This window comes from Rhodnius prolixus, unplaced genomic scaffold, assembly GCF_049639745.1.
Source record: "Rhodnius prolixus isolate KJV_2025 unplaced genomic scaffold, Rpr scaffold_1, whole genome shotgun sequence".
Taxonomy (NCBI): Eukaryota; Metazoa; Arthropoda; class Insecta; order Hemiptera; family Reduviidae; genus Rhodnius; species Rhodnius prolixus.
In genome coordinates this window covers 32,187,305-32,331,483 of record NW_027411581.1, presented here as the reverse complement: position 1 = coordinate 32,331,483, position 144,179 = coordinate 32,187,305, and the positions used below count along the sequence as shown (strand labels likewise).

At 36.1% G+C, this 144,179-nt stretch overlaps 2 long non-coding RNA genes across 7 annotated transcripts; one reads left to right on the top strand and one right to left on the bottom strand.

Annotated features, from left to right (window-relative positions):
* Positions 1-46,572: 46,572 nt before the first annotated feature.
* LOC141458966 (uncharacterized) lies at positions 46,573-49,475 on the bottom strand. Its single transcript, XR_012461308.1, has 3 exons — positions 49,238-49,475; positions 48,051-48,327; positions 46,573-46,896 (listed from the first exon to the last, which is right to left on the bottom strand). It is a non-coding gene; the product is annotated as an uncharacterized lncRNA (long non-coding RNA).
* Positions 49,476-49,602: 127 nt separating this feature from the next.
* On the top strand, positions 49,603-128,642 carry LOC141458957 (uncharacterized). Of its 6 annotated transcripts, XR_012461303.1 has the most exons (7): positions 50,026-50,166; positions 50,585-50,747; positions 51,943-52,035; positions 54,927-55,043; positions 65,922-66,038; positions 119,148-119,316; positions 128,319-128,642. It is a non-coding gene; the product is annotated as an uncharacterized lncRNA (long non-coding RNA). The 6 variants fall into 6 exon arrangements; XR_012461299.1 differs by lacking the exons at positions 50,026-50,166; positions 51,943-52,035 and adding an exon at positions 49,603-49,802 and having other exon boundaries at positions 128,319-128,641; XR_012461306.1 differs by lacking the exon at positions 65,922-66,038.
* Positions 128,643-144,179: the final 15,537 nt, after the last annotated feature.

Here is a 144,179-nt window from a genome sequence, read left to right as displayed (position 1 = left end):
TACAAACTTGTAGGCAAGCCCTCATGTATCCTTGCCTTAGTACAGCCTAATACGATTTTTTTTTTCTTTCTAGAAAAATGTTTTAAGAAAAACTTAAAAATCTTAAAAATCAATGAGTATGTGATATATGAAAATTTTTTTCAACGACACCAGTAAGGAGTTGAAATTAGAAAATTTATTTCCATATTTGATTCTTAGTGGTATATCCATATGGGTGGTATATCTGTACAATTTACAAAAAACGTCACTTAGAGGCAAGCCCTAACCACCCCTCTCTCCCTGAAAAGGCCTTAAAAGAATTTTCCTGAAAAAGTATTTCAAATAAAAGTTTTAGGTCTATATACGAGTAAATACAATTTTACACCAAATTGAAAAAAAATGGTTGAAACTGTTTTTTGAGAAAATTTTAAAATGGAAACATTATTTAGTAAGGTGATACTTCCGGTGTAAGACCAAAATCTTATAGTGACTTCCTCTGTTTGCACCAGAGAAATAAAATCAAGTTTGATCTCTCTATGATATTTCGCTTTCGCGGTGGATGCATTCACAAAGAGAGAGTCCTATATCTAAAAACCACTTACCCGAGCTTTGGGAACTTCAAAATATTTTTGTTGAAAACTCAAAATAAAAAGTCTGCACGATTACAGTACTCCTTTCTTACAGGAGTAAGGGAACGCAAAAAGACGATAAGTCGCGAGTCGAGTATCGCATCTAGAGAACTTCAAAATCTTGTTCTGTAAGGCCATGTGACTTTATATTTTTTACATCTGAACGACCGTAAAACAATATTTAGACTAAATTTGCTCCAAATGGCCTTAATCTTTGCTAGACTGGATAGTTTTACTACATACCATTGTTGTAGATGAGTGAGAAGAAGAGGAGCGTGAAAGAACGTGCAGCCATTCGGTATGACTGTGCAATGTAGTGACGTGGCATAGCGGAAGAAGATTAAAGTCTGCACAGTATGATTAATTCATAGTGTTCCGGCCGAAAGGCCAATGAGCCAGTAAATCCTCCTTTTACAGTCTCACTAATGGCACATTAAGAAATGGATGGAGGTAGATGGTATATGCTGTGAGGGAAAAGGGGGTTGGTCCCAGAATAGCGGACAGGAGGGCGTGTATGTAGTACATGTCCTCCAGGAAGTGACATTGGGGAGAGTTGCTTTGTTAAGTCCGGTGAGTTGGCTTGTACAGGAAGACATTGGCTGGATCTTACTAATTTTGTGCCGGTATATTGTATTACTTGCATGAAATAAATCCTCTAAAATGGACATTGCTTGTTTGATTTAACAACTTACTGCTCCAACTAACAAAAAATTCAACCATGTGCGTTGAATCAACGTAATTCTTAAAGTTAGATAATAGATCAAAGAAATACTCTGTTCTTGTAACTTATTCTTGTCGTAACGTCTAACTTAAGCGATTTTAAACTGTGAAGCGGTAATCCTTAAATTATGAGAGAAATAAAAATTATCCTTTTTACATGAGGATTCTTCAGGGTGAGATTCTTTGTTCTATTCTTTTTATTTTATTTATCATTGAATTCGAAATCTTCTTTAGAAAGAATAAGTGACGTGGAATCCACAATGATCTGCTGTTATTTTTGTAGATGATGTTGTCATCTCACTAACTTATTGCGATAGTGGGCATAAGTTCAAAATTCTAAATGCTTACAGCAAAACAAATGAAATAAATTTTTATATTCTAAAAACGAAAAAAAGTAAATTTTTACAATATTTGGAGCAGATTTACTTGGACGTCCGGGTACTGTGCACTTCATTGCTAACAATGAAGACAGTTGTTACAGCCAGGATTCTTATTGGGAGGTACCATTATCGGGCTACATCGCTCTTATCAAAAGAAATATGAAGGAGAAACGGAGACGGAAGTTGAAACAAATCAATAGCGATGACAAACCATTCAACAACTTGCTAATGGGGAAGAGACACGATAGTCTTCAAACTCATCTTACTGACTGCCTGGACTTACGACTCTTAGAACTTCAGACCGAACTTCTGCATCTCATAGAAATAATTTACAAATACCTCAGGCCCACTAATCTCCACAACACCACTTAACCGAAAAAAAAATACACAGTCCACTTTACAGGCGAAATGATCTCGGAGATTGAAGACTTTTTAAATTAATTAAATAAATAGTATTACAAGGGTAGGCCGAAGGAAGAATGTACTTTTTAAACTATGTTTAGATGATTGTTAGATTGATTACGGTTATTTCACTTCTCCACGGTTATCTAAGAACCTCTCCTTAAACAGCATCACTGTAGCTTTTTCCAAGTTCCCATTGATTATATTGAGTGCATAAACCTACCTCCAGGTGGTTGTGTGCATAAATAATTGTCATTATTTAAAACAATATACGTATTATATTTTATCAATCATAACTTGAACTTCGCAAGAGTTGCCAATTTTAAATTGTAAAAAAATTATTTATTTTGTAAATCAATCTTTTATTTTTTAAAACTGGTTAATGTCTCACATTCACTTATTTTATAATTTTAACTTTATTTATTCACCTAAAAACTAACTTTGGGGCCATAAAGATTCTATTAACTTCCTTACTAGTAATCTTCTTCAAGTTTTTACTATCTTGACGGGAAACTATAAAATAAAGAATCGAAAATAAGAAATTTTTCTCCTAAAAAGATGGATATCTCTCTTAGATCTTGAAATATGAATTGAAGATGAACCTTTAGAGGTTCTAAACGTTTTAATAAATACAAAGTTTTGAGATCTCTCTATTTATATTAAGCTTCAATAAATAAACGTTTTCGAGATTGGAAGTGCGGCTATTTTCCTTCCTACAAACTCATATAAACTCAGTCCACCACAAAAAAAAAATCAAGTTTTTTATGATAAACTCACTCCTTGGGAAGCCCGTGAAAGGTTATTCTGGTTATAAAGGTTAATAATATACTTTTTAGAATCTCGGGATTGAGACTTATCAAATGCTCTTACTTAGAGAGAAAATTATGGCGGTAATTTCAACTTTTCTTTCTAGTTTTCATCAGAAATATCTATTTTGAGCACCTCCTCTAAATTACGAACTAGTTTGTTTATATTTCTTTGAAAAATTATTTACTTTTACTTGCCTGCTAAATATTCGATAGAAGTACCGAAATCAACTCCAAATCCACCGATTCCTTCTCAAATTTTATTTTAATAAAACCACCAATGGCAAGGCAGTTTGTTTTCGTATTATAAAAATAATCGCCACGAACCGGTCCTATAAAAGGAACTGAATGTTCAACCAGAAAGATAGTGAAACTCACAAATGTGAATTAGGAATAACATTTCGATTAGTTCCATAAACACTTCATCAAAGTTATGTACTGTTATGAATAGTAGTCTCTCGAGTTTGCATAAGTGAATATAGTTAATTCTGACAGACATACATACACACAAGACTGTACGTGGTATAAAGTGGAATTGATTTATCTCTGTAGTTGTGTTATGTCGGTGGAGGTGGTGGTATTAGCTGTGTGTTTGGAGGCGGAACACAAGATGATATACTATACAGGATTCTGTGTCTAGTCTACAGCCCCTCACCCAGCCACTCAATACCAACACACTCTGTCTAATGCACCCTAATCTTTTATATTATTGTTCGCCACAATCCCTTTAGATGGACCACGTGCCAGAAAACCTTTTACCACTGTGAAGCAGTTTTATTTATGTACTAGTTTAGAGAACTATGCTTTTCGCCGCTTCTGGTCGGCCATTGTTTGTGCAATATACAGACAATATAAAATTATTACTATTATTAACAGCTGCCTCTACAATATTAGATATTAAGTGTGAACAAACTTTCTTACAACAGTTCTGCAAAGTTTTAACTCTTACATTCTGCAAAACACTGAATTTCCAAAAATAATATACTCGTAATGTTACTAGACTTCTAGAGTTTATATAAGCGTGTACGCTTATATACGCTTAATGTATTACAGAGAAATGACACTTTAGAACACGTTTTCTTAACCTACTTTGTTCTCTCCTGCAATGTGACAGCAATAGAAAGAGCCATGGACCCTCTTCTTCAAATAACTAATTCTTGAATATACAAAACATTAAAGCAGAAACAACTAAACGAGTTTTTGGTTACGATAAGATCGACAAACAACATTTTGGGCAGACATGAGCTGTTCTTTTAGTTTTGTTGCTTCATTCTTCCGTTTGCGAGCGATTTCCCCCCCAAAAAAGTAACATAAGAGTCCCATCTGGTTCATTCAAGCAAGAAAGAGACTAAAATCATTCAACGATTTCTATTTTATTTATAAATTTATAATAATTTCAGGGTGTCCTTTGCAGTTTCAGTGGCCCGTTATTTTGTAAATATTCTCCAGGAACTTCTTGAAATTATCCCACATGGCAGTGGCTGAAGTTGAAGATCATTGCTTTAATAGTTAAGATTTTTTTTTTTCTCTCCTGCCCAGTCCTAGTTAACTTTCTGAAGACGTCGAAGATCATTCAATCTTCAAGAAAAAAAAAAAAAAAAAAAAAAAAAATCACCAGGCTTCAAATTAAGAATAAAAGTTTTACTCAGCAATGGCAGAGAAAGAATTTTTTGAAGTCCAATCTGTTTGCTAATTATCTACCGTTTCCGTTAAAACTTGAGTTCTTAGACAGGAGCTCCAGTCAGTAATTGTGCTGACAGGAGATAGCAGGCTGCTGTTAGTACACCATAATGAAATTGCGATGAATTGGTGAATTAGAAAGGGATAATTATTATGAAATTGCCAACATTTTATTTGTAAAGATATTGACGCTCTAGCTCATAACATAATCTATTTTGTTCTATTAAAGACTAAAAAACTAGAAGGTAGTCTTCTTTTACAAAATGTAAGGTAAAACTCAACGGAAAAATACCGAATTGGAATCCAGTTCGTCTAGATTTCCACTTGTTTGGTCACTGTTATCTAGTTTTGAGGCACGAGGTGCGCAAGAGGTGCCTTCTGCTGTTTTCCATGTCTCCCAATATCTTTCTTGAAGGTGGGGGATAAGTTAGATTAGATTAGATTGTATTAAAAGGGCGGCTCCACCAAAAAGGGGAAGGAACGCAGGCAATCCAAAATGCCCATTGTTCCCCGCCCATCCCTCATCTCATGAGAGATACCGGGGCTTCAAGACTAATAAGTCCGTCTAAGAATTTCCGGATAGCAGAACAATAAACCAATAAAGTAGTGAAAAGACACTAGGGAGCATGGCGACTCAATCGCCCAGTACTCTGAATAAACCTAGAAAGTTCGTTAAGATTACCAGATGCCACAATCTCCAGTAGGGAAAGATTTAACCTCCCGAAGATGAGAAATCTAGTTTTAGAATAAACTGGACACACCTCAACAAAGTGTCGCGCAGTCTCATTGGACTCACCGGCGAAAATTGGGTAGGCCTGGAGTATATATAAGTTTTAGCAGTCTAGATTGTGGAGAGCAAGTTTAACCAGAGCAAGGCCGTGATGTACCCTGATATATCAGATCTGGTACAAATATTATGAAGGTAGAAAATTAAAACTTTAAATAGCATGATGATGTCAGCGTAACGAAAATGGTGTCTGCTAAAAATGGCCAAGGTAAGAAAGGTTTCAACCCTTGTTTTCCTCGTGCTCTTAAAAAGATCTTCTTCTTACATTTCGACCAATTTAAGAAGGAATAGAATGGTCAATCCCTCAATAGTTTCAGTACAATGAAAATGTCAAATAAAGTTAACAGAAGGTTTCAACACAAGTGTATTAGCAAAACTAGTCTTTCTTTCTATTTAATTGGTAGCTTTAATGGAAGAGTTAAAGTTGGGTTGTCAATTCATATGATGATGTACATCGTAGTGAATAGTTATTGCAAGATGGTGTATATGTAGTGGACAATTATCTAGGACATAGATAGATGTAAAGCAGTTATTACTCTATTATAGTGCGACACACAACTATTGTGTTTATTATCTCCATTACAGAGCCAGGATATTCTATGGAATGGTTGCATTCATTGTCTAACGTATGTAATATGTTGTGTAATAACTAAAAAGAAAAACATATGTAAATCAAAATGGTGGGGTGAAGTTTATGTTTGTATCAGCTCCTGATGGTCAAACTGGTGGAAATCAATAATTTTGTAAAGTTCAAATGCAACAAAAAATAGCCAAAAATCCTTCGTCCGAGACGTAGTTCTTACCAGATGTTTTCTCAATATTTCACTGCTTTACCGAATAAAATCGCTAATAATTTCAGAAGTGCTGTGGCTACAAAAGATTCAACCACACCATCTGAAAGTGGCCTAGATTTATAGCCGAGGAATCTTATTTTCAATCTTCAGCTTTAATTAAAAATCCGTTCAAAGGATTGAGAATTGCATAACTCAGAACAGAACAGATCACATCACAGGTTATCTATCACTTTTCGAGTAGGAGTCTCAAAGCACTGTGCACACAACAAAGAGGTTTTAGAGCAATCTGAGGTTTAAGAGCACCCCGAGAAAGTCCAGTGAGGTGTTTTTTTCACCAGATTTCGTTTTTTTTTTAAAAAAAAGTCAACACTAAAGTTTCAGAACAAAGATAATAATTTAAAAGGTAAAGCATAATTGTGCACTTTATGTCTATAAATAAAACAATTTTTTTTGTGGATGTGAAAGTTAAACCAAGGGCAGACAATTCATTGTTTATTACAATCGTAACTGATCATAATAATGGCTGTGGAATTTTTACTTTGAGGAGGGAGATCAGATGACGATGTGGCGGTTGTAGAAGTCGTGCTATCCTTAACTCAAACAATCACAAACTTTATGAGATAATATCCATTACAATAATAATAATGGAAAAAAAAATAATGCCTTTCATATTAATTTCAATAAGAGATGTTTGTGAAACGTGATTTTCAAGTAATAACTTCAACTGAATAACTTCTATTTTTAAAGTACAACGTTAATGTTATTTCTTTACTGTTAGTGAGAGATTATATAAACTTCTAATGGCAATAACAATAAGATCTTTTATTATTTCTTCATATTATTTTCCTGTCCCTATCCTTTAGAAACAAACTAATTATGTTAAATTAGAAAACAATCTAAGGTTTACCTGACTAATAAGTAACGCTATCTACGAACCAAAATCTTTAATTTGATTCAACATGTATTTACGACGATATCAACAATTTGTCTGGCTATGAACACGAACTTGATTTTGCCGGAAACCTTAATACTTACCTAGCCATGGTCTACATTGCATTTAATAGCTTCACTGTTTTGGGATTAATAAAACTACAGAAATATTTGGCCTTATAAGAAAAGTTTTTGCAAAGCTCATTTCTGTTAAAGCCCAGAATAAAAATAAGTGTTCGACTAAATCTCATCACTTGAAGAATTTTTGTTTAATGATTTAATAGATGTAATTAAATAATGGAAAAAAAGTACTTAAGTTCATTAACACTGCATTGCCAATCCGGAGTCAATTTGACTCCAAAAAATAGGAATGGTCTCTGTTTTCCACATCTCATAGCTATATCGAAATGCTCTTAGATATGCTATCCCCACTCTCTCACCATTTGATAGTCACCAGCTGAAGACCTTAGTTCCTTTTCTTGTTTCTTAGTTCACTTGAACCATAAGAGTCATTTTGACTCCAGATTGGCATTACACGTAAATATATCGGAGTAATTTCGACTCCTGATTGGCAATATAAGTAGATATTCTGTTATTATCTTGACTCCAGATTATTGTCTAAATGCTTATTTGTTAAATTTACATAATTTTCATAGAAAGTATCAAGGCACAAAAAAAAAAGCCTCTTTCTAGAATTGATTTTTTGTCCGAATTGCAGCAAAAACTTGCAGCGAATTGGGTAATTTCCGATCCGTTTCAACAGCGCACAGTAATTGAAAAAATAGTGAATGTAATTAAAAAAATGAAAACGCCTCTGATCAGAAGGCAGTCAATCAGGGTTCTAGAAAATACTGAAATTACTGCGATCCTAAGTTGAAGTTAATTCCTTCTTCGTGAAATGTTAAAGCCGATTTGTGGACAAAATTTGTTTTTTCGGTCTTAATTCCTATTCTTTCTCATCCTTTAAGGTAGCAATGGAGTAGGGTAATAATATTATAGTTTTTGGACAACAAAATTTTAACAAAGTACTTTTAGCGACACGCGGTGGTGCGAATGTCTTTTTAACAAAAGGAATTCGAACTGAAAGAAAGGCTTTTGATACAATCCGCTTATAGCATTTAAAATGAGTTCTTGAAAGATGTCATAAGAACTTAAAGAATTCAGTTTTAGAAACCATGTGATGAACTATAACAGCCACCTTTGTTGAACAGTGATTACCGCTTAAGTTTTTAGTCAGGATGAATGGAAGATCAAAAGGTATAGAGTTATAGTTACAAGAGAGCGCCAGACTTGATTACCATTGACCGATCCTTGCTTGTCCAACTTCATGGATAGAAGTATTGCAGAAGATTTTACGATATGCAAGTATTATTTGTTAACTGCTTTAATTTAGACAATGTGAGAAATTTATTTTGGGTTTCGTTATTACTGTCCCTGGATTGCATTTTTCTTCTGGTACTACGAGTACTTATTCACTAAAACGGGCTGCTGAAAAAGGTTGAGCTTTTCGTAAAGCTGTGGACCAAATTTGATCAGATATCTCTGAATCCTAGCTTTTCTAACTTTGAAATCAAGTGAAAATTCACTTTACATCTTAAATGCACCAATAAAAAAAAGAGAAAATACAGTTGGAAAACTTTAAAAGAATATTTTATCATTTTATTATAGTTTTATATTTAATTAAACACAAAAAATGGGAAAGTAATTTATTATTAGCTAAAAGAACGGTAGCTTCATGAGTTAATACGATGATGGCCGAAGTCTTAAATCAACCTTAATCATAGCACTTTGCATTTATTTTCGAAACTTGGGGACAACAAATTGGTTTCGATTAATTAGCGATATAAATCTTAAAATGATGACCAAAATTGTCAATTAAATCCCCAAAAAAAAGGACGTCATTAGAAAGTATTTATCCGAACGAGTAGAGTGGTGAAAGGTGATGAATTTTTACAGCGGACTAAAAGTGCGCCACTGCGAGCTGAATGGTAACGACATTAGTGGAGGATCTGACAATTGAGGGATGATGCAGTGTAGCCTTGTTAACAAGTACGCTACTAGTTGAGGCGCATGTCCAAACGCTGCTGTACAATAAGCAAACAATAAAAAAAACAAAAATCTCCCGGCTTTTTTATTTTGTATTTTTTATTGCCGCCCAGCTCGGACAACATGCAAATTGGACCGTTTCCACGCACTCACCCACGATTGTATTTTTAAAAGCTCTGGACAATTTTTTTTTCTCTCTCTCTCTCTCTCATCGCCGGCCTCAGAATAAACGAAACAATTTATAGTCATTGGGCCAGCGGTCCTTTGTCGCCCGTAAACTCATACCACTTTATTTGGCAAAAAAGTATTTCCTCTCCTACATCTCTGCATTACAAACAAACCGACGACAAGCAAACTTTGCGAGCGTGCGCACGCCACCACTGTTAGGATTAAAAAAAAAACAAAAAACAATGTCCTCTTTGCAGCGAAGAGTTATGTTGTTATCACAATGGCCTTTTGTACAGCGCTGGACTAGTTACTCGACTTAATATGTTTTACATCTCCCTTTGGTTTCCAAACCTAAATGCCTCTTATTTCACAATATTAACTGCTGTTTTTCCCTTTTCTCTCTTTTATGCTTTTTAATGGTGAAATTATATTCATTTCTATTTTCTTTTGGCGAAATACAACTTCTATTAAGATATAAATATTTAAAAATGGTGAATTTATCGCTAATAATACTTAAATTAAATTTTACATTTATTATTGGTGTCAGCAACAATTCCCTTACTTAGCACTCTTGCTTTCCAAGTCATGGATGCCCAAAAAAAGATATAGATCATCAGATACTGGAAACGTTGGAGAGATTCTTTTTTAAAGCAATTTTCATTCCATTCTGGCACTCCTAACTACTTTATTTAAACTTTATTGAACCTCGTCTTTTTGTTTTTACTTTAAACCCTTCCGTAGGATTTAAAAATGAAAAACTTTTCATGAAATGACCAAATTAATTAATTCACACAGTTTATAACATTTTATTCCAAATCTTGCTCTCTTGGATGCTGCAATAAACTGCACAAAACTCAATTGACTATTATATTTCATCAAAGACTCGTCAATACTACTTTTGGGAGTGTAAAAATGAGTAAATTTATCGTTCCCAGCACGTTTTTGCTTTTTTTTGATAATATTTCGCTTTCATTACTTTCATTATCAGATAAATGTACGTATACTTCTATTTCTTCTAAGGCGCCACGGTAGCCGAGCGGTTAGAGGCGATACCTGCGAAGCTATGTATTGCGGTACTGGGTTTGCTTCCCGGTCTTAGGCCTTGGATTTTATTTAATGGTTAATAAAAGAAATTTACAGTAAAGTATGTTTGCTAGTCGCCTCCGTCCACGACACCTAAATGGTAGTTGGACGTTAAGCCCCGCCTGAAACAATAGGACTTATTTCTTCTGATTCTTCATAATCGCTCCAATCACCTTGATCTTCATAGTCTGCACTACTCTATTATGGTATTTATTATACGAGGGTCGTTTGAAAAGTCCGTGCAAAGTCAGAGAGATAGCACCACTGGCGCATATCGAGGTTATGTTTAGTTAGTAGCATCTCTTGGAAGAACACACACTAAGTTTCAGCCAGATCGGTCTATTTCTTTGTGTTTGGCATTCGTTTGAATCGAGGAAGTCGAGTGATTTTCAAAAAATGGACGAAAAAGAATTTCGTGTGTTGATTAAACACTACTTTATGAAAGGCAAAACGCCTCAGGAGACTAAAGAGAAGCTTGATAAACATTATGGTGACTCTGCACCTTCGATTAGAACAGTTTATAAGTGGTTTCAAAATTTTCGGAGTGGCCATATGGGCACAAGTGACGCTGAACGTACTGGACGCCCTGTTGAGGTTACTACTCCAGAAATCATTGATAAAATCCATGATATGGTGATGGATGACAGAAGAGTGAAGGTGCGTGAGATTGCTAGTGCTGTGGGCATCTCGAATGAACGGGTACATAATATTTTGCATCAACATTTGGACATGACAAAGCTATCCGCAAGATGGGTGCCGCGATTGCTCACGCTTGACCAAAAACGAAATCGTGTGAAGTGTTGCAAGGACGGTTTGCAGCTGTTCCAGAAGAATCCGCAGGACTTTAAACGTCATTTCGTCACTGTAGATGAAACATGGATACATCACTACACTACTGAGACCAAAGAACAATCTAAACAATGGGTTACCAAGGGGGAATCTGCGCCAAAAAAGGCGAAGACCGTTCCTTCGGCCGGAAAGATTATGGCGACTGTCTTTTGGGATTCGCAAGGAATAATCCTCATCGACTATCTGTAAAAGGGTAAAACTATTACAGGTGCATATTATTCATCGTTATTGGACCGTTTGAAAACCGAGCTGCAAGAAAAACGCCCACGATTGGACCCACAAAAAAGTCCTTTTCCATCACGACAACGCACCAGCTCACACCTCAGCAGTTGTGGTCGCAAAATTAATGGAAATAGGGTTCCAATTCGTTTCACATCCCCCCTATTCTCCAGACTTGGCTCCCTTGGACTACTATTTGTTCCCCAATATGAAGAAATGGCTGGCGGGAAAAAGATTTTATTCAAACGAGGAGGTGATTGCAGAAACGAATGGCTATTTTTCAGACTTGGACAAATCCTATTATTCGGAAGGGATCAACAAACTTGAGCAGCGTTGGACGAAGTGTATAAGCCTAAAAGGAGACTATGTTGAAAAATAAAAAAGGTTTACCCCCAAAAATTAAGTAGTTTTTATTTTTGCACGGACTTTTCAAACGACCCTCGTACAACACGATTTTCCTTTAGCAATTTATATATTGGCCGATGTTCACACTAAATATTTACTAGAATGAAATCTTACGAATGAAATCGTAGAGACTAACAACAATTTGGCCGTAACTTGTACCAAGAAATTCTAACGGTAAACCAAGTGTGAAGTGATCTGTGATATTTCCAGTGTTTCCAAATTAAGTACACTAGACATTTAAACTAAATTAATTATCATATTCATCAGTAACTTTAGATGACGAGTGTAGCTCATCATTGTGCTGTATGGCATGAAAACCAATGACGAGCTAGACCCGTCTTGTCTCTGGAAGCGGTTAAGGCACTGCTTCAAGTTTACAAGTTACATTTTAGATTTACCCCCTATAATTTCCTAGAATTGTAGCTCTTGAGGTAATCACTAGGAGCGCATGGTGGTTTGATCAGTAGAATGAAATTGCTCGTAATCATTGCTGTACCATTCAATTTTCGAATGGCAACATTGAGAATCGGCCTGAGCACTTCACATCTTTGATTTCAAACATGAGGAACAATGTTCGCGAACAATATAAACTGAATTTGTTCTATGTTCAAAATGATAACACTTCTGGTCTATTAACTGAATTGTGGTGCTCATTTACGACTAGATATGAGTTACTCCCTATGAATGATAATGCCCTTTTGGTTGGTGAAGTTGGGTTCTCTCTGTAACTTCTTGAGTGAGTAAGGGCTGCATGTCACTTCATGGCCGGATGCCCAACACCATCTGGGTTTTCCGGCAGTCGAAAAATGACTTCAGTTTCTCGTGAAACACCTAATACTAAAGCAAATTATGCGCGTCTTGCAAGATCGAAAAGAACTGGCGGACCCATCCAATTACCAATTACAGATAAAATACCGCTATCTGAAATTTATTGCTGTCTATTTTATGATTATTTTTTATTGGTTTCTTTCATTATTTTTATTTTTCAAATTAGTCACATTTTCTGCTTTTATATACAAATGTTTCGCCTCATAAAATGTTGTTCTTATATTTCCATCCACCTTCGGCAGACAAATGTTCCATTCGTTTGCGTTTTTCCTTTTCTAAAATAACTGTACCATTATTTTTATTTTTTAAGGGCAGTGTTCGCCAGATTGTTCTCTCGTTACGGACAACACTGTCCACCACCGGACAGTGAGTTGTAAGAAGCACCTAGGAAGAGAAAATCTAAGGACCAGCAGCCGTATTCGAACCCGGAAACTCCGCGTGGGAATCCAATAGGCTAACCGCATAGCTAATCCCCTCCCTACTGTATCATTATTATTAATAACATTGTAAATATTGAAGTTTCTTTGTTTTCAGTAAAAAGCTGATCTGTCCTAAAATGGAACTTAGGTAGACCAATTTTTACGTGTCTCTTGTTGGCCCCAAATTTTTTTTTTTTAAATTATATTTTCGATTTATACTTTCGCGATCATTTTGTCTAGATGTTTACATGCGGTGGATCTCCAAACGGATTTTTGGAAATCCCTACAATCGAAAATCTGCGTGATTGCACTACTTTCGTCTTATGAGCGATGAAGAAAGGTAAAAATAATTATTAAAATAACCACAAATAATAATTTTTTAATGTAATTATTAAGGGAATTTTATCTACTCGCATTTACCTACATCATGAAAGGTCTAATTGTGTTCTGAAATTGAGTTATCTTGAGAGTTAAGGGCAAACAGGTACGCTTTCTTTAGTTGCTATAAATCGGTTTATACTGACTAAAAGTTCAAAATGGGGCGTTCACATTTCATCAAAAAATGTGTGGAAACACCACAATAATAAAGTGTAAAACGTTGAGTTTGGAAAGTACTTCATGAATTCAGTCAGCGGAGGGTATAAACTTTATACTCTTAATGGTGGTTTTACAATAAATGGTCTCTTCCATGCAGAAACATCTATTCCAAAACTGACATTAGTAAAAAATGGCTTAAGATAACTTGTAACTTTAAGGTATATTGACTTTGGAGAACATTTTGAAACGATTGTCCCGTCTGTTTAGCTTTTTCTAAAGTAATCCATTTTGGTTTTGTTATATTCAAAGAAATTGGTAACTAGTTTAAATTAATAATTACTAGTTCAAGAAAACAGGGATGTTCTTCTTTTTATTTCTAAATATTCAAAGAAATTAATAGTTGTTTCTTGGAAGATAGGCGTATTAGTGATAGTTTTCTGCAACATCCGGTTATAGAAGTATCAGGTTATGTTTCGTGTTAATAACAAGATTGGTATATAAAGTAAAACTGCTTTTATCTCGAATATTCCCAGTTAGCGGACGTTCATTTATAATTCTACCAATTTGACTTTCTAAACACTGGCGGTCATCAATCATAGGTTTGATATTATTAGTTATGACGGTTAGTTTGGTAGAGAGGAAGGTTGGTTTGGATCGGAAAAGGATGTGTGTGCTGGCAGTCGTTATCAGAGCGCCGGCATTATAATATATCCGATCTGGGATAGCAATTAGAAGTGAAGCTTTAGAACGATAGTTATGTCTTATCTGAATGCAAATAACGCCCTTGTACTAAAACTAGACAGTTCTCTAAGTTCAGGAAGGAAACGCTCGCCTTCGCTTAATCAAAGCCCTTAGTTTCCGAAATAGTGGAAAAATAAGACGTCTTGAGGGGCGTGGCCAGAGAGCAAAAACACGCCAACCAGTATTGCCAACTACATTTTTCTCAAAATTTCCTTGACTTACTGACACTATTCGTGATGGTATTTGTAAGTGTTTTACTATCTTTTAGAATCTATTTTTTGGAAAAGAATTATAATCACGATATTTTATGAAAATGGTCTATTATTTGGCTGATTTGCATCAGATTTGTGGAATAATGGATATTCTGATTTGTTCATTCATTAAGTCTACTTTGCGATCTCTAACATTCGGGATACGTCAGAAGACTGTCTTCTTACTGCTCCTATCATTTAGGGCTCTACGTTTTAGAGCGATAACTGGCGATATTGAACAAAATCAATGTAATCTTTCAAGTACATTAGTGTTGGAGCTAAGAAGTTGTATTCCGTAGTAGCCAGTTTCTGCTTCTTCCTGGGATGGACTCGGTTGTTATCATGGTTGGAGGATAGTTTTACCTTTAATAGTCGAGTCTCTATTAAGGTTTTCTGCGCAAGCAATCCGTACTTTAGTGTTGGAAACGAGCTCAGTCCATCAAAGATTTAGTACGATGCGACTTAACCTTCCTTTGTTTGGATTCTTTCTTTGGTTTTACCTGTTTTGGTTTAGTTTACCAGGTCTTGATCTTTTCGTCCTATTTTTTTGGGGATGAAAACTCCAATCTGTAATAATTGTTTAATTCCAGTTTATCTTTATAAACCCTGACGGCAATAATTGCTGTCTTCATAATGTTATTTCGGAACGGACTTACTTTGAAGATTAGACAGCAATAGCCTAAGCCTGTTTATTGTTGTTACCACAGTTGCGGAAATCGATATGCAAAAGGGAAAATCTCCAAACTGCAGACCCCTAGATTGTCTTTTCAATTTCAGAATACTGCATTAATCTGCCAACTAGCTGTGTATCTAACAGAATAGATTTTTGTGAATCTACCAATTGGATTTTAGGCAGCTCTACACTCTTCATTCTGCACGTGTTGTCTTTGATTCATATCCTATTGTAGGCACTATATTATTTTTTCGAATGTATGGTAACAGTTCAAGGATGTGTTGCCTTTGCCAAGAAAAGATAGAAGAGAGATTTCAGTGATCAGTTGAAACCCTAGCAACCTATAAAATATTTTTTATAATTACATTCTTTAAGCCATAAATTAACAAAATTACGCCTCTTAATATTTCTATGGTTTTTCCAAACCTATGGCTTCAACTCTATGCAATTTATATCGTATACTGTGCCAACCCGTTTTCGATATCTCTACCACTTGTAAGTAAGGACTGGTTCAACAATTAACACATTCAAGAAACCTTTTTTTGTAAATAAAAACTTTATGTTATACTTTGGTTCTATATCCAAACAAGATTTTTTTATTTATTTATTTTTTAAAAGTGTATTTATATATGAATTGAGCGTCCGTATTGCAAATTTAATAAATTTAATTGCATTTAATTTTTTTTTTTAGGTAATTGAATTTTTCAATCTGAGAGTTAATTTCAATTATATAGCTGTCCAGTGAAAAAAAGATGTTATTATTGTACATAATTCTTTTGAAATAAAGGTTTTGTTAGTTTATTACTGCTTTTGTAATTAATTCCTTTAAAGGCAATAAATTAATGAACAAATTTAAGGCGGTAAAACAAAACAAGGAAAAATTACTACTGTAACGGCTCTTTTGAGGAAAACCTTACTATTTTCTTTCCCAGAATTCCTTAATCAAATTTTCCCATCCAGATTCTAAACTTTAGCACGATCGCAGTACTCTCTTTGCTAGTAGTTAGGAAACGCAATATGAACGTCACAACAGTAATTCAAGAAGAACTATATTTTATGGAATTTCATTAAAACTGTGTTTCACATGTGCTTCTCGAATAATTTAGGAAAAAACATTAATAACAGTAAAGCCGGTTATTTATTGGCTGTTCCTCTGTTAACAACTGATGAAATATGTTGCAACCGATATCTTACTTAAATTCCCCACCAAAACTATGGCATTAGTTCCAAGTAATCAATGTGTGACCAATTACCCATGTGTTAATAGAGGAGGCAAACCCCTCTCTCATGATATCCGAGGACTAAATAGATAATTTAATTTTGATTAGGTAGGGTGCAACTTTGATGCGTTCAGCACAAGACAGATGTCGCCTTTATGGCCGTTCAATGCCACCTTGTTTAAACATCTGTGTTATGGTCTGGCCATAATGTTTTGTGGTTTGAAAACTAAATATTATCTGATACTAGGCTTTATTAACTGGATTGAGAAATCATAACCAGAGTTCTGCTCCTTCTGCTCCTTAGACAATCCTTTCTACCGTCTGGAGCAGAGTGAGATGTCCCATAAAGAGAACTCCATTTGTCCCGGTCTCTTTCTCCGTTTGTGAACTCCTTGTGGATGACTTCTTTAATTCCAATTACCGAAATAAGTCAATTTATTACGCATCACCAGTTCTGTAATTTCTTCTGAAATTATTTAGCAGTGCAGTTTTACCTAGCTCGTCTAAGTAAAATTTAACTCTATTTGGAGCTCCTTCGTAAGAACGTTAGTAAAATAAGCGTCTTTGGTCTTTGAAACCTGCGTTGTCTTTTCATCAGGGTCTGTACAGGACTCACATTAATCCATTAAATCGTTTTGTCGACTTGTGTCGAATGATTATGGTATTATCTCCTACTTAGATACTTAGGAGTATGTGTTATTAAACGTTTAGACGTACGACTGTATTTTTAGAGTTATTTTTTAAAGAAAAGTACAGAGATAATGATGACTAGTAGCGTTTTTGAAACCAGTTGGATATTTAAGATAGATAGGGGTGCGGGTACCATCGCTTTAATTTTTTTATGCCATACAATCATTATTAGAAATTTTGATCACATCGACATTATTCTTTATGCTAATCTTGATACGAAACAGGATTCATGCAGTCCTTGAGTGTTCTGTAGCTCCCTAATCCAGTATCTCTGAATAGTAAACAAATTCGTTTCAACCCTAAAATTTTTTATCAAGTCAGAGAAAGTTTTAAGGAAATTCGGGGTTAAATTCTTTATCAAATGATATTTTCAATTACAAGATTTTCAGTGTGTTTATTTTCTGTTGGGAAGAGAGTCAGAATATCAAATTTCAAGATCCTATGATTTTTGCTCCTTTAAAGTCGGAAGTGTATTTATTTAATAGCAATGGTTATTTTGTTCATTGACGGTTAGCCACTTTATTATGGACTCCCATTTTTAATTCGCTTTTTATGTAACAATGTTAACAAGCCTCGACAGTTGCATTACTACTAAGATTTCTCCAGTATTAAGAGTCTGATTAAAAGGACAGGTCTAGAGGGTGAGCTTTAAAGTGAGGGGAGCCACAATAGATCCAAAGGGGTCGCAGTGGCGTAGGCCTTGAGGCCGCCCTAGTCTAATCTAATCTAATCTACTAAGATTTCTGGGCACAATGTGTTCAACACCACAGAGCGAACAGTCAGGGGGGGGTCTAGCAATCCTGGTTCTTCTGACGAGGTGGGTCTCCGAGTAGTTATTACCCGTGGCACATCAATATCAAGAACTATCTCCTACTTAGATAAGGTGGTATTAAGCTACTTTTGTCTAAATTGCCAGTCCATTGCAAGTCAACAGCAAGCTTGCTGTGCCTTCCTCAATTGAATGATCTTTTTTAAAGCACCTTATTCTTCGGAGACAACCGGCCAGGGCCGGATTTTCCTATAGGCTAACTAGGCTTCAGCCTAGGGCCTCAAGATCAAGAGGGGCCTATGTTCAAATTGTTAGCAAAATTAAAATTACGCTGTTCTAAAAAACAGTGAACATTAAAACACTGTTTTAGTGATTTATCAATAGTGATATATATTTTATTATCTCTCATGTAATTTACAAACTTAAAAATGGGAAGTAAAAGGGCCTCATAAGTGGAATAGCCTTTGGCCTCTTTTCATCTAAATCCGGCCCTGCATCCGGCTATTCCTTTTTGGTACCTTCTTAGATGAAAGTCAGCCCCATTGTTCCCCTTAATCTTACAATAATTAGGACTCCACTGTAGAACTATATTCCAATCTACAGTCTTAAATTAACTCAACTATTAGCCTAAAGTTTATTCCTCAATCTAGTCTGTTCTCCAGAAAAAAAGATTTTTATCTTCTGATCACATATGTTAATTTGAAAACATAGAATTATAATGAATTATTTGAAGAATACATAATTCAAATAAAACTAAGCAGAAAGAGAAATTGAAAATAAAGAATAAAATGCAAGAAATTTCGTTGCTTAGTTCATGAGACATTATCATCAAGAACATTTGCAGCGTTCAAACACCAGTCACTTAGCGAATATCATGGCTGAATTAATTGTGCTATTCTCAGTTTGTGTTTTCTTTCGAAGAGCAAAAGAAAACTAAGCAGAATTAGTGCTCTAGGCAGGGAGCACTGACTAGTGGCAATGAGTTAACGTTGGTAAATAGATAATGGCTGAAAAGGAGGAATGGAGTTGGTGGGTGCTAGATGGAAGTAGTTGAGGGTATATGAGGCTGTGAACAAGGGCGATAAAGAAGAGTTTGTGCTGAAGGGCACAACAATAACGGTATAACTCTTCCTTTGGTAATTGTGTTGGAAAAGGTTCTCAGATGTCGCGCACGTACTCTGGGCGCATGCTCTGTCTCTCTGCTCAGTTCACATTTATCTAATAATCTTCTCTTTTATAGTTACACTTCACCTTTACACGAGACCTTCTCCTTGCCAGAATGACACTCCGCCTAATAAAACATTAACACATCTTACACTTTACTCATTATTTTGTTATGGAGTTCCACAGAACTTGTTACTGTAGACTTGTTTGATGGTAAACTGTTTTAATACTTTCTATTTTCTAAAGATAAGAGATGATTTTAAAAAAACATAACAATAAAATTCAGAACTTTTTTAAAAATATGTATTCCTCTCACAGAGATCAATACTAATTGGGTGTAGAGGAAACAGCAAGAATTCTATCTACAACCAAGTTGCCCTTCCAATTGTTTGTAACCTTCTCAAGATGCTACTTTTGGATAGTACGGTACTCGATCAAATTACAGAATAATAATAAGTTTATCAAAGAAAAGAGAGTAATCAAAACTAGGGGCACTACTCTTAGATTCTATTTCTAGCATCTTTACAACTTACTAGCGTAAAATTTTGTGCTAATGCTCATACAAGAAAATGATTTCTAAAGTTAAATTCTAGCATTGTGGATTACTAAGTAAAAAATTACCAAGATGAAGTCGAACCATAACTACCTGGAGATTGGATAATCCAAGATTGTATGTAATTGAGCTAGTGTTGTTCAGTAGAGGTTCGAACTGAAGGCTCAACCGAGTCGAGCTTCGACTCGAGCCTTTACGGCTTGAGAACCGGGAGTTGATGGCTCACAAAGTGCAAGCCTTTTTAAATTCTTAAGGAATGACGAGTAATCAATGAACGACGCATTGGAATGATATTCATTGGAATAAATGTAACACCGGAAAAACCTATTGCAGCCTGGGTCTCGGCTGTAACATATTTATCAACCAAAATGTGCCTATTACGTGAATATTGTTTCCTCTTGAAATAACGATCTGTTTATTTCTTGGATAAACTCACTGGAGGCAGACACAAATGCTTACTGGCAGGCCTTGCAATAATTTTGAAGCTTTTCGTTGTAAAAACAAATCCGATTATCTGATTATAATAAATTTTACTGTTCTCATCAATAAGTGACATATTTTGTTGCCTGAAACATAGTAATGCAATTTGGAAGGATTGAACATATTATTTTTGAAAAGATGGATTTGTTTTACTGACCTTTTCTTAACCTAGGTTATCGAGTAGGACTTTAAGGGTTTATTCACATTATATTTGAAAGATTGGTCATTATATTTATTATAAATGTTCTCTATTTGGCAGCATGTTCAATTTTATGAAAGCAGAATAAGGATAACCTGCTTTGATCAATATTCAATTCGGAATATTTGTTTGGTCATGCACATTGTAATGGACAGTCTTAGATTACTTCTTACAGAGATTCAAAAAAGTTTAAGATTTACTTTCCATTAGGATGGCAATAAGTGATTTCTATCCAGTAACAAAACTGTACCCAAGATACTTTGCCTTTTATCACATAGAGTTTTCTTATTGTCCTAACTTCCAAAGAACTAATTCTAGAAAGTGTCACTTCTAAGTGATAAGGACTTCCTTGGTCTTTAAAGGATTTACCCTTAAAGTTACTTCATTCTCCTGCTGTACTACAATGTCCACGGATCTTTGTACCAGAATCGGCAAATTTACCACAACCCGCTCATCAGTGTTTTCAGGTAATAAATAGATTCCCAAGTAAGTGAACCAACATAATGGCGGAAACTATCCCTTGAGGACAAGCTGCACCCAAATTCCAAGCCATAATTCAAGAAGCAAGCAATTCCTTGCTCTCCTCAGTGCCTTTTTTTCTTTGTCACAACCAGTTAAAGGTTGCTCCTTCGTCCTCTAAAAGAAACTCCAAGCTAGTTATTTATCCTCAGTGAACGTGTAGGGCACTTCCAAAATCAGAATCCAGGATCCAGGACTAAGTTCTCCAGTGTTATCTCAATACATTTTTCTAACTGGCAGGCGTGCTTATCGTTCTCTGAGCGGAAACGCGTATGCCCGCAAGTAGTTACAACAACATGTCAGGAAAAATTAGGTTTAGTCAGGCATCTGCGTTCCACCCACCACACAGACGGTTACAATAGTACAGGAGTCCGAAGTTTCCAGACGTCCTGTATCAAGCAAAGTACAGGAGCTAGCCACAGGCGCCACGGTAGCCGAGCGGTTAAGAGGCGAGATCTGCAAAGCTAATATGCATTGTGGTACTGGGTTCGATTCCCGATCTTTAGGCCTTGGATTTTATTTAATGGTTAAATGATAAATAGTACAGTACGTTTGCTAGTCGCCTCCGTCCACGACACCTAGTAAATGGTAGTTGGACGTTAAGCCCCGCCTGAAAAAATAGGCGATTACTTTACTTTACAATAGTAAAAATTTACTGCAATAACCCACAGTAAAGCCCTCAACTAAACGAGAATCACATCGTCCTCTCCTGATGTCCATCATCAACAACTTCCACATTCTTTAATTTTATGTAGAGTCAAATTTCAACCATCAAACTTGTTCCATCAAATATCTTGTATTTATTTTCAGATTCAAGATCAGGGCAAATAATAAATTTGAACCAGAAAAAGAAATTAGGGCTAATATTAAGGCGCATTTTAGATTCCATAAGATAAACTGAAAATTATTTCCATTAGGGTGTACATGAGCCAAACACATACGCAATGCCGTCATCTAATTTACATTGTAATGTTTTTATGAGTGAAAAACAATAAATTATAGAACAATATTTGTAAATGTCCAGTTTATTCAATGAGTTCTCCATTATTTCCCCTTGTATTGTACAGCAGCCTCAAGCAGACACAATTGTCTTTTTGGTACTTTGTAAATCGCAGGATTCACTTGAATTGAATTAACCTCATTTGTAGTTTAGTTGGCCATTATTGTAGTAATGTGTACTTGTCTGTGAAGTATGAGTGAATGCGTGTAAATGTGCATGTGTGTTAGTGAGGGTATAAGTAAGGACTGAGTGGCTCTTAGTGGCTCTAGGGCCGCCCAATAAGCTGGCTAATGAAGTGCGACTGTGGAGATGTTACTCACCGCTCTTTGCTACCATTACTGCAACCTCCTTTCTTGTCCATCTCACTCGCCACACAGATGTGATCCACTGTTTGTTCCAACATCCACTTAGTAACTATATTCTGCACCAACTCTTACATTCAACTCTCTTGTAATTTATAAATAATTGTTTATAAAAATTACAATTTCAATGTAAATGATATTGTTTTGTAACTCCATTTTGTTTTCCATTAATCTTGCCTAAAAGTTTAATGTAAACAAAAATCTGATTTGAACACTTACAGGACATTTTCTTGTTTCTATTTTCAAGTTTCTAGCTCTTTTTCTTTGAAATCCAAAAATTCAAGTCATATTGAGTTCTTATAACATTAAACAGTTTTTATCCGTATGTTACACTGATTGTAACCTTACAAATAAGCCATCAGCAACCCCTTCCTTAAAATTATTATTATTATTATTATTTTTTAATGACATTTTTCTTATTCAATTAATCTTCATCTCAATAAACTTTGTTTTCTAGTCGCCTCCATCCACGACACCTAATTGGACGTAAAGCCCGCCTGAAAAAATAGGCAATAACTTACTATTTACTTACTTAATCTTCAACTCATCTAATTGTTCGTATAGCTGCATGAAATATACTTAAAATTCTCCAGTTAATGACCTCTCACTAAAGTACAGTGTTGCAAAAGGTAGTTTAGTGTATTTACCACTGTAACATTACAGTGGCGAAAAATAGAGAGTTAATATTTGTCGTCATCCCCATCTTTAGGGAAGTAGACGAATTCCTCAGGATGAATTATCAAGTATCAATTCAGGGTAACAGAAGTTCACCTATTTATACATCATTTCTCGTACACTTTGCGCAATTACATCTTAACTCAGGCTTAACAATAATTATTTCAAGTTAATCATACATTCGTAATTAGCTATAAATTAGAATTAGCTTGGTGGTTGAATTTAAATATAAGAATCTAGTTATTATTATTTATGCTAGCATGTTCACATGTTACAAATATCATATCTCTTCCATACAAGCTAACTAAAATAGCTTGAGGAGATATCCCTCACATTGTTAGTCACCGAAAAAAACATCTTAAGATGCGTCCCAACTAATCTCTAAAATCTAATCATAAAACCCGTTCTTAAAATCAATTCCGATGATCTGGATTCCCACGCGAAAATCACGGATTCAAATTCAGCTGCCGAACCTTAAATTTTCTCTTCTTAGGAGCCTGAGAGATAAAACTTTCTGTAGAACGGCAGTGCATTGTAATACAAAAAGCCAATGCCTCAGTTATTGACGCGCTTTAAATTAAAATAAATAAATAAATAATTCCAAATAAAAGCGATTGGTCTTTAGCAAAAAAGGCGATATCCAAAAATTCTTTTTGCCTAGTATTTATTTCCATAAATTCAGAACAGATCTTGAAAATCATTCCACACATTACAGCAATCTTATTTCTCCTAAACCAATTGTAGGCGCGCGAAGATGCCTACACCTAGAAGCGGAAAACGCGAGAGTTTTAGAGAGGGTTTTATTTCTAGTGCCCTTAGTGCGTAAGCCCCACCACCTCGACAAGGTTGGACACCAAGTGGGGTCAAGGCCTGAAGAGCCAGGGCCATAAAGAGGGCAAACAAAAGACACCGAGATAACGCTGCAGATGTAGATGGAGAAAAAACTGATGCTGAAGAGAAGTGTAATGTAATAGGATACAGGAAGACGGTTGTTGCTCCTTCTTCTTGCCGATGAACGAGGTGCACTGTAGTCTAGAAGAAACAGAAATGAGAACACAATGAAGGTTACAAGATGCGAGGCTACAGAAGTTTGGCGGGGAAAAGCATGGCGGGAAATTTAAAAAGATTGGGCGCCAAGAAAAGCTGAGTTTGACTGAACACCAATGATAGTTACTGCTACTCATCTTTTAGCCTTCCCCGAGGAAACACTCTGTCTATACAGCATATGAACCATAAAAATAATAAAGTTTCTATCACGGGCAACGCTTAATCCTTGAGTAGTTAGTTTTTTGTTTGTAAATTATTGGTCGACCAAACCCGTTTCAACGTTTTTTGAAAAACCGTTCTATTACAATATTAGTATTATTTAATTTAAGTAATGTTTAAAACCTTTATTTTATAAAATTATTCGAAGTGAAATCATAACTAACCGAACCTAAAGATTGACCGCCACCTTAAGCGGCAGTTCACTGTGCATTGAACTGATCCAAGCAATCACCGGCAGAAACTGGACATCTGCACCGGACCTGAAGATTGGTATTTTGAAATCACATCGCACCACACTCAATCAGCTCGGACATAGGGTCAGACTATTGCCTTTAAACCAATAAATTTTTATTTAATTTGATTGATTTGTTATCATATATACTTTTCAATTATTAGTTGATGGCAATCAACAAACTAAAAGGTTGTAAGAAGACAAAAATTAAAAGAAGTGGATTTATTGTTGGTGGTGGATATCGGGAGAGGACGATAGAAGTGCTCCTATTTAGAGTGAGGGGACTTTAGAGTGAGTTATTACTGTACATGTGTACTAGTGTGTCTGTGGTCGAGATGAGGAAGAGCGATCTGCTTTATATTGATTAGGGGGGAGGAGCTGGAGACATCGTAACAATAACCACCTAGTGTGTCTGCTCTTGTCTACATCATATTGACAAATCAACATCCCAAACGTGCCCACACAATGCCGCCAACACCGCCCACCAAACTCGATAGATACAGTGCCTCGTGGCTATCCATTTTCTAATCAATTCATTAATCATAATTTTTATTTTGATTTACTTTTATAAATTTTCTAATTCAACGAGATTACCTAACTATAATGCACATCTTCCTGAAAGTGAAATATCTGATCACAGTCTTGCAGTGGTATTGATGAGTTATGTTAATAAGCAGGGGTAACTCTTTGACTGAACAACATGCGCGATTTTTTGAATAATTTAAAAGTGGTGATGGGGTTGGCTTAGAGGATACAGCCCTGGAACTCTTAGCTTAAGTTCCGGGTCCGAGACAAGTTAATATCCTTTATATTTCTCTTGCTGGGAGCCTCTGAGGCTTTACTGAGTCAATAACTAGACAATACTGACCTGAGACTGGAAGGGCTTAAGAATGCTTGAACAGATGTAAAAGTAAAGTGATTGCCTATTTTTTCAGACGGACTTTACGTGCAACTTCCAATTAGGTGTCGTGGAAGGAGGTGACTAGCTACCATACTTTACTGTAAATTTTTTTGATTAACCATTAAATAACATCCAAGGCCTAAGACCGGGAATCGAACCCAGTACCACAATACATATTAGCTTTACAGGTCTTGCCTCTAACCGCTCGGCTACCGTGGCACCTGCTTGAACGATACAAGTTTAGCCGAACGATACCTGCCTCCAACAATAATCCACTTTCTTGGGTTTTCTTCTTACCACCTTTAAATTTGTTGATTGCATATAGCAATAATTTGAAAAGTATTAAATAACATTAAATTAAATCAATGAAATTCTGTTTTAATGGGCTTATACAATAGTTTGCGATTTACTGTACGTCAATCATTTGTCGAACATTTTTTTCTGTTTGAGATAAACGGTACCAAACCTTACTTTAAACTGTTGGGAAATTTTGGGCTCCTGCACAAAGAAGAAGAAATTGGGAACAGAATCGGAAGGAAGCTGGTATAATCAAAATAAATAGCGAAGACGTAAGAGACGGGTAAACTGGGAGGTTCCTCTTTCAGTCCCCCGGTACAATGAAGAGCTTGGGTAGTTCATTACATTTACAAAATGCGACGAGCTCATGAAAGAAAAACTTTCAACTCTCAGTAGACAAGGAATCTGGTTCTAGCATAAGCGCAACCAGCTTTTACAAAGTGGCGCGCAATTTCACTGGACTCACCAAATGGTAGGCTAGGGTAGCTGGACTGATGGCGAATCCGTGGCTGCTTAACTAAAGCAAAGGTGTTCCAGTCAGGACACTGTCGGTGTGGGACTACCACCATGTTGGTTAGAGGTTAAAGGGATGGCGCGCCGCTTTAGTCCCGGAATACTCAGTGATCAGGAACCCGAGATGTTAGATTGCTCACAAAGAATTAAAAGCAGCTTGGAAAGTAGTAATAACCGTAAATTGGTATTTACTAAGACCTCAGAGCTTTAATGACTGAATGTCTGCCCTTGAAGAATCTGACAGTGTCAGTAATCCCTTTCACTTGTGTTCATTGGCTGCAATTTTAATGGCAGCAAAAAATGTAGAAATTCAACTTAAATATTTATTGAAAATCAAGGTGCAATGTTAGTTATTCAGCAAAAGCCCTAATGAAGCTGTTCGATCCTCGAAGGGATGTGCGGCCCCCCTGCCTAGAACTTGACTTTTGGCGCTAATAGTGCATCATTGCCCAGTTGGCAGAACTGGTGAAGAGGAAAGAGAGGGGGCTCCAGCTTGTGCCTGGGAGCTCGAGCGAGTTGCCCGGGGGCTTCTCATGGGGAAAATCCCTCTTTGGGCTACTCAACGGAACTTTAGTCTGTGTCACCTTGTATGTCAGTTGCCGCCAAGTCCAGCCATGATCAAGATGTCGTCCTACTACACCGGCTTGTAGGTCCCCTGTCCTGTGTCACCTTAAAGACTTTAATATAATTATTTAATGGCCATTAATGTCGCCAAGTCTATGTCTATTGTGTCAAGGTGTGAATTAATAGCGAGGGAACATAAATTGTAGTAAGAAGCCAAGCACGTGCTGAGTGTAATTGTATGTCTCGTAAAGTACCAAATTGTAAGTCTTTTTAATATATATTTTGCGTGGTCTAAACCACATTATGTGTGTTTTTGTCAGCTGAATTATCTAAAAATATATGATCATTTTCTATCCAATCTCTGTTAGTATTCTGAATGTTGGTGGCGTCCCCCACCCTACCCAACTTTATTATTAATTAGTCGTAATTCTCATTATCAGTCTGCTCTCCTAACTTCTTTCCTTTTAATATCTTTTTAAAAAATTAATAGAAAAGACAAAAATTTGGCCAAACTCATCCATGTTTTCTGAGTACTCTTTAATTATACTCTTTTTTAATAACTAATAACTCTTTTTTGATAATTGTACTCTTTGAGTGCAAATACATAGTTCCTAAGTATACAAAACGCTTAGTTTCTGAGTGATATAGTCTATTTCTAAAACGTTAGTTCCCCAAATAAGGATGATTGTTCCTATGTGTTCAAGGGGAATTATTGATATAATCCGAATCTCCGAAAAGTAATTGTACTGTTCCTAAAAAGTACTAACCCGACGATCTAATAGACTTCATATGACCAACGTATTATTAAACTATAACACTAAGAATTCCTGACGTTTTCCACATGTGTTACCTATCTAAAGGAACGGACATACCCTTTAATTCAGTCTTTGGACAGCAATTCGCCTTTAGTCAATTTGCATTTAATTAAAGCGACACTAATTTTTAAAACAAAGATCACGTCCAACCAAATCAATACCAAAGAGATATTATTATTTTCTTGTTTTAATTAAAGTACCTAACTAGTTAACAATAAATATGTTTATGGTTGATTGCACTTTTAAAAGCATGCTCATTGATCGAACTACTGTAAAACAGTTCGATTAATAATAGTTCAGACTTCAGTGTGTTTGTAAGTAGTTTTTTCATTATTTCATTGAAACGTTGTGTGAATAACATTTCGTTTCTGTGGCTATTATGCAGAACTTATTGAATGCAACACTTGATTGTACATAAAGTCATTGGCCGACAATACATATCGACAGTTTCCATGTTTAAGTACTCTCCTTTACTATCGACTTTCATGCTTCTTTTGTTTATAGCAGTAATTTTCAATACCAACTTATATTTCCAACCAATCGTATATCACGTTATTGTAGTTAACGCAATAATGTAAAGTGAACAATCATTATTGTTATAAGTGGAAACCCGCGTGCTTTGTTCCGCAACATCGCTCCAAATATCATGACTACAGTTTTATTATACATTAGGTACCAGCAACCTATGAAGGCAACGTATTGTACAATTGATAAAAGTTACGCTCCCTAATAAAAGTGAAAATATTCCTGGTAACAGCATAGATTTACATATTACATCAAAAGCGAACATAAAGATCATCAATTGATCAGTTGATATTCAACAAAGTCTATATTCAAATTGGCCATCAATTTTTATTCCTCCACTTATATGGAGGGTAGAAAGGAGAGACAGCCATTTATAATATTTATAAAACGTCATTAGCGTCACTTTGTTGTAGACTTTGCTCTTGTGGATCACCAATCTCGTATTTTGTAAATTTGTCACTTATTTGCTTCAAATAACTTTCTTCTTTATTGACATGGTTTCAGTTAATTCGAGTTATTATTTATTTTTTTATTTATTATTTATAATTTGCATTCGGGGTCTAGCCCCATACAAAAAAGTTTGGCGTAACAGTGTTAAGTAAAAATACAATAATATACAAAGTAATACAGATTAATATTACAAAAGTAATACAGATTAATATTACAAAAGTAATACAGATAATCCTAATAATGCAAAAATACAAAAGAAAAAATAAATATTTTATGTATTTATATATTTTTATTTATTTTATTTTATTTATTTATTTTATTTTATTTATTTCTTTATTCTACATATGTTATAAAGGATCTCAACCTTAATGCTGAGGAAAAATAAATAAATATTTCTATACTCTCTCATCGACGAGGGGTTCAAAACCAGACCAGGCCAGGAGGAATCAGGGTTTATATAAGCGAGGTAGCGTTCTCCGAATGGAATGAAAACCGGACAGACAAAGATTCTCTTTTAAATTAGATTTGCATAGAGCACAATCTTTTTGCGGATCTATTTTTATAAGAAATAGCGTTTATTTGTTATTTTAATATAGTATTTACTTGCGGTTCTAAGTTGAGCAATCAGTTTAATAAATGTTATTGAGATACGAGTATTCTGTGTGAGGTAATTTTGTGTATCCTCTAAACAATTGTAAATTTCTTTGTAATATGCATTAAAATTAGAAGTTTGCATATTGCAGACATAATTATTTTTTAAATATTCTTTGTATTCTTTAAATATTTTTGGAATTTTTTGTTTTATATATTTATGATCTGTTGATTCTGGCAAATCCGCGTAACCAATCAACCTCAAAAACATCTACCTGCTGAGAGACCCAGTTATATTTTGAAACCGTATTAGCTCGCCAGCTTTCTAACAATTTTGTGAAACAAATTTTGGGATATCCTGTGGAACTCATTTTGAAAGTTTTACTAATTCAAGGTTACCTTTAGTATATACCAGCTGATGTACGGATCGCTTCTCGGCCTTTTGGCCTAAGATCAAAGTGTTTAATTCGAGTATTTCATCAGATAGTAAATATTTAATCAATAAATTTTAAACAAGTTATCAACTCTGGTGTTCAAATCTCCCATCAAAAATATTTTTCTTTTCTTTCTGGTATCTCTTCCTGGAGTTCTCTTAGGTTGTCCCAGAGCTCATCCTTCCCTCTCTGCAGGGTATCATTAGTTGGTGCTTACCAACATTGGTCACTTCCATTCTCATAGGCTTCATTTTCAGGGAAATTATCCTTTCGCTAATAAAGTTCCAGGTCGTTTCTTCCAAGTTCTTTACTTATCAAGACAGAAACTCCTGCTTTTGCTCCAGCTGTTTTATCCACACCACTCCAGAATGCGCATATTTTCCTAAGCATTCCTCTGTGTTTCCTTTCCTTTTAGTCTCTGATAGATCGGCTACTTGAATCCTATATTTCGACAGTTCATCTGGTAAAAGATCCACTTTGTTTGATATACCCTGCACATTCCAGCATCCAAAAGTAATTTTCTAGCTGTTTTTTCTCTATTTATAGGTCTTTTAGCTTTTTAACATAAGTTATTTGGGCTGAATTCCCCAACTTGGAGTAATAGGAAGTACAATTTTGGGGTCCTCTTTCCCTAGACAGGTAGGTTACGTACACTGCGGCTCAGTGTCCTGTTTGCCCTGGAAAAGTATAGGACAAAGTAGAATAAAAGGAGGTAAAGGAGAGACAGGAAAATGGACCAGGAGAAGGGAGAAAACCTGAGTCCACGGACAGGTGACTGAGGGTCTATCTTTTAGACCGCCTCTTACGACAGGAGAGATACTGTGTACGTATTCTTAACCCCCATTCTCAGGGAGGATGAATCGTTCCGTCACCAAAAAGCTATTATAAAAAGTATTTTCCTGTCGAAAAGTATGTTTTCATTATATCAACATGGGTGATATATTTTGTATGATTGGTAATTAAAAAGATTAGGAGTCTGACGAGTATTTTCTCTCACCGCCATTCACGTAATGAAATTATTCTTTTAAACATTTTGTACTATAAAAATAACGACCAATGTTGGAAGGCCCATGTTTGGGCGCATTGACCTTGGGATGGACATATTCCACGAAAGACTAACAAGGCTATTGTTTAGAAGTTGTTGATCGGACGGCTTTTTGAAACGAGAAGAACAGGGCGAGCTCGGCTTAATACAAGGATGGAGTGAAAAAAGATGCGGAGAGTTAGGTCAACGTTGGGTATCGGATAGCAGGCGCTGCTCAAGAACAAGCAACTGGCGGAGGCTACTTTAGAATTTCATTGAGTGGTCGCGCAATGGAAGATGTGATATTGTAATTCTTATAAATATTCAATTCCCACTAACGTAATGTAGATGGTAAAACAGTGCACGAAAATAAGAAGCTTGCTCTGATAATAGCCCTAAACGTACTAACACAACCGTTTGTACTAAGCCGACGGTACTGTAATCCTATCCTCGTACAATAAACTTCAAACCTATCTCCAATCACCCGAGCCTTGGTTAAAAAAATCTAGAATTAAAATCAATGCCCACTATTTAGTAAAAGAAAAGTAATCGCCTATTTTTTCAGGCGGGGCTTAACGTCCAACTACCAAATAGGTGTCGTGGACGGAGGCGACTAGCAAACATTTAATTGCAAACTTCTTTTATTAACCATTAAATAAAATCCAAGGCCTAAGACCGGGAATCGAACCTAGTACCACAATAACCGCTCGGCTACCGTGGCGCCTCACTATTTAGTATTTGCCTATTCATTGCTCCCACCACACCCGCAGATTACGTTCGTTTCCTGGGCATATTCTTTAGCAAACGCCTCACGTGGAACCCACACAACGGACTTAACTTGAACTTCCTTCAATAAACGGTTTACTTAACTTTTTAGACTTCTCGATACCAATCCGAACTCGCTTTATTGAACAAAAACAGACTTTATATTTCAACACTCGCCCTGTCTGGATGAATAGACCAGAACTTGAAGGAACCACAAAACCTACCTTACCAATACCAGAATATGAACCCTAAAAATTCCAATACTTGATTATAATCAATGCTCTTTTCAACTTCTCTAAAGTCAGACTAAGATTTTTTTTTGTTTATCACTTAGCAAATTCCCGATATGCTAATTCTACATATACTCTCTCTTCATTCTATCCCTTTTGTCCTAAACCTTTCATCTAATTCATTTCCAGAAGATCCTGTAAATGTCATGGGCCCTGCAACCTTTTAGCGCAAGAGTTGTTTCTAGGTATCATGGCCAGCTATGACAGAGTTAGTATCCTTCTGCCATTTTTATCTGTTCTGTGAGTATCTACTAATTAAAAAAACAACTTCAACTTTAGCAGCATTATCTCTTATTATTAACTGCATTGCGGATTCATTGATGACATTAAACATTAAGTAATTTGACAATCGCTTGATAAGTTATGAAAATACATACAGAATGTTTCGTATCAAAGTATCTGTTTTAAAGTTAGGGAAAAGGTATTGACGACTGTGTAATTATTAAAAGAGGCAGAGGCCAGCACTATTGAAATGTTGAACAAATATTTGGTTGATCACCTGCAGAAGTGTTCCAAATATTAATTACAATATTATTATACCTTTCACGATCCATACACCAATGATCATAAATGTATTCTAACTTTCCTTACAATATTAACGGAAATGACAGCATCAAATACATAATTACAGTTTTCCGGCATGTGTAAAAACATAGAAGCAATCATAAATGAAAAAATCAAAACAAAACATTAAACATTGTTCAGTACATAAATGTATATTTAAGTTGAAGACTGCGAACACATTATGTATGTATGTTTACAGTGAGTGGCAATATAATTTTTATTTTATTAATGCATGTGTCTTTGTTTGATGGTTGTTTTTGTTTGTAACCATTGCAAACATTACCTAGTTTCCTTTATGTAATAATTACATACCAATTTACCTGAGTAATGACATGGGTAAATAAATGTTAGAATTTCCGGCATCTATTGTTCAGTTTATTTCCTGTAGTTAATTTAGAATTTAGCAGTTTACAAAATAAAAGCATGTTACTTTATAATTTAGACAGTTATTTGATAAATTAAACTTTTAACCAATACGTACAGTGACTCCCATTAATATTGGGACAGTACATACAGAAGTTAAAAATTGACGAAAATTAAAAGTGGCACCCATTTATTCAAATTTTTATAAATTCATTTCATTTTATAATTACTATTAATTAAATAAAAACTATTTAAATAAGTACGTAAAAATGTTTTGGTAGATTAAAAAAAATATATATAATAATAAGAGCAAATTCTACCTCTCATAAATATTGGGACACTATTATATTATAATTTATAGTTTGTCCAAGGTTTTGCCCGAATATTTATACAATTTGTAAATATATACCTTAAGCATATATTCAATATGAAATTAATAATTAAATTAGTTTATATAAATCAAGCCAGGTGTAACATGTCGCGCAAAAATACAAATACAACGATTGAACAAAGAAATATTATAATTTCTTTGCACAAAGACAATAAAAAGTGTTAGAGAGACAGAAAAACTGATCGGACCTAAAACATCTACTGCGTGGAACATCATTCAGCGTTACCAAAAAGAAAAAAGAATTGTTTCAACCCCACAAAAAGGCCGTCCTCAACTGCTCTCTGAGAGAGAGCAGCGTTATATATTAAAAGAATTAAAAAAGATCACCGACTTAGTGCTCCAAAACTTCAATGTGAAATTTTTGACATGTTTAGAAAGCAAAAAAGGAGCAGAAACAGTTCGGAGAGTGCTAAGAAATACTATCATGGTAAACTAGCCTGGAAGAATCCTTTTGTCAGTAAGATAAATAGTGTTAAGAGAGTGAAATTTGCCGAAAAATATTCCAATGTAAATAGTGACTTTTGGAATGATATACTCTAGCGATGAATCAAAATTTAATGTTTTCCAGTCAGATGGAAGGGTTATGGTCTGGAGGAAAGCGAATGCTGAACTCGAAAAGAAGAATTTACAGCCAACTTTAAAGGGTTTTAAAGCTGCACCACCGGGTGGAGGTGGGTCAGTTATGGTTTGGGGCTAGATGTCCGCATCAGGATTTGGAGAATTAATGTTTGTTGATGGAGTGATGGACAAAATGGTTTATAGTAATATATTAAAAAATAATTTGAAAAAAAAGCCAAAAAATTGGGTATTTTAGGGTCTTTTAAATTCTACCAAGAGAACGACCCCAAACCTACGGCTTGGGTGATACGCCAGTGACTGTTATATAATTGCCCAAAAGTATTCCAAACCTCTCCGCAGTCTCCAGGTCTTAATCCCATTGAAGATTTATGGCAATATTTAGCTAGTGCTTTAAGTAAACGAGTAATATCTAACAAAAATGAATTAAAACTATGTTTCCTGGAAGAATAGGAAAAAAACACCACCTGAATTAACCAAAAACTTGTTTCACCTATGCCTGATCGTTTGAGGGCTATTGTAAGTCAAAAAGCAATTATTAAATTATTACCAACCAAATATTAAATAGTAGGAGATTTTAAATATTGAACATTTAAACTCTAGCACTTCTGGTGTCCCAATATTTTTGAGAGCCTTATTTCACACTTTTTCAAAAAGTGCTACCTAACAGTTTGGAATTTCATCGATTTATACTTATATATAATTTCCACAGATGTTGCTAATGTAATTTAAAAAAAAAAAATTCCAAACTTTTGTATGTTGTTTTCATTTTCCTTTTAAATCATTTTGTAATAGGTGTCCCAATATTAATGGGAGTCACTGTAAGTTGTTTTCTTATAATATAGTGGAATAGAGATTTTGCATAATACAATTCTTCACTTAAATGATGGTTACTAAAGTCCAAGTTTTGGAAAGAAATGTTCTTTTTCTCAAGTTTCCTATCAAGATCAAGTTCGTATAATTTAAACTGAGGATTCGGCAAATTCTATTTATTAGAAGATCGCGCTAATGAAGAAAGTGTAGGTTCAAAACCGCTAAGCACTGTAAATTGCACTGTGTTTGAATATCAAACTATTTGTCAGTGAAGTAGCTAGCACCTATTTGCTTTGGAAGACCTCAAGATGATTGTTCTGTTGCCAATTCTTCTTTCTTTTCAAGAATATACAGGGTGATCCATTTAATACGCACCAATCGCTAATAACTTTTTAGGAAAGCGGAATTCCGGAAAAACGTACGAAGTAAACTATATGTTTGTTTTTTTTGGTCTAGTTTTCAAATTTTACACCTCCGATACTGTATCTTCATTTTTGGCGGAGTTACGGCCCAAAACCCGATAGGGGTTGCATAAAGACCATTGGTTTTGACAATGATTATGAAAACTACATAAAACACTATGAAAAATGACGTCAACCCCGTTCCGATATCCCTAATATTAGTCGAGATATTTAAGATCAAAGTTACAATTTTATCTATTCGTGAACGGTTTTCAATATTAATTTTCCACCAGAAATACACGTTTTGGGAGGTCCTCTGACTAAATGTTATTTTTGGCACAAAGAACAAAAATAATAATAACTGAAGATTTTAAAGAATGTAGAGAATGTGATGGTTACGGGAGAATCAGGATAAATTTGTTTTATCATCAAATAAAAGCAATCATCACATTATTTTAATGCACCCCGTATGCAAGACTTCTTGACCTATGATTACGGTAAGAATAACTTGCCAGGGTGTTGGTCTAGTGAACAAGAGCGAGGCTTTGTGAGTGGGAGGTCCCCAGTTCGAATCCCAAGTATGACTACATTTTATTTAAAAAAGTGTTATGATGTATTAAGTATTGTGAATGACTGCACCCGCGGGATTCGAACTGGGGATCTCGCACTTACAAAAGAACGCTCTTGACCACTAGGCCAACATCCGCCCATCCCTGGCAAGATATTCTTACCGTAATCACAGTTCAAAAAGTCTTGCATACGGGGTACATTAACATGATGTGATGGTTGCTTTTATTTGATGATAAAACAAATTTATCCTGATTCTCCCACAACCATTACATTACTCTACATTCTTTAAAATCTTCAATTATTATTATTTTTGTTCATTGCGTCAGAAATAACATTTTTTGCAACCAGAGCCAAAACGTGTATTTCTGATGGAAAATTAATATTGAAAACCGATCATTAATAAATAAACTTTGATCACAAATATCTCAACAAATATTAGGGATATCGAAACTGGATTAACGGCATTTTTCACAACTTTTTATGTTTGATTGTCAAAACCACTGGTCTTTATGAAACCTCAATTAGGTTTTTGCTAGTAACTCTGCCAAAAATGAAGATACAGCATTGAGGGTGAAAAATTTGAAAACTAGACCAAAAAAAACAAAACATATAGTTTACTTCGTACGTTTTTCCGGAATTCCGCTTTCCTAAAAAGTTATTAGCGATTGGTGCGTTTTAAATGGATCACCCTGTATATTCTTTTTGAGATTCAAAATTCTTAACCAACATTAATAGTCTCTTCTTTTATTTATTTATGTATTATATGAAGAGCCATTTCAAGGTATTGAACGGTTTTAACACCTGCATAATATTTTATTATAAAATTTCTAACCAAAATTCTGTGCAGAAAGAAGATTTTGCATCAGAATGGTGACAAAACGTGCGTAATACCTTTCTAAGAGTTTGTTTTCAATTATTCTCTCAACTATTTCCAAATAATATATTTAAAAAGTTTAATCACGTAAATTGTAGAGACGAATTTGAGTGAGTTTTGTTTTACAATTAAAGACGATTGGAAAGTAAGAATTAGATACAATAGTTCAATCTAAGAAATAAAGGACACAAGTAATAAACATTCCCAATAGCTAATTTGCTACGTCATTGATTGTATAATTAAATATTTAAAAGCGAACAGTGGAGGCCCGTTATTTGCGTGACTAATGATTTCCCGCCTGCGGGGAACACTGCTGAGCGGCTTTTTACTCTAACACAATATTTATTTGTCTATGTGTGTGTGTGTGTGTAAGATTTAGAAACTGTATTCGTTAATTGAAATCAATTTTTATACTGAAGGTTTTTTTAACCCTCTAATTAATGTAAATTTATTTATGATTTCTTTAAAGAATCACTACTATCTTGATAGTCATTATTTTTAAATTAATTTGCGATTAATGCGCATTATCATCCAATAATTGACCTCGAGACTTCGTGAAACAAGACAGATAAGTTTGTTTCAACACTGCACTGCTAGGAGGAAGGAATTAATTCAGACAGGCAGGGCTGGATTTAGATGAAAAGAGGCCCTAGGCTATTCCACTTATGAGGCCCTTTCACCTCCCATTTTTAAGTTTGTAACATACATGACAGATAATAAAATATATCCCTACTGTGATATACTGTACCTCGAAGGGAAAAGGCACCATGTCCATTTTTTTCGATTTTCAGATTTTGGCATTATTTTACACATTTTTTGTTGCTCTTTCTACAGGTGTAAAGCACTATGTCCTATGTTTACTATTAAGCGATTTATGTATTTTTAAAAAGCGCTATGATACTTCATTGCTTAAGGGTAAAAGGCACTACATGGGCATACATTTTTTTCACAATGGAGATGAAAGTAAAATATTTTAAAATATGGGAGTTAAAGTGGCCATACCAACTATAATAATTACGGTGAGAAGTACAGGAAAGAGTATAACCGGAAAAGTGGAACAAAAAATGAATTTGGAAAAATATCTTCATTTGGCTCCCCTGTAAAATTTACTTTTTGTGACATGGTGCCTTTTCCCTCCGAGGTACAGATTTTTATATCAATATGTTAAATGTCAATATATAATATGTTATGTTTTTAGAATAGTGTAATTTTAATTTTGCTAACAATTTGAATGTAGGCCCCTCTTGATCTTGAGGCCCTAGGCTAAAGCCTAGTTAGCCTATAGGAAAATTCAGCCCTGCAGACAGGATTCGAGTACGATATTTTATTACCTAGTTTGGAAGTGTTGCTGAACTTATTCATAGAAGATTTGTAAATATCTCATACATTTATTAATTTTTAAGGATTATATCGTGAAGTATTGTATTTATAACTTGAAGATATCAGGGCTGTAGAGAGGGCTGACGATTGGACTAATATGTAGGAGGTAGAGGGGTGAACACCCACGCGGCTACTGGTTTTCACGAAATTTTTGAAAACACATTTTTTTGGATTAACATGACCTTAAAATGTAATTTTCTGTTAAAAATTAAATTTAGAAAATTTAGCAATTTTATTTTCTTTACTTGGCAAAAGACAGGAGTATTTTCTGATAAAGTTATGTTTGAGAACCAAATTTTAGAAATGTAATTAAAGAAATGGTTTTGGGGGAGTTACATCTATTAAGTATGGAAATATAGATGATTTCAGAAATAAATTTCATTTCAATTAGGGTTGGCAACTAAGTTATTTCGGTTTTCACTCACAGGGAGCGGACCTTCATTTTTTTAATTAGTCATGTTGGTGGCGTACTTTGCCTTATTATATTTGGTAAAGGTAATATTGAGGTTACTTTAGAAACAAGTTGTGCGTGCTTTTTCCAAAACCCTTACTTGTTGGTCCATTTCAAATGGAGTGCGGAAACGAACATTTTCGGCATATTTTACTTTTTTATTTCCGCAAAGGGAAAAAAGCAGCTGAAGCTCACAAAGAGATATGCGAAGTTTATGGCATTGACTGCTTAACAGAGCGCACTTTAAAAAATTTCGTTCTGGAGATTTTTTCCTCAAAGATGAGCAACGCTCTGGTCGACCTACTGAAGTTGATGATGACCAAATCAAAGTCATAATTGAAGAAGATCGTCATATATACCTGTTCGAGGTTTTGCAGAGAAGTTAAATGTATCCCATACAATAATTGAAAAACAGTGATATGTGGATACCGCATGAACTGAAAGAGGTTCACTTAATACAACGAATCAACATTTGCGATATGCATCTTAAGCGCAATGAAACCGACCCTTTCTTGAAACTATAACTGGTGATGAAAAATGGGTCCTTTACAGTTTCATATTGCGAAAACGATCATGGTGCAAGCAAGATAAATCAGCATCAACCACATCGAAAGCAGAATTGCTCCAAAAAAAGATCTATTTGGTGTTGTGAATTTTGAATTGCTTCCAAAGAATCAGACGATCACTTCAGAGGTTTATTGTCAACAACTTGTGAAACTTGAAGAAGCAATCAAAGAAAAACGGCCAGAATTGGCAAATCGAAAAGGAATTATGTCCCACCATGATAATGCAAGGCCGCACACATTTTCGGCAACTCGCGGGAAATTATTGGAGCTTTGGTTGGGAAGTGATGGTACATCCTCCATGCAGCCCTGATCTGGCTCTATCTGATTACCACTTATTTCAGAGTTTACAGAATTATTTGAACGGACAAACTTTTACAGATGAAAATGATCTTAAAGAGCACTTGGAAAGTTCTTTGCTGATAAGGACCAAAAGTTCTATGAGCGCGGAATAATGAAGCTGCAAGAAAGATGGCAAAAAGTGATCTAACAAAATGGAAAATATGTCATTGATTAAAAATTATTTTTTGTAATAAAAAGAATGAGTTTTATATCATAATTCAAAACCGAGATTACTTAGTTGCCAACCTATTATAACACCATTAATTAGTTGTTTGGATTAATTAGTAGGAGGTAATATTAGTTGATCACTTAGTCACAAGTTGGACGGTGGCTCTGAATTACTTTTAAAAAAATGCTCGTTCAGATGGTAATTTAATAAAGTGAGCCGTGATCAAAATTAAGATGTTGTTCTCTATTCTTTTTACTCGGCTTCACAAATGTGTTATTAATCTGAAAAGATGAAAAATGATTAGCAGAATGAAACAAAAAAAATAAACACATCTCAAGCCCATTATTGGTTCACACGCTCCTTTAGAAAGGTTGAAAGAAACAATCAGAAGCATTAATTCACCACACTCAAGTTGGTTAGTCATTTTCTTTTATCCTTCCCCCACTTTTATGTTTCAACCTTGAGGAAACATTAACTGTGTTGAGGATGTTTTTTGGATAACCTAAGAAAGAACAATTTCCTTCGCTGGCTACACATTCATTCACAAATACACAAACCATCTCAGCGAGATTCTTTACCTTTCCATTCATATGTCGGCGCCTGGACAGTAAGCTAGTCCTAGACAGAGGGAGGGTCAGTCTCCTACCAGTAGCCTGTGGCCAAGCTAGTCTCCATTCACTCTCAGCCTCGGTATCTCATTAAGTGAGCTCCTTTCTTTGGGCCACTCATAGTACCACATGAGGAATTCAATTAGAATCCCACAATATCCTGCTAATGTGATTACATCTCTTTTGAGTCTACTTCTATTTCTTAAACATTTGTTTATTATCTGATATTTCCCACTTAACACTGCATTACCAATGCTCGAACTTAGTTATTGCCAATGTGGAGTCCATAATATTTACTCCATAATTTATTTTTTATTTTTTTTTTTTTTACATTGATTACAATTTTAATAATAAAATTTGCATTAAAAGATGAGAAAGAATAGAAATTAAGTACGAAAAAACAAATTTTGTCCACAAATCGGCTTTAACATTTCACGCACAAGGAATTAACTTCAACTCAGGATTGCAGTAATTTCAGTATTTTCTAGAACCCTGATTGACTGCCTTTTGATCTGGGACATTTTCAATTTTTTAATTACTTTCACTATTTTTTCAGTTACTGTGCGCTGTTGACACAGATCGGAAATTACCCAATTCGCTGCAAGTTTTTGCTGCTGTTCGGACATAATATCAATTCTAGCACGACGTTTTCTAGTGCACTTGATACTTTAAATTATGTAAATTTATAACATAAGCATTTAGGCAATAAATGTTGATCATATTAAAAAAGAAACACAATGACTTCCTTCAAGTTTTACAATTAGCACACAAATTTCGATTCACTGAATCATTATGTAAAGATCAGTGTAGCAACCCAGTTTATTGAGCTTCCCTTTGTACGATACCGCTGTAACATTTGGCTTACAAAAAGAATAAACATGAATGAATCTTGCTTTCGATTTTCATAATCTATGAAAATGTAAATTTTTTGACAATCAAAAATATCAAAAGGAAAATCTCAGAATTCTTCGCAAGGAAGACAGCAGAGGGTTTGAAGTAGAAGTAAATTTCCCTGTAAGGGCATACCAAATTGGTAATCTGGACTCAATTTAATGACAGAAAATCTACTTATATTACCAATCAGGAATCGAAATGACTCCGATATATTTACGTGTAATGCCAATCTGGAGTCAAAATTACCCTTATGGTTCAAGTAAACTAATCTGCAAAAAGAAACTAAGAATTCCATCGACCTCAGCTCGTGACCATCAAATGGTGAGAGAGTGGGGATAGCATATCTAAGAGCATTTTGGGATAGCTATGAGATGTGGGGAAACAGAGACCATTCCTATTTTTTTTTTTTTTTTGGAGTCAAATTGACTCTAGATTGGCAATGCAGTGTTAATAACCTGTCGAATTTTGTAATAAAATCTTTTATATAATATTAAACCTTTTTATTACCTTCTCTTGTTATGTGGAAGAAGTTTTCCAGAAGAGGTCGGTCATCTCATGTACCATGTTTGAAATGTACCACTGCAGAACAATAATAAGCTGCAACAAGTAAATAAACTCATAATGACATGATATTAACCATCATCACACGGTGATGATTCTTCTTCAATGATGATTCTAATATCCTCAGCCTCAGTTGTCCAATCGGGTTTTCTTAGAAGTTGATCACTTATAGATAAGTGGGTGAGGAACAGTTTTGCATTCATTTCATCTAAATTGGCAAGATTCCTTAATTAAGAACTTAAAGAATCATATTACGACTTACAATGTTTAGAATTTAGAAACAATGCTTGTTTAAATGACATGGTAATTAGAAGTAGACTCTACATTCATTGAGTAAATTAGTAGTGGGCCAAGAAATAGTCGAAGAGTATGTCAGGCGCTGCTGGGATAAAATCGAAGATTATCAAATTTGCACTGACACTTTTCGTCGCATGATATAAGAGGACTCTCGGGGGACCTGATGTCTTTTCAAGGAGAAAGATAAAGAAGTGTTCATCCTCGACGGGAGTATTGGAAGAATCACTTACTCATTAGTGAAAAGGTAGATCTAACCATTATTAGAAATAGTTACGGACGTTTGAAATAAGTAAACTTTCTAGAGTAGAGAGAACTGGAAGGGACACCATTTGGTATCATCCCCAACTTCAAGAAAATAGTCTTGGAAGTAGTAGGGGCGGGTGGTTATGAGCGTGGCTTTGTAAATAGTAGATCTCCAGTTCGAATCCCGCGTATAACTACTTTTTATTTGTTAGAAAAAATTGTTTATAGTATAGTATGAGCTTCCACCCCGTTCTCGACATCTAATTGGTAGTTAGATGTTAAGCCCCGCCTGAAAAAATAGAGCGATTACTTTACTATTTAATCTTGGAAGTAGACGGACACATCAGTTTATCTTTACTCAATTACCAATTCAGCGCAATAGCATCGACACTTCGACTCAGTCATCACTTTTTGATTCCTTCAGCGTCTGCTCGAACAACTAATTAATCACTCTTGCTTTAATGGTTAATTCATATTTTGATCATATATTAGTAAATTTGACATAAGTTAGCTCGGTAGTTGCATTTAAGCATTAGAATGTAAGTGTTGAATTATTTATCCTTTCACATTGATCAAATCATCTATTTCATTTCCAATCCATGGGTGGTAATGTCCGTTTTTAATAAGTCAAATATCTTAGAATAGTTGCAACTCTACAATCCGTCGCAATTGAGCTGATGCTATTGATGGAAAGCATCTTAGGTTACTTCTGTAACATTGAGTTGGATCGAGCACAATTGTTGCAACAATTAGCCTTGCTCTCATGGCCCATTGCTACACACTACTACAAACTATTCAATTGAGATTTAATCATACATACCAATTATATAAAAATAAAAAATTTGAAGCAATTATTCTTCATTTTCCTCTTATATTCAACCAAAGCTTTGTATTAGGTCTTGAAAGAAGCGAAAACCTCTACATGCAGGAATGATGAATATTGACTGTAAACGTGACGTCAGAGTTATTATGAATATGTAATTAATTTTGTCTTAAAATCTTATTTTACTAACAGGCCGTCTTAATTAAAGTACAGTTCCGTTAAAATAAAATAATACGACGAAATTGGAAAGTAAAGTTAAAAAAGAGTTTAATTGTGTGAATAAATAGGAATAAACTGTAAAATAACAATTATTAGAAAAAGAAAAGGTAACATTTTATTGATGATAAAGTAAATTACATTTCTTCAATTATTATTAATTACATAATTTTTTTTAAATAACTTTAACATATAACTCCTTACTGAGCTAATTTACACATGCAACAACGTTATTTTTTATATTCCTTATTTTTATTACTCTAAAGGAGAATCCTAATTAACTATTTGGTTTTAATGTATTCTCTTTACTCAGAAAAGAACCTAAAACCAGTTCTCACACAGAGGGTAATGTGAAAACTCGGCTTTGCAAAAAAGAGGGCGACGCTAACTAAAGAAATTTATTTTTCGTCACAGTCGAAAAAACGGTTACTAACTTTAAGCACGAATTTGATAATTATTCTCTAGTTTTATTAACATTTTGTATTTTTCCCACTTGAATATTTTCAAAATATATTTTCTATTAATGAATCAGAAAGAAAAGACACCTCGCCCATTAGTACTGAATATTTTCCTACGCAGGTAAAATACAGAGACGGTCATTTTCACCTTCAACTTCTGAACGAAAACAAACCTTACGGTTAATATTTCCTAATGAAAGCAAGCTTTGGGAAAAAACATAACTGAGTTAAAAAATTTTCATTCTCGGAGATGGTTCATATTTTTGTTCAGTTACTCAATGTTTAATAAATAATTTTTTTTAATACAATACGATTTTCTGCCTGAGCTGTTTTACATTGAGCTTACAGGTACCTCAATATAAACTCCAAGTTCTTACAGCTGCTATATTTGTTTAAATCATGTAGGGTGCGTTCCACTAAGCGCTCACAACGATCACGACCGCGGATTTGCCCGTTCCATTTGCTTGCGAGTGTTACAATCGAAAATCCAAGTGGAATGGTCTATGGGCGTTTTAACCGTTCATGTAAACATTACAAATGGCGACCTCGAAAATAAGTCAGAAGCTTGAAGAGGTTGTTTTTTTAATTTTAATACCGTTTATATGCAGTTATAATAAACTTTATTAATTATTGGTAAAGTTGGCTTATATTAAAAATAGATATAATTCAATTTTTATATTACATTTTCGTGGAGTATTTATAAAATTTATGTTAAAATAAAATTAAAATGTCTTTTGTGGCAACAGTTGGATATTTATTAATGCAACGTAATGCTTTAGAAAGTTCTTCATCTAGTTCCGATGAAAAGTGGAATGCAATTTTACAAAATCGCAATAGTGAAAAGCGAAAACTTAGGCCACGTATTATTAGCTATCAAAGTGTAATTGATAGTTATTCAGTGATTTTGTATGTAAAGGGATAAGTAATTTTTCATTTTATTATTTTTTTTAGACTTTCGAGAAACACATTCAATTATTTATGTGATATAATACTTTCATTTACCTGATATAATTTTTTCAGTCGCCATCTTTTCTTTTAAAAATTGCACACTGAACCAGCTCTATATGTGGGGCGTTGTGAGATTCGCGTGAGCGAAAATAATGACGTCATTTGTGACGTTTTCGCCACGACCACAACGACCGCGGTCGTCAAGTGGAAGGGCTGAAGGTATATTTTGATCGTTGTGAGTGCTTAGTGGAACGCACCCGAAGAGAATATGACAGTCATGACTTGCAATTGGTTTAGGAACAGTTCATTACTTTCATTTTTCATTACTATCTATCGTTCCAACGCTGAGATCACGGATTCGAATCCAGCTGCTGGCCCTTATTTTTATACTATTAAACTCAATATTACCGCAGAAAGGTTGGCGCATAAGTGTAAGCTTATACATTCCTCAAGAATTGCTACTTAGCTTGTCCCACTTCATACATATGTACCGTGGTTGCAATACTGGTAGCTCTTGCTATTTGCGCTAACAAGAGTACCTCCTCCAAGATCCGATGGTATTTCCGTGAACTCTTTTGGAAACTATCAAACTTTTTAGATAAATAACACTAAACATATGTTTTTAAATTATAGAACGTTGTAAATGAGTGTCCCAGAACTCTTTTGATAATCAACATGCTTAATAAATAAATTACATTAAACGTACCTAATAAATAATTGAGAACTTTGAACTAATATGTCTCCAAAAATTCCTTTCATTACTAAAAAAGCTCTACTGCGGCTGTGTCATGGACACGGCCGTGTGTTGTACGTGAATACGTTTACGTAACGGGTTATATTTTTTATATATAATATTTTTATTCATTATTTAGGATGAGATCAAGGAAACAAATAATTACTGTGTTACAATATAGCTTTATTAATGATAGGTCTGTGATACGAAATGTACGACACAAATGGCATACAAGATACATCGAGATTTCTGGTAAACGTTAAATCAATATAGGTATTAACTAACGTTGTTGGAGAAGTTTCAATATAAGACAAATTGAACTCGCTGAGCATGAAGTCGGGCAAAGAGCGGTTTTGTGAGACATCAACATTAAAGTCTCCAACTATCATAATTGGTGTAGTAAGATCAGGCTCGTAATCGGGTATAATTTTAGAGATGTTTTTGTAATATTTTATCAACGATCGTAACATAAAGAGTTTAATTTCTGCTAACGCTGTGCCCGGATGGATATACACACACCCGAGTACGAATTTGAAGATGCCATTGGCCTTTTCGTTTACTAGACAGACATCACCAGCTTTTGCGTCTTTCATTTCCAAATAAACCGAAATGTCAATGTTAACCCTATTACAATCAGTGAAGCTATTGATGTTGCGATATATGGAGACTCCACCGGCTTTGCGATTTTTACCATTCGATTGTTCTTGAGAAGCCCTTTCCAACCGTATACGATCTCTGTATTTGGTTTTGGCTTTTCGACGCGTATAGGGCGACATTATATATTTTTGATAATATTTTTTTATCCTAACATTTTATTATATTAACTGTCACTTTTTTGCACTAATGTTTTATACACAATCGATAGATTGAGACGGCAGCTAACGATTAAAACTTAAACGAACATTGTAGCTTCTCCGAGTCAAAAGTTATACAAATTGCAAATCTCGATACGCAGCAAAATTATCTCAGAATGGCGGCGCTTCCCCCTCCACCGCCCGTGATGCGTCACAGTCCTCGCTTATCGTAATGAATTCTTTGATCCTTTAGCTCTCCAGAGGTCTAATTTAATTTTGGATGTAGACGATAGATTCGAAACTATAATGCCAAACTGTACCCCCCGATTTTGTTATCATTAAATTTTTTGGATTGCCACTATATGATTCAAATTTAAAGACGTATTCACGTCCAAAACTTGTTGAACCTAATTACGAGTATATTATAATAATAGATTATATTCTAAAAAATTATTATTAGTAAAAGAACTAATTACATTACACGTATATATTTAACGATTTATATTTTGTTCTTTCCATATTACTTTTGAATTATTATGTATAATTAGAAATAATATATAATAATGAAGTACATAATAAAAGATTCATGGGTGACCGATTCGACTTAGAACACTATTAGCGACCATACAATTACTAAGTTATGTTACTCCTGAATAATTAAATTGAATGTTAGTGAAATAATAGAAACTGTACTCGTATTTCTATCTCTCTCGTGAGGTGAGTGTCTAGCGCGTGAGTAGCGGTGGAACCTCCTTCTGTATTATTTATTTATTAGTTTTGTCTAAAAGTAAATAGTATTTTTCGACGTTACTCCATATACCCACTTATGTATAAAAAACATTTATGTGATAATTGCTCTACCGATTTCCTCTTTTTTATACAATTATACCTACTGTGGGAAAAATATAAAAGTATACAATTTGTAAATTGCACTTTATTTAAGAGATACAACTTTATACAAAAAAGGTAAATACTAGACAGGTGACAAGCGTTGCAGAATATCATATTTATTAGCTAAACAATAGTTCATATTTGCGTGGTGAAGATTTTCAGTGACCATCCAAGGTCGCAAATACTTCCGGTGGCTAGTATTATATTTTCATGCACCCTGAAGCATCATGACATTGTTCTTATCATAGAACGATGTCGGTTCCCAAGCGGTCGAGCAGATGGCTAGCGTGTTCAAGAATCCTCTCTCGCTCTAGGGCGACTAACAATAAATTTCTTTTCTGAAATATTCCTGTCCAATAAAATGAATAAAAATTACTTATTGATTACAGAATTAATATATTTATTTATATTTTATGGATTTGCTTTTAGTTGTTAATGAAAAAGTTCGTCTAAAGCTAGTGGGAGCCTGTTCGTACACTTCCATCATATCATATGTCCACGACTAAGATTTCCTCGCTATTACATTATTTCCTGAATTTTTTTGTTCGGATAGTTAGACTGCTTTGAAGCGCTGATTTTACTTGTTTTACTTCTAGTCTGGTTTTAGAGTGTTTAAGAGACAAGAAGTGCTGGCTGCTATTAAAGACGTTTTTCAAGTCTATGCACTGGGCCACCACATAGGTATTTCGAGGAATGAGGAGTTATACAGGCTGCTCGACAATGGTTCCAAAGCTGCTGTCAGTGCGTCGGGCTTTAGGGCGTGCACAACCCACCGTCCAAAATTGGTTGGTTCTCTGAGTTGATATTGTTTTTTTAGAGAAGAAAACTTTTCATTATAGGGCTCAACTCTGATCCTTTCCGTTTTTTGAGACGTAGACGGTAACACCCAGCTAAGCAGCATTCGTGGTGTAGGATGGACAAGTGTGGGATCTTTGCTCGGAAGAACGGGGACGGTGGAGTAGCTTTTTTCCTAGACTGAACCTCGATTTGTTCAGAAATCTGTGAACTTAGACAGCAGACTGGGTCAGGTTCTACTCTGCGGTAGCTGTATGGGCTCAGTGGGGCTTTGGATAACATAGGTTTCCCTCTCCACCGACGAATCTTCTTCATTAAGAGGGTACGTTGTTTCTTCAAGACGATTCGTAGCTGTACCTCTAATGTACAAGTTTCTATCCCACAGCGAATTCGTTTATCGTTCTTGTGCACTTTATTAATTCCGAGCATCAATGTATATTTTCATCTTGGTTCCTGAAGGAAACATCTCATTAGAAAAAGCCTCCCGCTTATTATTTCTTTCAGTTATGACGCAATGCTGAAGATTAATGAAATAAGTTAAAATATAGCGTTTGATTAATCCGCAAATTTTCTTAGCAAATCGATTTCTTAAATAAATAATCAATTTAGGATAGATTTTATTTTAGGTTTATTCGTTAGTTTGTTTCTGTTTGTTTTTTGTTTTTGTTTTTGTTTTTTTTTTCTGAAGTGACAAAAACGTTAACTTACTCCACTTCACATTGGTTGTTTTCCACTTGGCAGTGTGCGATTAGTAAGAAAAGGGCGCTGTCTTCGGGATCAAAAGGCGCATGTATTAAAGGCGTTCTGTGTCAAGATTGGCATTCCTGGCACAATAGCCAAGGCATTTGGTTAGTTTGGTTAGGATTAGAAGTGGGTGGAGGCAGTAGGACACCACTTCCTGATCTCACCACCACATACCACCTCCTTCCGGCTACATACCTCCTGGTTTATCAACACTTCTTTCCTCCGAAGAGAGCTCCAACATCTGTAAGCACCAAATTTTCAAACACACACACACACAAAAATGTTAAATTAATTAATCCACATAACCTACACTTCCATTCGCAAGTGAAGCATAAAATGAAATTACATTGAAATACCCAAAACTATAAATTTTTACGAAAGTATTTCCGGTTTTGTGAAAAGAGAATGAGAAGTAAAAAATGGCATCCTTTAGAGTTGCTAAAGGTTTTGCCTTGTCAAAACATATGATACCTGAATAAATGAAAAGTTCCCACGAAAACACAACGAGTTGGGAAATTGTAGCAGGACATCTGTATGTGTGACATAGTCTGTAATTAGGGTATTACAACAGAAACCAAGGGCCCTTCAATGATTAAAGATAACATACACAGTTGCACGGCATTATCCACTTCGACATTATCTGAACAATTGCGGGGTCCACCAAACTTCTTCTTTACATAGATACTAGGCAAGCACTTGATCGGGGAGGTACCCGGAACTACTTAGGCAGCTCAGGGGTACCCATATCCTCTGCATCTTACTTCGACGTGTGTTGGTCACGCGTTGCCCTACTTCTATCTTTTGTACCAGTGAGGAGGATCCTTCGTTCCTAATTTCAGTTATTATACTTCTGACATCCAACCTGTCCTCACACACATATCTAAATTTACAAAGATGGGGCAGCTGTATTCCGACTGGTTCTAAGAACAGATGACCTTCACCAACACTTACAATCCTTCGAACAGTTTATTCGTAGATAAAGAACGAAGGTTAACATCCATAAAAGCAAAAATATAACCTACACACTAAGCATTCTCATCTTTCGCAATCTTTACTACAATGCGTTGATTCAGAGAAGTACCTACGACTCGCTAAGTTGTGGCAACCAGCTGTCCACAAACCAGGATGGGAGAAATCCTTTATATACATACCTTTATCCTTTAAACCTTTATACTCCACTTTAAGGAAGAAACTCGCGGGACAGTTTGTTACGATGTAACAGCTTTTCCATACGAAAACAATTTTCAACAGTATGATTGTAATTATTTCTGGATTTTGTCCAGTTTAGTTGGTGAGAGTTAGGTAAAATCGGGGAGTAAGAAAATAAGTCTAGGAAATTTTTGGGAAATGAAGAATGTGTTAATGAAATTATACTTGAAGAGCACAGGGTTGTGTGAAGAAGGCAGCGGAAAAAAAAGACAAGCGACGCGAGCAACATATGGAAGAGACTGATGCGATCTCAGCAAAAAAATAAAATACGAGTTGTGAACTGGATGTTGTACCGTTTTGGTTGGATCCAAAACAAGTTGGAAGATAAAGAAATCACCCAGGCGGAATTTGGCCGCACAATTCCGGGCGAGGAGAATATACAACAAGCGAAGAATCTTTACTTCTCGAAGGGGAGCAGGAAGGAATTGCGCCTGAGTTGTGGCGAGCATCCAATAAGAAGACTGATAAAGAGTGCCAATTGATAACAAAACCAGTCCTGGGGTTGATGTAAGTGAGACAATTTCGTTAAGAGTGGGACTAGTTCCCTTGTTATATTAATGACAATTTTTTACGTAACTTTATCAATTCAAAAGTTCACTTCTGTATTTTTTCCCCTAAATTTAGCATTAGGTAGGTAGGGTTAGTTTAAATGTTTTTTTTTTTTTTTTGTTAAGAGACTTTTTGGTTTTGTGAACAATAATATGTATTTTCTTAACCCTGAATCTTTTATTTGAAGCTTGCCTAGCAACAACATCACATGTATACATATGAAATTTAAATATTCAGTAGAATATTAGTGTGGCTGTCTGGTTCGAGTATCGGCCTATAGGGTCGCACAACGCAGGTTTGCCTACTGAGGAGCTGTTACTAGGTAGCTATTTTTTTTCTTTATTCTAATCTGATTTTATTCATTATATCTCCCATTCCTCTTTACTTCCTTTATCCTCCCTTTCCTCCTTACCCCCCTGTCACCACTGAGCTGACCTCCTCTAGAGCTGAGGGTGGCGTAACAACTTGCTTACGAATACGACATTTACGAGCGCGTCAAAACATTTACGAACAAGTTTCCATTTAAGTTATTTTTAATTAATTTATCAGCAAGACAAAGCTACATTTGGAACCAACAAACAAGGATTAAACGAATCAAAGGTAAAAAAAACGATTATATCTGTAAGGGATCGAAGTAGAGTTATCGATGTTTTGGAGAGGTTAATGTATGACTTACTAATAGTATTTTATGATGTGTTTTGTTGATGGTAATTGTAATAAAAGTTATTTTCTATAATCAGAAAAGTGATCATGATCATTGACAATATCTGGTCAAGGAACCACCAAACAAACTCGAAACTAATCTGAAAAATGAAGTGCGCCTAAAATCAAATTGGATTTACGAACTAAACTGAACTTACGATTGCTGAAACGCTTTGATGAAATACGTAACTCGTTATAATTGTAAGTATGCTCATTTTTATGTAACGTACATGGCAATCCAATCCGATCTCCAGATCCAATTCATCAATGGCCTAATCTGATTCGGATGTAGTAAATTCCACTCCCTTCTTCCACATAATCACAATCATTTAATCCACCATCTATTCCCAGGATCTATTCCAAATTATCTCTCTCGGCAATTGAGGCGACAGCGACCCACACGATATCGCTGATTTTATTTGGCTGAAGGACCTAACCACATTTTCAATGGACCCCTTTATATCTTTAATTTTATAAACGGATCTTTTGTAAACAGTGAAATAGTAAAATTGGCTAATTTTACTCCTAAATAGCGCGGAGTATTATGGTTTTTTATTTTGGTGATTTCTTTCTCGGCCGTCATTGTGGGTCAGACTATGCGTTGGCTTGCTAGTTAATGCAGCAGTAGTAAAATAATTCTTATAGTAGAAAGATTTCGATCGATAAATTACGGAATAGTTTGCCAGTGAAATCCAATAGAAATATAATGTTATTTTACTTTCTCTTACTCTTAATGAAAAGGATGTAACGATATCGTTGCAATAGACAGTAGATAGAATTGCCATGTAGAATTTTCTGCAGACTACTGCCTGATGATGGTCGTAGTTATGGTAACTGGCATAACATAAGGGCGGGCGCTTATGACCTTGGCTGCTAACCTGCCATAAAACATTGCTTTCATATTCATGGAAATGAAAGCATTTTTTAAGTATTAACCTCATTAATAAAGGTAGATAGGCTGGCAGTAATTAATACTACTACAATATAATGACATATAGGAATACAAGTTGGGAACATTTTTAGGATGTCCAAACAAATTAAGTAAATCGTGAATACATTAATAAATTATTGTGGCTGAAATTTTGGGGGCAGGTGTTTTGGCCAGATAGACAGGTGCCATTATTTCTTTGCACTTACAGATCGCGCATGTATGTAAGTTCTTATCTTGCTTCTTTGAGCTGCTCACGCTCGTACCGATAACCTAAACTCTCCTAATTGCTGCTGAGAGCTCTTTAACCAGTTTATCTGACAAACTGATATAAACTTCTTTTTTTTTTTTAAGTAAATTATATTATGTAACACGGTTAAACAAGGTGAACCGTCTATCCTGCTGAACTTACTGTTTTTTTACTCTATTAAGATAATTATCATGTTTCTAATTTCTTCAATCGCCCAGTTTCTAGAATTAAAACAAAAACAGGTTTAAGATGAACTTAGGCTTCGATGGAGGAGAGAAGAAGCACGTAGTAACAAGAGTAGACCCTAATTAGTAAGTGCAATGCTGAATATCTCTTTGTATTATTTAAAGTTTAACAAATATGATCATATCGAACATGTCGAACTGATTTTTCTTTTTATTCTTTTTATCAAATTGCTTGATGAGGTTTTCCACTTTTGGATTATATCAATACTTTAATTGTTAAACGCTTAAGGGATTCAAAATAGAATGGCCTTTAGGGAAGCTTTTGGAAAGTAGAAAAAAGATTAGGAGAAGTAGAACAGAATCTTTAACGAAGCTTACGAGAATTGGGACACAATGTTTAAGGAAGCTTATGGGAAGTAGAATAGAACAGAATCTTTAAGGAAGCTTATGGGAAGTAGAACAGAATCTTTAACGAAGCAACAGAACAGAATCTTTAAGGAAGCTTATGGGAAGTAGAACAGAATCTTTAACGAAGCTTATGGGAAGTAAAACAGAACAGAATCTTTAAGGAAGCTTATGGGAAGTAGAACAGAATCTTTAACGAAGCAACAGAACAGAATCTTTAAGGAAGCTTATGGGAAGTAGAACAGAATCTTTAACGAAGCAACAGAACAGATTCTTTAAGGAAACTTATGGGAAGTAGAACAGAATCTTTAACTAAGCTTATGGGAAGTAGAACAGAACAGAATCTTTAAGGAAACTTATGGGAAGTAGAACAGAATCTTTAACGAAGCTTATGGGAAGTAGATCAGCACAGAATCTTTAAGGAAGCTTATGGGAAGTAGAACAGAACAGAATCTTTAAGGAAGCTTACGGGAAGTAGAACAGAATTTTTAACGAAGCGACAGAACAGAATCTTTAAGGAAGCTTATGGGAAGTAGAACAGAATCTTTAACAAAGCTTATGGGAAGTAGAACAGAACAGAATCTTTAAGGAAGCTTATGGGAAGAAGAACTTGGAACAGAGCCTTCAAAGAAGCTTAAGTTGTAACCCAAACAGATATGTGTAACATCCATTTTGTTCGCGTTCAATCGATTCCCGTTAGCAACTGGGGAGAAAATTATTTTTAAAAAACGTAAAAAATCCTTTCTGGTTCTGAACTTCGTCTGGTTTTATTCGATTATAGGGAGCTTTATATTATATTAGAGGGTGCCTTACTTCCTAAGAATCATTCATAAATGGAATTACCTGAAAAAATGTTTACAAAACAAATACTAGTCCTACATCATGTAGAATGTATTCAAAGTTTAAAGGAAATTGTTTGGTTATTTTTCGAAAAAAGAAACTAAAAAAGGTAAATTTTAAATAAAATTTCGGTAAAGTGGTAATTTTTCAAATTTGGAGTTTGGAATTAAACAGAAATAGAACTTTATATATACGACTAACACCCAAAAGTGTTCCTATTAGAATTTCCCTGGGAAGGTGTTCAATTAAGAGTTCAGATCTACTTGTGAAAAATTTATTATTGAAGTGGAGCTAGTTCTTACTGTGGTGGCCGAATGACAACACGTATGACTACATTTTATTTAAAAAAGTGTTATGATGTATTAAGTATTGTGAATGACTACACCCGCAGGATTAGAACTGGGGATCTCCCACTTACAAAACCACGCTCATGACAACTAGACCAACTCCTCTCTGGCAAGATATTCTTACTGTAATCATAGGTCAAGAAGTCTTGCATACGGGGTGCATTAAAATGATGTGATGATTGCTTCTACTTGATGATAAAACAAATTTATCCTGATTCTCCCACAACCATTACATTACTCTACATTCTTTAAAATCTTCAATTATTATTATTTTTGTACTTTGCGCCAGAAATAATATTTTTTGCAGTCAGTGGACCTCCCAAAACTTGTATTTCTGGTGGAAAATTAATATTGAAAACCGATCACGAATAGATAAAATTGTAACTTTGATCATAAATATCTCGACAAATATTAGGGATATCAAAACGGGGTTAACGGCATTTTTCACAATTTTTTATGTAGTTTTCATAATCATTGTCGAAACCAGTGGTTTCAGGGTTGAAAAATTTGAAAACTAGACAAAAAAAAACATAGTTTACTTGTGAATTTTTTCGAAATTCCGCTTTCCTAAAAAGTTATTAGCGATTGGTGCGTTTTAAATGGATCACCCTGTATATGTATACAGACACATTTGTAACTTTTATGGATTCAGTGGTGATTTTTTTAAACTTATTTGCTATATACAGTCTACAAAAATAATAAAATGTAATCAGTGAATATGATACAAGAAGACTTTATGACTGGATCAGTTGAAGAGAGAAGCTGCGCACAGGCAACACTCCCGCAGGAGTTCCTAACTCCTGGAATTATTGAAGCTGGTCACGAGACCAACAGCGTTTCAATCGACGTGGTGAATGATCTGGAATTGTGGGGGTAAGATTTTGAACAAGAGGATTTGTGCAAAAAGCAACAGATTTTGAGAAATTTTCTATATTTAGATTTAATGTCGTCAGTTACATACGAGATTTTGAGGTCGTTTTGGAGGGCATAGTGAAAACTAAAAACCAAAAATCTGCACGATTGGGAAACCTTCTCTCAGTGGATAGGGAGAAAGTAGAAATACGTGCGTGATAGTGATGAGCACAATAATTATATATCCAAAATGTGAAATAAATATTAAGTGGAAATAGAGTTATTGTAAAAAGGTTTTAATATATTCTCTCCAAAAGAGACAACTGTCTATGAAACTGCCATTTCTTTCCTTTTTTTGGAGTCCTCTTAACGACCAACCAAAATAAAGGGTAATTTGCTGAATATTTTGTTTTGTTTTCTTCTTTTGTGGACTGCTCTTCCATCCTGGCGATTGTTCAACTTCACCGGCTGGATGTTACATAGCACAGGCACCAGGTATATGACACCAATTGCTATAAATTGGTGTCACTTATGTGGTAAAGTAATATACATTCTATTAATGTAATTTTGTAGGAAATTGTGAATGATGAGAAGAGGTTGGGGAAATACTTGAAAGAAGTTCGGATGCAGGTAGAATTGCGACAAACTGAGGGAGTACAAGATTAAGTATAATTTGTGGCAATATAAAAGGTAAGTATATCCTTTATATTTTATATCGTTAGGTTCGTGTTTATTTACTAAGCATGCATATCGATTTATTACTAATAAGAAGTTTATATTATTAGTTTTCAGTTGACATAATACTTTGTTATTAATAATAATAATAATAATAGTTATAAATAATAATAATAAAGTGCCTTTATTTACATTTTTATAACTTTACACAATTTAATTGCATTGTCACAGACAAATACTCATGGTCCAAGAACTGTCTTAGGGTTGTCCTACTTATCGTCACCCTTTTACTTGATTAGACATTACAAGGAACAATTAAATAATAATAACAACAAAAAATAACAAAAGCAGCGAAAATAAAATTAATAAGGCAACATAGTATCAGGTTAACCCCTAACTTTATCATTATCATTTATAATAACTTGGAAGAGAAGGGAATGTTTCTAATTAATATTAAATTATTAAAGAAATTCAGAGCATATTTGGCTCTACAGTTCCCTCCCTGAAATGCTTATGCAAGGATAGCCCTGAGGAGAGCGTGACTCCCAAAAAAAATAATAATAGTAAATCATAGGGAAGGGATTAGCTATGAGGTTAGCATACTGGACTCCCACGCGGAGGTCCCGGGTTCGAATCCAGCAGCTGACCCTTAGATTTTTTCTTCCTAGGAGCTTCTTACAGCTCACTGTCCGGTGATGGGACAGTGTTGTCTGTAACGAGAGAACACTGTCCGGAGGCCGGCAGTGCGCTGGAAAAAGCTCCGGGCGCTAATAACCTCAGCTGTTGATGCGCAAAAAAAAAAAAATAGTAAATCATTTTTCTATCCCCTAAACAAGTTAGTACTCTGCATACTAGAATGTATACTCGTATAATAAAAGGCACTTTCAATTTCTATAGTACCTACTTCAATAACAATCTCCATACTATTTACCAGACTTCCATTAAAATAAAATGAGCTCGCTAATAGTTAATCGAAAACTGATAAATTACCAAAAGTGTATGGTGATAATGAGGTGAGAATATTGTACAGACATTTCTCATTTTCAAGCATTATTATTATGTATATTTAATTATCGAATAAAAACCGAACATAATGAGTGAAATAGTAATACAAAATTATTAGATTTAAACAAAAAATCTTTTATCTTCTTCGAAAAAGACTCCTACACTAACATACTTTGATTTTGGATGATTTATTTTTACTGCGGGAAGCATTTTTATTTATTTCTTTCAAATATCAAAATGAATAAATAAAAGCTTGATTGCTCTTCTATTAAAGCAATCGGTTATTGCCTTGGCTTACGAGTAAGTAGTTGGGAATAATTACTTCTATTACACACTAGCTCGCACTATTGTTCATACATTACATTGCTTGTCCCTATCTTTCTTTACACTGCCTCACATTTTTGTAGATCATTTTCATTCGACCTTTCTAGCCGGTTCAAGTAATTTGATGTTATACCAGTTACCGAGTACTGGAGTACACAGTTTTCTTGTTCAATCTCTACAGATATCAGTCTATTATCATTAGTATACATCGTTAATCTTTAATTCTTACCATCTACACATTTTTTAATTGCATTCAACCCTTAGTAATTCTATTATTTCCAGACTCTCCACGCTACTGTAATCCTCTAACGTTCTTTTTACCTTGCGACGGTTGAGTTAGGAGCGGCAGTACTTCGTCAAGCAATAATTAATTAGTCAAACAATTTTTTTTTTTTGCACTAGAAAATACAATTCTATGACAAAGGAGTGGGAGGCCAATACAAATTTATAAAAAAAGTACAAGAAAAAACACTTCTACAGAACTCAAAAAAATGAACATAACTATGTCATAGACATTACACTTGATAATAACATAAAAGATATAGTAAACAAGAACAGAAGAAACATAATACTACTACTACTACTACTACTACTAATAATAATAATAATAATAAAGTGCAAAATATTGACAAACAGTAATCCATCTGACATTCTCACTTTATTATACAGACAAACTGAAATTACTTATTTATTATACATCTTTTTATTTAATTATCTTAGATGAATTTAGTCTTGGCCTAAGCCACTGCAACCCCTTTGGATATACTGTGGCTCCCCCACTCAAGAGGTCGACCTCCAGATCCGTCTGTTTAATCAGACTCTTAATTCTGGAGAGCGACTCTTGGGTAAAGTTCACTGGCATTGGTTTTTCCTCCCCGAGAAGTAATATCCTTAGCTAAACAAACCCTACACACTGACACAACAAGTGCAGTAACGATTCCTCCTCTGCTAAGGCTATCATCTGACAGGCCAATGCGATAGCTTTATTTACCTCAGTAGTTCCTTTTAGTTCGATAAAACATGTCCTCAGCATGATGTTTGGTTGACCATCGTTTAACGACGGTAGTTTTTTCATTATATTCCTCTTCGTTCTATCATGAATCAACAAACTTTTCAACCACCAGTGTCAAACTGTTTTTGACTTCTCCATGGTACTATATCCTAAATAAATTAAATCTAATGCTACAGTGAAAAGCAATGTGATAAACATTTATCTTGCTAAGGATTTTGTTAATTAAACAAATATTTTACCTGTGTAAAACCTTTCTCTTGCATCCATTCAGGTGTATCATGAAGATCAGTAAAATGTACGGCTAATTTGGCTAGACAGACTTTGGAATAGAGTTTAAATGAAGTGCCCTTTAAATACTAATTATGATGATAAGATACATCTTTTATTATTATGCTAATAGGAAAATATTTATGGGTGATAAAAGAGCCAGCATAAGGGTCTGTGACACCTAATACATTCAATAAATAAAATAATACATACAACTAATAGTACAATACAATAATACATACAATACAATAAAAAATATGATACTAGAAACTAAGAATGAAATGTTGGGTACTAGCTGATTTGTATACCTTTTGGCGTTTATTCAACCCTTATATTTAACTTTTTAAACTGTAAGTTTTTGTTAAGAAATATGTAGCAGAGGGAGCAGCTTAGCTAAGAGATGTGTAATAGAATGTACACTTACCTATTAACAATTTTTTTTCTATTCATCATACTATTCTAATTTATCTATTTCTACTCTTTGATTTACCTGAAAAAGTGTCAATATTAGTATAACATGGTCATAAGAATTAGTCTTTTTAAGTAGAATGATTTTTCTAATTCTTATTTTAGCAGGTTTAAATTTTAAGGTAAAATATAAGGCTATCCTTTCACAAGGTTCAGTTGCTGAAGACAAATTTAAATTTTAGAACAGTTTGCGCCTATGTTATCAAGAAGTCACCCCACCAGGTGGCTGTGGCTGGAGTATTTCGACTTAGAGTGAGTTCTGCGTCTTGGAACTTAATATCCACTGCCCTGCTGCCTTTCTTCTATCCCTAAAAAACCATTAGAGAGAAAAAAACGTATAAAAACCAAGTCGCAAATTAAATGTATATATAACCAAACCTTGTTAATGGTTTGAAGGAATTAGAAGGTAATTTTGATTTCAGCCAGCTCTTCCTATCTTACTAATATACATATAAAGAAATTATTACCAGAAACATAAAAGATTTTTCATTCAATTTGCAGTGGATTTATACATATTCAACATTTACAGGGCGCTGAGCACAACATACTATACACATCTAACTTACTGTCTTATTTATTGCGCGTATGTGTTCGATCATGCTATACTAATATTCAACTATCTTCGTCCGTATGTATAATATTAGCAATTTTGTACTCATTGATTGCCCGAATGGCAACTGTTCACTACAATTATGTTCATCCAGCTTACTCTAACGGACATTCATTTAGCCATCATTGCACTTCCTAGACTTTTCTTGCATCTACTTTATAATCTCAGTTTGACCCACCATTACAGTTTGCTACATTTCCTGCCTAATAGAGATCATTGGTAGATAATAGTGGACGCACATTATTAGAAAAGATGGGGTGACTTGACTTAACGTAAGGTCAAAGTTTGGCATGAAAGGTGCCTGCGAAAGTTTAGTTGGAAGGGTGAGATGAAATCCAGAGAGGAAAGATAATGGTATTACGTACTATCTATGTACGTACACCTGCATACTGCAGGAAATAAAGGCGAACATGCTACATTTATTTGATGTTATTTTAAAGTGGCATTTGTTAGGAAGAAATAGTGGAGGGGCTGTGCTTGGCAATGCACACCGAATGCAAACTATTGTAAAAAGCTACAGGTTGGGCAAAAGAAGAGCTAATTAGTTGGAAGAAAATTGAAACAAGTAGAGCAACTATGTTCCACTATTATTATTACTAAATAATAATTACTTGAGGTGTAGTGTAGGACGTAGTTGGCATAATAATAACATGGCGGATTAGCTATGCAGTTAGCGTCCTGGACTCCCACGCGGAGGTCCCGGGTTCGAATTCAGCTGCTGACCCTTAGATTTTCTTTCCCTTGGAGCTTCTTACAGCTCACTCTCCGGTGATGGACAGTTGTCTGTAACGAGAGATTTCTTCTAAAGGAATGTTCGTGTAGCATAAATTACTATCTTCATCAAAATATATTTTCTTTAACTCTTCATCAAGTTTAACTCCCAATTTTCGGTACCCATTGTTGTATACTAAAGCGGCCAAGGGATGAAGTCCAGTATACAAGCTCTTCTTCTCACCGCTCGCAGGTACAAGTGACTGGATGGCCCTGAAAAGGACCGTTCCCAAAAAATACGTCGGCGCTTGACTCGCCTATGGCGCTCCCCAGCGGGGTAGCCGTACAGTTGGGTGGCCCTGAAAAGGGCCGTTCACACTGTTGGTTGAAGTGACTGCGCCGCTCCGGGAATGGCTTGCTCCCAGCGCGAGGCCACAGCAAAAGTGATGTGAGAGGCCCTGAAAAGGGCCGTTCGCTAATACCAGTCAACCGGCTTTGGGAGCCCCGGCAGTGTGGCCAGCACCCCGATAAACCCCGGTACCAATTGGCCTGGTCCTCGCTCGTATCTCACACTGTGGCAGCGCTGGTGATTCGGCTTGCCTTCGTAGCTGGTGAACTGGGCGACTCGTGTGCTGCACTTCCTTCTTTCTTCTTTCTTCAAAATACAGGGGTTAAGTGATCGATTTTTGTTCTGGTCCGGACAGTGAGGTCCTTTGGCCGGTACAGAGATCCAGGTTTTGAGAGCAAGGTCCAGTCAGCAATCTTCCAGCTAAGGTAGCTATTGTGGATGTCTTCCAGTTGAAAAATTTTCTTAGAGTGATGCAGACACGGCCGATTCTGCCCTTTTTATAGCGAAGTCGACCGTGCCGCGCCCTGGCGTCGCGACTGCGTCGCTATCTCTGTACCGTCCAAAGAACCACATTGCCATTCCAGAGTCTTGAGAAAGACTTTTTAAAATGGGCTATTTGCCTCTTTTCCTTTTTTATTTTTCTTTAATAAACAATTCTATATACATATAAAAAATTATATCCTTCCTATTTACAAAAATTATGTAGCTGTTCAATTATGCAGCAAAGTGAAGTTGGGGTTCCAACACCCATTAATTGGTTTTATTGCTACAATCGCCCTTTTCACTGATGATTTAGTAGATAATATTTTGTGTACCTTCAAATCCTGATACTCCACGGGTAAAGAGTACCATAACCTCTTATCTTCAGATTGACCAGCCAATTCATATTCATTTTCACCTTTTTTTATAATGTATACAAATATTTTAGGTTCATTATCCATCTTCCTTGGTATTCAATACTCGTAATTTAATATGTAAAGTCGGTAAACACAGATTTATTATTCTGTAAAGAATTATTACAAATTATTATAGTAGTGTTACAAATAATTCCAGCAAATCTAATATATATAACAATGAATGTGTGTCTGTTTGTTTGTTTGTACTCGATAGATTCAAAAACCATACATCCAATCGCCGTGAAAGTTTGGGAAATTATTAGGTATATCCCCGGGAAGGTTTTTGGATTTTTTTTTTTAAATCAGAGTTAGGTTTCTAGGTGCTCCCGAACAAATATCCCAAAAATATCAAAATAACATTTAATTAGTAATATTTGTTGAAAGTGTAACCATGAAAACCATGAAAAACAGTTTTTTGCAATTATTAATACGAGAATAAATTATACCGAGGATGGTGGAAAATCCATTAAACTAAAAGTACTCAACAATACTATTGACGTTGATAATCGTTGGGTAGTACCATATTCTCCATTACTACTAAAAACGCATAACGCACTCATAAATGTTGGGTACTGCAATTCAGTGAAAGCTATAAAATATATCTGCAAATATGTGAACAAAGGAAGCGATATGGCAGTGTTTGGAGTAGAAAATACAACTGCATCTAACGATGTAGTCACCCAATATCAACTGGGACGCTTCATAAGTAGCAATGAGGCTGTATGGCGTATTACCTGAATATCATTTTCCATTCATGAACGACATTCAACGGTTGTTCATTTAGCTGTACATCTTGAAAATGGACAGCGTGTGTATTTTACATCAGAAAATGTACGTGCAAGAGCAATGTCACCACCGCCAACAACATTAACTGAATTTTTCACATTATGTAGAAATGATACCTTTGCAAGGACACTACTGTACTTTGAAGTAGGGGTAATTTTATTGTTAATTTTCATTTCGATGTATTGTATACATTTGGTCATTAATTAATTATGTTTGAGGTATCAAAACTGCCTTTTTGTTCAAACACAGCAACGTGTGAACGGGTACAGCTAGTATAATATAAATAAAACAGACCTGTAAAGAATAATTAAATTAAAAGTTGTTCAACCAACTAAATAAAAATTACACAAAGTAAAACAGCCAAATCACTAAGCGTCTCTAAGTTTCTAAGAACCTTTACAGTCTTATAACCTGCACTTGCGTTCATGGTCGGGATCGTAGAGCGCTCTACCGGACATTTACATGTATAAATTTGTTCGCACTCTTTTGAATTATTGTAATTTGTTTAATTTGATTGGACATTTCTTTGCCACAAAGTGAAAATGAAAATTTCTTAAAAGACTTTCATGAATTTTGTTGATGAAGAAATGTTGATAGAATTTATTAGATGTTTTAAATTTTGAGGGTACTCGTTCACTGAAAAGAGAATGGATTATTTTTATTGAAGGTTGCTCTATGACTGTTTCTCATGAACTGTGAACCGGTGGTTTTACCAGGATCATGTTTTCTTCCATCAGTGTCCTAAAATTTGAATGAGAATGTTAAATTATTATTAAAAAAAAGAAAAAAACATTTTTTTGATATGAGCATCTATATTGTGAAGAAAGGATTAAAACAGGACAGGTACCTTTCTGCTGTTGTATTTAATGTTTATGTATAGGGAGTACTTACGATTGGATAAAGCCATCATGCTTTTGGCGGGTATGTGTGAGGAAAAAGATGAGGGTTGCATGTGGACGAATATGTGGTTGAATTTAATTGAACTTTAATTTTAATCACAGAATTAATTTAATTTCAATCGTAAATCAAACTAATTTAATTATCCGTTATGAATGAAAGTGGTTGGCCAACTGGCTATGTATAGATGGACATAAGATATGTAATTGAGCGTTGGCCTTATTATTTAATATGAGTGAATTACACAGAAACAGTAGCAATGCAACGAAATGAGGTGATAATTTATTTTTTTTAGCAATGGTAGTGTAGGCCAGCCGCTACCTCGTACGAACTACGTACACTTCTATACAGAGCACTTTACACACACTCAGAGAGAGATAGGACAACTAAACTACTTGAACAAAGCTATAATAACAATAAGTCTGAACAAATTTACTTAACAGATTTACTTAACAAAATATTTAATACATGAATAAACATACATACGCCGCATGGGGCCGCAGATAGGAAAAGTTGCAGGTCAGTAAGAGGGAAACTTGGCTTTTCTACAAACTCTCAATCCCGGTCTGTATTCCAGCAAGTCCCAACTCAGAATGACCAAAATAAATAAAATCTTTTTTTTTTTCAATTAAAAACACACAGCTGTGAACATAAACATAGCAACTAATTCTAGTGCCCAGTTACAGTAGTATTTCTTATTGAAAAAAGATATAGCCAAAATGTAGAATGTAGGATGGTTGTTGTAAATTAATGTGAAATAAAGGAGGTATATTCGAATAAAATTGTAAGAAAAGTTGAATCTTTTGTCATACAATTGTTTTGATTGTGGTTTTTGAAAATAGATGGATTTTAATTAATGTCAGCGATGTAGCATTGGTGTTAATATTAAGTTGAAAGAGGGAAAGATGAGTATTGAAATTAGGAGAAAAGAATGCATTTTTTCATTGCTTTATTTTCAAAACAACTTGTACAACTTAGCAATGGTCTTATTATTAAGTATGAAGTACAGAAAGAGTAATATTGTGGTGATAAATAATGAATTTAGGATAGATTTTATTTTAGGTTTATTCGTAACGTTAACTTACTCCACTTCACATTGGTTGTTTTCCAATTGGCATTGTGCGATTAGTAAGAAGAGGGCACTGTCTTCGGGATGAAATGGCGCATGTATTAAAGGCGTTCTGTGTCTAGATTGGCATTCCTGGCACAATAGCCAAGGCATTTGGTTAGTTTGGTTAGGATTAGAAGTTGGTGGAGGCAGTAGGTCACCACTTCCTGATCTCACCGCCACATAACACCTCCTTCCGGTTACATACCTCCTGGTTTATCAACACTTCTTTCCTCCGAAGAGAGCTCCAACATCTGTAAGCACCAAATTTTCAAACACACACACACACACAAATGTTAAATTAATTAATCCACATAACCTACACTTCCATTTGCAAATGGAACATAAAATGAAATTACATTGAAATACCCAAAACTTTAAATTTTTACGAAAGTATTTCCGGTTTTGTGACAAGAGAATGAGAAGTAAAAAAGGGCTTGGGTTACTAAAGGTTTTGCCTTGTCAAAACATATGATACATGAATAAATAAAAAGTTCCCACGAAAACACAACGAGTTGGTAAATTGTAGCAGGACATCTGTATGTGTGACATAGTTTGTAATTAGGGTATTATTACAGAAACCAAGGGCCGTTCAATGATTAAAGATAACATAAACAAGTTGCACGGCATTATCCACTTCGACATTATCTGAACAATTGTGGGGTCCACCAAACTTCTTCTTTACATAGATACTAGGCAAGCACTTGATCGGGGAGGTACCCGGAACTACTTAGGCAGCTCAGGGGTACCCATATCCTCTGCATCTTACTTCGACGTGTGTTGGTCACGCGTAGACCTACTTCTATCTTTTGTACCAGTGACCAGCTGAGGGCCGATTATACCTGAAAACTTATTGTCGGCTCTGACCGTGAAATCTGCTGTAAAAAAAACGGATTTTTGAAGGAATGGAAAACACAACTTCAAAAATTTGAACCATCACGACACTCCCCTTTCTCAGAGTTGAGAAAGTATAACAATCTGCCATGAAACCTCTCGCAACTTTCTTTTACTATTAAGTATTATTTTCAATGCTCTAAACCCACGAACTGTTCTCAACCACTGAACGTTTGAGTTATATTATAATTTTAGAAGGAATCTATCCACCTGTTCCCCAACTCAAGAAGTACTCCTAATTTAATTTCCGACAAAAATGTTCTAGATAAAAAGATAGTAGATTAGTTTGTAATCACTGTAAAAAGTTTAGATAAAATCTGGGAGCTGTTTGCAAGGAAATCTCAAAATATGGAATAATCAACTCGTTTAAGTGACTTACTTCTAGTCAGCCAATTATCTTCGAATTTAGAAATTCAATCCCAAGTTAGATTCTTATTAAAACTGTCCGGTAGTCCGATCAAAAAGTGCACGAAAATGAAATGGCAGTTTAGGGCAAAGTGTAATCACCACCCCACTCTTTCAGAAGTACCCCTTAATCCATGTTTTTTGAAATTTAATTTCAAATAAAAGTTATAGTATTCCAGATTATAACTCTAGGTTATGGATCCACCTAGAAATTGTTTTTACCAGTTTTCAAAACATATTTGTTGTGAAAAACCAAATAATTGATTCAGCCAAGTGGTAATTACTTTCTGACCAAAACGGTTACTGTGGCGCCAAAACTAAATATCAAATTGGTATTTTCCGCCTTCTTACAGTGGAGATACATATGTATACAGACCCATTTGTAACTTTTACGGATTCAGTGGTGATTTTTTTAAACTTATTTGCTACACACAGTCTACAAAAATAATAAAATGTAATCAGTGAATATGATACAAGAAGACTTCATGACTGGATCAGTTGAAGAGAGAAGCTGCGCACCAGCAACTCTCCCGCAGGAGTTCCTAACATTACTGGAGCTGGTCACGAGACCAACAGCGTTTCAATCTACGTGGAGAATGATCTGGAATCATTGTGGGGGCAAGATTTTGAACAAGAGGATTTGTGCAGAAAGCAACAGATTCATAGAATTTACTATATTTAGATTTAATGTCGTCAGTTACATACGAGATTTTGAGGTCGTTTTGGAGGGCAGAGTGAAAACTAAAAACCAAAAATCTGCACGATTGGGGAACCTTCTCTCAGTGGATAGGGAGAAAGTAGAAATACGTGCGTGATAGTGTTGAGCACAATAATTATATATCCAAAATGTGAAATAAATATTAAGTGGAAATAGAGTTATTGTAAAAAGGTTTTAATATATTCTCTCCAAAAGAGACAACTGTCTATGAAACTGCCATTTCTTTCCTTTTTTTAGAGTTCTCTTAACGACCAACCGAAATAAAGGGTAATTTGCTGAATATTTTTTGTTTTTTTGTGGATTGCTCTTCCATCCTGGCGATTGTTCAACTACACTGGCTGGATGTTACATAACACAGGCACCAGGTATATGACACCAATTGCTATAAATTGGTGTCACTTATGTGGTAAAGTAATATACATTCTATTAATGTAATTTTGTAGAAAATTGTGAATGATGAGAAGAGGTTGGGGAAATACTTGAAAGAAGTTCGGATGCAGGTAGAATTGTGACAAACTGAGGGAGTACAAGATTAACTACAATTTGTGGCAATATAAAAGGTAAGTATATCCTTTATATTTTATATCTTTAGGTGCGAGTTTATTTACTAAGCATGCATATCGATTTATTACTAATAAGAAGTTTATATTATTAGTTTTCAGTTGACATAATACATTGTTATTATTAATAATAATAGTGAATCATTTTTCTATCCCCTAAACAAGTTAGTACTCCGCATACTAGAATGTATACTCGTATAATAAAAGGCACTTTCAATTTCTATAGTACCTACTTCAATTACAATCTCCATACTGTTTACCAGACTTCCATTAAAATAAAATGAGCTCGCTAATAGTTAATCGAAAACTGATAAATTACCAAAAGTGTATGGTGATAATGAGGTGAGAATATTGTACAGACATTTCTCATTGTCAAGCAAAGTTGTTGAGGGCTCCTTACTGAATGGGAGATTAAACATTCACTATTAGCTAGAGAAGGAGGTGCCTTCGGCGAGACAACAATACTTATAGATTACTTTTTGTCATAGTTGCTACAACCTCCTTCAACATACCTAGGTCACGGAATACCAATTTATCAGCAGTGTCTCTATATTAACGCTAATAAAACATTTAGACCAGCCTATTATTATCTTTAATTATCGAATAAAAACCGAACAGAATGAGTGAAATAGTAATACAAAATTATTAGATTTAAACAAAAAATCTTTTATCTTCTTCGAAAAACTCCTACACTAACATACGAGGTTTTGGATGATTTATTTTTACTGCGGGAAGCATTTTTATTTATTTCTTTCAAATATCAAAATGAATAAATGGTTTTAGATGTAGTAGTGTCTCATAAGAGCATTGTTCCCTAGAACTTCAATGTAAATCAAAAGATGTAAGTACGAGTAGGCTGCAAGGTGAATAGATTAGACTGTTAAGTTGGAGGACAAAAGAGATATTGCTAGCTTTATGAAAGATTTGCGAATTTATGAAAGACGCTGTTTGTGAGCGTTAATTTTGAAAGAATGATTAAAAAACGTTGAAGGTGCGATTAATATTTAGCAGAGGGAGCAGCATAGTTAAGAGATGTGTAATAGAATGTATACGTACGTACCTATTAACTATTTTTTTTCTATTCATCAAACTATTCTCAATTATCTATTTCTACTCTTTGATTTACCTGAAAAAGTGTCAATATTAGTATAACTTGGTCATAAGTATTAGTCTTTTTAAGTAGAATGATTTTTCTAATTCTTACTTTAGCAGGTTTAAATTTTAAGGTAACAACACAACAACACCTTTCACAAGGTTCAGTTGCTGAAGAAAAATTTAAATTTTAGAACAGTTCGCGCCTATGTTGTCAACAAATCACCCCACCAGGTGGCTGTGGCTGGAGTATTTCGACTTAGAGTGAGTTCTGCGTCTTGGAACTTAATAGCCACTGCACTGCTGCCTTTCTTCTATCCCTAAAAAACCATTAGAGAGACAGAAACGTATAAAAACAAATTAAATGTGTGTATGTACCACCAAACCCTTTTAGTAATTTGAACTTTTTCTGAAGGCTAATATGATGTGCTTTGTGTAGAAGTGCTGAGTGACATTGCATCTTGCAGCGAAGTAGGTATGGCAAATAAAAATGGTGCTGTGATGAAGTGTTACGACGAGCGGAAAGTTGTCATAATTGATGCTATATTAATATTTATGATGTTTTATGTATTCATTGGCTATGTACGTTTCAACTTATCGGTTTTTCCATGTGTGCTGTTCGGTGTGTTAGTGAAGATATAGAAGGTTGTTTCTAATTAATTTTGATAAAGTTCTTGTCAGCATCATGGATTTATGCTGTTTTTGCCTATATTTCTTTGCTAGTTTAAATGCTAAGTTTGAATAGATAATTCGGGTATGTGGGCTGTTATAAGGTTAGTGAGTGGTGATATATAAAAGTTCTAATGAAATTAGAAAAGCCAAAGTGATCTTCACCCTTCTTTTCTTTCATTCCCTTCACCACATCCTAGACGGCATTTTCACCGACTTCGCATAATGCACTTGTGAGCGCCAGACATGTTGTGATACATTAGGCGAGCCGTTACCCTGCACTGTAGAAGAGACTTGTAGCTGGTCCACAAAGTGAGTATTAAACTTTTCTCCACTAATAGAAACATAGCTATCGCAAAACCCCTTATCTACATTGTTCAACTTCCTTGCCGCTTTGTTCTTGTTTTCTAACTTCTTCAAGAAATCCCCATTGTTAATTTTTTTAGATCCTTTTTTAGATTTTCCCTGTATGATTTTTTTTTTTTTTTTAAATTTTCGGTACCTGTTAGAGTGTCAGGCCAGAGTTCACAGATTTTCCTAATTCAAACATCAGATCTACGAGTAGTACATCCCGCTGTCTCTTTAATTCATCAGTGTTCTCGAATGTTTTTTTTTCTCCGGTAGCTCTTAACTCTCGGAAAGCTCTGATTGTAGCAGTTAATTAACGTAGACTAAAATATTTTAAAATCTTCTTTTGCATCACTTTACTTAATATCGAATCCCAGTTAATCTGACTCATTAGGCAAGTAAATACATTGAAATGTTCCTCTTTCATTAATCTAACCCATCTAATATTTTTCTCTTTTTTAATTTCCTATATATTGGTGGAAAAAACCAGCCCTATCTTTTTCAATATTCAATTTGAGGAATAGCGCAGCCTCTTTCCCTTCTTTCTTCATCATGACTGCCACTCTTCTACTACATTCTGCTTCGTGGCTTCCATGAGATAAGGATATCTTGAGCGCTGCGTACTGACATTCCTTCCTAGAACAACACAAATGGTCTCTGAATGTGACTTCGTTACTTGATGTGAGCTTAGAATGGTGTAATTAGTAGTGTAGTTATGATAGTATTTGTGTGAGTAATTAAGAACTAAAATCGAAACTATGGAGTCTCGCTGCGTCCTATATTTTTATTTTATTCCCTCTAATGAATTTGTAAATAATTCGTAGCGCATCAGGATTCATTATGGCTAAAATACTTTTAGCGCTACAGGGAAATCGTACATGTGTTACCAATTCCTGTAGGAACTTGTCTCTATTCCTGTTATATCTGCTGCATTTAAAGAGGAGGTGATCGATGTCCCCATCCTCCCCGATATTGCAATCACATTCGGGACTATCTAATAACTCAATTTTATGCAGATGCGGATTTGTGAGTTTATGGTTGAACCTCAGTCGCATTATTGTTGTGTAAAATTTCTTCTAATTAGAGGGAAGAGAAGGGTGTAAATAAAGAAAAAGTGGAAAAATAGAAATAGAGAGTACTACGAGTAAGTGTCAAATAAGAAGTATTTTACAAAATTGTAATAAAAAATCATTGTAACCAAATTAAAATACAAATCTGTCATTAATAATAATTAGTGGTTCTCTAAGCAAAGTAATAAAGAGTTATTTGTTTAATAGCAAACTACGCAACTTCATAGCTTTTATTACAAAGTTATAGGGTATCATAAATTTGAGCTACATTATTAAACAAAAGTATATTGTCCAAAGAAGCGTCTGAATATCTGGTTAAATATTTGTCTCTACGTAACTTATAATAAGGGCAGTGGCAATATCGTAATCCTGAGGTGCGATTGTTCCTAGTTGAAAACTTTTTTTTAGAAAAACACAAATATTAATAGATAACAAATTTTTAGATATCAATTGATATTGAATTACTTACTTTTATTACCTTTTCAATAAAGATATGTGTTAAGAATAGTATATTTTCCACTTACTGGAGTAATAAGAGTTGGTAAGCCGGATGTTTTTTTACACGCACTTAAGTAATAAGTGTGGAAAAGTGAATAGTAGTTTAATATTGTAAAGAAAAGAAATTATTTAACATTAAAATCATGTAACCCAGAACGCAGGCCCGTGCCTTGCTGCCAACGTCTGTTCTCAAAAATATGTTTTTTTTAAAAAAAATTGCCGCTTATCTTGTTTGGATCAGAACACCCTTACCCATGATGCATTCGTTTCGGTCAATAATTCATGTAGAAAAAAATTGTTTGGAATTTTTTAAAAACTAGACAATAAAGAAAATGATGAATTATTTTCTTTTACCGTAATATGTTTTTAAAAAAGGAAAAAACTTTCCTAATACGCGGTTATTACCTGATAATAAAGAATACAAAAAAGAATATGTAGTAAATGTGTAGGACCGTTATATAATTTAATATTAATGTGAGTTGTGCTTTAAGTGGAGGACATGTGTCTGGTCAATTTGCCACACTGCCACTTCTTCAACTTACCGCGTCCATTAACCTCACACCTCATTGACCACAATCTCACACTTTGTACCATTAGTACGACATATTGTAATTAACGGGTGCGGCCAGTAATGTATGCTCCTACGTACGCTTATTATGGAATTAAAACTGTCCGGTAGGACAGTTGTATAAGGGTTGACCATCAAAAACTGCACGAAAAAGCGTAACGTTGAAAAACACCCAACTTTGACAATTTTTTTCTATTTTTCTATAAAAGATAAAATTCCCAAATTTTCTTTATAATATAGGGCAAATCCTCCTTTATAACTGTAATTTTTTTGCAACCACCCAGATCTAATAGGTTTCGAGAAAAAAGTTGCCGAAAATGAGCAAAAACGGCTTTTTCAAAAAATGTTCTTGTTCTTGTTCTTCTTCTTGTTGTTGTTGTTGTTGTTGTTGTTGTTGTTCTTGTTCTTGTTACCTTTTTTGTAAACAACGTAGCGCCTAAACGCGTGAACCGATTTTCATGAATGAGGTGTCATTCGATTCGGAATTTTATGTAGATGTGCCTTTTGGGGGTCTCGGCCCTGCACATCGAATGGGAGAGGAGTTAGCCCCCTTTATGTAAGGCCCCCTCCAAAATTATTATTACTAATTACTCTGTAAATCTTGGCCCGATTTTGATAAAATTTGGTAGGATGATAGGGTTAGGGCTCCCCTACCTAACAATAAAGCGACGATCTGCTCTTACACTTGTTAAGGGGAAGTATAGCAATCGTTTCAAATTATCGACACGTGAACCGATTTTCATGAATGAAGTGTCATTCGAATCGAAATTTTGTACTGATTTGTACTTTAAAAGTCTCGACGCTATGCCTCATAAGGAGGGGAGTTCGCCCCACCCAAATAAGGCCCTTTCTAAAACTATTATTACCAATATTTCTACAAAGCTTAGTCCGATTTTGATAAAATTTAGCTCAAATAAGTGGTTAAAGCTCCTCTACGTGGCTGTGAAGTGCCATCATGCTCTTACACCTACTAAGAGGAAGTACTGCAATCGTTAAAATTATCAATGAGTGAACCGATTTACATCAATGAATTGTCGTTCGATTCAAAATCTTTGCCTTTTAGGGAGAAGTACTGTAATCGCAGTTTATTTTTCTTGCTCCTCTTAAAAGGAAGTACTGAAATCGCAGTTTAATTTTGCTATTTACGTACAAATACCTTCCTATTTTATTCAAAACGCTTTCTCAAAAAAATGGTTATTGAGGATGGTTTGGGGACCGCAACTATAATCATTCTTTAAAAAGATCTCTCCAGTGGTAGTTACGGTTCCGATTTAACACCTTATCAGGTTATAATGATAGAATAGCTTATTCCAAATTTTAAAAAATCTGTAAAGCAGACGTAACTTTGCAAATAGACAAAAAGGAAAATCTATCCAAAAGGTACAAAAATCTCCATAACAAAAACTTACAGTTTTAAAAGTTAAGTATAAGGGTTGATTAAACGCCAAAAGGTACACAAATCAGCAGTTCCCAACATTTTATTAATACTTCATTGATATAATTTAAGTAATTTTACTGCATTAACTTTTCCTTCACATTTTTTAGAATTTATTAGATGTCACAGACCCTTATGCTGGCCAGTTCATTCATAATATTTTTTTATTATAATTATGATAAAATGAGTGATGAATTATTCTGAGTAGTCACATATACATGCATGTTAAAGTAGAAAAAAACAAAGTTAGAGTCGGCCACTTTTTAAATTTCAATCACGGAGGATTCAAAACAATATTTCAGTCTTAAATTCGTCTTACCGAAATATTCGTGAGCACAAATAACATACATTTAATAACAAGTAGATTATTCAACAATATTTACTCATTTCTCAATTGTAATTTAATTTAGTCCCCCTAATTTTACTTATGGTAAAATACTGGAATAATTAGCTGTCCTAAAAATATGCATATCTTTATTTTCTTTATTTTATATTACATATATATAACATTGTGGGAAGAACACCTAGATTGAGAATGTAATTGAAGAAAACTATATTATTTGCGATAAAGCCAGATTATTTATTACTTATTATTACAAACGTTTGACTACAACATAAAATAACAATTACTTTAATCGAAGAATGAACTTAAACCAATGATTTTTATTTAAAAATAAAAATAAATGCATAAAATCATTGATGTAAAAAAAGTTTATGAATTTTTTAGCCTCTTATTTTTTTTATATTTTTTATAACGTTTTCTTTTTCACCTGTGATTAATAGTTTGATTATTATAGATAAATAGATATTACAGTCAATCTAAGTTAAATGGTGTGCTACTTGAGTAAATATTTTGTAGACGAAAATGGCCAGCATAAGGGTCTGTGACATCTAATAAATTCTAAAAAATGTGAAGGAAAAGTTAATGCAGTAAAATTACTTAAATTATATCAATGAAGTATTAATAAAATGTTGGGAACTGCTGATTTGTGTACCTTTTGGCGTTTAATCAACCCTTATACTTAACTTTTAAAACTGTAAGTTTTTGTTAAGGTAAAAAATTAGTTCTAGACCATGCAACCAAGAATCGTAGCTGCAATATCTTGTAAGATAGTTTTGTGGATTAAACAAAAAACCTAAAAAATGATTTTTTTAAAACAATGCATCTCCGATATCAATCACTAGTAATTACCACAATTCAATTTACATTCTTCAGTAGAAATTGTGGTCATAAAAACCTTTAGCCTGCGTATCGAACATCCAAACAACATCCGCAGGATGAGAAATGCAAAATTAGTTTGGGAATTAGTTTACTGGCCATCTAATAAACCAATATATCGTTCTTTACGTTTACTGATCTATCCACTTTGCTCTAGTCTAGATTTAATATTGGAAATAACTTCTAGAAATTCACTATTTCTATAGCACTGGTTTCCAAATAATGCAATCGTTCTTCATCATAAATTAGTGCGCCGTTTTCGCCTTCTAACAGTTTAATTTTTTCATACATACTATTTTTGCAGTATTATTCGACTCGAAAGGGCTATTACTGGCCATTACCTAGATAATCGCGCAGAATTTCTGTTGGTTCCACAAGTTGCGGGATATGGGGTGTCGAACAGGCGGTCCGCTAGTGTTGGATAGAAAACTGCTCTGTCATGTACCGTATCTTCTGGAGGCTAAGGCCCTACTTGAACATTCTGTGACCGTTGGCGATGTTTAAGAAATACTTGAATTAAGAAAAGCAGCATTATTTTTTTTAGTAACGCAATCTCCTGATTATTTTCACTACTCAGCTGTACTACTTAGTACTGAACTCAGCAGAATTGATTCAATTCCCCCAAGTCTCACCAAACGAACTGAAATAACAGTCTTTTCCACATAATTATAAATATGTGTGGGAAAATTAGGGTCCGAATTGGAGTGGTTATGTAGGCGTATACAGAGACATATCGGCGGCGATCTGATAGCCAACTTAGGGCCTTCGCCGGATCTTCCCGCAGGTGTGCTTTTACTACTCACCTCAATCACCTCTAGTTTTTGTCCAATACCAATGGCCAATCTCGCTTTTATTAATTTCCCGGCTAAATGTGTCCTTTAATAGCTTTTATATAATTAATAATTTCTATTATAACTTTATTACAAGAGCATTTTTCTTTTAAGAGCAGAACATTTAAAAATTGATGTTCTGGCAGCTTCTAGATATAAGAAAGCTTATTTTCTAAAAAAAATTGAAAAATTTATCTACTTTGTTCATTGCTACACCGTGCACTTTCAATTTTAAAAGTAAAATGATGTGTATTTTCCTGGGGGTAACAAATCCATCATACTGAACTTCTGTATTTAATAGAAGATTGTTTGGGTTATAAAAGGTTTAATTATTTAAGTAAATAATTATTTTTTATTATTAATTTGTTTATTAAAGACATTATGTGTTGTTTCAGCGTAAAATCAAAACTAAGGCAAAGTGAAAATAATTTTTATTCTTTTCTGCTCAAGGTGGCATTGCATCCTAGCCTCTAATTTCCAACAGACAATCACAATTCACTGATTTCTATCAATCAAACGTAATGCCCAACACATATTTCCACCATTATTCTTCAGTTACCGATTTTTGCAGTAGGAGATTACAATGCCAAGCACCCGTAATGGGGTAATAGACTTATCAACGCTTGTGGCGGTTCCTTAACAATCTAATCCTTTACCAAAGTTACTCTTTTATCTCTCCTAAACATCCTACATACTGGCCAAGTTCCTAACAGTGCTCCTGACATATTTTATTTTTTTGTAGCGGCTAGCCTGGGATTTCATTTTTTCATTTATACAAGTAAAGGGAGAGGGGCACATTTGAACAGTTTTAATTTCTCGCCAAACATTATGATTTCCTTCATTTCGTAGTTTCCCTTCGTTTTCATTGTTTGTAAAGTCAGAATTGAGGAATGTTATATTTTGTAAAGTGGAAGTCAAATTTTTGTTGCAGCTTTGGAAGTGTATTGTGAAGATTGTAGTGAACAAGGTGCAAGTACTGTTAGTCCATGTAAACATTTGGAATTCGTATTTTTTAACCTCGTATTTACAAAAGTCTATTTGCTTGCAAAAAGTGTTGGATATTATAATTTCTTTTATGGAAGGAGAGGGGCACCACATTTCAACATGTCAGTTAAAATGTGCCCTACCGACCTGCAAGTTTGTGACTTTTTTTTTGTTTAATCGCAGAGAAGGGGAAAGTGGTTCGAACCTACATTAAGAAGCGCAACAAATCGAATATTTTGTTCAAACTTCCTAAACACATCACTTCGGGTAAACATCCCGAACTGAGTCATTCTTGATTTTTGAACTAGATTTCAGTGGTTTAAAAGAGAAAGCAATGTAGTAGAGAGAGAAATAATTGAAAGAAGGTAGATTCAGAGTAAAGTAATATCATTTCTTTCTATTTAATATTGTGTTCAAAGGTACCCCATCAGTGGGGCAGATATTGACATTTGACACAAAATTTTTTAATTAAAAAAAAATATAGATATGTATGTAAAGTACCAACTATTTATTGATATAGATCTGTTATGAAGACTTGAAAGTTGTAGAAAACAAAATAAAAAGGTTCAATAATACGATTCTGTGCACTCTGCAACAGAAAATATAAATTTTGTTCAAATGTGCTCCCTCTCTCTGAATATTCTGCGACCATTCTCCAAAACTCTTCACCTGAATATTACACTTATCGTTACAATCTCAAACCCGTTCTTAGAACAAGGTCCCGCCAACAGGAATTAATTCAATATTATCCTCTAATACTCACTAGAACTTATACAATCCTTCTAAAATCTGCAGGCGATGTCGAAAACATCGTTCAACTCTGCTCAAATAGCTTCCAAGAGTCTATTGAAGAATTTTCTTTCACTTAAAATTCTCTTCTATTCCTTCTTGCAGAGAAACGGCGTTCAAGATGAAGTTAGGAGCTCACAAGATATTCGTCAGACAGAAGAATGTTTTAACCAATTACAAATTTCCTTCGAGGACAATCAATATCCTTCGTTCTTCTCAGTACAGGAAAATACCTGAAACGCGTCTCTATCGTCCGCTGCCAGAAAAATGTACAAGTACTACAATATTTCTGTTCCCTTTCGATCGAAGGGTTGTTCAAAATTCAGTTGCTATAGGGAGAAATCATCTATCTGTCTACCACTTGGAGAAAATATTTTCATCTAATCTGTACAACTTACGGCTGCATGTGGCCTGCCTAACAATTTTGTGCAGTCTAATTTAAAATTTACTGCCCGCGTGCTAAAAGACTCTCCACAATCGACGGAAGTTTAAAAGCGACGCCCAGATATATAAATTAGGTTTCTAAGTAGATTACAGATCTCAGATAGACTTTTAAGTTAGATGTTGACGGCATTTTGTAATCCCCTTTACCTGCACCACAACATATAGCAAGGGTGCTGGAAGTAGCGCCGTTGAATTCTTTTCTACGCGATATAATGTGGAGAGACGTACGCGAAGACACTTTGTTAGGGCCTCCTATTTTATAATTCAAATCATGCAGGATTGTCAAGTTGAAATGAAGCCACGCCATTATATTTATTGTTGGAGCACGTCCCGTCATCTTACAAGTAACTATGGGAGGGGATACACCCTGTCACTCCACCTCTGGAGCTTCTTGCACTCTCTGTATGGCGGCAGCTCTTTGAGGAAAGTAATTTTCCAATCTGTGCACTTCTACTTCCTTCGCCCTTTTCGACACCATCGCCCGCCACAATATTCTACCATCATCAACATCTACCGTCATATAAAACCGTCATATGTATGCAAATCAGGGCGACTTGTATTGCTTCTTTATAAACCACTTACCGCCCCAGCTGGCGCGCTCTTTTCCAACTACTTCTCACCTTATTCCTTCACAATTCCTTTCAAACGTTCTCCAACTACGTAATCCACCTTACTTTCCTTATAAGTCTCTCTTATTAGTTTGAAATTCTTCCTCGGTTATAACTTGATAACTTGATTCGTATTCTGATTGTAATTCTACCAACTGTGAATCTTCAAAACTACCACGTTTAGATTTGTTTTTACTGAATAAGAATTCCGCTGAATGTGAATAGAGCTGATTCAAGTTTGAATTAAGAGTACTTATTATAAAAGTGAAACGTTCCAAGATTTTTAAGAATAGAATCTAATCGAACATAATCGAACCTAAATACAAAAGCTCCTTCTTTTTACTAGATACTCGATTATTACGAGTAGATATTCCAATCTAATCTACAGGAGGTGTATCATCCGACTACTCTGGAGAAAGAGTTAATACTTTTATCCTTGGAAGTGGGGGTATTGTAAGTAGATGGCTGAGTTTATATCTTAAATATTATTGAGAATTTTAACAAAGCGATAGTAAAGTAGGTCAGTTACACGTGTCCATCCAAGTAATGTTAGAAGTAGTTGGTCCTTAACCCGCTTTACGAAATTAGCGGTAATTCGGAGCGAGAGCAAAATTACTTCTAACTTCCCAATTATTAAATAATATTCTAAGAAAAGGCAAATCAGATTAAGGGCCACACAGGTCTGAGAGGAAATGAAATTGTGGATCGTAAAGCCAAGGAAGCGATCTCCCTACAACATACATCTCCATACTCAATGTTAGTCTCCGAAATTAAAAATTATGCAAAAGCAGAGTGTTGTCAAAGGCGAGAAAAGGCCAATTTTACCCAACCATACAATCTAGTGTCCCCAAAAGATCTTGGTTTTACAGATACAAAAACTACAATAGGAAGTTTGTTAGCACACTCATTAGAATGAAGTTTAACCACATTTATTCGCCGCACCATCTAGCCAGGATGGGGTGTGAAACATCTCACCAGTGTTCGAGTACTTCTGAAATAATAGCAGTCGCCAACCATCTAATCCTGGAATGTGCTAATAATACTAAAGGAAGAGAACGTTCTGTGGAGAGCAGTGATAGCGACTGGATGTCCGTTACCTGCCAATTTAAATACTATTCTGGCAGCTGATGATGGCAGCATTTACACAGAGCTTTTTGAGTTCATAACAAACAACAAGATAATTCTAAAAACATTCAATACATTAAAGAAGCTGCGAAAGAAGAATGTAAATGGCTGATTTGCTAGCTCAAGAGGCAAAGGAAAAGAAAAAAAAAAAAAAACTTTAAAATGCCTTTAATTGGCTCACAAGTTGATTTTCAATACCATATATGAAGGCAACATTTTCTTCAATTGACCAATTTGTAAAAAATCACTTTTTCAGGTTACAGGGGATCTAAAACCGGACATTTTCGATATAAACTTCAAATAGAAAATCTGCAATATAAGCAGAGAGAGATAAAATTTAGCATATTTATTTAACGTAAATATTGTACTTAAAAAAAAAGGCGTCCGTCAGAGGAAAAAAGCTTAATTAGAATAAAATTAAGTCAAAAGGCTGAGCGAAACTATTAATTAGTTGATACCGGAATATAGTGTTGCCACTTTTGAGATTGTCTCATCGTTAGAAGAGAGAAGTGAAAATTTCTAAAAAGAAACAAATAATATTAGGATGGTAGAAGAGACAACCTTGCAGAGCGTTGTAAAATAGAAAAAGCTAATTAAAGAACAGACCTATTTACAAACACAGTTGTTTAAGATAAACTAACTTAAATAGGTTTTTGTTTCTGGATAAATTAATTAAAAAATGTAACGTAATTCCCATAAATAGCATTTTTTATCTTACATCTTGAATCATGGGGACTAAGTTTATTACTCTGTTTTACTTCAACTTTCTTGCTCGTACTGAGGCAATTTTAGATTCGCTTTTTATACATTATATATATAGGAAATTAGCTCAAGTATTCATAACAAAGAAAAAATAAAATTAGGTCATCTTCCGTTGGGTAGTTAATTCCTAACAAAAACGGCAATCCACCCAGACTCTTGCAACTTTAACAAAAAAAATAGAACTTTTTTTAGCGTCTTGAATAATAATAATTTGTTAATTAAATTAACAGTAACTTTTTAAAATAAAATAATTATATTTAAAGATTTTTTTTTCCAGAAGGTTAATTAACTAAGAATTTTGAAGACATACGCATAATTTTAATGTAATTATTCACCTGTCTTGTTACAAGTATTTCTTAAGCTGAGTTCTCCTCTACTAACGATGGTTGCTACATACCTTTTTCTAACGATTTAGTTCTTTACACGATTCGTGTGAATATTACCTTCCATTAAGGAATTAAAAATGGAAAAATCATTCAATGTGGATGTGAAAATATGCCATTACTTATTTAAAAACTGTCGGTGTGAAATAATTACAAATGGTAACATTCATCAAAAATATATTCTAAATACTCGTATATACAGGGTGACCAGAGTTATATGCTCCACCCACTTTTTTTTTTAACGGCGGAAAATTCCGAAAAAATAAAAAACACGTATTTAATCATTTTTAGTCTAGTTTATTTTCAGTGATTGACCCATTTTTTGAAACCCCTGTATCTCGAGATACAGCATCCAACTTTTGTTTTTCAAATGGAACGTTATATTTTTTGTTGCATATTTTTATAGTATTTGAGCTCCTAAAAAAAACAAAAAAAAATTTTTTGAAATCGGTTGGGTTTTTCAAAAGTTATGGTGGTTTTAAATATGAAAAACAAATTTCAGTTTACTGCCAAAATTACGTTATTTTTTTTAAAGAATCTTTTCAAACTGGGCACAAACAACGGATAGGCAAGCCAAAACTCTGGACTCCCACGCTTTGCTTGTAGCAGGATTTATGGTGGCGAAGTCAGGATCTAGGCATGCTAGAGTTATTCGACGTTTCAGATCATCGACTGAAGCCACGGAATTAAGGATACTGTACACTTTATTTTTTAGGTATCCCCACAAAAAATAGTCCATTTGGGTTAAGTCCGGAGATCGAGGTGACCATTGGATGGGACAATGAGTCCTTAAGCACTTTTCATGGAAATTTCTGTCCTGGTAACCTCGAACCACTCTCGCATAATGTGCCGGGTAACCATTTTGTTGAAAATACATATCTAGCCGACGTTGTAGAGGAACATCTTCAAACAGAACTGGCAAAATGTCTCTTAAAAAAAAAGTTGGATACCTTTCACCAGTTAAGTTCTCTCTGTAGAAGTATGGGCCGATTAGTTGATTTCCTATAACTACACACCAAACGTTTGTTGAATAAACAACGTGAACTTCGAATAACTCTAACCTGCCTAGATCTTGACTTCGCCACCATAACTGCTGCTACAAGCAAAGCGTGGGAGTCCAGAGTTTGGGCTTGCCTAGGTCCACAAGGTCGTTGTGACTCCGGTTGAAAGCTTTATGCGATTCCGGAGGTCAGGCGGCAAGTCAACCCCTCTTCCTCGTAGTGTGGACTGGTAACGCGGCATTTGTTGCGGCTAACGGGGCTCTGACGGGTCGGTGTGTCTCCCCCATCGGCTTCCCTCCTTCTATTTCCCCATCCTTTAATCCTTTCTTGTACCCCTACTGCCAATCCTTGCGTCTATCCCTTTATCCTTTGATCCTATCTCTCCCTTTCCTGCCTCTTGAATCCCTACCCAAGCCGAGATGGGGACTCGTGTCGAGGCTGAATGCGTACAGGGTAGTAAAATATATGTGCGGTAACGATCACCTTGGGGCACCGGGCGAAACCCCATTGTATTGTAGCCTTCCTGTGGCAGTGGGGGTCTGTCACAGGTGACCGTCTATCCCCCACTTCTCGTGGGAACAAGATGAGTAATTACAATAAAAAACTAGATTGTAAAACGACAGCCAGTGGTGTTCCTCAGGTTACTGAGGAAGGAACACAGGCTGGGATAAAACCAAAAGGGGAAAGAGTGAAAGGCCCTAAGACGGATTTGGTGGGACTACAGGGAACTTCTTCTGGAGGGAGCGGCAACGCAGACCCTCCAGGTAAAGAGGCAGTCACTGGAGTCTCCCAGAAGTTGAAGGGTATTCACATTACACCTAGGAAGCCGAGTGGTGCTCAGCGGAGAAAGCTAGCTAAGCTTAAGGTCGCTGAGGCTGGGAAGGAGTGGATTCCTGGGAAGGACTGGAGGGAAAGGGGGAAGGGGCAGAAGACCTCCAGAGTGGTAAACCAGCCAGGTGGGCAAGGTATAATTCCTTCGACCTCCTCGGATGGGGCAGGCATTGGGAAGGAGGCGAGAGTCGTTAGTTCTCTCCCTCCAGAAACAAGTCAGACCCCTAAGAGGCCTAGGTCGGAGGTCAGTACTCCAAGTTCGGCATTGGGGAAGGCGGTGGCACAGGGTAGCAAGAGGGTGAAACTCCCAGAGGAAGGGCCTACGGGCTCTTTCAGGGACGCTCTCTGCGCTCAAAAGATGGCCATCGTTCTTGACTCCTATCCGAATGACTTTTTGTCGGAGGAGCAAGCGGATCTTCTTCAGCAGAAATTGGTGGAGGAGATCTGTAGTGAGAAATGTACTGGCAGCATCGGACCCCAGTTTCGGAGCTGCTTTCTCTCCAAAGGTGCACTCATTCTCGCTTGCGAGGGTGAGGATGCGAGACTTTGGTTAGAGAGGGTGGTTCCGGAGCTCCGGTTGGGTGAGGGAGCTAAGCTGAGGGTGGGTCCTGCCAGAGATATCGTGAGGGCGGCTAAGGTGGCTATGTGGGTACCTGGCGCTCTCAAGAATACCACTCCGTCCGTTATTTTGGACAAGCTGCTCGTTCAAAACGAGGGCTTGGATATAGCGGAATGGAGGCTCCTAAATAGGAAAATCGAGCCCAAGGGTCAAACTCTTGTGTTCGAAATATCGGAACAGGCCCTGAGTAGGTTGAAGGGGACTAGCTTCGAGGTTTTTCTAGGACTCGAAGTGGTCAGACTCAGGGTAGTTTCGAAGACTTCTACTAGTGCTGCAGCTCATGACCCCCCTGAATCGATGGAGGTTGCTTCAGGTGAACCTCCATCACAGTAGAGGGGCGTCTGCAGCTCTAGTAAAATTCATCAAGGAGGAAGATATCGCCATTGTCCTCATCCAGGAACCCTGGCTGGTACGGGGGCGAATTGCAGGACTTGGCGAAGCGAAAGGTAAGATTTATTATGACCATAACCTTGACAATCCCAGGACATGTATTTTTGTTAGGGAAAACATTACTTCTTTACTGCTAATGGAATTTTGTTTCAGAGACCAGACCGCAATAAAGGTGAAGCTACATGTGGATAAGGAGGCCAGGGAGATTGTCGTGGCCTCGACCTACCTTCCATATGACTCTACAGTCCCTCCCCCATCGGAGGAGATGCAGTATCTGACCAACCGGTGTAGGGAGAGAGGACTGCAACTACTGATTGGGTGTGATGCTAATTCCCATAACGAGGTATGGGGTAGCTCAGGAACCAATCAGAGAGGTAAGTATCTTCTGGACTTCATTAGTGCGAATAATTTGCATGTTATAAATGAGGGAGAAGAACCCACCTTCCACAACTCTATTCGTAGGGAAGTGATCGACCTAACTTTGGGAACTAATTTTGTATCGACCCTTGTTAGGAACTGGCATGTGTCGGGGGTCCCCTCACTTTCGGATCACATGTACATTAGGTTCGACATTGGGTTTGACTGTAAGGAGGTGGTTACTTACAGAAACCCTAGGAGAACAGACTGGGACTCGTTTAGACGGGATCTCAGCGCAAACATTGGTACAGTCAACAATAACTTTAGGACCCGGATGGACATTGATGAAGCTGCTGAGAGACTTCAGGGCGTCATCAAGGAGGCCTTCTGGGAGAATTGTGCGGAGACAGTGATAACATCTAACAGGAAAGTAGGCTGGTGGAATAACCAGCTGAAGGAGCTCCGCAGTAAAGTTAGGAAACTGTTCAATGTAGCTAAAAGAAGGGGTACATGGAAGGAGTACCGTGAGGCCCTAACTTCTTACAACATAGCCATTAGAAAGGCTAAAAGAGATGCTTGGAGGAAGCTCTGTGAAGAGGTAGAGATGACCTCGGAGGGGGCTAGGCTCCATCGCATAATATCAAAAAGTCCAGGGGGTGCCCTGGGTACCATCAGGAACGAGGAAGGGATTTTTACCAAATCGGGGAGAGACACATTGGAGTGTCTCATGAGAACTCATTTTCCCGATTCGAAGGTAATTGAGTCAGGACAGCATGGTGAGGATACTCTGGGACCCGATAGGTGTCGGGGGACCAGGGAAACCTGGGCCGTGGCTAAATACTGCATTACCTACAATAAGGTGGCCTGGGCTGTAAATTATTTTAAGCCCTATAAATCCCCGGGTCCTGATGGCATTTTCCCTGCCCTTTTGCAGCAGGGGAAAGATTTAATTACTCCTATTTTATGCAGGATAATGAGGGCATGCTTGGCACTCAACCATGTCCCTAGGGCATGGAGGCCTGTAAAAATTATCTTTATTCCAAAGCCTGGGAAGAGAACTCATACCCAGGCGAAGGAATTTAGACCAATTAGTCTAACATCGTTCATGTTGAAGGTGCTAGAAAAACTGATTGACATGTATATTAAGGAGGTGGCCTTAAAGCAACGGCCTCTGCATGCCAATCAGCATGCCTACCAAACAGGCAAATCTTGCGAGACAGCCCTCCATTGTCTGGTTAAGGAGTTGGAGGCTTCGGTATTTTGCAAGGAGACAGCTGTGGGCGTGTTTCTGGATATTGAGGGTGCCTTCAGTAACACTACCTACAGTTCAATTGCCTTGGCGATGGATAGACATGGCGTAGAGTCCACTGTTTCAAGATGGATCTGTAACATGCTATCGTCAAGGAGAATCACAGCGACCCTTTTTGGGGAATCGCTGGAGTTAACGACAGTTAGGGGGTGCCCTCAGGGGGGGGTTCTATCCCCGCTCCTTTGGTGTATGGTCGTAGATGAGTTACTTGAGGTGCTAGACCTTCGTGGGTTCTCGGTCCTTGGCTATGCAGATGATATTTCTGTAGTGGTCAGGGGTAGACATGAGACAATCGTGGCTGAACTCATGCAGGAAGCTCTCAAGGTTATAGAAAATTGGTGTAGAAGGGTAGAGCTTTCAGTGAACCCTTCTAAAACTACTCTGGTCCCCTTTACAAGGAGAAGGGATAAGGAGAGCTACAAAAACCTTCGATTTTTTGGTAAAACTCTGGATGTGTCGGGTGAGGTCAAGTATTTGGGCATTGTCCTGGATACCAGACTCACTTGGAAGGCGCAGATTGAGAGAGTTACATTAAGGGCTAAACAGGCCCTTTGTGGAATAACTAGAACCTGTGGGAAGACATGGGGTCTTAGCCCAAAGATGACCCACTGGCTCTATACACGTACAGTCATACCTATCATCACCTACGGTTCAGTGGTGTGGTGGAGGAAGACTGAACAACAGACGGCAATTAAGGCTCTAGCAAGGGTGCAGAGACTGGCCTGTCTGATGATCACGGGGGCCTTTAGTAGCACCCCTACTGCGGCGCTGGAGGTACTTCTGGGGTTGGCTCCGCTTCAATATGTTATTCAGGCGGAGGCAAGGGCCAGTGCGTACAGAATGGCGAGCAATGGGCAATGGAGGCGTATAAGTTCCTGCATTGGCCATATGATTATTTCAGATAAGGTCGACCCTGGGCCGGTTATTGACATGGCAGGGGACAGTATCTGTCCTAAATACAGTTTCGAGACTCCTTTTCAGGTGTGTATTAAACCGAGGACTGAATGGAGGGTAAACTGGACGGATCAGTACCGGAAGGGAGGCATTTGGTTTACCGATGGCTCCAAGATGGACTGTGGGACTGGGTCTGGAGTGTATGGGGTTAAACCCGAGGTACTCATTGAGAGATCTCTTGGGAGATACGCCACAGTCTTCCAGGCCGAGGTTTTTGCTATTAAAATATGTGCTGAGGAAAACCTGCGGATGGAACCTAGAAATAGGGAGATTCGCATCTTTTCGGACAGCCAGGCTGCACTGAAGGCTCTCGTATCCTTCAGAATCACCTCTTCCCTGGTCTGGGAATGCAGGAAGGCCCTAGAACTACTGGCGCGGCACAACAAAGTTCGGTTGGAATGGGTGCCGGGTCATGTGGGTATTGAAGGGAATGAAAAAGCTGATTATCTGGCCAGGAATGGGGCTAACACTCCTTTCATCGGTCCAGAGCCTGTCCTGGGGATCACCAGGGGTTCGGTTCGCGCGGCTCTCAGAGATTGGATCTGGAGGGAGCACGAAAAGAACTGGGTGATGTGTCCTGGGGTTAAACACAGCAAGACTTTGATGCCTTGGCTGTGTAAGCAAAGATCCAAAGAGACCCTGTGTTTGGGCAGAAATCAGATTACTCTGATTACAGGCCTATTCACGGGGCACGGTAGGTTCAAGAAGCATCTGCGCAAGGTGGGGCTTATCAGCTCGGAGCCGTTGTGCAGATTATGTCAGGAAGAGGAGGAAACGGCCTCTCACCTGTTGTTCGATTGCGTTGCAATCGAAAGTTTGCGCTATGAAACCTTTGGAACGTTGAGGCCGAAGGAGATAGTAGCGCAAAAACAACTAGTAGGGAAAGTCCTTGACCTCTTTAGGAGGGGAGGGTTCGCCTACTAGAACTAAGAAGGGACTGGCACAATAAGTCTTCTGTGGCTGCGGTGCCTTGGGGTATAGGTCCCGTCCCATCTACCATCTAATCCATCTAATCTTGGGCTTGCCTATCCGTTGATTGTGCCCAGTTTGAACAGATTCTTTAAGAAAAATTACGAGATTTTGTCAATAAACTGAATTTTTTTTTTCATATTTTAAATTACCATAACTTTTGAAAAACCTAACCGATTTCAAAAAAATTTTTTTTGTTCTTTTTAGGAGCTCAAATACTATTAAAATATGCGACAAAAAATATAACGTTCCATTTGAAAAACAAAAGTTGGATGCTGTATCTCGAGATACAGGGGTTTCAAAAAATGGGTCAATCACTAAAAATAAACTAGACCAAAAATGATTAAATACGTGTTTTTTATTTTTTCGAAATTTCCTGCCGTTAAAAAAAAAGTGGGTGGAGCGTATAACTCTGGTCACCCTGTATACGTCGCTTTACGTGAGAGTTTAATGCAATCCATTTTGGCAAATTGCACCCATTCAGATAATTAAGGACAATAATAACTCATTGCCTTGATCAATCTCGTTAAAAATGGAACCTGTCTGCGACTATAAAAACTAATTGTACTGAAGCGGTAAATTCAACATTTGACTTCAATTCTTACTTACCAGCTTCAAAACAAACTACTTAGTTACCAAACAGTAAAAATACGAACTTACAGTTTACAGTTAATAAGTATAAGGATTGATTAAATGACAAAATATATACAAATTAGCAAGTAACCAACATTTTATTCATATATCAGTTCGTACTTTCAAATTTAGAAACGTTCAAAAAAGTTTATGTTTTATTTAATATTGTCTCCATTATTCTGAAGTGATTTCTCTCACTACTGACTATTGGGGCTTTCTGAGTTCTTTAACTTGGGTCTTTGATCAATGTTTTCATGATTCATAACAGAAGATAATAAAAACAAATAAAATCAGACATTTTACAATTGATATCATTTAATTAAATATAGTATATTTTTTTAATATCAATATCAAAAATGTATACATTTTTCGAGACAATATTTTTTATTATTGATTATGTATTGTGGTTCTGGGTTCGATTCCCGGTCTAGAGACCTTGGATTTTATTCAATGGTTAATAAAAGAAATTTACAGTAAAGTATTGGTAGTTGGACTTAAAGCCTGCCTGAAGTAGTAGCACATTTGCATGTATAAAATATTTGTTTGTTCGGTAAAGAGTATCACATTCTTCAGCTCAGATTGAAATAGGGGTATCAAATATTAAAACACTGGTTTTTATCCACTGATCTACGACCTCTCAACTCTACAAACCCCCAAAAATGTCTTTAGCGTCGTTGGCCGCCGTATGAACATTGTATGCCTGTCGACGGCTGTTCACAGAGTTAGTCGCACTCCCTGACACCTTATTATTCTATTCACGCTGTTCACGAGTCCAACCTATTGTGTGTGCACTAACCTTAAACTAACATATCCACTTCATACAACTTCTTACTCTCAATTTCACTTCTAGAACTATGTAATACAGTTGTAATAAACCCTACCCATAATTGAATTGTAGCCTGTTCATTAACTCCATCTAATTCATTTAGAACTATTAGTGCAAAAAAGAGAGTACGAGCAACGTTGATAGAAAATAGCAGAGGAGTGGAATTGGTCTCTATCTAGAAAATACAGGTAATAAAGGAGGTACCATTAATCTGAGGGTCGCCGCCAAAACAAACGAGCCAAACGATCGGGCTTCGAAGGTAAAGTCTGTGCTCTTTTCATCAGTCATTGGTTAAATGAAGTTTGGTGATCACTAGTAGATGTAAGTTCGCCTGTAAAAAATAAGCATTACACTACTTTTTACTTATCTAAATGCCTTTTTCTGAAATGCCTGTTTAATGAAAGAGTAAACAACAGTCTGTTAACTGACTACCACATTTCCTTTATCAGAAATTGAAAAGGAGTTAAAGCGAAGAAATAGCACTTGCAGCAGCAAATTGTTCTATTCTAAATTCAACGTCCATTCTTCATAAGACAAAAGACTTTTTATTCACCGCATCAAGAAAATCGAATTGTTCTGTTCAGAAAATTAAGTCAAATTGATGGAGAAAGAGTTTGAAGGCGTATGGCGAAGGTAGATAACTAATAAATATAAAAAGGATTATTCACGGTAGCAGTGCTGGAAGGTCGCTGCGTTGTCTGGGAGTCCATTATCTTGTTAGGAGTTGACAGTTTTTCTATTATGATCCGTTAGGAAAAGAATTCCGTTGTCTCAATGTCGGATGCCACATGTTCCAATCTCTTCAAATCGTTTTAAAGGTAAAGAAGGCGTTTCGGATATTAAAGGTATTCGGTTACTTTTTTATGTTTTAAGTCAGTCCCTCATTTTCTGATGATGTGGAAGAGCAACACTCCAAACGTGAACTGCACTTTTTTTTTGCTATTGGCTAATACTCCAAAATAACATACTCTTGATTTTACGCTCAAAGAACTTACGTGCCTAATGTCTTACATCGTTTTCCTAATTTCACTTATTGCTAACACTTTTGCGGTCAAATTTTGATTAAAAAAAAATGAGGAAATTGAGAATTAGTAGACCAACGAATTGGCAAAGCCAGAAGAGCCTCTAGGGTGCAGAATGATGTGCTACAGGGTAGACATTAAGTGAAAATCCAGAAGGAAATTGTGGGTAGATGTGGTAGTTGTTAGCTCTTAGTGCAGGCAGGACGAACCTAAGTTCGTCACATAGAAATTTAGCACTAGTTGTTACTAAAAAAATTACAAAATACAAGAGTGGTTTAGGCCTCAAGACTTGTGTGGATGTAACCATTTCTATTTGTGAGGGTATAGCACGCTATATCATAGATATTGTGTAGTTCGGTCTATTGAAAACACCATTGACTAGTGAACGTTTAATACGTAGTTCAGTAAATCTTTCAGTACTAGTTCAGCTTTCGATTTTGTAAAAGAGAAAACAAAACTACTGTAAAGTTTTAACTCCCAAATTCTTTGTTTTTTGAAAATGGCTACTTTTAAATAAACTTTTTGCCCCAACTAGAGTGATTACGAGAATTTTTTCAATTGAAATTAGGTAAGTAAGTAAGTAATTGCCTATTTTTTCAGGCAGGCTTTACGTCCAACTACCAATTAGGAGTCTTGGACGGAGGCGACTAGCGAACTTACTTTACTGTAAATTTCTTTTATTAACCCTTAAATACATACTCGACTGAAACGACAAGACGTGAACAGACGCTACAAGCTACTTACTAGACTACTTGGCCGCACATCCAAACTCGACTTGAATCAGAAATTGACAGTTTACAAGACACTGTTAAGACCCATATAGACATACGGAGCTGAAGTGTGGGGCTCAACCAAACCCTCTAACTCCAAACGCCTGCAGACACTACAGTCAAAAATCCTACGGAAAATCCTGAATGCTCCTTACTACATCTCTAACCTTACCATACACACTGACCTTCACATCCCTTTCGACACTGACCTAATTAAGTCTCGCTACCGCAAATTTCACAGCCTCCTAGCTCTCCATCCTAAACCTCTTGTCCAACAACTCTCCTCTCCTCACCTTCCCGACAATCCTCCTCGTCGTTTGAAGCGGAAGTGGCCTAGAGATCTGTTATGATTAAGTCATTGTGAAAGAGTTTCACCAGTGGGTGATTGCTCTAACCAGTAAGAGACTGAACCAGTAAGATCAAATTTACTTGATGCAACAATTGTTGCACTTGTAAATATTCAAATAAAGTTAAAAAAAAAAACCTTTAAACAAAATCCAAGGCCTAAGACCGGGAACCGAACACAGTACCAAAATACATATTAGCTTTACAGGACTCGCTTCATCCGCTCGGCTACCGTGGCGCCTAATTATTATTATTGCTAGTTGAAAACTTTTACCAATTGAAATTAATAAACCAGGGGAGAAAAAGCACTACTAAAAAGTGCGTCTTAATTCTTTACTTTTATAAATTTCAAATTAGACATCGCTATTTGGCTTCATTATCTCCAATTCTTGCACTTCGCCTGACATCAAGATTAAACGTCAAGGATAATGGAAACATACCTACTAAACGAATTTCTTCAACTGATGACAGCAAATGTAAAATGGTCTGAAAATATCGAATAGTTATAAAAAGAAATATGGGCGTCTCAACTAGTCAAAATATTAACGGATCGCTCCTAACATATGGTATAATGAGTCATCAATAATCAAGTAACATGTGTGTACATAACATACAGACTTCACACCTGACATAACACTCTACATAACGCCATTGAAATAACAACAGGTATATTTCGGCCAAGTTTACTTACACTTCACTTCCTTTTTCTATTCAATATGCATTAATTAATTGACCGTAAATTTCATCGTTAATCGATTAAAGTTTGAGTTATTATAATGGGTTCATTATATAACTTTGAAATAATGACGAAATTAGTGGTTAACATGTATACGGAAGTATTCAATAAGGTGGCAACCACAAGGAGGTATCTTTCAGGTGATTCAAGCTGGCGGAAGTGGAACAAAGTTTCATATTAGAACGAAACAGTCAGATCTATCTTTCAGATTTTCAAATAAGTTCTGAACAGTATTATTTTTGAGTGATCTATTTATAGAAGTCAGTGCATCTATTCGTCCAGGTGTCCAATTCCGAATAAGGTTAAACATCCCATAATTGTGATACTTGCTTCGCCCAATCCAGGGGCACTAGAAGCTAGAAGGTCTTGCGGCTGCTCAAGTACCCTACTTAGCACTCTCCAGTCCTCTGCCCGAACTCTCCATCCTCTAACTCCCGAAAAACCCTCAAATCCCCTTCACATCATTCTTCCCCCAGAGTCTAAGCCTTTCCCGACTCCTTTCTTTTAACTGGTTTGACCTTGATACCACTTATCTGTGTAAAAAGTGACAACAATTTCATGGTGAAATTCTTAGTATACCCCATTGTCCACAATTATTACTGACTGATAGTCAGGTGACATAAAAAATCACTTCTTCTTTGATCGGAGATATACGAAGGAATTCAGCCCAACTCAAGACATGCGGTGTGCAAATGAAATTTAGCTGGGATTGAGGCGCATGCTGGACTGCAGAGCATCGAGCGCTGGCAGAATACCCAAGGAAGACTCTTTCGACATCCCAAAGTAGCAATAGTTACCCCAAAACATGCCTCAAGTTGTGTGTATTACCTACCAGTTGGCTTACCTCGACATTTTCGTAAAAAGTAAAATTCGACCCAGGAACCAATAACATCTGTTACACTTTTTTTTGTCATTCTAAAACAAATGAGCACCTAGATTAACAATTTAGTGCAATCCTGTATTCTATTTATATTCATCTTCTCTAACTCCTAAAAATTTGCTTCTTTTTCAAATTCTTTAAGCATTCCTGCTAGTGCTAATGGGATGCGCCCTGTTAAAATATTTGAAGAAATAAATTCTATTCTAATTTTATAGCAAAATTACATTTATAATCATTATCCTAACGCATACTGTTTGTACACAGACGGATCGAGAATTGATAACAAAGTCGGGAGTGCTGTATATGATGCGTGCCGCAACCGTTTTATGTCCACTAAGTTATGTGATGAGGCATTTATTTGTACGGCAGAATTAGTCGCTAAAATGATGCCTCTGAAATATATGTGCTCCTTGTCAGAGAAGAAGTTTCTAATTCTACGTGATAGCTTGAGTGCACTGCATAGATTAACAAACTTGCACGGACTTTGTAAGATGAATCATATTATTGCGGAAATAGTAGAACGTATAGCACATCTTAAAGAGGAGAGCGTTTACGTTCACTTTCTTTGGGTAAGAGGACACAGCGGTGATAAAGGGAATGAAGTAGTGGATACACTTGCTAAAGATGCCACTGAAAATGGAGGATCGGAAGAGTACAAAGTTCCAATGTCGGATTTAAGAGGGAGAATAACCAAAACGGCAATACAAATGTGGCAAACAGACTACAGTAATAGTACGAAGGGTCAATTTTACAAGCGTATGGTGAACCTACTGCCTAAAGGTACAGGCATGAACAAAAGATTGGTTACTACAATTAGCAGATTTGAGAGCGAACCATGCAGTCTGCGGGTCGTACCTACATCGAATCGGTAAACGAGCTACTCCGTTGTGCGAAAAGTGTAAGGAGGAAGATTTTAAACATGTCGTCATGGAATGTCCACTTTATAAGAAAGAAAGAGATGAGCTGTTCATCTCGTTTTTTTTTTAGTGCGCCATTTAGATACGAAGACATCAACTTTTCTAATAATGTCTATGCCCTGAAACCTGTTGAAGATTTGATTAACAAATATACTTGTGGATAGGAAGTTACATAGTTAAGATCAAATATCCTAGGAAGGAATAAGCTTTGAAGTTGGCTGTGTGGTGAGAAGCCAATGGCAGAAAAAAAAAAAATTGAATTGGGTGTGGAATAACATCGTCACTTAGGCGAGAAAATAGCTCAGCAAGAACTCACGCTCTGAGCCGATGGGCTTTGTGGACAATGTGGTTTTTGATGCTGTTAAGACAACTATAGTGAATTTGTTCTCGAGGGCGAACTGTGAACAGAAATTTATGGGTCACGCAATAACTAAATCCTACCTCTCCGTTCTTTATTGTGCATTCACGACTGGTCATCAAAATACTGAAATCACGTTAAAAGAGAGGCTTTCAGGATTCTACGGCTGAAGCAATTCATTTACCTTGCTTTAGATATAGTTTTTTTTTTGTGCCTAATTGAATGCCAGGTATGACATTACAGTTGTAAATTAACTGAAATAAGGTAACAACCATTTCAGCAAGAACAACAGATTATGATTTATTGGGAGCATGCAACTTTGTCGTTAGGTTGGCAACTTTACAACTATTTTGACCGAAAGAAACGCAAATGGAAAATTAACTTAATTCCAAATGTGGGGCTCAAACTATATTAGTTTGGCCAAAGAATTGAGATATTTTAACTAAATGGTGAAACTTCTTCAGCTTGAAATCAATAAAAGTATTTTAAGTTTTAAAGAAATACCTAAACAAGAAAAGGAGAATCTATAAACATAATTTATGTGCGAAGTGAATAGTGGTGAATTTGAGATGATAGTTCAGGTTTGTAGTTCAAAGAGAATATTGAAAAGATTGGCAGAAAAGACGGTCCAGCAAGGTTTTGGGGTCGACGCAAAGAGGAAATAGAGATGGGTGGGTGCAGTGCCTTGCTCTGTGAACTCACCCAACTTAGGACATGCTTTGGAACTTCTCTGCTATGTCGGTCTTCTCACTTGATTCTCCCTCTCCGGCACAATGCAGTCGACTGGCACGAAGAGGGGGTCTTCTGGCCAATCGCAAAACATTGCTTGGGCACACCCACACCTTCAGGGACTTACTGCACTCTTAAGTATAAATAAGAACACAAACAAATTGGGTGACTCAATCTCACTGGACAAGAAGTGGGCTGTTTCATTGAAACGATCTTTGCTTCTTAGTTTTTCGCTCGACCGATTCAATCAAAATCTGAAGTAATTAGGCATTAGATCTTTGAAAAATTAGTGGCGGATAAAATAATAATAATTCATCAAACATGCACTTCCACTTATGGCTAGAAAGGAAATTTAGTGCAATCGTGCGATATTTTCAAAAATAGTTAATAGCCGATATTTGCATTGAAATTTAAGTTTCTCTGATTAGTTTAGGGTACGCCACGAGTTACATTTTAATTTACATGTTTATCTTACGGCCAAAAGTATACACATCTACATAAATATTTGTAATGCCAACATACAATAACATCAAATAAAGATAACAGTAACATTGGTAAACAATTTCCAAACAATATCCCAAAGTATTAAAGCAATAGAAATCTTGCTTCTAACTTGCAAGACCTTCTCTATCCAATTTACGTACTTAGATTTACTTGAAACCTACAATTTGAACTAAAAATTAAGATCACTTCAATATTATACACGTTCACTTCCAAAGTATTAAAAAAAAATAAATAATAAAAAAATCGCTTTTTGTTGCAAAAATCTATTAGGAGAATTCCATTTAATAGAAGTTGCATGAGCTGTTTTCATGAAACTTTAAAAAACTGGAAAATCCATTTAGAAACGCGGCTTATCCATTTCCCAAGCTCAAAACCCAAAGCAGATATTTAATTTGAATTTTCCTCAATTCTTTATTTTTGAGTTAAGCTTTGTGTATAAACCACCAACAAAAACAAAAAAAATTCCTAATTACTCTAAAAAAAATATATTCCTTAAAATTGACCGCATTTCATTACTATTCCGCATCTTGGGTGTCAGAAGATAGAGTAGCGCCACCGTTCATCAAACTTGTGTAAAAATTTTGGCCTTCAGACTTCGAAAGGTTGTGTGCTCTGATCTTGACTGAGGTGGTATGTAAGAAATCTCTCAATTTTTCAAAGTCTTTTTATTTTTGTTATTATTTAGTTCGTTAAATAGGTTCCCAATAGGAACATTCTTTTTTTATGTCTTTATTTTTTGAATGTGATTGCCTACATCCTTAATCATGAAATATGATACTATAAACTAAAAAAATAATTTCAAGTTGCGTACAAATTGAACAAAATCGAGTAACTATAATTTCTATTGTACAGAATTTAAAGAATAGAAACGTCAGCACTTCACCTTTATCCTTTGGATAATTCGCCGCATTTGAACCATTTCGCCTCATGTTTATCTTAAACAATAAACTCTACCTGCTTCTGAAGTCATATGAAGTGGCCATCGAGTAGAAATTTATTTCGGAACCCCATATATCAATCACTTAAAATAAGGAAATTAACAATAGCTACAGACAACTAAAACGACTTTTATACAAAAGATCTGGACTGTCAACCACAAGCATACCCAATCCCTACTTCGGAAAATCCCTCATGGCAAACACTCTTTATTACGTGTCCTGATTGAACTGAACGTTCTTGCCTCACCAGAAGAAGAAAAAAATGAAGAACATAGAAAGCAGAAATTTCTTAATAACCAGGGCTAGTTCTTGCAGATTATTGAATGTGTAAATATGAGATATTTATTGTAATTGGAAGGCACTCTTCTCAATGGGTAGTTTTGTTTGTAAACGCCATCTGTACGAATAGGCACGAAATATATTTCAATAATTATTTCTCTAGCAGATATGCACCAGTCTTGGGTAAAGAGTCCCACTTTTTGTTCTTGGTTAAACAAAATTTTTAAAAATTTATTCGCCATTTCTTGTCTGGGATAATGCAAAATCCTGGCAGAATTAGCTGATCCAGTTTTTACTTCTGATTCCTCCTAGGAAAGTTTATTTTCCCCTGGTATACTCGGATTAAAAAAAAAGTATTGACTTTTATAAAATGTATTCAACAAGATACAGAGAATGTATTCGCTAAACATGGTGATACCTGACAATTCTAAAGAGGTGAATTGAACGTCTTTCTCTATCGTCCTTCATCAATTAGGTTAATATAATGTTTAATCAGAAAGATATCTATAAATATTTAACTTAGGATTTGGTGAAATAAAGTTCTTTTCGCCGTCGAAAAGTAACACAGGAATAAATCATATAACAAGGAAGATCAAATCATTTCTGTTGCTCTCTTGGGATTTTATTCTATTACGTTTGAGGTAAGAATATAGAAGATGGGTTAAAGAAGGACTGCTGGAGGTGTAGTAAGTTGGCGGTAGGCTGGGTAAGCTGGCGGATGGTACGTGACTCTGTGTGATATGCAAAGGGCCGAGGAGTACGGCTTGGAAGAGAAGGGATCACATGCTTCTTGTGCTCCACATCGCCACCCGTTCGCATTAGCATAGTCAAATGAAAAGAAATCCTCACTTGATTGACAAGGATGCCACCTTTACTTCTTGTCCCTCTTCGATGCAAATTCTCTTCTCCGTTTCCATCATCTTCTTTCTCCACTCCCTTGAACACATCTCCTTCTAATAATCTGTTCATAGCCCCCCGCTACGCCAGGCTTCCTTAACTCTGACCCTTTCCCAGTTTTACATTTTGATTAAGACAACACTTTGCTTGCTCTTCCACCTATCTGATGCAACTTCATTTAAGTCACCACTAGCTTTCAAACTAATCTCAAATTGGTAATTACACTTTTTATGCATAATAAGATGCTCTTCAAGTGTCATGCAAATTTTCTTTTCCGCATTAACTTCTTGCTCTCAGTAATTCCCTTCTCTGCTAGCCAACTTTCCTTCCTTACCTACAATACTTTGTAATCAACAGTGATTATGTTTGATTATGAAGCTGGAGCCCACAAGAGCATCCTTATACCTGCGTACGGCAAACTTTTCTAGTACATCATTCCTCTCCTTTAGCCAAAAAACTAGATTAGCAACAAGTAAAACTTTTTATAAAGCTTAATATGCATAGAATTTTGATACTTATAAAAGGAAAATGTGCAAATAACTAGACATATATGTTACTAAAGTTTGTTTCTTCAACTTCAAAAGAATTTCCCTCCGTTCAATATTTAAATTTAAATATGTTTGTGGTACCAGAAAAAGTGAATGTATTATTTATTTATTGCCATATGAAATACATCCATTAGTGTAGAGTTGACATTCTCAGTTTTACTATTTAAAATAATATCCTTTGCAAAATCAGTATAGTTACAAATAATAAATAAAAATAAATTAAAACTTAACTCTCTCAATTTTCGCATATTACACAAAAAAGAGAAGAAAACAGAACAAAACTACTAAGTAATGGAGACAGAATTTTTCAACTTTACAGAATATTTATTATTAACATTGATAATGTTAATTGTCATTCATTTCATTTTTCAGTTTTCATTTTAATTCTGCTTAGTGCTGCACGAGACCGAGACGAGGCGAGACTTTATGCAGTCTCGATCTCGGTCTCGGTCTCGGTCGCTCAAGTCTCGGTCTCGGTCTCGGTCTCTTCGAGATATATCGGTCTCGGTTTTTTGAATTTTTGTTTAAGTATTAAAAGCGGTTTGCTATTAATAATCTTTTCAAAAAATGTTATTATTTTCTAATAATTATTTTAATTTATATATTGGTAATGAAAATGTGTGTAAAAGAAGACAACTACTTACACTTCAATGCATCATATATTACTATTACTGTTGTATATCTTTATATAATTTCAAAAAGATGTTAAAAACGCGCCAAATGAAAGACCCCAGATAACATTTCTGCCTGCTATAACAAGTCGATTCGTGAAATAAAAAATACACCTCCCAACAAACTTCCCGCTCCATTAGTTATGGCTGTTGGTAAAGATAAAGAATCTGATGATTCACCTTTTGATGACGACGACGACTGCATCAATATTTTTGCACCATTTGCTCAAAAATCAGCAAATATCACCGAAGCATGGAAGACAGAAATAATTAATTACACCAAATTAGACCAAGCACCAGTAGACGTTGACATTTTAGAATGGTGGAAAACACTTGAGAATTCCTTCAAAAATTTGTCCAGAATGGCAAAAGATATTTTTAGTATCTGTGCAACTTCAGTGCCATCGGAAAGATTATTTTCACAAGCTGCGATGATAATGACCAGTAGAAGATCTTCTCTAACTTCTGACTCAGTAAAAGCTCTTTTATGTATCAATGCTTGGGCAAAGTGTATGTTAAAAACGAAAATTTGTGGCAATATTTTTTAAGTGCATAGTCTTTTTTTTCAAATTCACTAATTCCAAAATTCTAAAATATAATTCAAATAATATATAAGTTCAAAGTATTAGATTATTAATAGTGAAATTTATGAAATTGAATGAATGAATGATATGAATAGTGAAATTTAGTGAATTTATGTAAAAATTATGTAATTCGAAGGGGGCCGCCACGGTAGCCGAGCGGTGCGAGACCTGCGAAGCTAATGTGTATTGTGGTACTGGGTTCGATTCCCGGTCTTAGGCCTTGGATTTTATTTAATGGTTAATATGAGAAATTTACAGTAAAGTATGTTTGCTAGTCGCCTCCGTCCGCGACACCTAATTGGTAGTTGGACGTAAAGCCCCGCCTGAAAAAATAGGCGATTACTTTACTTTGCTTACTTTACTTATGTAATTCGAAGTCAAATAGATGTAGTAATATTGAACATATATAATAAAATCGTATCTTTTAATAATTAATTCAATACCCTTAATGATTATTTATTAATAAAGAACACAATTTTATAATTTTGTAGCTAAAAATTAATATTTGAAAAACCGAGACGAGACCGAGATTTCTCGACGAGATATATATCATGTCTCGATCTCGGTCTCGGTCTCGGTTGCTCAAGTCTCGTCTCGGTCTCGGTCTGAAATCTCGAGATTTGTCTCGTTTCTCGTGCAGCACTAATTCTGCTGACAGTCTACAGATCTGTAATAGCTTAAAATAAACATTATTTATTTTTTCAACACTATCAAAAGTTAAGATATTAAGGAGATTTGATGTGCTCTTGTCAGATAAAATATATTTTTACAAAAATTTAGATCTAAATCTGGAATAAATAGGGCATTCCAATAAGAGATGTTCCACACAATTTAATATCAGATATTTTTTCACAATTTATAGACTACTTCTTCATAAAAGTAATATACATCACCATTTATTAATATTCTGACTACACTATTATTTGCTATTTTTAATAGGATATAATCCTTAATTTATTAATATTAACAATTAATATCAAGTAATATTGAGGTTCTAAGCAAGCGAAGTTACAAATATTGAGGAATAACGAGAGTTCAGAACTCCATCAATATTAAACTCAGGCGTTTAGTTTTCATTTTCTGTATCAGTACCCACTTATTCTCAGCAAGAAAATTAGCATTGAGTTGAGTGAACTCATCACCAGGGGATCCCCTAGTTCAATGGCTGCATAGAAAAAGTGAAGTTTTCAAACGTAAAATGATGTCTGATGACTTCGTCTAATCGCAATTTAAGTTACAAAGTTTTCTTGAACTATTTTACGTGAAAAACTGCAAATTTTTTTAGTAAACTGATGTACCCTCTAAATTTTTAAGTTTAGAATTTAGCAGTTTGGTCCTTTTTCTTGAAAGGAGTTTTTTCTAAGCAGGTCGATAAACCTTCTTCGTTCTTCCTACCTTCTCCAACTCTTTAGTCCGATACATGTGAAGATATGAAGAGAATAATTTGAGACCAACCGAAGAGGTTCCGTACAGTGATGTCAATAATGACGTGCTCTTGGGTATTAGCTATCTAATATCAAAGTTTTAATGTGCAGTTGTTTACAAGATTTAGAGTATGGCTAAGTTTACAATTCCCTCTTGTTAAGCGTAAACACTTGCTTTAATTAAACCAAGCTTTATCCCATTCTCATTGGTCACACAGCAGATTCCACAGGTGTTGCTTCGATTCTAGACTGATGGGTGCTCTTGTATCCGAAATTGAGCAATAGAAGCTCTCATAACTGCAGCTCTTCACAGTTAACTTGAGCTTTTAAGCTTGTTTACGCATAATTGCGTTTCTAGGAGCTTTTCATTGTGGCAGATTTTGCTTTCCTTCGTTATAACTGTAGCCTTCATCCTTGCAGGATTCTTTATTGCTGCTTTTTTGTTACAAGATTAGGTAAAGCAGATGAGGGGGACTTTCAGATTTGTTGGATATTCCTGCTGGACTCATACTCTGAAATTTTATCGGGGCTTTTTTTTTTTTCATTCTTTTACATTTGTATTCGGGTAATGATTTCATTTTGAAAAGTAGTTTAATTTACTTTATAGTAGTTTCAACTACAGGAACTATAATAATGAGAGCAAGAGATAGTAATCTATTTGAAATAGGAGAGCCACACGGATGTATATGATTACTAAGTAAAGTGAACATTGAACTCGGGGCATAGCTTTTTAGATGGGATCGCAATCCCACCAAAAGGAGCGTGATGGAATTCAAAGATGCTTCAGCTAGTTGCCTGTTGTTAACAATTTCCTTGAGTAGGTGGTGCCTAATCAGTGATAGTACTGAAGAGATAGAATGCGAGAAGATGGATGATGGTCACTATTGGCACGAGAATGATAATTAAGTTGAGAGGAAGCAGAAGATGAGTGCTTATTTGCAAGCATCACCGCACTGCCTAATTTACCTCAAAATACATCGTGTATTATTTCGTTTCAGGTAAGTCACCAATCAACCATCACCTACCACACAATCTTCTCTAAATATATGATTAATCGAAATTAGAGTTATTCTCTGCTGTTAGTAACGGTGATTGTCATTAATGTTGAAATCACTTTTATCATTTATTTTTTTAGACGAAAAAGTTTTTTATCTCAATTTTTTTTTTTTTTTAAATAGTAAAATATTGAGAAATATTTGACAAAACCATGATAAACCACGAGGCAATGCTAAAACCGATATAAATAACCGGTATCTTGCATCGAGCTGGCGGACGAAGTTAAAAACTCAATTAAAGCTCAAATGCAGGCGATGAACTTGTAAAACATTGGCTATATTACGGGACATGATGATCTCACAGAAACTAACTTTCAGCCGACGTATTGATAATGGCGAAACACAATCTGCGTTTTGACAACGTTACCCAAAATAAACTCTCCTAACTCAGTTCGCAGTCAAAGGAGGACCTGACAAATGATTCTGCCAGAGGTTGTGACCAGAATGGGAGGCTCGAAGTGCCAAGAGCAACGGTGATTCTGACGTTCAAAGCTGCCTGAATGGTATGGTGGAGAATGCAAGAAGGCTAGATAACCGTCCTTGGTCTCGCGGAACTTGATGGAGTAGGCCCAGGACCTAAGGATGGGTTGTAGCTCAATTTTAGTTCAAGCAAAACACCTTATTTAATTTTAATAATATTTAATACTTTCTTGAGAATTATAATAAAAAATTATACATACTAAGGGTAGGGATTGGCTCTTTAATTTGTGCGCAGGATTCTCTCCTGCGAATCCATCTGCCTGACATTTCCTTTAGGCGGAAGTTGGTCTACTGGTTATGAAGCGTGGCTTTGTATGTGTTAGATCCCCAGTTCGAATCCTGCGTTTCGGTACTTTTTATTTGTTAGATAAAATGTGGACAGTAGAGAATGTGCTTCCACCACCGTCCCGAAATCTGATTGGTATTTAGAGTTAAGACTCGCCTTTAAAAGTAGGCGATTACTTTAATTATTCTAGCGTTCCTTCGCAGCTCTTTTTCCAGTTATGGACAGTGTTGTCTGTATCGAGGGATCAATTTCCGGGGACTGGCAGTGCATGAAAATGGCTACCAGGCGCCAGTGACCTCAGATAATAAAAAGACAGCTATTATAACATTAATTAGAAGGATATAATTAGATAAGAGTAATTTCGTCTTATTTCTGTACTAATCTAATACATATAATGCTACAAATATGATTTAGAGCTTTAAAAATAAAGTGATGGGACCGGCTGGTTAGGCGCAGAGGAGTGTGAAGGGCAATTGAGTAAGGAAAGTGACAAGTGACAGAACATGTCAAGTGATGTTGGTTGGTTTGTGGTGCGAAGAGGCAGAGTGTTGATTGAGTGCTTGATGTCGATTAGTGTGATGGCAATGACGATCGCATTGGTGCTAACCGCTGCGCGCCCTCTCACTGGCAGGCTTGTAATCTTCACCCGGCCCGAGTTATTGCCGGAGGGTTGTCACCAGTAATGGGCACAGTACCCGAGGGTGAACACCAGCGCATTTCTCTTAGTTTTTCTCTATCACACCCCGGCACTCCTCGACCCTCGCACCACCCCCAGCTATACCTCTAGTTTAGAGTTCTCTCTCTCTTCTACATCAACATACACACTCTCGCACGTATTCATACTTGTCCCTGGGATTCTCATTATATATTCATGGCCTGGGACCTCCCACTTGCCAATCCTCCGACGCCTCGCCATATACACATACATAGAAACATTGCTCACCCTCTCCTCAATATAGACTTCTCTTCTCCCACCTCACTTCACTCGCTCCTATTTCAAAACCTTACTTTTTTATCCATATTTGAATACTTATATATCTTTCACCTCCAATCTACAAAGCCCATCTCCGATTTATACACTGGTTAGCCACTTCATATCTATATTTTCTGTTATTTTATTCTTTTTCAACTCGACAAAAGTTTTCTTTATTGATTTCCCAGAACAGTGAACCACTGTTACCAGAATGGCAGTCTTCAACTAAAGTGAGTATACCTTATAAAATCAAATTTTTTACATTTTCGAAATATTGATTTTTAATTTCCCTCCATGAACATTCTTGTTATGTATTTTTTTACGATACGTAATAAAAATGTGTGAAAATAAATGCCTTAGAATACTTCGCTGTTAATCTTTAATGAATATGAATTAATAAGACTAGTTTACTTTCAAAGAATAAACAATTTTTTAGCAGTAATTCTATTCAATCCTGGTACCAGAAACCTTATTTAAACGCAAAGATTCGAAACCGGCTTTCAGTTCTTCTACCTACTATTTATTTATTATTTTCCTATTTTTTTACAATATTTTTTACTGAATCTGGCTCGAAGTTTAAATATTGCGTAGGAAAACGTTTCTTTTCGGTTTTTTTAAGAGGAGTTCTTTTGGACAGCAATGTCCCTAACCAATTAAACTGCTTAGAGTTAGAAATCATAGTGCACCCTTCGGGAACCAACAGAGTTTCTTACAGTTCCTGCAATGAGAAAACATTCTGCTGTGCACTGGAAAATGCACCAGGTGCGAATGATCTCACAGTTTAAAGCGTTTTATTGAACACAAAAACTAACTTTCCTACGGTCGTTTAGATGAAAATTACATCATTTGTAGCTGGATGATACATTTCATTTAATAAAGAAATTGTTTCAAATTTGTAAGTTACAGCTTCACACTCTTTCACTAAATGGTTATTTGGGGGCACAACAAATCAATAAGTAAGGAATTCATAAACCCACGTCAATCTAGCGCAATGGGAACTAATGAAGAATATCTATTATGGGCACTCAGTAGGAACTCTGAATAAAGCAAACCCAATCGACACTGGTCTTGCTCGACTTCCTGGCGGATTTATTAAGTTCACAGCCACCCAAATGCTTCTTCTGTTTTTGAAGGCCATGCTTTCTAGATCTAGAAGATTTGTGGAGCTTTTTTATCTTCAACAAAACTTGAGCTTCTTTTTCTCTACTTTCTACCTGCGAAGAAATAAGTTCTTGAAGCCATTGTAGACATTGGCAGGGTTGTTTGATTTCTTTATTAGCTACAAAATATTTATAAGACTGTTATATACAAATTTACGTAATCTTCGCTAGTTCAATTGAAATATAATAATGGTGGGATAAAAAAGTAACTACATACACTAAAAGTGGCATTGACGCCACCTTATCTAAACTTACTTATCTAAACAGACTTAATTTTTCGTGACTAAAAGTGGATGCTACATGAATCCCTCTTATGAAAATACTAAAGACTAACACCACGTCATCAACACAAGAAAAGTTGGTGCCTACACAAAGATTGTGGTGGACAATGGAAGGTTAATAAGAATGTTTTTACAATTATTTAATCCATAAATTCCTAATATAGACATTGAATTTTACTTAGTTTTGAACAAAAGAACTTGCAATATTTTTAAGCGAAAATATTGCCTAAATGCTTATTTGATAAATTTACATAATTTTCATAGAAAGTATCAAGGCACAAAAAAAGGCCTCTTTATAGAATTGATTTTCTGTCCGAATTGCAGCAAAAACTTGTAGCGAATTGGGTAATTTCCGATCCGTGTCAACAGCGCACAGTAATTGAAAAAATAGTGAATGTAATTACAAAAATGAAAAAGTGCCTGATCAGAAGGCAGTCAATCAGAATTCTAGAAAATACTGAAATTACTGCGATCCTAAGTTGAAATTAATTCCTTCTTCGTGAAATGTTAAAGCAGATTTGTGGACAAAATTTGTTTTTTCGTTCTTAATTCCTATTCTTTCTCAACCTTTAATGCAAATTTTATTATTAAAATTGAAATCAATATAAAAAAATATATACAAATAAATTATGGAGTCAGTTCGAGCATTGGCAATGCAGTGTTAAGAAACATAAGACTAACCGATGGACCAAGCTAGCGGGTGATAAATGGATACACAATCTGGGACCTGAGTTGGAGCGCCTCATGTAGTTGTAATATACAAAAAAATGGCTGTTGACACTAAGATACCGGTGTCTTGGAACATGAAAATACTGGCGTTTTTGTTTTTAAAATGCTTGTAACTTTCGTTTATGGAGAGATTGACTATTCCATACAATAGTTAAAGTTTATTAATTAAAGTCGAACAGAATAGCAGGAAATAAAAGAACGAAAAAATCCAATCTGCAGCAGATGGATGAAATCGGGGACAGAATTAATACAAAAGAATGTCAATAAGTTATAAAAACTTATGGCGAACCACAGCGACATAAGGGTCGTGATTGTCTGAACACGCAAAGGATTTAATAAACCCCGTCTAAAAAGTATTGTAGATATAATCTCTATTAGGTATTAGTTAGCTTTGATCAAAACATTCTGATACCTACAGATATTAGTCGATTTACTTTACTCGACAAAACTATTCTCGAACTATACAAAAGAATTATGAGAGGCGAGCGGATTCGTTAGGACTCTACGGGATGAAATGTTCTATGTCATTATGTTCGGTATTGTAGATACTGAGAAAGTCTAACACAGTGCTCCCCGTATATACTTACGGGAAACCTTGAAAGTAGCTTCTACAGGTGCCACGGATAGAAATTATAAAAGTATGGATGGAATATTGACTTAGTGAAAGGTTAGGAAAAGGCATCAAAGGAATCTGTTACCTTCGAGGGCCTTCTTCAAGAATGCAATTTCACTCCAACTCTTTTTAAAATATTTTCACAATATACATCTTCACCGATGACCAAATGGTGATTCAGATAGTGCCACGATGATGTATATAAGGCTGCTTCAAATCAACAAAAAGTAGATTTATATATCAACTACTCTAATGGTGATTACATTGGCGAGAAAGTTATAGTTCTGAATGGACACTGGTTGCCCGGTTTAACTACTTTAACTCAAACATAAAAATAAAAAGCGCGTTTAAGGACTGAAATTCGAAGAAGAAGGATTGTGAGTGCGTAAGAGCCATTCTCAACACAGTTCTGAGCGACAGTAAAGTATTAAAAAAAACACACGGAAAGGCTCATTTATACCACTCTGGTATATGGTTTATATATATGATACTTGGACGATGGAATACCAAAAGCGAAGAAAATTACTTGCTACAGGAATGGACTTCTGGTTTAGGACAGCAAGAAAGTGAAGTATAAGAGTTAGAAATCATTGAATAAGGGAACAAAAAGGTGTATCAGTTTGGATCTCGATAGAGACTGAAAGACTGATTGGTTTTATAAAAAACTGAGAATTGAAGCTACAATCTTAGTGAGTTTAATTAACGAACTGATCGTTTCTCAACTTTTTTTAACCCAAAATGAAATTGGCCCATATGATATAATTAACATGGAATATAGTTTTACATCATATAACAGGTTTGTAAAGAGAAACTTGGCTAGATAATGAAGGACATAAGAACACCAAAATTCATGTTAGGATTGGAAAAGTCAAAGACCAGTATTGCCAGTTGTTTTTGGCTTCGGTATCCTTGTAAAACACCTTCTATACCCTTCATAACATCATAGATTGCATCTATAGTGGAACGTCCTTGTCGGAATCCATATTGTCTTTCTGATAATCCTCCTGCCCGATCCACCGCTGCCGACAGCCTGTGTTTTATAAGCCGCTCTAAAAGTTTACCCGCAGTATCTAACATGCATAATGGTCTATACGCTGATGCCGACTTTGGATCGCCTTTCCCTTTACTGATAAGCACTAGTCTCTGTATTTTCCATCTCTTAGGGAAGACGCCTGTTTCTAAGCATTTATTGAACATATTTTTAACATCTGAGGGTGCAGTTTTGCCGTTATTTTCATTATTTCCGCTGGTATGCCATCTGGTCCTAGGGCTTTCTTATTCTTTATGTGCTTTACGGCCTCCTCCAGCTCTTCTTACGTGAAAAACGGTACTGGTACCGTAAGGGAATCCCACTTCTTCTGCTTTCTTCTTGGGCACTCAGGAAATAATAGGTGCAGTATTAAGGTTCCATTCAAGAAAATACTAAATAGGTTTATCTTGTTTGTAATGAATGAGATAATTATGTCGATGAATGCATTCAGCATGGTTCAGTCTGAATATACTAAATTCCTTTTTCCACTTGGAGGAAGTCTAAAAGAAGAATTGGTCAGCATATTTGGTTGGTAAAGCGATTTGGTGAAGAAACGTCGTCGAGGTGATGATCAGGACAGGGGACTAGAAGACCTAGGTTGTTTCTATTTTAGGTTATTTTTTCAATTTTCTACGATTCTTACGTGGGTCAAATTTGGAGTCTGTATAGGTGTCCTAGATATGGCTATTGTTGATTTTCTCTTTCGAGTAGCTACATAGGAGGCTACATAAGACATCCGTCAGGGCTGGAGTGAACCTTCGGGTTAATGATTTAAGCCCCGGAAGTCGATAACCTTGACAAAGAAACAAAATTCCTGGAAAAGAATTAATTTAGTAGTAGTATACTATTCGATTCCTGCTTAATGGCCAGTGAACTCTGACTTGGAGGCCAGATGTGCACTGAGAAGGCTCTTGGTTCCAATGGCTTCGGTTGTAGAAGTGACATGAAAAAAATTAAAATAATAATAATGGATGTACTCATAAAGTTTGAACTTATCATGTTTACATGATGAAAAAAAAGGGCGAGTCATTCTAGTGAGCTATTAAGTGATAAATAAAGAATAACGTGAAAATATCAATAAACTCTCGCCAACCGTCCACGGATCACTGCACCCAAATCACGTTCCATCTAAGGGGGAAGAACAAAAATAAAAATTCAAAAAAAAAAAAAGAAAACAATGGCCACGAATTACCTATGAATAACTATGAATGTGGCGTGTATTGTACTGTATGATGCATGTTTCTCTCTTTCTAGCGTAAACTGGAAGTATGGGCAACACAAAGTTAATTGAAGTCAGGATGCCCTGTCAGTTTAAAGAGAGTGGTCGCTTCCGGTGAATGACTAAAAAGTAAATATCACAGACCGGCCGATAGACAAGGTAGCTCAGGGGTCACTCCTGTAAAACACTTGTGGTCTAACCGTCTTTTTTTTCTTTTTTCTAATCACAAACTTTAATTTACTGTAACCTACCACGAAATTGTCCTGGTTAATAATCAATGACATTTTACTTCTTTGTTTGATTCATTTCCTTTATGTTGCCTATGTTTTTAAAAAAATAAGCTTATTACGTGGACTATTGCAGCAGTTAAAGAAATGAAAGTAAAAAATAATGTGATGGACTTAAAAAAAAACACTGAAAATATTTATCATAACTGGGATTTTATTGACAATATTTTTTCCTTGAACCTTATATTTGCAACTAAATGGCTAGTTTGTGGGAATTAATGTAAGATCGACTCCTATAGTCTGAAAAACTTCTTGCACTCATCATTGTACTCAAGCTTATTTATAACTTTTAATAATTCTTCCAGATGAATGGTTGTAAAGAAAGTTCTGGGTGTCTAGTGGGATTAGGCTCCTCCCTGAGGGTCATTTGAAAGCGAAGTGCAACCTTAACAAATGAATAATGCAACAGAAACTCGGTTGGCTCGAAATGCCAATTTAGTTATTTTGAGCTTTTTGCTCCAAGCAAAACAGTTCCAAGAAAATTTCTTAAAGATTTCCCATTTCCTGTTAATCTTAGTGAGAGAAAATATGGCGAATAGAATAGCTTATGTGAGAATTCACTGCAAATATTTTTTTTTCAGGTCTTTTGAATCAAAAAAATTAATTTTTACCAATTGGTGTTAGTGTGTATGTTGGATGATAGGGAAGGAAAAATTATCTCTAAAAAGAATAAAGCCTACACTGGGAGCTGGCAGCAAAATTGCTTTGCTGGTCCGATCGTGCATCGAGCTCGAACGAAATGATATTGGTAAAAGAAGTTCACGAGACAAGAGTCTGATCTTGCAACCGAGGAGGACTCTAAGAAGAACTATTAATATTAATAAAATAGTTTAGAAATGGTGAAGGAGAAGAGGCTAATAGAAGAATGGCGGACGTTCTGTCTCAACACTGTTGCGGGATATCTGAGAAAAGAGAGATGGTCCTTTAGGAATATTTGCAGTAAAGTATTGAAATAAATGTTTAAAAAAAGTTGAATTTAATGAGTATTTTACGTAAGTAGATATTTCAGATTCAATTAACTTGGTAACGATAAAAATAATAATTTGAAAGGCGCTAATAACTATTGTAGTCAATGCGCCACAAAAAAGAAACAAGTAAAAAAATAAGACTAAAGTACCAATTCGGAGCCATTTTAATTTTTAGGAATTAGAAACAATGTGAAAATTAACGAGTTTTGAAAGTAGGTCGACAAACTGCTCTAACATACTGTATGTACTGTCTGTGGGAATGTTCGTGCTACTGTAGATCATTACTTACTACGAGGAACTTGGCTAGTTCCCTTACTAAGTGGCTATATTATAATACTATTAGCTGTAGCCATTTCTATTGTCAAGCTTAATGCACACTCAACTGAGAGCTATTTTTCTTTAAACAGCAATGAAAAAAAAAAAATAAAGGGAACTTCTCATGTCCATAATGAGCAAGTTTTTGACAATTATAGTATTATTACGTCATACCATGTTTTTAGACATTGTCACGACTGAGTGTTTTAGAAAGGTTGCACTATAATTCACACTTGTAACTAGGAACGTCTTCGTTTTATTTCGGAAATGATTGGAAACGATAATCCAACTATTGGAACGTATGGAAGTGATCATGTTCCTGCTTGATTTAACTCTTGTAAAATTTTAACTTACATGTATTCATCATCCGTTTACGGAGGGGAAGGCCTGAGGCCAGTCACTGAACGCAATCCGCGAACCCAGAAGAAAATACTGATTATTTTTTTTTTGTTTTTTCTGATCTTATTTGGTTACAACTTGGCCACTGCCCAAGTAAAAGTGACTACAAAGGTATACTCTCACACGTTTAACATCTGATTAGATACACCTCCAGTGATGTAGCTTCCCAATTGAAGTCTTAGGCAAGCTTATTGACACTGAATGGTTTTTAGGCCACTTACTTTCAAGCGACGCCTTCAGGGGAGGGTGGTAACTGATAATGAGGATATCAGATACTTGGCGGAACAGCTGAAATGGAATTTACGAATATAGAGTTTGAAACGAAATAAAATTTGGTAATTTCAGTGTGTTTTATATGAGTAGGTACACACACAAAGCACATCCTTCTTATTGGCGGGAAGCCGGAAGAATGGTCTTAAAGCGAAATCTAGCACAACCTCAAAAATATGCCACGCCATTTTTATTGTACGCCCAGCATATTTACTTATTGTACTGTACGAGTGCAGGTGTAAATTTCAAATAAAAGATAAAAAAAAAAAAAAAAATTGAATTTTGAATAAAGAAAGATCTTATTTCTAGTAGATAAATAAAATAATTTAAAAAGATGTGACAAAAAGTAAAACAAAACATTTTGTCCTTTTTAAAGATATAACGGTGTAACGATTCCTCAAGCTGACGTAGTACGATACTTAGGGCTGTACATTGACAAGAGACTCACATGGAACCCACACACGACTGAAACGACAAGACGTGAACAGACGCTGCAAGCTACTACTAGACTACTTGACTAGGGAATGCAATACCGGTATACCAGTATATCAGTCCAAATTTTCGCCGGTATTAATACCGGTATTCACCTTAAAAATACTGGTATTTTCGGTATTGGAACATTAGCGCTAGTTGATAGACGTTACACGGAAGCTTGATTCGGGGAATCTCCCATTTACTTAGAATCAAATAAGATCCCGTCCACTCAGTTCAGTGCGGAGTGTTTTTTCAGTACGTAGAAACAAACTGAGAGTGAAAGTTGTTAGTTTTGTGCTTGTGCAATAATTAATATATGTAAGTAAATTTGGTAGTCCTACAGTTTGGATCTGTTGACACTAAAATAAATTTGAATTATGCTAATTTATCCCCGCTAGTAACAAAAATCAGAAGTGTCATTAAAATTTTCAGAAGATCTCCAACAAAAAATGATCAATATTTTTTTTTTTTTTTTTTTTTTTGTTATTTGAAAGGTGCACAACATCTAAGGTCCTTCGCACCTGTTTTCTTATTTCTGATGGACACTATACTGATTATGTTAAACTCCTAGTTACCTAACGAAGAAAACCTAACGACAACTGACCTAACATATAAATAAATCGCACCTATATTGTTTCTATATCTACTTGGGGTGGAGTACTTGATATTCCTCGCACCCCTCACGGATCATAGCCTAAGTAAAACTAATATGTACATTTACTCTGGTTTACACTTACGATTTCGCATTCATACAGACAAACATACCAATAAATACTTACATACTTAGATGCGCTTATACTAATAAATATTCCCAAGCAAATAGATACATACACGCATTAAAAATGGACAATCATATTACACATATACGCTCTAAACTAAAATTCGGGTGGAGTACTCAATATTCCTCTCACCCTAAACAGAAACTAAACCTAAACTAACATATTTATACTATTTACACTACATTCTTTCGTACCATTCATACCTTGCCGGGGTGCCAAACCCCTCCAGAAGACAGTGGCTCCCAATTTTGTACATTTAAAGTACAGGAAAGGCGTCCTGTAGAGAAGAAGTTCGCCACCCCTATCCCGACATTGACCCCCCGCACTCATTCCTACAACCATTCTTACAGCCTAAGTCTAAATCTAACATAAATTAATCCTACTTATAGACCTAAACAAAAGAGAGACCTATATCATCGATTTAAACGAGTCTAATATAAATTTTCAGCATAGTGTCCATTAAATTAGATGCATTAAATTAATTTCTTGTAGAAACTGCAGCGCTTTTTGTACATTGTTTTCATTGTCACTTAGAATTTCCTTAATGTTATTTTCTAAGTTTACTCTCCCTTTTGCTTCACTGTACATGGTGCATTCAGATTAAAATATAAATTATTTTGTAGTCAACTTTTTCTCCCTTCCTTTTTTTTTTCGAAGGTTGTACACATATTTCTCTAAGGTTGCTAAATCCATGAGATCCACATCCTTATCCTCACCACTTACCAAAGAAGAATTTGAGGAAGCATTGCTTCCTATTTCTCTCTTGGTCTCTGTTTTCTGTCCTACTTTTTTGCCCACTCCTCCCAGTATTTTCCTGGGTGGTGAGGCAGTGTAGACAACTTTTGAGGTTGGGGAAATCGGAGTTTGGGGTCGTTTTTTAGAAGCGATGGGTGGTTTCACGGAATCTTCCATGACTACCTCCATCTCTTTTTTTTGATCACTATCACTTTTCCTTTCAACTTCTTCTCTTTTTTCTTTACTTTTTATCTCTTCTTCTTTCTCTTTGCCTTCTATTTCTAGAATCTTAATAATTCTATCATAATTTTCTTCTGTTTTGCCTACGCTTTTAACCAGAGTTTCTACCACTGCAGTAAGGCGTGTAACTAGATCTTCCAGATTTTTCTTATCGGCTGGTGTTTCAGAGACACACTGCGCGTACGATATAGGTCTATTAGTTTCGGCATTCACTTTCCTTAATGCTTCTCTATAGCTTATACATTCCTTAACCTTTATTTCTTGAGCTCTTTTTTCTTTTTTGTACTTTATACAATCTACTGACACTGAAGAGTGGCAGCCATTGCAATTTATGCATAATGCCGGAGTAACACATTCATTCTGGTGAATTGGCGCAGAGCATAGCTTGCAACGATCACCGATGGTGCAGTTGCCCGCTATATGGCCCAGCGACCAACATTTGAAGCACCTTAAAGGACTTGGAATGTAATGCCTCACGGGCAATGATACAAATCCGGCAGTAATTTTTTCAGGTGGTTGTGAACCTTCGAAAGTTAAAATAAGCGCTGGAGTAGGCGTACTCTCCCCAAATTGTCTTTTATAAAGACGCTTAACTTCGACAACACCCTGTGATCTTGATTCATTTAAGATCTCTTCTTCACTACAATGGATTAGATCATAGCTTGTTACTACTCCCTTAGAATAGTTGAGTGTTTTATGTAACTCAACCTTAATTTTCATATCTTCAAACGTTTCTAGCTCCAGCAGTGATTTAGCTTTCTCACTAGCTCTCGCCTCAATCAGAAGGGAACCATTTCTCAATTTTTTGGTTTTCGTTCCCGGACATATCTTTTTTAAAAAATCAAACATCTTATAAGGCCAATATGGCTCAAAAGATTTTCCTTCCTCTTGACAAGTCATAATAAAAAATTGCTGGCCAGATTTATTGCCAGCTAATTCTTGCGTTTGTTCTAATTTTTTTAATTTATTTTTTTTTTTTGGATGAAGATTGCTCTCCATTCTTAACTAAGCCTGTTGAATTTGTTTTAAAAGTAGGTTCCATATAGTTCCCACGAGTTGGGACGTTCTATAGGTCACTCTCCGACAGTGCGCCCTTACCGGAGAGAGGGCCTGCATACTCACTGAGATCGGCCTGGTACTCAGTGGGACCGATACATGGGCCGATACCCCCGCCCAAAAACCTCCCGGCTCGGGAACCGAGATTTAGGGGTGTGTGCATGAGTGTGTGTGGTGTGTGTGTGTGTGAGTGTGAATGTGTTATGTGGCGTGGTATTGAGCTTGGGTTCCGTGGGTTTGCTATGCCCATACGGCTGTAAGCCAGCCGTCCCTGCGTTGTCCTTTAGTCGCCTCTTACGACTTCCTGGACTGGAGCAGGCCTATTCTGTCCCCGGACCTGCAGGGGCGATCAATATTTACAAAAATATGTAAAACTACAATTTGGAAAAGAATTGAATTTGCAATTGGATGTCATAACACGATGGAATAGTTTACTTATTATGTTGGAAAGGTTTTACCAATTGCGGTATTGTGTCCAAAAAGCAATAATTGATTTAAAATCAAACATAGTCTTTTCCGAAGAGGAGTTTCTATTAATTTCTGAAATCATTGATGCATTGTCACCAATTAAATTAGCAGTCAAAGCACTACGCAGAAGAGATTCTAATCTTCTTGTTGCAGACGCGACGTTTAAATTTATGATTGACACGCTTGTTGCACAAAAAACTAAAATAAGTATTGAATTGATAAATGCTCTGAAGTATAGAATAATGCAAAGACGAACAAACATCTCTCAAGTTTTGCAATATTTACACAACGCTTCACAAAACGAAATCGAAACGGATACAGACTTATGTCCTAAACTTAAAAAAGGTTCTATAACCACAAAAATAAGATCGAGGTTAGACGACGGTACGTTGGATCATATATGTTTTTTAAAATCATATTTCAATTTGCATCAAAAATAATAATCACTTGTACGAATTATTGTAATATATATTAAAAAAGTTGGATTTAATTTTATTAAATTATTCTTAAAAATAAATGTTTTGTTGTGTTTGACATATATTTGTACTACCCCTAAATAATAACATAACCTATAGTAAGTAAATTTTAATTTTGTTTACATTTTTTAAAATAATAGTAATACCGGTATTTTACCGGTATTACCGGTTCTAAAAGCGAAAATACCGAAATGCCGGTATCGAAAATTTTTAACGGTATTGCATTCCCTATACTTGACCACAGATCCAAACTCGACTTAAATCACAAACTGACTACATGTTTACAAGACACTGTTAAGACCCATACTGACATACGGAGCAGAAGTGTGCGGCTCAACCAAACCCTCTAACTCCAAACGCATGCAGACACTACTGTCTAAAATCCTACGGAAAATCCTTAATGCTCCATACTACATTTCTAACCTTCCCATTCACACTGACCTTCACATCCCCTTTGTCTCTGATCTAATAAAGTCTCGTTATCGCAAATTTCACAGCCTCCTAGCTCTCCATCCTAATCCTCTTGGGCAACAACTCTCCTCTCCTCACCTTCCAGACAATCCTCCTCGTCGCTTGAAGCGGAAGTGGCCTAGGGACCTACTGATGTGAGTATAATATCCACCGAGAAAGAGTTTCACCAATGGGTGATTATACGATTTTCATGTGATTTTAACCTGTATGATCAAATTTACTTGATGCAACATTTGTTGTAGTAGTAAATATGGCTAATAAAGCGAAGTGAGTTCGATACGAGAAGAAGGAAAAAATATAAATAAAAAATTCAGTTTAAGTTAGCAAACTAGCCAAGATCAACTTCTGAACCAAATTTAGAACTGATGGAATAATTACTAGAATATTCAAATCTGAATAGCGGTAATTATTTTAACATGAGATCGAATTAGCAATAATAACAAATTAACAAAAGACTTTTTAACAATTTCGTCCAAATTTATTGTGTCCAACAACCGAAGACAGCTACTTCCTTGGTGGCTCAATCTCTTCCACTTGGGCGACTTTCCATTCGAATGCTGCGGAATAATTTGCAAAAAAAGAATTATGCGGTCTCGAAGTCCGCTGGCTTAGGAGCTCTTCAAAAACAAAAATCTTTCGAACCGCTTTTATTTATTTAGATTAAGCGAGTAGTAGAAGGTGTTCAGTCGAATTCAGCTTTTCTCGGCGCTACCTCTTTTTAAATTTCCTGCTATGCTTTTTCCCGCGTTTTGGTCCTTGCCAAACTTCTGTAGCCTCGCATTCTATAGCCTTCACTGTGTTTTCATTTCTCTTCTTTCCAGGCTACTGTGCATCTCGTTCATCGGCAAGAAGAAGGAGCGACAACCGCCTTCCTGTATCCTTTGCATTACACTTCTCTTCAGCATCAGTTTTTCTCCATCCACATCTGCAGGGTTATCTCGGTGTCTTTTGTTTGCCCTCTTTATGGCTCTGGCCCTTCAGGCCTTGACCCCACTTGGTGTCCAACCTTGTCGAGGTGGTGGGGCTTACGCACTAAGGGCACTAGAGCTTCTGGGTGAAGGCGTCTTCGATTAAACTGAAAGAAAGCAAATATTAATAACACCTACGCTGAGATAATCATCCTCCATAAACTAGTGCGTTAAACAAACCAAAATTATCAACGAAAAAAGCAATAAATATTTCCAATTCTATTTATGGAACAAATGATCACAAACGGTTTATTGAAACCAACAATATTGAATCTCATTGTGCAAAATTAAACAAAAATTTAATGTTCTGTTTAAGCGGAAACTGTTGTTTTTTAAGCTTTTTAATTGTCACTTCCGCTTACGAATTTATATAATGCTGATGTCATTGCCGTGTCATTATCCAGCCGAGCCATTCTATTGGATAGCAGAGCTATTGTTGAAACCTAATGAGCCGCCCACCATATGGTGCACCATAAACCCACACCACTTTTCAATCATTCTCCTCTCTAGCCACATCTATTTTTCTATTATTAGTGGTTTTAAGCTTTATTAATGAAGTTTTACTTTAACTAGTAAATGATGCAGCGGAATGATCAATAAATTTACCTTTTACCTACAGCCTTCCCCTTTCCAATACCTGACGAATTTCTTGATCTAGCATTATTGTGAAAAATAAACAAAAAACTTTTTAAATTCGTAATTTATTTAATCTATAAGCAACATCTGTGTAACAATACAATAATTGGCTTTAAGCACTACCTAAGTATGCAGAGATGATCGGCGTGAATGGAGAAGCCGTTCACTAAAGAGACACCTGGTATGGTCAGGTCGGTCTTCAAGGTTATCCTTACGCCACTTCCTTTTCAGTTTCCTTCTGGTGCTGTTTAGGTGTGCTCAAGTTTGAGATGAGAGGATTATTTGTGCTAATGTGTCGTTATACTTCCTGTATTTGGTTTTAATAATGTCAATCACGTACAGTGTGTAAGATCAGGTTGGAATACAAAATAATACATCAGTCATGAGACGCAGTAATTTTGCTTGAAACCTTTGAATTTTGTACATGTCCGGTAGGTTTGAGAGAACCTGAAATTTCTCAAATTTTCAGTCATTGTGAGGGATCCAGATCAGAATTAGAAAAGGGACGGGACCTACACCCCACGGCACCGCTGCCACAACAGACTTATTTTGCCTTCCCCTTTTTATCCAGATGAGAAAGAAGATCGGAGTGAAATCCAAGATGGCGAATAACTGTTTTCTCTTGGAGTGGTCTTGGGTAGAAGTAGACGGACAAATGCGTTTTCATAATCTTCGGCCTGTGTATAGATTTAATGCCCTGAATACTCTGAAATCTTTGCTTACTTTCTGAAAGAATGAAAATAAATTTATTATCCTGGGACTATTGACCCCTTTGAATAAATACATGTACAATTGGAGGCCCTATTGGTTTGGACTGTATTTCAGATATTTATGTACAAAAATAAGTAAGTATTTACAAGAATAAGGATTAAAATTAGGGAAATAAATGAATTCATTTGGGAGGAGGCTGGGTAGAAAGGAGATAATTATACAGAAGAGATTTAAAGTGGGAAAGGATAGGAGCATAGCGGATAGATGATGGTAAGGAGTTCCAGAGAGAGGTAGTACGAACTAAGAAAGGTTTGCGAAAGGATGAAGTACGGAGGGAATGTAAAGATCAGAGGAACGAGATCTAGTACTCCGAGAATGGATTGAGGATTTGAACTTGAAGGTTTGGAAAATGTAAGATGGTCTTTGAGATTAGATAACTTGGAAAAGTAATGAAGCCAAAAAATACTGGCAGTGGTAGACAGGAAAAAGCCACTTCAACTCATCGCAGCATTGCGAAATGCGAGAGTCTCTGGGAATGCTGAAAATAAATCGTATGAAGCAGTTCATGAGGCGCTTGAACTTAGCTTCGAGAAAGACTGCCACACACTAAGCAACCATAGTCGAAATACGAGAAAATACGAGAGGGAACTAGGAATTGCAGGATCTTAATTGGAAAAAAGGTGACGGGAACTATTAAACTGCTTTAGGATGTAGATGGAGCGGCGAGAGATTTGGGAAACATTGTTTTTCCAGGATAGGTTTTTGGTCAAAAGTGATACCAACGTTTTTCACAGAGGAAAAATATTTTATTGGGATGTCATATAGGAAAAGATTGGGAAGAGGAGCCAACGATTTAAGGAGTGATTTGGAGCCAATAACTATGGCTTTGGTCTTCTCTACATTTAGGATAAGCTTATTTTCTGTGGCCCATTTTGGAGAGAATCAGGAAGCTAACAGCGCTTTTTACTAATGAAGACTTTTTAAGGGCCTATAGATGCGAGCTTTACCGGCCAGTGAACTAAATTCTAGCCGCTAAGGTCTTCCGAAGCCTTGAAGAGTAAGAAAAGAAAGCTGAAGACAAACGGGAATGATTTCAGTACCTTTTTTTTTATCAAATTGTACTTCAAAACAAATAGTGAAAGAAGGGCAGTTATCTGTTGGTGATTCAGCACAATGTCAAGTATAGATTTTGGTAAGGGAGTAGATTAACGCAGTGTAGATCGAGTTTCAATCTCGAACTTGCCCTTAGATGTTCTTTTCTTAAGAGTCCTACAAATTTATATCCTCATCCAGCAACTGAATCAAAAGCTGTTATAACAGGGAAATACTGCTGACCCTTAGATTTTCTTTTCCTAAGAGCTTCTTACAGCTCACTGTCCGGTGATGGACAGTATTGTCTGTAACGAGAGAACACTGTCCGGAGGCCGGCAGTGTTCTGAAAAAAGCTCCGGGCGGCAATACCCTTAAATGATGACGCGCCTTAAATCATAAAAAAACAAAAAATAACAAGGCAAACTAAGGACAACTCGGCACTACGCTGCCTGGTCAACCAAGACACAAGATGGTGCGACAAGCTATCTCTCGCCTTTTTCTACGATTCTGGAACGTATTAAATATAAACTTTGGGGAAGAGATTAGCTGAGGGGTTAGTTCAGTGGTTTCCCACTGAATCCAGTTTCCAGTAGCCTTATCCTAAGCATTTCTTCTCGTAGGAGCATTGGAGATGGATGGTGACGAGAAGACTCTCCTATGGACTTTAAACGCTCCGGCACCTAAGATGATTTCATCCGTCTATATATGTATATTTAATTATACATATATATAATTATTATTTGGTTTGTCCTAAGGAGAAAATATGAAATTGTAATTATTAAAATTTTTATCCAGTTCTAATTTCCTTAATAATCTGTCATTTTATGAAATTATAGCTATTTTCTTGTAATTATTACTATTAATTATCTGAAAAAAATTATGGCATCAATCTAATTATATAACGATTAGAGATATACATATACATACAATGTTGCTGACAAGATATCTTTCTACACTAATTTAATAAATTCTTATTATTATGCAAATTTTTTGGCTATAATAAGTTACTACATATTGTTGGCAATTGTATTCGGAGGGATATTACATGTTTGTTATTTCATTTATGATATTTGATAATAAAGGTGATAAGTTAAACAATGAGGTAGGAATGAACAAGCAAACAGAAAAGTTAGTTACATATTTAAGGAGTAAGAAGCGCCAGCAAACAATTCTCCTGCTTGTTAAATAAGCCAACAATCACTTTGCACTAACACAACAATAATAATTTTCAAACGATGCCTTTATTTCTTATCTAATCATCTACCTTTTCCGAATACATGCTTCAAAGTTCTTTTTATACATTTTCATGCAACTCTAAGCTTCCAATTTACATACAATTATAACATTTTTTTGTTGTTGTTTTGTTGTGGATGTTAATCTTAAATGGGTTCTTTTAAAAAGTAGTTTTTTTTAAAAATAATGAAATGTTAAGCATTTCAGCTAATTATTAGAAACTTTATTGTAATTATAACATTATATTTACATATTACAGTATTAGATAAGGATCATTAACTTGTACGAATGGTAATGAGAGATTGGTCAGTCGGAGTTTCCGGGCTGCAACTATAAATACGGTTGCGTTTGTCGGTAAAAAATGATATTTTAATTAATGATAGTGATTGTGGTGAATATAAAGGAATTTCTACTGTGAATACTAGTACAATGTTCTCTTATAGCAATTTGTTGTTATCCTAGGTTACCGAACATCTACTTATCCCTAAGTCAGGGAAAGGAAAGAGATTAGCGGAAATAGCCCCTAAAAAAGTGTTTTAAGAATTGTGACACAAACCTAAATCTTTCATTTCTCTGATCTTTAACGCAAGACAGGGGACTTGCACGCCGGTGTAGCAGGATGACATTTTGATCATGGCTGGACTTGGCGGCAACTGACATGCAAGGTGACACAGACTGCAATTCCGCTGACTAGCCCTAAGAGCGACTTTCCCCATGAGAAGCCCCCGGGCAACTGGTTCGAACTCCCAGGCACAAGCTGGAGCCCCTTCTCCTTCCTCTTCTCCAGTTCTGCCAACTGGGCAATGATGCGTTATTAGCACCAAAAGACAAATTCTAGGCCGGGGGGCCGCACATCCCTTCCAGGATCGAACAGTCTTATTGCATTCAAAACATTCGTTGCGGAGTTTTTGATTCAAATTCAATTCAAATTCTGCTTTCTTATTGGAGCAATAGTGTCTGGATATGAGAATGGATAGCATTCAGAAACTCTTCAGGTCTCGTGGTCAATTAAATGCCTCCTCGCATAACGTTTGATGGAATACGGAGGGCTACAATCTAAACTAAACCTGAACGTTCAAGAATTAAGCCAATGGTTGGCATTTGATAAAGCCACTGTCATTTGCACAGTTCTCCACGCCAGTTGTTATTGCTAATAGTTAGTATTGAGGAAGTTAAAGCTAGCTTTTTTAATACCTCTGGTAGTTGTCGTACAGATGAAACACGTTGTAATGAAACTGACATTTTGAATTACAAAACTATTAATTTAAATGCTGTGTCTCAGTCCACTGTACAGTTGCGACAGTTCAGGGTAAGCGTATCCACTTTGTTTAAAATATATTTTTTATGTTATACACATTATAAAAAAAGTAATCACCTATTTTTTTTTCAGGCGGAGCTTAACGTCCAACTGCCAATCAGGTGTCGAGGACGGGGGCGGAAGCTTATAATTTACTATAAACAATTTTTTCTAACAAGTAAAAAGTTGCTGTATGTGGGATTCGAACTAGAAATCTCCCACTTATAAAGCCACCTATTATACAATACATATTACATTATTGGTGAGTGATAGTGATCTTCGCTTTAATTGAAAACTAAAGCTAAACGAATATTTTATTGGGACTCCCACGCTAAAAAAATACATTTTGTAACACTTCCTCATGACCATGGCACTGGTAAATCCAGTATTCGGATTTACTAAAATAAAATTTAATATTCAAGCCGGCTACAGCTTATCCACATAAAATATCTTTGCTAAGCAGTTCTTTATAACCCGAATAGTCAACCAATTGTCGCTGAATATACTTTGCGATTCAAGCTGAAAATGGGGACTATACTAGCCCAGATTTCCAAGAACGAAAAGTGCTCGCACATCATGGTGATAGTGCTCGATACTGCTTCGTGTCTCAGGAAGAATTAAGTGAATTTAAGCGGGAACCACCTTACCATGAATATCTAACATTATGGTGCCGTTTTATTGGCACCAGCACTCGCTCCCAAATTGAACAGAAAACAAAAAAATCGAAAATGATTAATTCTGGTCACTACTGAAAGTTTCGGGTCAAGGGTAAAGATTTATTTGAAGTGAAAAATTTTCCAGTGGGCAGAGAGTTCAAAAACAGATGTCAAAATTTCATTTCAGAATTGAAAATGAATGATCATTAGGTAAATAAGAGGAAAATAAGGTTCTAAAAGAATTCTTACAATTTACCCACCGTTCTGTTCAGCCTAATATTCATTAGCTACCTTAATACGGTCACTGCAGAAGCTTAAACAGTAATGGAGTTCTTCCAGACATACCTGAAGATGGATCAGAATTTACAAAATACTGGAGTAAGCCACATTGTGAAAGAGAAATCCAACATCAGTTCGTGACATTTATTTGCTTAAACTTCAAATTGCTCGTTTTGAGGTATTGTTTAGAGCATTAGGGGAATGCTTTTTGTGATTACTTGAAGGCTTTTCAAATTTTATAGTTAGTTTAAATCTCGGAAAGATGCTATTCTACTATCTAGAGTACCAATAATCTCTCATAATTTTCAAAAATCGTTTTACTAAATTCGAGAAAGCAAACTTTTTAAGGTTTTTCCACTTTAACTATCAAAACCTATACATTATGTTAACACTCTTCTTTATATTAATGTCTTCGAAAATAGTAAGGTTACGTCTCACTCCAAATAGTTTAGCCCCGAAGTGTCTAAATCAAGCCTATGGTGAGTAATTTCGAACAGTTTTTTGCCTACATAAAATTTGCTTTTTCTGCAACCATGTGGGGAAGTTCTCATTACTCAATTAAAATCAGCTGTGTAATGCCCAACTTCCCACACTAGTGGGGAAAAATTCCCATTAGTGTCACTTTCCTCACTAGTGAGTGGAAAAACTTTATTGTGCTTCCTTGATATAAGAAGTTTTGTTATTAACATAAATATTTTCTGTAAAACTTTAATAAGCTTATTTACGTAACTAAATAATTAAAAAACGAATATTAAACAATAAAATAAAAATTGAAAGGAATATAGAAATAAAAATAATACTTTAATAAATAATTAGATATTTTTAATTATAACAGTTAAAAAGGTTATAGTGTTACCTTATAGAAATTTAAAATGGATTCTAGTGATTCCTGTTTAGAAAACACTCCTCCATCAATAAAAGAAACAGCAGAAAATGTAATAAGTAATGTGAATACGTAAGTAATGTAAATAATTGTAATATAACAATAAATGTTTATAATAAATAAATTACTTTTTGTAGACTGTAAAAATGAAATTTTTAATTTTTTTAGTTAATAAATCTAATGGTTGCAGAAAAAATATAATATTTAACTCGAGTGTCAAGTATTTTCCTCACACTCGGCAATTTGCACTTGCACTCGCCTCGCTTCGCTCGCTCGTGCGTGCAAACCCTGCCTCGCGTGAGGAAAAGTACTACTTTCCACACTTGTTAAATAAATAACTATTGTTTTGTCTCCAAAATTAATTTTAATTTTTGCGTAATTTCGTCTGTCTTACGTAGTACGCATATTTCTTGAATCCCGGACAAGTTTCATACTTTCATCTACTCGTATCATGAGGTATATTAGTCAGGTTTGTCTAGAGATTTCGACTTATCTTACGTCTCGTACAACACTTGCAGACCAATATTTTCAACAGTTAATATAATTTTGTAAATTTTTAAAAAAATCTAGCTAATTCTTTTAGTTTCATTTTTCAACATTTCATTATTACTTATATTCTATACTTTTAAATTGAACATTAAACACAGCTTTAACCTTTAAGATAATTATACTGGTCTAAAAGCAATGGGCTAACATTTAAAGCTCTCGTTAAAACTTTAACACACTTGCAGTAAGTAGTCTGATGTTTAATGGACTAGCGCGGCAAGCCACAAAGATAAAGTGAACCGATACCCCCGCAATGTTCAGGTAGCTGGGCATTTGGCGCCTCATTTCTCTCATCTTCCGCCCTGACTCAGCAATTTTTAGTTTACATTAAAAAAAAAGGTTTGTTACATTTATAGAGATAGGAAGTGACTGAAATCTTAGGTAAAATCTACTTCTTCGAAGACCAAACATTTAGGATTTTAATATTTTCAAATAAAAGAAATTGACAATTCAATATCAAATAAAAGATATTTCACTGTAATTTACCATTCTACGTTTATGTATACATATATTACCAACAGGGTTGAATGTGCTGCTGAAATGCCGAGATAGTTCTAATACCGAAAATATCACTTTACTGATTTGATTTTTCATATTTTTGGGATGTTTTTAGAAAAACTACTTCTTCGATTGTTTCTGGAAAAAGTTTTTTTGGGGGGGAAATTAGTGTAGTACAGTTGAGATATAAGCTAAAACGTCTTTATAAATCGTATTTCGAAAATCGCACTAAGATGTGTGGGTGTTCACGGCCATTGTTTTAAATATCTTTTCATATTAATTTTTACTGTTGATGGAAGCCATAAATCTAAACCCTGTTCTTTAAATGTTCTTCTTTCAAATGATCCTCAACATCTTACACGTATTAACAGGGAAAAGATTAGCTGAGTGGTTAGCGAATACTGGATCCCAACTCGGGGTTCACAGGTTCAAATCCAGTTGCTAGCCCTTAGATTTTCTCTACTGAGGAGGAGAAGGACAGCTCACTGTCCGGTGATGTTATTTGTAGCGAAAGAACAATATCGGAGGCTGGCAGAGCATGCTGCTGCTAATGACAGCAGATATTGACGCACCTTAAATTAAAAATAAAATACAAAAAATTAAGGAATTTCCACAATATAGTATTTTTTTAAACAATTTTTTTGAAATTAGTATTTCCACTAGCTAAATGTAACCACCAATTTTAAATTCAACACCGAGCGGAAAACTAGTATTCTAGCATTCAGTAAAACGCTCTACGAATAATACAAACGGCCCTGATTCAATTCTAATGCCTATACTTTGAAAAACTCATTAAAAATTACGAACCAAAAGGAAATATATCTTTACATCCATAATCTAATTGGATACATCTTCCTTTACAGCAATTTACCATTGGTTTAAACGGAATGTTCAATAATTTAAAAAAATCAAGTTACAACTGTTTACTTGATTGCTAGCACTGGAAAGATGATTAACTGAATGGGTAACCTCGGCAGCAAGTCTTAAGAATTTGCGGTTTAATGGTAATGGTCAGTGTATGGGACTTGAAAGTATCTATCATTAAGGCTGAAGATTCTTTAACTTGAAAAACTTGTGCGCTGTAACGCATTAAACACAATTGTTGGTCATTTTAACCGCAGTTGAAGCTATTTACTATCGTCTACTCATTCATCTGTTCTCTAGAAACTTTTTATGAATGAATACTTTTCGAATAACATGGCCTTCTAGATAGAATGAAATTCTACCAACTTTAACACACTCACAAGACATTCTCCATCCGCAATTATGGACTTAAATTTTCTTGTAACTCAAAATTTATAATAAAAATTAGATTTTTTAATTAAAATTAAATTTTACGGTTTTCTAAAAAAAATCGCTAAAACTTCAAAAATTTATTGTGTTCAACAGCATTTTTGGTCAGCCTTATTGTCCGTCTGTTAGTAGCGCCTAAGCAGGTATAAAATTTCAACTTAGGCCCACATTTAATAGGATCTTCAATCAAGAAACACTTTTAAATTAATAGTAAATTTATTATAACAATTGTAGAAGAATGCGACATTGTTAACACCAAGATTTTAAAATTTGAAGCCCGCTTACTTGTGAGGCTAAAAAGTATCTTAAAAGACTAATTCATTACCTTGGAATTCCTTTGTAACAGATACATTGTATCTTTATACAAATAAAGTTTGATTTGAATTTGACTAATTCATTACTAAAAGATCATGTAAATGTTTAAATTTTTTATAAATATGTCAAAGTTGGGTGTTTTTAAGCTTACGCTTTTTCCTGCAGTTTTTGACGATCAATCCTTATACAACTGTCCTACCGGACAGTTTTAATGCGTACCTTTAACACAATTTATCTGCGTAACACTTCTCACAGATTTCTTTTAAATGTTCGTTCAAAACATAAATTTTGCATCGATTCTTGGATGTTTTAGCCCAAATCATCCGCTGATGTAGCAACGACTTCAGCACCTACTTCTGGACATTTTTAAAAACCTGACTTTCTGGATCTCACTCCTACAGGAAACAAATCTTCTCATTTCTACTTAAGGTTCAAACCTTAAGTTAATTGCTACTTTTTCATTACAAATAACACAGAGAACTTTGTTTTGAGTTTGTTTATCGTAAAAAAATGAATGTTTATCAAAGTTGTCTGTTTATCAAAATGATGTTTATCATTTTTTTACGATAAACCAACTCAAAACAAAGTTCTCTGTGTTATTTGTAATGAAAAAGTAGCAATTAACTTTAATTGCTAAAATAAACAAGAAAAAATCGATAAACAGTTCAAATACCTACTTACTTAGTTACTCAAGGGCTATAACGGTCCATGAAGGACCCGAGCCTCAGCCACTACACCTATATCTGTCTCTTGCCGACCGTTCACCATCTCTGCTGACCAAGGGCTACCAAAACGTCCTGTACGTCGTTCAACCATCCTTGTCGAGGCCTACCCGCCGGCCTTTTTCCACCAGGGTGTCCATACAGTGCTTTCCTGGAACCTCTCGTCTCCTCCATTCGGTGCAAATGTCCCAGCCATCGTAGTCTACCAGACTTTATAGTGGCTACTATATCAGGTTCACCGAACAGTTCAACGACTCCTCGATTCGTCCTGATTTTATTATAGCCATCTTGCGTCCTTACGGGTCCAAAACAGTTCAAATAAATAAATAAATAAATTTAAAAGACAAAAAGTCCCACACTAAGGAAAAATGTAAATATTTTTTGGAAAATCGAGGTTTCAAAATGATTTGAAGATTAGTTGCATGAGAGAGACGTCACCTGTCTATTGGACACATAACTTTTTTAGTTATAACTTTCATTTCTCTTTTTTTTTATTGTTGCTTTCCTGAATTAATTATTAACAGATAGGTACTAAAAAGATTTAAAATGTTCATCGATTTTTGTAGGCCTTGCGCCTGTTCTATTTATAAAACCTTACTATCCTTCACTTAGGCACATTTTAATAAATGAACACAATAGTGAAGGAGAATCAAAGACTGACAATAGTTTACATACATCCTGGGACAAGTAATGACGGAGCGTGGATTCCAGGAGGTCATTATGTCATCCTACAATCTCACATACCTAGAATGTCTCCATGCCAAAGGGTTCTCTTCTTCAGGCTATGATGGTAATAACAGGTGGTGCGCTCCGATTGTCTCCTAACCAACACTTACACCATTACACCATCCTCAGTGATACTAATTTTAAAAACAAAATGAAATAGCAATTTATTTCCTCTACATTTCCTTCATTATGGTTGTTTTCCCTTTTTGAGCGTTCGGAACTTCCTCTTCATCTTGAGTGCTTGCCCCTCCACCTCTACTAGCCAATAGCTCTTTCTCTATTCATGAGTTTTTTTTTTTATTCTCTAGCTTTAGAAAGTCAGTTTTCAATGCCCTTGAACTAAGGGATATTAGGGTACCTTCTCACGACACTAACCAAACCTAGACACACACATTGGGGACAACTGGAATTATTATAATTTTTTTTTTAAATTTTTAGACAAGGATTCTGCACTGCAACTTTTATTAGACCTATTGCATCCCTCACTACTTCCAGATGAGTTCTGCCACAGCCTCCTAACATTGCCATTCTAAAAATTCATGATCTATTCCTCCCAAACACCTGCTATTTTCCCGACCTCTCAGGGAAACTTGAGATCAAAATACTCACAAGTTCCTGACGTTCCTCCGAGATCCTGTAAGATTAGCTTCTCCCGCAGGATCGAAAAGTGCGAGCTTTTCTGGAAAGAAGGAAGGGAATAGGGGAAATACTTCTGTTTCCCTTAAAATGAAGAACCGTCAGATTGGAATACTTCTTGACGCCAGAACGCCCCCGCAATTCTTAATTAGGAATAAAATCCTTATACCGTTTTTGAAAAAAAGAATATTTAAACTATATAAATGTATTATTATTTCTATTGGGTGGGGGTAGACTCTTATTTTAATATATTTATTCATATACAAAATAAATATTGAATACATTTTTTGATGAGAATAATATCAAAATTTAGTCTATTTATATACAAAAGTTTTTTAATAGTTCTTTTAATAACAAACATTGTGCGGGGCTGAAGGACATTTTGGTCTTTGGGCGCCTTTTACCCTTGCGGCAGCACTTCATTGTAACTGTGATTTAACCTAACTCGACGCTAAATAACACTACACAAGAATTGTAATCGGAGTTATACTTTGCTGAAAGATAATTTGAACGGTTATGTTCCTTAATTGGTTGTAAATGTCTGTAATCGTTTACACAATAACCACTAAAGACTCCATTGTTTCGAATTCATAACATATGCGTGTAATTTATCGAATAGATGTAATTTTCGTTATTCAGTAAAATAAAAAAAAACCATTGAACACTCAATAAGTTGAACCAATTATTAGGAGAAATTACAATTACATACTAATTATAGACTATGTAGAAGAGGTATGCTATTTTTACAAAATGTGAAAAACGGAAATATATTGATCACATTAAATATAAAAAGCGATAATTGCTTTATCCTGTGATACACAATAAAAATTATTCTCTAATTTTGGGAAATTTACTGTTATTATTCCATGTTTCTGGAAGTAAGTTTTTTTTAAGTATGTAGTTGTTTTGGATGGTTGAGGGAACCATCTGCTGTCAGTATTGTTAAGTACAGTTCCGGTGTACAGAACCCTTTTTATAACCTACGTTATACTGCAATTCTGTTATTCCATTTTGTAGTATTAAACTTATCTAAATATTATTATTACTGTGCATTCATTTGTTTTTTAACTTAATAATTTTTTTGGGGGGATATTTCAGAGCGATAAACTACTTCTGGGCCCCAATTTCGGCTACTAAGTAATTGACTGTTTCGTAACATTTTCTGAATTTCGTTTGACCATCTGTTTTCGCCACATTTCTTCCGCCAAAAAAATGTTTTTGTCTTTCAACCCTACAGTAAAGTTATTAGTGTTGTGGTGATAAAGTTTTTGAAACTAAATTGTGTGACCACTGGATCTAAGATATGAAATTGTTAGGAACTGATTGTTGATGACTGATCTAGAGACTATTAATTGAACCAGTTAAATAAGAAATTTTGGGAATTGAATATTGAAATAGATAATTTCTTAATTGATTCGCAATATAGTTATTTATTTAACAAGTGTGGAAAGTAGTACTTTTCCTACGCGAGGCAGGGTTTGCACGCACGAGCGAGCGAAGCGATGCAAGTGCAAATTGCCGAGTGTGAGGAAAATACTTTACACTAGAGTTAAATATTATATTTTTTCTGCAACCATTTATTAACTAAAAAAATTAAAAATTTCATTTTTACAGTCTACAAAAAGTAATTTATTTATTGTAAACATTTATTGTTATATTAAAATTATTTACATTACTTACGTATTTACATTACTTATTACATTTTCTGCTGTTTCTTTTATTGATGGAGGAGTGTTTTCTAAACAGGCATCACTAGAATCCATTTTAAATTTCTATAAGGTAACACTATAACCTTTTTAACTGTTATAATTAAAAATATCTAATTATTTATTAAAGTATTATTTTTATTTCTATATTCCTTTCAATTTTTATTTTATTTTTTAATATTCGTTTTTTAATTATTTAAATAAAATAAATTTAAATAAGCTTATTAGAGTTTTACAGAAAATATTTATGTTATAACAAAACTTCTTATATCAAGGAAGCACAATAAAGTTTTTCCACTCACTTGTGCGGAAAGTGACACTAATGGGAATTTCCCCCCACTAGTGTGGGAAGTTGGGCATTACACAGCTGATTTTAATTGAGTAATGAGAACTTCCCGACATGGTTGAAGAAAAAATAATTTTCAGTCTTTCACTGAAACTCATCTCTACCCATCCCAAATTGTCACTGGATACTGGAAGATAGAAAGGTTAGTGAACATCGAATCCAAGAACATCAGTGCAGTGACCATTGGATTATGTAGCAGAATTTTGGGGCTCCGCCAAACCATCCAATATCCAACCTATCCAATCTTTCCAGTCTAAAGTCCTCCGCCGAATCGTTAACGCACCATTCTATGTCTCAAACCGCACCCTCCATCATGATCTCAATATTCCGTATGTAAATGAGTTAATTCACACCCGATTCCTAAATTTCCACAGCAAACTCTCTGATCACCCAAATCCTCTGGCTCATCCTGACAATCCTCCACGTCGTCTAAAGCGGCGTTGGCCACGTGACCTCATTGCCTCTTAAACCCCAATAACCAGTGCTGGCTGGTTTCTCTCATCCTGTCATCCTGGTTGTGGCACTGAGCCAGCTCTGTGACACAATCAAATGTTTATCTGTAAATACACATTTGCTAGATGTATACTTTGTACAGTTGCAAATAAATAAATAAATAAATAAAAAAATTCTTAATTGATTCGCAATAAATAATTTTCAGTCTCTCACTGTTACTCATCCCAAATTGTCACTGGATACTGGAAGATAGTTAGACAGGCTACTGAACGTCGAACCCAAGAACATCAGTGTAGTGACCATTGGGAATGCATCATCAAGATTCGAGGCAAGAGATTTCATGTTAAAAAACATTAAGTATAAAATTCTTAATCCAATAACTATGGCAATGGATTTTGCAACATTCACCACGTCGGACTCTACAACCTAAGCTGCTCAGCGCGCACACAATCTATTTAAATAAAAATCTAATTTTTGTTGTACAGTAAATTCGAAAAAATGCTCATAGTTCTATAATGGAATAAACTATTTTTTTAAAATTTAAAAAGATATTCTATATCTATTTTAAATTGTAAATAAACTTTTTCAAATTCAAAAAAAATGTTTAAAAACTTGTTCGGTAGTAAACTTTATTAATTTACCAATCAATATTAACATATCTATTGAGTCTGCTACCTAGAATAGACTTTGTAACGTTTAGTGTTAAATTTACATAGTCAATAGGCAAAATTCAATTAGCCAAACTGTATAGCTAGTTGAGCATCAAACAAATAGTGCAAAGGGAATTTAAGGCGGATTAATTTGCACTTGGAGAAACAAGTTTTGTAGGATTAATGAATATCAAATCAAGCTTAAAACCTACTGTAATTGATGATAATTAACTTTTATTGTTAATTAATTTGCAATTAGGGGATTTGTTAATGGGGAAAACTGGTATTTTTGTTACGGGATGCTGATACTGATGTATACTGACTCGTATACTGATGTGCTTTATACACACCTTTATTAATGCACGTCAGTATAGGGTTCTTGTACAGTTTAATTAGCTGTATTAGTAGCGAAGTGTTACCAAAATAAGTTGGTACTTCGATACTACTATACATTTAATCAAGAATACCCTAAGCATTTCCTTTGTAAAGTTGTTCAACTTGTCCGCTTGAACTTCATGATTCGTACTTATATAACACTACGTGAGGTGTTGGAACTGGTACTTTATACTTTAGCTAAGAAGTAGTGGAATGATAAGTATTTAGCAACCTTCGAGTGGCACATTCAGCCTCATACATTCGACAGGAATTCCCTTCACTCAAGGATAGTTATTCACTACGATAGTCAAGAAGCATTGAAGGCCCTATGTGCCTGCTAAGTCAATGACAGTGTTTGTGTGGGCTTCAATTCAGTCCTCACTGAGTTGGACAACCAAACACGCTCACTTACGTAAGACGTACATCAGAGGCTAAACGTTTTACAGGTCCAAAACCCTTCTTCCTGTAATGCTCTACAAGACTTTAGAAGAAGATTCTTTATCGGACCAGTCAAAATCGATTCTATGGTTTTCACTCAAAATGATGTGCTCTTGTGGAAGATGATTCGTTAGCTAATTATTGCTATTGCCTTTTAGTTAGATTAGATTCTACGAGCGTCCGGCTAGAAAGCGACAACTAGGGCCTATAGAAACACCTACTAATTAGGGTACTACTCAGGTCCTTCCTGATCTAAACTAGATTTAGAAGTGTGATGAGGGGCTCCTGGCCAGCGTATGAAGCAGAGGATTTCTCTTCTCGGAAGAGTCGAACCCTGAGCTACAACAGTCAGCTCTGGGCGCTGGCACATTACTGACAGCACAGGTTTTTCTATCTTTGACCAGAAATTACACTGATACCCTCTCTCAGGCCCAAGCAATGAGTGAGTTTCAATACTCTACAATGGCTTGTTAGGTGGCCTACGATCATTCGTATGGCTTGTGAACAACGGTAGATTAAGTTTTTCTTTTCCTTTGCTCATGGCCTTTCCTTCTGAAGTCCACCATTCCTTCGTCCTGCTATCTTTACTTTCTCAGCTGCACACAACTGATTAATACCTTAATAGGGTTCTGGATGCATGAAAGCTCCACATATCGCTGGTCAAGCGAACCACCTCTTCACTTAATGGCCAGACTCCAAAATTAATCGTAAGACTTAATTCAGACAACCAATGGGTGCGGTCCTGATACCATTTGACAGGTTTTCGCAAGACACTCTTTGAACGCCACTTAATGTCCTACATTCATTCTTCTTCCTACAGGCTGTCACTTCACAGATTAATCACTGATGTAGGTGTCCATAACGTAATCCTGGAATTTAAGCCAAACTTTTTTATGATAAACTTTTATAAAACTTTTTTTTATGATAACTAATAAAGAGGACTCTTTTAGTTAAGTTTCACAGGTATTATAAATAATTAAGTAAAAAAAAAATACAGCAAATTTGACTTTGAAGAAAATTTTACCAAATTATGCAAATTTTAGAGGGCGTTTGTCATGTGTTTTCGTGTGTTAGTATAAAAGAACTAAAAAATAAATAAATAAAATAAGGAATCAAACTGCGCGACGTTTAATACTTCCAATTTGGCACGTATAAGTGAGTAAACTGTAATTATTAGATAGTTAATGGAATTGGGAGTCTGAGTTAGAAAGTTAAGGTGCAATTGTATATTTAATTTGTGTAATGACGGTGTATTCAAGTATTCATTTAATGACATTTACATATATAGGGAGTATGTTCTCTGAATCGAAAATTATTTTAATTTCTAAGAAGAGAGGTAGCTTGTACTCGGCGCTCTTTAGAAGGCAAAGCATAAGGATAATTTTATCATTGGTGGTTAAATTGCCAACAAGTTGAACAGCATCGTGCAATCATTAAAATCCATCTTCATAACATTATTACTAAGTGACTAAGCGATAGTCAATCCTCAATTACAGAAAACACTCGGCTATAATATTGATAATGACATGTCTGCTATTTCAGTTACATTTTTTGATCTTTTATAGTTATTATTGTAGACTTTGGAGGACAGTCGTCTTAGTGTTTTTTTACATCGCTCTTATATATTTCTTTTTTTCTGGTTCAGAATGTTTGCAGGCCACAAGGTGCGTCTTTATAAGAATATCAAAATGTAATTTACTGGTCATGTCATTAGAGTGAGACCAAAAAGGACAGATGGGGTGGACAAATTACAGGGGACAATAGCAGCTAGACAATGAGGGGGCCGAAGAGAAGCCCGCGGGACTAAAGACAATAATCAAATAGAAGGGGAGACCCGTCGTCTCATATCCAAGCAAGAAAGACACACTTTATTAGTTGTTCTTTTAGTTTTGAAAGGGCTGTTGCTCGCTTTCAATTCATTAGAACCTCCTGCTTTTTTTGTTGTTGTCATTCTCTCTGTTGATCGCTATTACCTTCCCCATCTCTTGCTGCTGCTATGGGAAACAGATTGTCTCAGACCGCAGACCGATCTTAAGGTTGCGCACCACGCTACTTAACCTCTCATTCTAGAGCTTTTTCTTTTATTATTATATTTTGATTTTTTGTCCTTCCCCAGTTGTGTCTCCGTTACGTATTGGCCTGTATCTTTAATATAATTGCTTAGATTTAATTCATACCGTTATAATGTCCTGCACAAATGTCTTCTCTTTTAACAACAATAAAATAAACAATCACATCAAAATGCCGTAGAAGACTCCTTTGATTCACTGCACATGCAATGAAACTCTATTTTTATACTAATGTGGCTCTGTGAGTATTTTGATGACGAGAATTTTAATTAGCAATTTTCAGCCAAGTTAAATCATTTTCAGTATAACCAGACCTAAAATATGTTGAGTGCAGCCTTCAAAACAGAATTGAGTTTTTGCACTGCTATTTCTAATATTGACGCCAATTTATTAAAGTAACACCATCCTGCCAAATTTTATTAATATCGGGCTAAACTTTTTCAGTTATTATTAATAATAATTTTACCCCGTAGGGGGGAGTAGACTAGCCACTTCTTCAGGGAGCTTGGCGTCCCTGCGGGTATCCCAGTCTAACAACACTTCAACACTCACACTAACACCCCAAACACTCACACACTACACCTAGGACCTGCAGAGGTAGTTGATGTGTGCAGCTACTTGGGTTTAGCAAACCCACAGGCAAACTCGAGCTCCCCACCACACATCTCACTCACACCTTCACACTCACACTATACAGACGATCACACACACTGCACGAACAAGGACACGCACTCGTCGAGAGTCAGAGTATAAATATCTCTCCCTCGCGTGCCGTGGCGAGGCTTTGGGGCTAGGGTGGAAAAGAGGATCCTGGGCATTGAGGGAGACGTTGACCTGCGGGCTTCTTATCCCAACACATGTCTTTGGCCTCGGCTTCACCCGAGAGCTCCACCTGGAGGATACCCCTACTTCAGGAAATCGGCTAGGGAACACTGTCTCAGACAGGTTCCTAGGGGTAGGAAGGGGGTCACGGGGGCACGGGTCGGTACCTGGTACCGGAACGTTGTCTTCCGTGGCACCTGACTATATCAAGGTTTGATGGTCCACCCGGACAGTAACCGGGTCCATTTGAGCGTCCGTGGAGGCGGGCCCACGAACCTTGATGAATCCCTTTTGATTACTATGGCTAATCAAATCAACCCCCTAGGGCTCAGCCCACCTATTTTCCCTATCCAAACCTCCAATCCCACTCCCTCCCCAAATAACCCTCTCCCTTTACCTCTCCTATTCCCGAACCAGCAACCTTCTAATAATACTTTCCCCACTTCCCATCCTTCTCAATCCCAACCAACAACAGTCAAAACAAGGCAACGACAAGGCGAGGACATGGACATTTCTACTGCAATTACGGAATCTGGTTTGCAGTTCACCCTGCAACCATTTGGCCCCTCTTCCCCGCCAAGGAAGAAAGCCAAGGGCGGCAACAAGCAGGTAAGCAAGAGTCAGGTAGGTTATAAATTCATAGATCTCGAAGAGGACAACTGGGGAAGATTCTTTGTAGTTAAAAAGAAGGAGGGTACTTTTTCAAACGAGTGTTCGTTTAAGCTAAATAAATTTATAAAGAGTATTGTGGGCAAGACCAAAAGTGTAAAAAAACTCGGTGATGGTTCTATCTGTATAGAAGCTGAGAACCGTATACAAGCAGCAGCAATCTTAACATTGCAAAAATATATGGATGCTGAACTTGAGGCTGGTCCTCACAAACGGTTAAATAGTTCACAGGGAGTAATTACATGCAGGGATTTTTTAAATAGCACAATAGAAGATATAAAAGAGGGTTTGGCAGATGAAGGAGTAGTAGAGGTGAGGAGGATCAAGAGAAGGCAAGATGGGTCCTTAGTGGACACCGCTTCTCTTGTCCTCACCTTCGATCGACCTAAACCGCCACAATCAATAAATGCAGCATTTTATAAACTGAAGGTGCGCCCGTACATACCATCTCCAATGAGATGTTATAAGTGTCAAAAATTCGGGCACACCTCAACGCGTTGCAAGGCTCCAGAAGCGGTGTGCACATGTGGAAAGCCCATGCATGATGGTGAGTGCACACCCCCAATAACCTGCATAAACTGTGGCGGGGAACACTCTGCCAGATCCTCTGGGTGTCCTACATTAGTAAAAGAAAAGGAAATCCAAAAAGTTAAGACATTGCAGCAGTTGCCCTACCATGAGGCTAGGGCAATAGTAGAAAGTAACGCTTATGCTTCGAGTGCAATAACTTTTGCGGAAAAATTGAGGACACCCATACCAGTGGCACACTCTAAAAACTCCGCCCAAATTCAAGGGCACTTAATAAAAGGCCCCTCCCCTGCCTTAAAGGGGACAATTGTAAAAGTGGGAGAAATCCCACCATTACCCACCTCCCCTGCTTTAAGGGGAGTAGTCCCAAAGGTGGGTTCGACCCCACCATCAAAACTAAGCTCCCCTCAGGGGGAGACAGTAGCTTCAGGGCTACTTCCAACTGCTCCCACTACTAGTGGGGGCGCCATAAAGGTGGGGTTAACCCCACCTCAAAATGTAACCGCCTCCAAAGGGGAGTGGAAAGTGGTCAGTCCACCTAAACGCTCCCTGAGGCGGAAAGTAAAGACGATTCTGTCACCCCCCTACCCTACTAGGACTAGGGGGAAAAAATCATTAATGGAAGGACAAACGTCCTCCAAATCCAATGTTCGCTCCCCCAGGAAGCAGTGGCTTCTTATGGGGACGGACATTGAAGCATCAGAATCGGAGGGGGGAAATGCCTCTGACAATCCTCCCAGACGAAGAAAAAAGGGTTGGCCTAAAGGCAAACCCAAGGATAAGTGTGCCACTGAGTAAATGTATTGTAGAGTTAAACCAAATCACAGCATCCATGTATTTTAGCAGCTATTTCCATACACTGAGTTTATTTTATACCATAATGAATTGTAGGTTACCTTTACTTAATATTTTAAATGTATTAGATATTAAAAAGATCCTGCCAGGTTTAATATTGGGAAAAAATCATAATGTTTGAGTCAATTATACAATGGAATCTGCGGGGCTATACTAGTAATAAAGAAGGACTACGCCGAATGGTGGCGGAATATCGTCCTTTTGGGTTGTGCCTCCAGGAAACGAAGCTCCGCCCTGGTCATATCATTCACATACCTGGGTACAAAATATACAGTCATGAGGTACAACCTGCCCCAGGTGGGAGGGCGCACGGTGGTGTAGTCGTCTGTGTACGGGATAATATCCCTAGCAGGCGGCTCAACCTACAAACTAATATACAAGCTGTTGCCGTGCGTCTAGCTACACCACTACAGATCACGTTAGTTAGCATATATCTGCCAGACATCTATTGGCGTAGAAGTGATCTGGAGAACCTGCTCTCGCAGCTCCCTGCGCCGGTGTTGTTGATGGGGGATTTCAACTGTCACAACACCTGGTGGGGGTCAGCCAGGACTGATGCTCGAGGCAGAGCTCTTGAGGAGATCATAGATAATAGCAACTTGATGCTCCTCAATAGTGGTGAAGCAACACACTTCAATGCACACTCGGGAGGCTTTAGTGCGATTGACCTGAGTGTTGCAACTCCCACCATAGCAGTACGTCTAGAATGGACCACACTAGACCATTTATATAATAGCGACCATTTCCCAATCTTAGTGTCGAGCTCCATCTCCAGATCCGACTTTGTAATTCCACGGAGATACGACATCAACAAGGCAAATTGGCCTGCTTATTCCGCCAGAGTGGTTATACCACCCCCTACAGGAAATACCACTCTGGATAGCGAGCTGTTTATCAAGGCCCTGGAAGAGGCATCTGGTGGTTCCATTCCGAGAGCTGGCGGGAGAGTCCCACGAACCCCCGTCCCATGGTGGACCCCAGAATGTAAAAGCGCCATAGCAGCTACAAAGCAGGCCTTAAATAGATTCAAGAGGTATCCGACGGATGAAAATCTAATAAATTTTAAAAGACTGAGAGCCAGAGAGAGACGTATAATCAATGAATCAAAAAGGGCAAGTCTCACCTCCTACGTGTCGAAGATTTCCACGTCAACGAGTTTGAAGGAGGTGTGGAGCAAAATAAAGACTCTCTCTGGCGGACGCAAAACCCCGTCGATACCAATATTAAAAGTCAATGATGTCGTCGTTACCGAGCCGCGAGAGGTAGCTGAGTCCTTAGCTGGTTACTTTGCTCAAGTTTCCAGCTCACAAAATTACTCGGCAGAATTCCTCCGGCGAAAAGGTAACGTGGAGCAACAGCCACTCGAATTTGAAACCGCTATCAGTGAAACTTATAATGAACCGCTGACCATTCATGAATTAGAAAATACTTTAAAGAAATGTAGAGATTCCGCTCCAGGTGTGGACGGAATCCCATATGCTATGATTCAAAATTTGAATGGAACTGAGAAAGAAGGCCTTCTCCGGTTATATAATACCATATGGGAGACCGGCCAATATCCTGATGGTTGGCGGGAAGCAATTGTCATACCGATCCCTAAAGAAGGAAAAGACCCCAGCGATCCCTCCAGTTACAGACCCATTTCGTTGACCACATGCTTGAGTAAGGTCCTCGAATCTATAATCAATTATAGATTAGTCTACGTATTAGAAACTAGAGGACTTTACAGCCAGCATCAAGCGGGATTTCGCAGACATCGTTCCACGTTGGATCAAGTGAGCCACCTGGAGGTATATGTGCAAAATGCATTTATGCGTAGAGAGCACGTGCTGGCCGTGTTTTTTGACCTCGAGAAGGCTTATGATACAACGTGGAGGCATGCGATTCTGCGGAAGTGTCACGAATGGGGTTTGAGAGGGAAATTACCAAAATTCCTTCATGGTTTTTTGGAGTCACGAAGGTTTCGAGTTCGTCTGGGGTCAGTGCTCTCAGACCAGTATCATCTGGAAAATGGAATACCACAGGGCTCGGTACTAAGTGTCACACTCTTCACGATAGCGGTCAACTGCTTAGCCGAAGTAGTAGGAGATCCCCTAAAGATATCACTGTATGTTGATGACCTCGCCATTTATTTAGCTGGCAGGGACTTACACGAGGTCAATGTACTCCTACAGCAGGCGATAGATAGAGTGGCTGATGAGGCCAATAGGAACGGGTTTAAGTTCTCTAGAACTAAAACGGTGTGCCTACACTTTTGTCGATTAAGACATGAGCATAATGCTCCAACGCTATACTTGGAAGGCACACCCATTCAGTACAAACCCAACGTTCGTTTCCTGGGCCTCATTTTCGATACTAAGTTATCCTGGCAGGATCACATAGACTACACTAGCAAAAAATCAAGGAGAACCCTCGACATAATAAAATTTTTAGGAAGCTATAAGTGGGGGATGGAAAGGGAAATTTTAAAACGTATTTTCACTACGCTCACCCGTCCAAAATTAGAATATGGAGCCCCGGTTTATAGCTCTGCGCGCAAGTCTCGCCTGAAATTACTAGATAGAATTTATAATGAAGGAATTAGATTATTTACAGGCGCCTTCCGAACCAGTCCGTTACAAAGCCTCTACGTAGAGTCAGGGATGTTGCCACCCCAGCTCAGGAGAGAACAACTCACCCTGGCCTACGCAGCTGGAATATGGGGGAAACGGTCTCATACCTTGTACCCCGCCATATTCGAGAGCCCACATGATATGGAATTTCGACACCAACGCACGCGGACGAGGCCCCTCGGGGTCCGGGCAAAGGAAATTTTAGCAGCGGAGGGCATCGAGTTAGGGGAGGTTATGAATTGGGGTTTTGCTCCTGACCCTCCCTGGCTATTGCCCTCTGCACATGTCCGCATGGACTTGGCAATCCACAAAAAAGAAGAAACTCCCCCCGTTGTCTATAGACAAAAGTTATTAGAAATGATGAATTTTTACTATGATTCCCGACCTGTCTTTACGGACGGGTCGAAGATGGGCAACGGTGTGGGTAGCGCTGTGTACACAGAGGGAGTTACCCTTAATTGGACACTCCCTCATTATGCATCGGTGTACACGGCCGAGTTATATGCTATATGCCAGGCCCTAAAGCTAATAATTGACAAAAATTACAATAAAGCGTTGGTGTTAACTGACTCACTAAGTGCAGTCATGGCTCTCCGGGATAAGTTCTCGACGGACCCATTGGTCTTCAAAATTCTCCATTGTTTATCTGAGTTGCGTTCACGTGGTCAAAGGGTGACGTTCGCTTGGGTCCCGGGCCACATTGGTGTGTCCGGTAATGAACGAGCGGACGAGGCGGCCAAACGCGCCGCCTCTACAACTACTGATGTAGTCATCCCTGTGCGTCCCACTGACCTAAAATTATATATAAAACTTATAATGAGAAGTAAATGGCAAGGGCAGTGGGACCGCACAAACGAAAAATTAAAAGAAATAAAACCACGTGTTCTGAATGCTACAGTCGAGAACTACCCGCGGCACGAATCTGTGATTTTGACCAGGCTAAGGATTGGACATACACGTCTGACACATGGGTACCTCCTCATTGCCGAAAGAAGGCCGAGGTGCCCGCGATGCCGAGAAAGGTTGTCAGTGTCGCACGTGTTGGAAGGGTGTCAGGCACTGCGTAGCCAAAGAGAAAGAGCAGGCCTGCCACATGACAAGCGCGCTATTCTTGAAGAGGGTTCTCCTTACATAAGGAGGCTATTTACATATTTAAAGGATATTCATTTATATAGCAAAATCTAGGTTAAGAATTAGGTTAGTTTATAGTTTAGTTCTTTTAAAGGGGAAAGGAATATCGAGTACTTTCCCCTTGTGGTGCGATTGTATTTATTAGCGTGAATGTATTTATTAGCGTGAATGTATTTATTAGCTTGAATGTATTTATTAGCGTGAATGTATTTATTAGCGTGAATGTATTTATCGGCGAGAATGTATTTATTGGCGTGAATGTATTTATTAGTGTGAATGTATTTATTGGCATGAATGTATTTATTGGCATGAATGTATTTATTGACATGAATGTTTAGGATAGATCACAGTACGGGGTTGAAAGAAATTTTATAAAAGTATTTCAACCCCTCTAGGTTAATTTTTAGACTAAGTTTATTTTAGAATGTGCAGGAAAATTTGTTAAAAGTACTGCACATTATCATAGTTCTAAGGAAATAGCCTCCTTATGGTAGACTAGGTTTAGTAATTAGTTACATGTGTTAATAGAACACTTTTGGTCTTGCTTTAATATCTTTAGTTTGTGTAGATAAGGGAAGGCACGAATATATCCCACTCTCCCCCTCGTCGACTGGATCGATGGTCAAGAGGGGATGGGTGGGATATATACTCCAACATACCTGGGCTCCACCCTACCTTGCTCTGCAAGGTGCAGTATGTGGAAGCCCGAAGGTGACGCGTGCCGACCCAGCTCGAGTGGATAAAAGAAAAGAGGAAAAAAACGATTAGGGGCGCTAATGACCTCAGCAGTCGATGCGCCAAAAAAAAAAAAAAAAAAAAAAAAAAAAAAAAATAATAATTTTAGAGGAGCGCACGTATGAGGCTAACCTCCTGTCCTATAGCACGTCCCTAGAAGGCACATCTACATGACATCGAATGCCACCTAGTTCATGAATATTGGTTTTCGCGTTTTGGCGATGCTTTGTTTATGAAAAAAGGAACAAGAAGGAATTCAGAAAATGCTATTTTTTTCCATTTTTAGCAAAGTTCTATCAAAGACCAAATCTATTTGATCTACGTAGTTTCATAGAAAAAAAAAAAAAAAAAAAATCTCTTGTAAACGAGGCCTGGGCCTTTTATTGTAAAGAAAATTTGGGAATTTTATCTTCTTTTAGCTGGTTCGTATCCAATAAATGATCTCCACTATGTAACATTATTATAGTTGTCAAATTAAAGTATTGTAATTTATGCTTTGATACTAACTAAATAATTTTCTAATATTTTTTACTATATTTTATTACACATAAACATACATTGCAGCTAACGTAGAGCACGTAGTGTTAAGAAATAAACAAAATAAATATAGTATAATTACTATTTTAGAATTATTGTTAGTCTTGTAAAAGATCTTAAAACTTATTCCCTCTTCTAAGCATTAGCAGGTTATTTATTGTGATGTGGATGGATTTTGCAAGTTTAAATATGTCATTATAGCCTCAAATCAGTTAGAAATTGTATTTCAGTGCTAAATGCAAATAATTTTAGTATTAGTTTCATTTTAATCTGAATTAATCTTTTGGGCGGAACCACTTTTTTAAAAATAGAGATTTAATTCAAATCGTTCCACCATTGGATTCAATCCAGCACCAAGTCCGCTCAAATAGCTCAAAACTACTAGATTACGAAGTTACACATAAGTATATGAATATAATTTATTCATTAGTTTAAATTTTATTAAATTAGCGATGCAAATATTTTATGCTAAATTTGGTTTACCTTATTTTTTGTACTTACTACATCAAAGTAGTCAAATTCATTAGATGAGTCAGTTATGCAGTAACACCTCTTAAAAAAGAAACTGTAATTTTAGTAACAAAAATAAAAAAAACCTACCTCTCCAATGTAAATAGCTGCAAGATTTCAAAAAGTAGTAAAAAAAAAATGTGAATGTGGTGTAGATTATGCAAATTATCGTTGACAAAACTCAGTTGGAAGGGAGAAGCAAGGAACAAGTAGCATGAAATCCAGCCAGAGGAAACGGTAGAATTGAAAAACACAATATTCTTGGCGGATGGTTAAGAAGGTGTATGATTACTTGAACTTGCGGATGAATTTGTGTTTAAAAAGAACTATGGCAGCGACGCAGAATACCTCGTTGTCAGGGCAATCACTCCGGGTTTTTCCCTTTTTTTAGGCTTCTTTAGTAGCTACGGACGATTCTAAAAAGACTTGGTAGAATTAGATTCGTCTATGTTAATCTATGAAACAGGTAGCTTGAGTATTCCGTGCTATCAGTGGCATAGTGGCATACGAGGGTCGTTTGAAAAGTCCGTGCAAAAATAAAAACTACTTAATTTTTTGGGGTAAACCTTTTTTATTTTTCAACATAGTCTCCTTTTAGGCTTATACACTTCGTCCAACGCTGCTCTAGTTTGTTGATCCCTTCCGAATAATAGGATTTGTCCAAGTCTGAAAAATAGCCATTCGTTTCTGCAATCACCTCCTCGTTTGAATAAAATCTTTTTCCCGCCAGCCATTTCTTCATATTGGAAAACAAATAGTAGTCCGAGGGAGCCAAGTCTGGAGAATAGGGGGGATGTGAAACGAGTTGGAACCCTATTTCCATTAATTTTGCGACCACAACTGCTGAGGTGTGAGCTGGTGCGTTGTCGTGATGGAAAAGGACTTTTTTGTGGGCCAATCGTGGGCGTTTTTCTTGCAGCTCGGTTTTCAAATGGTCCAATAACGATGAATAATATGCACCTGTAATAGTTTTACCCTTTTCCAGATAGTCGATGAGGATTATTCGTTGCGAATTCCAAAAGACAGTCGCCATAATCTTTCCGGCCGAAGGAACGGTCTTCGCCTTTTTTGGCGCAGATTCCCCCTTGGTAACCCATTGTTTAGATTGTTCTTTGGTCTCAGGAGTGTAGTGATGTATCCATGTTTCATCCACAGTGACGAAACGACGCTTAAAGTCCTGCGGGTTCTTCTGGAACAGCTGCAAACCGTCCTTGCAACACTTCACACGATTTCGTTTTTGGTCAAGCGTGAGCAATCGCGGCACCCATCTTGCGGATAGCTTTGTCATGTCCAAATGTTGATGCAAAATATTATGTACCCGTTCATTCGAGATGCCCACAGCACTAGCAATCTCACGCACCTTCACTCTTCTGTCATCCATCACCATATCATGGATTTTATCAATGATTTCTGGAGTAGTAACCTCAACAGGGCGTCCAGAACGTTCAGCGTCGCTTGTGCCCATATGGCCACTCCGAAAATTTTGAAACCACTTATAAACTGTTCTAATCGAAGGTGCAGAGTCACCATGATGTTTATCAAGCTTCTCTTTAGTCTCCTGAGGCGTTTTGCCTTTCATAAAGTAGTGTTTAATCAACACACGAAATTCTTTTTCGTCCATTTTTTGAAAATCACTCGACTTCCTCGATTCAAACGAATGCCAAACACAAAGAAATAGACCGATCTGGCTGAAACTTGGTGTGTGTACTTCCAAGAGATGCTACTAACTAAACATAACCTCGATACGCGCCAGTAGTGCTATCTCTCTGACTTTGCACGGACTTTTCAAACGACCCTCGTATTAGGTTTCAACACTGAGACTATCAAGTTTTTTTGTTTTTTATAAAGAAAAAGACTATGCACTTTTTTACTAGACTATTGTAGTTACCTATATTTCAGCATCCAAATGCAGATTTGTTGAGTTAATCGTTTGGAATAAATTCTCTATGAATTATTCAAGCATTGACACTCAAGAGTTGTACGAATCGTGACCGCTTTTTGCAGACTACTTCAGCAGTTCTCCATTTGATCTTCTCCGGGAGTTGTTTATGAAGCCAGGTACAACGATAATGTTATTTTGAACTGAAAAATTCTTATTATTATTCTGTTATATGTCCAATCGGAAAATTCGTCCCTCAATTGCGGGCACTGCTTTCTTGCTGCATTAATCTGTAAATTTGTTTTAATAATGAGATTCAAATTTTAGAATCTAGAAATTGTTTTTAGGACAATTCAACCAAAAAGTCTCTTGGAAGAGGGAAATAGTATTCCTGCCCCTAAAATACCTTTCCATTAGGATGTACTGTATCAGTTCTGTGCGAGATAAAAAGTAAAGTAATCATCTGTGTCCGCATCCAGCAGCGGCCTTCTTCTCTTCCTAGGAGCTCACTGTCCGGTGATGGGCACTGTTGTCTGTAACGAAAGAACTCTGTCCAGAAGCCGGCAGTGCACTAAAAAAAAGCTCCGGATGCCAATGCCCTCAGATGTTGATTGGCCTTAAATTACAAAAACAAAAAACAAAATATGTATAGAAAACGTGATATACAAACTGGTAATGTCAAATCTCAGAGGTTGATGATAAAAATCTAAGAAAAAAAACAATAATTATTCTCAAGAATTATCGGCACGAAATAACGTGAATGTGCCCATATTCTATTTCTATTTTCCATTTTCTTTTCTATCGGTAACTGTCATTAAATTTGTACCTATTACTTAACCTTCCTGAACGTGGTACTTATCTTTAGCTTTATCTAAATCTTTTCTTATTTGTTTGTTGTTACTTTCTATTATTTATTAATACCTTACCCAGTTATTTTATCATTTGAGGAATTCAAAGCTAATTGCACGCATTAATTAAATAATGTAATTATAATAATAAAAACAAGATAATATGTAACCATCTTTCTAACATCGTTATGTATTCCTAACATATACTGGCTACGCATAAAATGAATAAAACTTCATTCTGTTCGTTATTTTACTTCATATGAGAACTGATTGTGAAAGACCAAGGAAGTATTATATGTTTAATGCAAATATTATTATTTATAAACTCATTGAAGTTTTTGCGGCTCCTAATCGTGGATGATTACGATTTGTTTACAGACTACTTCATTTGTTAAAGTTGGCGCTTAGGTCATATTACTAGGGGTTTCTAATCTATTTAGATTCCTTAGAATAGCCCTCGAAAAAACGGATATGGTACTTTGATAGAAATGGGCTGTGGGTCGTCAAAATGATATTAATTTTTGCCTTTCATAAAAATAATAATATTGGATAGGTCTGTTGGCTAGGTAAGCTACGCCAGTCCCTTCAATCTGCACCAGTCAATAATCCGCCGGAAGAAGGCTAATTCTCTAAGGGTTGGGCCACTAAAGTCGAAGGACTTCCCGTGGATCTAAGGAGAACGTCGGGTGTTATATGGAAAACTCGACATCGAAAACAGAAAGGCTATGTTGATCTATCGGGAAGGGATATAGTTACGGTATGTATATAAAATCGAACAATTCGATGTAATTTACTCGATCGTCCTTCCAAAATTAGGATTTATTTTTGCCTGCATTTTTCTCAAGAACCTGTGGGTCAAATGAGACTGGGAAAATTCGCGTTTATGTTTATATCTATTGGTTAATTGTCTAAAAAGATCGCATAGCATGTAGGGTTAAGAAATAAACAAAATTAATAAAGAAATAAATATATAATTACTATTTTAGAATTATTGTTAGTCTTGTAAAAGATCTTAAAACTTATTCCCTCCTCTAAGCATTAGCAGATTTTTTATTGTGATGTGGATGGATTTTGCAAGTTTAAATATGTCATTATAGCCTCAAATCAGTTAGTTACCCATAAATATGAATGCTGATGAAGTACAAATCTAGAATGGTAGCAAGTATCTCTCACAATTAACCCAACATAAAATAACCACAGTCATGAACTACAAAATGGTACTTATTGATGTACATCTGAATTTTGCAGCAGACCTCTCGAATCGTTCCATAAAGCAATTTTTCTTTCAGTATTAGATAGAGTATCTATGGCCAGGTGTGTTCACAAAATGGTTCAAAACTCATTGGATGGGCTTTATGTGCTCGCTCAGTAAAAAGTAATCTGTAAAATGGCGGCCAACCATAAATTT